Raw genomic sequence first — 144179 nt, forward strand, 5'->3', positions numbered from 1 at the left:
GCAAGATATTGAAGGAACAGAAAAATGCCATTTGGCCTACATTTCCATTACAATGTGGTGCGTTTGCACTACACGATTTTTGACATGCATGCAAATAAGCATAGATTATGAAATCTTTGAAGCTACCTACATTCTCGGGAAGACAATATGACCCAAACAACACTACCAAATACTTCACTACTATGGTGAAAGTGAAAGCATTCACCCATAAGGAAGATGCATTCGATGACCTATTCCTACAAAAACAAACTTTTTTTGAAGTAAAGCATATGGCATCATTACTTTTTTCCCCATATGACCTTAAGGCCTTCCATGAATATAGAGAGAGGAGATTATTATAGGTCCCATTGGACCTGCTACAGATAGAACCGATAAGAGAGCCAACTCCTAGTGTAAGCTTAGAGGAAAGCTCCAGAGAAAATTCTAAAAATAATTCCAAAACAAAGTCCCAGGAAAAATCTACCCATGAGTTAGAAAACTCAGAACAACAATCCCAGAATGGGGGTAGTAAAAACAAAGAGTCTGAAAGGGACACAACCGGAACCACAAAGAAAGTAGCCGAGCAAATCTTAGCAAAGGGACAAGCTTAAATTCACTCTACCTCCACCCAGTCCGCAAAACCTCCAGTTATTGATTTAGAAAGAGAATGGGAGAATTTTAATAAAAAGCTCCACATAGAAGGACAAACATATGAGGTACATACTCCACATCATAGATCAAATCAAGAAGTTACAGTGGAGAAAACTGTAAGCACTCAAGATGTAGAGCTCATTCCTGCCACCCCCACTTATGAAATTGTTTTGAGAATTGAGGAAATTCCTCCCTTAGATGTGTTTTATAGCCCTACACACAAAGCTGTCGTCAAAAGGTATAGGATAAAAAGAAAGTTGGATGTTGTGGCTGTTACCACTCCCGACAATGAACCAATCGATATTGTCTGGAAAGATTCGCCCATGGACCCATCTGAGAACCTTACGATATTGTCGCAATTTGCGGGAGCCTATGCTACAACAACTATTGATAAGGAAACAAAGGTCCAAATGCTGCTAAGAGAAAATCAATAGAGTATCCTGCTGGTAGAACAACAACTAGAGCAAGAAAAATCTAACCAACAGGCAGAGTTACAAATAGCTAAACTACAACAGGAGTTTGAATAGATGCAAATACAACATCAAGCTAGCCTAGCAGAAAAAGATGCACGGATACAAGACATAACAGAAAAGTATAAGGATAGTCCACATATTGATCAGTTTATAATATAAGCACTTAGCCTTAACTCCTAATTAATGCACCAAAAGAAACTTCTATGCTAGAAAATCTCGCAGTTAGGTACTTATTGTGAGAGCAGTGATAAGCTAACAAGCCAAGTTGTCGACATGAGGCTTGAGTACGATGAAATCTCAAAAAGGATTTCTGACTTTATCACCTGGCAAGAATCAGAAGATGGAAAGAAGGCCAACTTATCGAAATTAGAGGAATCACAATAAAAAAATTCTATTTGCAAACTGGGATTCTTTGCTCAAGCAAGTAGAAAGGGCAACAACAGTCGCAGCAGCAGCAACAAACAATGTCATTGAAACTAACAACGAAAATCTACATGGCGAAAACATGATAGCAGAATCCATACCAGGATTCCTTCCAAATGCCATACAACTAGAGCAGTAGTGGAGACAGGCGACAAAGGAAAGGGAGGAAGCAATTAGACAAATTAGCAAGCTTAACTAGGAAGCGTACATGCAATACTTAGCCAAGCCATACAACCAGTGGATGACCCTGCGATTCCTAACCAATTCCACACAAAAAACAGTGCTAGCACTGACAGATGCCATATTTACTAGACAATTGAAATCTGCGACCGACCAATTGACACAGCTCAAACCGATGACGGATATTTGCGATCTGAAGGATCAAATGCAAAGGAGTTAGTCACCTTGTTTTATTTCTATTTTAGTTTCATTTCGCATAATATGAGGAATTTTGTTTAGCGTCCTGTTGATGCCTCGAAAATCGCTGCAACAACATTGGGGGATAACCACCCAATCCGAAGCTTAAAGCAACTCCTTTTCCATTTGGAGTAGTGGTTCCCACTGGTTTAACTAGGTCTAGTTACCTTCTCTCATTCTCCGATGACTTAAAATATGATTCTCATTCATCAATGGAGAAGAGACATCAGATCAACCCTCTTATTGATTAGGCAAGAAAGTGATCCTTAAGCTAATATAGGGCTCAACTAAGCCACGACTAAACTATGAATTACACTTAGCCTAACTTATTCTAACCTAACTCACTTTATAGTCTTAAGTTAATATTGATTGTTAATCCTAAATGACACTATGATAATGCTATACTATTGTTAAAGTCTTTATGTTAAGTATTAAAATACTTCTGTTTATCTCATATGTCAAATCTAAACTAATATATCCAATGCTATTATGCTAATTAACTAACTATACTATGTAAATAACTATACCTTATACTATAATATATTCCTAAATATGACTAATATAGTTCTAGTAATAATTCTAAATATTTAATGTAGTTTATTATGAGATTATAATATATCTATGATAAACTATAAAATGAATGTTAATAATGTTATTATTATTATGAGAAAAACATTTATTAAGATGTAGTTAAATACATTACCATAAGTATTCTAATTACATTAGCCTATTATTAAATATTAAACATCAATTAATAATTAGTATGCTAAAAGTTAACTCTAAGAAATCTATGGTAACCTATAAGATGAAAGTTTTAACTTAATAATATTATTACTAGCAATTGTCCCAAAAGGTACAAAGAGAAGCCGATAGGATTATTAAATTGGAATTGTTGATTCCTTTTAGAAGAGTTAATTGGTTTGTGGAAAACCTTGTTTTCTTGGACTGGATCATTGTGCAATTACTTTTCTTTAGATGTTTTGTTTATATTTATATTACAAGGAACACATTGAATGTCTTATTTCATTTTAGAGTAAGTTAATCACCCAAAATCAAGAAACCTCTATAGATGGTCAAGCATATACGAAGCTTGCTAGTGACCAAGGCAATCACCACGATGACTATCCCCTACTAATATATTTCATTGAAAACCATAATTGTATATTGCATTTAGAAAGTCAAAATATAATATTAGAAAACATGTTGATATATTGCTATTAAAAAGTTAATTCCATTAGAAACCATGATATTATTATTATATTTTATAAAAAATAATATACATATATAGAATGGTGCTACATTGAAAACCATGTTTATTTTGGTTATTTTTTATTTATTTTTTTGGAAGTTGTGAATTTATTTTGGTATCTTTCTAGTCATATAATTTTGTTTGAAATTTAATCAGAAATGCTTAGTCTAATTAGATTTTTTTTCCATGAAAATTATTGATATTCAGGTAAGATTTTGGTAAACTCTGTAGGATTTTTGTAAATCCTAGTTATAGCTGTCAAACTTCAAGGTTTTTGGGCATCCCAGAGGTTTTTGATGGTGCTGAATCCATTTCAGCCATCAAAAACATGATTCAAACACTGCTGGTGCAAGATATTTTGAATTTTTTTTCCCTGATTCCCACCACTTTTGGCCATCCGAGGAATTCCTCTGCCTCCGTAGACACTTCCCTTAGAAATTAGGAAAATTGTAATTTAAAGTTGAGTTGGGTAATCTATGTATTGTCTAAATTTTGAAAGCAATTGAATCTTTTATGCATTCAAAAACACAATTTAAAATAAGAAAATTGTAATTTAAAGTTACTAGTTGTGCTATCTATAGGCAATCTAAATTTTGTAAGCAACTGAATCATTTATGTATTAAAAAAGACAATTTAGAATAAAATAATATTATGATCTGACAATAAATCATTTCACAAATTCCAACATCAAAAAAGTCCAATTTTAAAAGCAGTTGAATCCTTTATGCATTCAAAAACACAATTTAAAATAAGAAAATTATAATTTGAAATTATGAAGTGTACAATCTATATACTCTCTAAATTTTAAAAATAATTTAATTATTTATACATTCAAAAACATAATTTAAAATAATAAAACATTACGTTATGACCATAAATCATAAACATAATTTAAAATGATAAAACATTAGGCTATCACTATAAATCATAAATCATGTCACAGATTCCAACATTAAAAAAGACCCACTGCTTTAACTACTCCCTGAATTAGAAATGGGATGGCAAGTCCTTCATAACGTCACCAACTGAAAAACAGAAGCGAAAAAGAAAGATATCTGCATAGAAAATTACAAAATTAGTTATACAATCATCAGAGCATATCACGTTCTGAGATTTGATTTTTAAATATGTATCCTGTTTGTGCTGGAAAACTAACTGCATTCATGCATGAAACTCTCTCTCTGAACCAGAATTTTTATGAAAGGATAAACACCCATATCTCTACATGAGCAAAGGAAAATTGGCCTGAGATCTGTGAATAGATGCCAACAAAATTATGCACAATGCACGGTATTTCTTGTCTAGTAAGAAACAATAATAATAAAATAATAGCAATAATAATAAGAGTGATTCGATTCATGTTGGAAGGGCAATGACAATGGTGCAAACAAAGTCAAAGGGAAATGAATGGTAGGTGCAACTTGGCTCTCAGGCCATTGTGAGAATATCGAGGTCCGCTTATGACGATACGGTGCTTTATTATTGTGGTGGGAATGCAAGGAATGGCATGAAACAAACAGCCCAACAGGAATTGGAGGATTCCTCGCATTTTTTTAATGCCCCATCGCCAAAATCTCCCATAAAATAGTATTTTTAAAGTAATGAGTCGCCTGCCTATCAACGGTTCAGCTAATTTTGGTCTCCAGCTGTCAGTAAAGTTCAGGTCTCATGCCATGATCTGAAAAGCTCGCCTTGCTGCATAAGAAAGAGCTATTACTTCAAGATGCACCAGATCACGGCTGTCCGGGGTTTGGGGATTAAGTCTGCCGAGATAGAGCTAAAGAGTTGGCCGTAGGTAGTTTTAATTGGTGTAAGGGGTGTATAATTTAATACTAATCAGTGCTTGCCAAAAGCTAGGGAAGAAAAACAGTGTTTGTCAAAACCCGGGGAATAAGAATAGCAATAACATTTGGTAAACCAAAGAAACTATTAACTCTGAGGCCAAGAGTGACATAAAAGAATGGGAAAAAGCAGTAAAAATATCTTCAAGAGTGACATAAAAGAATGGGAAAAAGCAGTAAAAATATCCTGCCATGCCAGGAAGGTAACTCAACCGATATTTGGAAAAAAACAGTCACACTTCAAATCAATGGTTGAAAGTGTCTCCCCTGATCGAATGGAGTAGGGTAGAAGTGTTGACGATGGATGGTTGATGCATAAGAAGGCCTATCGGTATAATTATTCTAAGTAAACAATTAATAAAATCTTAGTTAACTTACACTATCATATTAAAGTTAAAACTATTCTAATTACCTTAGGTTATTATTATTTATTAAAAGTAAATGTTACAAGTTAATGAGTAATTAGTATGTTAAGGCTAACTCTAAAAAGAAAAATGACTTGTAATGTTAATTGTTATTAATTAGAAATAAATAAATTAATATGCAATATATTACATTAATCCTCATTATTGATTTCTTAGCGTTTTGGATAAATATTAAAATCAGTCAAGAAGTTTGATTGATATAAGGGCTCAATCATGCTACTAAGAATTAGGATATTTGCCTCTAAAGGAAAAGGAGATTACATTTACAAATATAAAATTAATCCTAAAATGAAAATCTTATTTTGGACTAAGATGGGATAGCCCTCTCTTAATCCGAGAGCAAATGAAATAAAAATAGGGGGAAAGACTTTATGATCGAATTCACCATGTGATTTCCCACCAAAAGAAATAGTTCATATTAATTAATGGAATAAAAAACAAAATACATTTGCAATTAAATGATAAATAGTTATCATTTATCTCATATATACTTCAATGAATTCATTATAGATCCAATCTCGTTATGCCCCTTGGAGCAAAGCTTCAAATCATATCAAAATTGAACCAACATAAATGTTAAAAATCAATAAGAAATATATTTTAGAATAGAAATCGAAATCAATTACAAAATTTGGACGCAAATAAAAATTCAACATTCAGGTAAAAGTACGCATGAATGAAAATCCATAATAATGCCAACGCTTTGCTTACAAAATATACAGTTTTCGAGAATTTGAAACCTATAGTCTTAGAGAGTTTCAAACCTATGATCTTACTGCATGCAATAGTGCTAAGCAATACTAGAAAGGTAAAAAAGACTCTTTAAATCCTTACAATCACTTCTTCTACACAAAACAAGAATGCATATGTGCAGATTGAATGATAGCAAAGAATCCCCCATGCTGTATCTTTTTTTCAGAGAGAAAAAAGCATAATATATTATATGAGGAATATAAAAGTCCAAAATTTGCTGAAATACATCCACTAGTTTGAATTCTGATCTGTATGCCGCATAGTCTCAAAAAATCCTATGTTCTATAGAGAAAACATAATATCTAAGTAGCCATAAAAACTATCTGCTATCAAAATCTCTGTAATTTGTATAGAGAGGGCATGATTATAAAGAGAAAATATCATATGGTGTAGCTAATTTTCCAAAACAGAGCACTAAAAGTCTGGTAAAACAAAATCTTGGATCTGAAAAATAGATTCATCCGAAACTATCTCAAGATGCCAGAATCCAGGCGAGGAGGAAATCCCCATGCTGTATCGCGATCCTTCCTCCTTCTAACTTGTAGAGTCCCCTTCAAACCTGTTAAAAAAAACCGATTTTAAGAAATTTCTCCTTCTCTCGTTCAATCTTTGTGATGGCTTATATAAAGCCTCCTTTGAATCTCTTGTTTGCCAGAATTGCATTTCGTTGAGCCAATTAGGGATAAATATCCCTAAATACTTGCGTGCATTCCATTGGTAAAATCCATAATAAGATTTAGGATAAAAATTCTGGCGGGCGCATTGGATAGATTATTGGTTATCGCGCGATGAGGCTTACAAACTCGCAGGCATTTCAAATATTTCTGATTTTTGATGATTTCACCACGAATTCCACCGGAACCTTGCCTGTCTCCTCGTGTTGTTGAATAATGCAAAAATAGAAGCAGTTGTGATAACAATCTCTGGAAATGCCGCTTTGTTTCTTGAATGCCTGGTTTTGTGCATAAAATATGCCAGCCGGAGCAAATGGAAACAATGTTTTTGTGAATACATTCGCTTTTGACATTACCAATTCTGGTGCGTACGGAAAAGGCAAACCAAATTCCAAAATAACCATGTTTATCATGACTGTGTTGCGTATTGCCTCTGGTTGAAAACAAAATGTATGAGAAGGTAATTTACATAAAGAAAATACGTTAAGTTAAAGTAGAAAAAGTATAAATAATTTAAAGGTGAATTTAATGTGTTTGAATATGTATATATTTTAACAATAACTTTGTTAATTTCTTTTCATATTAAATTTGATTTATTATTACAATAAATTCAATTTAGGTTATTTACAAAAATTCTAATTTATTTTATATTTATTAACTATATATATATATACAATTTGTGTTAAAATCTATTTAGAATATGGTTAAAGAAAAAATAATTAATGTTCCATCTTTTTATCGATGCACGTGTGAAATCAAGTATATAAGATAAACAACCCATGAGACTCAATATGAAATGCAAGGAAATGTGGCAACGGAAGGTACCACTTTTTCTTTCAATTGATCATTTATGAAAATATTTCCATGAATGCAAAAGGCAACAAGGAGGTGCAAAAAATATGATCAAAACCATGAGGCAAGTGATAAAGTTTCAAAAGTCAAAGATTTTTCCAAAATGCCAATAAAGAAGGGTGTTGGAAAATGAAGGGTCCCTGTGATAAATATTAAAAATAAAAAATCAAACAATTGAGGTAATAAAAGGCCTTCAAACAAATGCATTTCACAATGACTAATCCAAATGAGGTCAAAACAAATTAATACAGATAAATGAGAATAATTTGAACTCATTTAGGTTTTTCCTCATTTTTAAATTTCTATAGTAGTACTATCAAGTTGATCGTTTAAAAGGGTCCTCATTTTTCATTTAAAAGTGAAAAAATGGGGGTTGTGTTTCACCTCAACACCTCCTCAACTATTTTTGTAATAATCTATTTTAAGACCTATAGTTTTAGTATTTAAACCCCTCTCATGCATTTAGAGAGGGGTCCAAAATTTTTATTAGAAATATTCTTCATAACATGCACTTCTATACCTTTGAGGAGGTTCTGGTGGAATGAATGGAATATGATCTATTTTCTTTCTAATATCTGGCATAGTCTACTGAAATTGCACTTTCGCACTCTTAGATGGCGTTGGATTGGTTGGAATTAGTTCAATATTGTTGAAACACATGAGCATAACTTATTACAAATGATACTTTTATCTTGTGATTTTGTTTTATTTATGTATCAGGCAATAACTTTTCTTCAATTTCTTTATGTATGAAAGTTTGAATTTCAGTTAGCATTATTGCACTTTTGTATGGTGTTGACTTTAATTCCTTGTTGAATATATGAACGATTTTATATGCGATATATCTCTCACAATCGTTTTGGATAACTATTTATCCAAAACGATTATTGCTAAATGATTTCACTTCTTATTGCAGTTGAATTATCTTTATTACCAATTTCTATATGACATTATTGTAGATCACATAATTTACTTATATTCCTGGGTATAGTTATAGTTAGATAGTGTTTAAAACTAGGATATATGCATGTGATCAATAGCTTAGATTATATTACACTTAGCTTAAAATCATTCTCTCGTTACATCATATATCACCCCATCAACACTATCAAAATATATTGTGGGAAACTGGTCCCATTATCCCCAGTCGGAGCCACTACACTAAATGAAAAAGGAACTGCCAACCAAGGTTCGGACCAGGTGGTTTTCCCCCATGTTGTAGCAACAATTTTCGAGGCTTCAACACATTCCTACAACTAGAGTCAATCTTTACATTTGGATGACAACACTTTTATTTCCGCAATAAGAAAAATTCCTTCATTCCTACAAAAGAGTAGAACTCTCTTTTTTCCATGCAATTTCTTTCTTTAAGCTAGTTGAAGGAGTGGTCTTTGTATGCCTTGATATGATCCATTACTTGAAGGTGACATGAGTAGAACTTAAACTATTATGCATATAGCACTGTCACTTCTAAGTTTGTATGAACATTGAATTTATAATTAAAGTTGGTAGCCTTGGGAGTCTCAACATACTTGTTGAGATACTGAGGCTCATCAGGTGGATCAAGAGGGTTATTCAAATATTTGTCGACCATGACTAGGGTTTTATGAATTTTGGCTTAGCCAATATAGATCCCCTGCAAACATCTAAAATATACCCAAAAAAATTGGTTGTGGTACCAATATGATTTGTAAATTGTTATGGATATTCCACTGGATAATTCGTCACTACAAATCTGACAAAACTATAGTTTTAAAAACCTAAAATCTACATTATTAGGGTTTTATTTCTCTTTAGATTTCTAGACTTGTAGATTACTATTAATTGTGTATGCATGGAAATCAAATTTATGCAAAATAAATAGAAAAATAACGAGATAAAAACTGACAAACTACAATTTGACACAAGATATGACTTTGGAAACCCTTTCGAGAGAAAATCGAGCTAGAAGGTGAGGTCGCTTTGCTCTCTTTCTTTGAATAAAAAATGGTTGCAAGTACATAAAAGTATGGACTGTGGCTCGTGGGCTACTTGAATGCACAAATCTGCTTTGTGTTCTCTATCTCCTATCCCTGTCGACTATTTTTGCTCATCTATGAAACAAATGCACTTGAAAAGAATGGAACCCCTTTTCCTCCTAGTGGCTCAATTATAACACAACCCAATAACCTACTAGTGGTTAGGTTTGACTACCTCAACTCTTAACCAAAGTTACAAGATGGACTCTTCTAAAGTATTATTCATTATACTCACGTGGCTAGCTCCTTTTCCATGAATAATAGGGTTTGATGTGGCATCCTATTGAATTATGGTGGTGAAAAAAAGAAGGTCAACTTCTGAATGACAAAACTTTTGCACTAGGACTTCGATTGAGGCACTTCTTATGCTGTTGGAAATATCTGTGTGTAGATTATGAAAATAAGACGTGTCACTAAAGCGACAAAGTTTTACCCCTAAAAAAATTTGTTTGATGCCTCAAAATTCTCCTGAAAGGTTTCAAACCTTGATTTTCCAAACTGCGTCTCATCAATAAAAATCATCCTATGAGCTAATTCTTACACTTTTCCACTCTAAAAGCATCTAAATTGATGATAAATAATATATGATCTAATTTGGACCATTGACATGCACTTCCATGGTGAGATGCATATGCTTGTGCATTATGATTCAATTTAAGTTTCATGATCTCCACTGGCAAGAGAGCCAATTTGTCATTTAGGTGTGCATAAGCTGCAGAAGATATTCCTGCCATAGCATGGACGAAGACTACAACCTTAATCCACTTACTTGATAAAACAAGATTAGAGAAAATAAACCCATTTCTCATATGAAACTAGGGAGTAAACAAAGAGATATTGTTCGTAGGACAGTCACCACCTAGCGGGTCCCTCTCAATTACGAGAACCACATTCAACAATACAGGCGATAGACCTTACTTTTTCTATGCAATGAACTCTGAATGTTTTAAATGCTCAAGGATAGGATCATTAACTCGATCCCCAACCCATAAGCACTCCAATTCACAAGGATGAATCAAAATAAATTCATTCACAAGACAACAAAATTAGCCTAGATAGTGTGTCGAACATCCACCAATTACAAGACCTATCATTGTTAAATAGTATGTGTCCGATTTCACTCCAATATTTTTTCCAAATTCACACTAATGAACAAAGAAAGACATAATATATATAGTGTTAATCAAAATGACAAAATAACCCATACTCACCTCTAAGGGACCAACCTAGTTCTCATTCTTAGATAGAGGATATGTAAAATTCACAAAGAATTTCATAATAACAATTAGAACAACATTAAGTTCTTAGATGCATTGTTAAGCTTGAATTTTTGTTAATTTCACATCCACTACTAGATGAAAATAAACAATACAACCACAAATTCCATACTAGATAAGGCTAGTTTGAATAACATTTAAAATTTTCATTTTTCTAAGGTATGAAGGTAGGCCTTAATTGACCATTAACCACCAATTCACCAAAATTAAGATTGCAACCGAGATTGGCGCATCCAATGGCTTCCTTGTTATCGTACCTTAATATGTGCTTAAAACTCATACTAGAGATAACTTTAGATGCCTTTTTAAGCCTGCTTTAGAAGATTATCCGAAATTTGATCTCTTGGAGTTGTATCTTTCACCATATGTTGTATTATAATAAGGGAGGCCCCCAACACATTAAGAGAGGGAACTTGATTTCCGTTGGCTAGAAGGATGCCTTGCAACAAGCCATAGGCTTTTGCCTGATTGTTTGTCATCTTTCTGAAGCCCCATGAGAACTCTAAAACTTTAATTTCACCAAGTTTGTAAGGAATAATGTGTTTTTTAAAAATGACATATTTTTATTATTTGTGTGGGAACTTTGTAGTTAGACATGTGCATGTGCAAATATGTAAGGTATATGAAATATTAGTACTTCAAATTGGATGTAAAGTATTGCACCACAAAAACCAAATTGTAATAACACTTCATCCAAAAAAAAATGATGATCTCAATCATACAAGAGTTATTGGTGCATAAACTTAGTTATGAAGCTTTGTGCACTCGAAATGTGATGTGTTATGGACCCTAGGCTTTATAGTAACATGTGACATTTTTCTTAGGACAATGTGTTTGTATCAGTGGTTGTTGGGTGTGTCTTATATTCTTTCCACGACAAGCCTGAGATTTTTTATGCGAACCCAATAATAGTTGGGCAGACCCAAGGATGGGGGGCAGACCCAAAGATGGTGGGCGACCTACCCATGGTTTTGTGCATGAGTTTTGCACATGGTTTGGGCATGATGGTTTTCTACCCATGGTATTTTGTAGATCTGGTTAAGGGAACTATGGTTATGTTCTAATCCAAGGTTAATGGATTGGGTTTTATGAATGCTTCAACATGTATATATGTATGTATTATAAAATTGAAAGAAATATAATGAAAAATCAATCTAGTAGTCCTGGTTTTGGGATCCAAGGGAAAATAACTGTGTATATTAGTTTTCTGTTCTTGCCATTGTTTTTTTTTTGTTTGAAGAATTCGTTTGTAGGTAATCTCTGTATAGAGTTAAAACCTACAATTGGTATTAGAGTTGCTCCGGTTTCAAGGGGATGCCTTTGCTGCCGAGGGGTTTTTATTGAGCCCATAGTAGACCCTATTACAATGGGAAATCTACGAGATTGATTTTTGTGGTGAAAGAAGATGATGAACAATGGAAAGATAAAGATCAATAAATTCAATGGACAAAGTTTTCAATTGTGGAAGCTCAAGATGGATGATATGTTGTTGGATAAAGATCAATGGATCGCGGTATATCCAGGTACTAAAGCAACGACAATGTCAGTAGAAGATTGGGCAAAGTTGGATTGGAAGGCAAAAAACACAATATGGTTGTGTATTCCAGATTCAATTTTGTTGAATGTATCAAGGGGGGAAAAATGTAAACTTTGAAATGGGAACTGATACGATTGCCTGCTTTTTTGAGGTAGCAACAAAATCAATTGATTTTTAAAAGTGTTGATTCAGAATACATCTTTTTTTTGGAGCATATTTTTGACACATTTTTTCATGTATCAAATATGAACAATGATTTTAAAATGTTGGCGATTTTCATGCTGATTTTGAAAACTGTTGATGCAACATCAACCACCTCTTTTACAGGGTTTCTTTTTAACACTTTAAATTTTCTAATGTATTAATTGTAGATAATTTTTTTAAATGTTGGTGATTTTCATGTGGATTTTGAAAAACATCAACAATTTTTTTTAAGGCATATTTTTGACACTTTAAATTTTCTTGTCGTAAGTATGCACAATTTTATTTTTAAATGTTGATTATTTAACCATTTTTTAAGTTGTCTTATTGCTCTTCTTGTTTTTCGTCCTGACATGTTTGTTTTTCAAGAGTTTTCTAAACATGTGATTTTTGTTTTTCTTTGCAATGTTTTTTTTATAATAATTTATTTATTTATTTTTTATTGCAAACAAAAATAAAAAAAATAATAACATTAATATTTTGAGGTTTAGAATTTTCATATATTTATATATCGTTAATTATTACTTCTATACATAAAATAGTTGTGACTGGAAAATAATAATTTTAAACACTCAACAAAAAATATACATTTTACATATCTTTTTGCTAAAAATGAAAATCACTTCCTATTATAGTGCCCCGCGTACAACCACATTAGATTTGAGTTTCAAAATCTCTGTTTCATTACTGACCTTCCTAGCCTTTTACGATGTCAAAATTATAGTGAGCTCGGAAGGCTTCTCTCCAAGCTTTTTGAGCATAGGAATAAAATCTTAAATCAAACTAAATAATTCGTTACTTTAGGTCCAATTGACCAAAGTTTGGTCTCAGTGGACGTTAACCATCATCATCGTCATCACACACACACACATAATGGAAATGTTGATTTTTTTTTGGAAAAATAGGAAAATTTATGATATTTTTATGAATTATATATAAAAAAGTAATAAAATTTGAAGTTTTTTTTCCAAAAAAAATGTTTCAAATAATTTTTTACATAAAAATAACAGAAAAAAATTAAAACATACAATTAAAAAATTAAATCTCTTAAAAACAAAATATAGAAACATAAAAAATAAAAATAAAAATGCCATTAAATCTATAAAAAAACACGTTAAAAATTAAAAATAATAAAAGCATTAAAAAAAAACATTATAACTATTAAAAAAAAACAATAAAGAAAATTAAATTGAAAATGGCCTAAATCTACGAATGTGATTTCTTCTAAAAATGTTTTCAAATAATAAAAAAAACAATTAAAAAAACATATAAAACAATTAAAAAAAAACATTAAAAAACATTTCAATAAATAAATAAATAAAAAACTAAAAATTACGCCTCAACGGGGCTAGGGCGAGGGAGGCCTGATTCTCAGCCTTGGGCCCATTTGGTCATCGGGGTGGGTGGGGTTGCATATGCCCCTCCGCCCACCCTGACGACTAAATAGGCGTAGGGCAGGGGGAGGCTCGATTATGAGAATCAGGTCTCTCTGCGCCCTGAGCTCGTCTTATTGCCTGGGTGGGCGGGGCTGTGTGTGCCTCCCTCATCCCTGGGCGTGTCTGGCTGTCGGGGTAGGCGGGTAGGAGGGGGGTTGCGTGTGCCTCCCATCTCCTTGGGCTTGTTTGGATGTTAGGGTGGGTGTGGGGTCGGGGGTTGCGTGTGCCTCACCTCTCCTTGGGCTCATTTGGCCATTGGGTGGGTGGGGGAGCGAGGCTGTGTTGTAACGCAACCTCACACCCCCTGCTCACCCCGACGGTCAAACTGGCCCAGGGTGGGGGAGGCTCCGATCCCCCACCCACCCCGATGGTCAGACGGGCCCAGGGCCGGGGAGCCCGATTCTCAGAATCAGGCCTGCCCCCGCCTTGGGACCATTTGCCGCCGGGGTGGGTGGAGAGCGGATCAGGCCTCCCCCACCCTGGCTTGTTTGATCATCAGGGTGGGCAGGGCTGCGACCATGTAGCTCGATGCCCCGCCCACCCCGGCAGCCAAATGGGCCCAGGGCCTCCACCGCCCTGACCCTAATTTTAATTTATTGTTTTTAAAATTTATATTTTTTTTTTATAATTATTTCTTTTAATTTTTTTTAATGTATATTATTATTATTATTTTTAATCGTAATGTTTTTTTGGTTATTTAAAAAAAAGTCATTTTTTAATGTTTTTTTGTTAAGTTTTTTTAATTTCTTCTTAAATTTTAAAATTTTTTATTTTTGCGTTTTATATCTTGTTTTATTTTGTTGGGTAGGTTTTTATTGTTTTTAATATTATTATATATTTATTTTATTGAAATTTTTTATTTTAATTGTTTATATCTATATATATATATATATATATATATATATATATATATTATTTTGGGTTAATTTTTTTTTTTAAATTAACTGTTTTTTATAAAATATTTTTTAAACCTTTTTTTGTTTTTAATTTGTTAATTTTGTTTTTATTTAAACTTTATTTAATTGTTTTTCATTTTGCCATATTTTTTTGCTTTAATATATATTTTTAATTTGGTTGTTGTTGTTGTTATTATTATTATTATTATTATTATTATAGGTTTTAATATATATTTTTATTTACATGTTATTATTATTATTATTATTTTTTGCTTGTATTTTTTCAATATTAAAATATTTGATTTTTTATTTTATTTTATTTTGTTTTATTATTTTTTTTTTGCATGGTCCGAGTCGATCCTAAAAAAAAGGGTGTTTTTCAAACGTTAACACTTTTGCTTTCAAGGTATTTTTTGCACAAATTTTTTTTTATTAGCTTTTACTACCATTTTTAAAAAATGTTGAAAAATTACCTTGAAAAAAAAACGTTATTCTAGTATCAACACTTTTCGTTTTCGTGTTGTTTTTCATGTTTTTTTCGAGTTTTTTGGCTAGAGTTCTCGTTTTGAGTTTACAGTTCATGTTTCAAAGTTTACCTTATTGGAAGCTACAACAAAGGCATTGTCGGACAAGTTAGGGACTTTGTACCGATCTGAGTCTCTAGTGAACAAATTGTTCGTGCGGAAAACACTGTATAACATGAGGATGAATGATGGAGACTAAGTGACAAAGCATTTGAACGCCGTTAATACTATGGTAAGCTAGTTGTTATCTGTTGATATAGAAATTTTAGACAAAGATAAGCTCATTAGTTTGCTATATTCTCTACCAGATTCGTGGGATATCCTAGTTGTTGCAATAGGTAGAAATACGAAGTTTGATGAAATAGTCTCATCCTTGATGTCGGAGGAGATGAGATGGAAAAATATGGAGAGCTAGAATGGAGATGCCTTGTCTGTACAAGGACAGTCCTAGAACAGAAACAAAAATAGTCCTCGAGTGGGAGATCTAAATCTAGAGGGAGATCTAAATCTCCAGGAAAACTTGTAAAGGTGTGCTGGAAATGCGGAAAGGAAGGGAACTACAAAAGGACTATAGGTCTAAAGCTCCCGAGAAAGGAAAGGGATCTGATGTTGCTCTACCGACAGAGGCGAAAGCCACCTTAAATGAAGGTGGGGATGTGTACTTGGCTTCTTCTTCAAGTACACATGTAGATCATGAGGGATGGTTGATTGGCTCAGGTGAATCCTTTCACTTCACTCCCCATAGAGAGTGGTTATGTGAGTACGAGAAATATGATGGCGATGATGTCTTCTTAGGGGATGATAGGAAGGTTAGAATCATCAGACACAAAAAATTTAAGCTAAATTTGGAAGGTGGAAGGATTAGAACACTTCCCATGTTCTGCATATCCTTGCATTGGCCAAAAATTTGATTTTTGTAAGCAAGATAAATGATGCAGGTGTAAAAATAGTGCTAAAGAAAGATCCCTGCAAGATGGTTCAGGGAGTACTTGTATTGATGCGGGGAGCTCAAATTGACACTTTGTATAAGCTTCTGGGTATCACTATTATCGATGGGTGCAACAATTCTATGGTTCCTGAAAGTGGAGCAGAAAATCTAGTGGTCTATGGAGAAAAGACCATGCTATGGCATCAAAGGCTTGGGCATATTGGAGAGAAAGGTTTTTGAATACAACATGGTAATGGTATGATAGAGGTGCATCTAATTTCTCTTTGGATTTCAATTTCTATGAACATTATGTATATGGGAAGCAAAATCAAGTGAGTTTTCCCTCGGGTGCAAAGAGGGTGAAAATGATATTGGAGCTTGTGCACAATGATGTGTTTTGACCTGTGTTGGTTCCATCACTAGGTAAGTCTGTGTACTATGTCTCATTTATAGATGACCTTTTGAGTAATACATGCATATATTTCCTCAGGAAGAAATTTGGAGTCTTTGACAAGTTTAAAGAATTTAAGGCTCTTGTGGAAAATCAGATAGAGAAGAGGATTAAGGTGTTGAGGACAGATAATGGTGGAGAGTTTTGCAAGAAGGAATTTGAAGAGTTCTGTAAGAAGTGTGGTATAGCACAACAAAAGACTACTCCATACACACCTCGACAAAATGGTGTTGCAGAAAGAATGAATAGGACGTTGATGGCAAAAGCAAGAAGCATGCTTAATGGCTCTAGATTAGGGTAGGAATCCTAGGCAGAGGAAGTTGATACTACATGTTACCCATTTAACAAATTACCTTCATCAACATTAGAGGATAAGGCTCCACATGAGGTATGAAGTGGTTAGAAACCCTCTCTTTCACATCTGAAGGTATTTGGATGTGATGCATATGTTGTTCCAAAAGAAAAAATAACCATGTTGGATAGTAAATCTAAAAAGTGCATCTTTATTGGGTATAAGAATGGTTTAAAGGTTATAAGCTTTGGATCCCAGAAACAATGAAGGTTATGTACAACCGAGATGTGGTGTTTAGAGAGGTGAAAGATGTTATTAAACATGAAGTCCTACAAAAGGAACCTGAGAAGATAAATTTTAAACTAAAGGAGGAAGAATTAGACTCTACAACAAAACAAGAATCATAAGAGGAAGAGCCATAGTCTCTAGTTTTGAGAAGATCAGTTCGAGAGAGAAGACAACCAGAAATGTATAGTCTATTTGCTTTCTGTTCAAATTTTTCTTTATCTATTACTGATGATGATCCCATAACTATAAGGGAGGAAATAGAATCAGAGGATGGAAAACTCTGGAATGAGGCCATGGTTGATGAAATGGAATCTTTTGACAAAAAGGAGGCTTGGGATCTGGTGGAGGTGATGGCTGGAAGGAAACCCATTGGAAGAAAACGGGTGTTTAAGAAGAAGATGAATGCAGAAGACAAGGTGGAGAAATACAAAGCTCGGTTGGTAGAAAAAGGTTATTACCAGGTGATGTGAATTGATTTTGGTGATATTTTTTCCCCTGTTGGCAAGTTAGGTTCTATTAGATTACTTTTATCTGTTATTGCTGATTTTGATTTTATGGTAGAATAGATGGATGTGAAGACAACATTTCTTCACGGGGATCTGGAAGAGATCTACATGAAGCAACCCGAAGGCTTTGCAGTGAAGGGTAAGAAAGAACTAGTATGCAGGTTAAAATAGTCACCAAGGATGTGGTATTAGAATTTTGGTACACATATACGGGGACTTGGCTTCACCAGAAGCAAAGTGGATCACTGTGTGTACTTTAAATTAATTGGTGACCGTCTTATTTATTTGGTCTTGTATGTGGATGATATGTTGTTGAATGGAAATGACAAAGAAATTATCCAGGATTTGAAGACCCAATTGTCCTCCAAATTCGACATGAATGATATTGGTACTGCAAAATATAATTTGGGCATGGAAATTAAACAAGATCGGGAAAATAGGAAGCTCTGGTTAAACCAAAGGAAGTTTTTCAAGATAATATTGTAGAGGTTTAATATGCAGGATAATAAACCGATGAAGGTTCCTATTCCTGTAGGTGTAAAATTATCTGTTGAATAGTGTCCTAAGACACAAGAAGAGGAAGAGGACATGTCCAGTTTTCCATATGCGAGTTTAGTTGGTAGCCTGATGTATGCAATGGTTTGCACCAGACTAGACATTGCACATGCAGTGGGAGTATTGAGCAGGTTTATGTCAAAACCAGGGAAGGAGCATTAGACAACAGTGAAGCAGGTTTTCAGGTATTTGCGTGGCACTAGTGATTATGGTTTGTGTTACCAAGGAATACCATGATTGGATAAAGTTTTGGACATTCATGGCTTTGTTGATATAGACTGGGCTAGAGATCTGGATCAAAGAAGACCTACAAGTGGGTATGTGTTTAACCTATTTGGAGGAGCAGCCAGTTGGATGAGCAAGAGACAGTCTATAGTGACACTTTCAACTACATAGGCATAATATATGGCAACCACTTATGCATGTAAGGAAGAAGTTTGGTTACAAAGATTGTGTTCAAGTATGGGGTTGGTACCACAAACTATAAGGATAGACTGTGACAACCAAAATGAAATTTTCTTGGCAAAGAACCCTGCTTAACATTCAAAGACAAAGAACAATGATGTTCAGTATCACTTTGTGAGGATATGGTTGAGGACAAAAAGGTGTTCCTGGTAAAGGTGGACACTTTGAAGAATGTTGTAGATGCATTGACGAAGTCTGTGAGCACTGAGAAGTTTTCTTGGTGTAGATAAATAATGGGCGTTGCAGGGCTAGACCAATGACTGAGCTCTCCTATGACCCTTAGTGTGGAAATAAAACAACAAGTGGGAGAATGTTGGGTGTGTGTTAGATTCTTTCCACGACTAGCCTGCACAAGGTCAGGGGCAACACCCTGGGAATAATTTTATTGTGCAGACCCAATAATAGATGGGCAGACCCAAGGATGGGGGGCATACCCAAAGATGGTGGGCGGGTTACCCATGGTTTTGTGCATGAGTTTTGCACATTGTTTGTGGCATGGTGGTTTTCTGCCCATGGTATTTTGTAGATCCGGTCACGGGAACTATGCTTATGTTCTAATCCGGGGATAAGGGATTCAAGTTTATGAATGATTCAACATGTATATATATGTATTGCAGCATTAAAAGGAATATAATGAAAAATCAATTTGGTAGTCTCGATTTTGGGATACAGGGGAAATATTTGTGTATATTTGTTTTCTGTTCTCCCCATTGTTTATTTTTATGTTTGAATAATTTGTTTGTAGGTAATTTTTGTACAGGGTTAAAACCACAATGGTGTACCTTAAGTGTTAACATTTAGGGTTACTTTAAAAGTATTTGCACCATGCTTAGAGTGCTTCATAATATTTCGAGTACACAGTGCTTGTTGAACCCCTAATCCAAGATAGATTAGCATATGGGAGATAATCCTTGATGGATTTACACAGTTAAGATGGCTTGTTCAAAGGATACTTGACATCAATTGGTTAATGGCTTAGTATTCTTCCCTTGAGTGTTAGAGTTCTCTTGACATATCCCACTTAACTGGATGTCTTTGTATTTCGAGGTTGTCCACATAAGCTTTTCATTGTTCTTGTAACTGTCAGAGTTGAATCACTTTAAATGAGGTCAAGTCGTTCATGTTGAACTCACAAGCAAAGAATTTTCCCACTATGGTGAATACCTCTCCCTTCATTTTAGGAAGTAGGTAATTGATTAGTTTGAAGCAGTTTGACGGATTGATAAGAAAGCGATTGATATTATGCCAAGTCCAATTACTAATGAATTGCAATTTCTCCTCTGTATCCTTTCTCTATTGTTGTATATCAACAATAGAGGAATCATTGAGCATTGTTTGGCCTCGAAATTATACATTTGACATATCAAATTTTATAATTACATCCACTGCACTATCCCATACATTAGAAAAAATATTTATGGACTCCGAATTAATTCTTTGTAAAATTCTAGCTTTCAATCCCAATCATCTAGTAATATTTGTATTTTACATTAGTTACCCTACAAAATTGTAGATAATGTAGTTAGGGCTAATGGATATTTTTCTTATAAACTCTTTAGTCTCTCGAAATAATCTTGTCATTCCTTCATCTCAATGAATTTAAAGTCAACATTCTTTGGAAACTAAGAGAGGATTTTATGAAATTATTAAACATGGCATAGTAATTGATAAAATTATTCTCAAGTTTTTCCCAACATTCGATGAAGTTTCATTGCCTATTTCAAGATAATATCTGAATTAGATTGCTTCTCCTATAGATGTTTCATTTTATTAGACATTTGTTTGATAATATTTTCATTTTCTTCGATTACAATCTTGGTGAGTTCCTGCAATTGAGGATGTTCTGCCTTAAACTTCTCATGGAGAGTCTACAATTGTTCTTGATGTTAACATTATAAAAGGTCTACATGTGAATGACATTATTTCTCATTTTGAATTTATTGTGTTGAAGAGAGGCCTCAAGAGCAACCATTTTTTGCTTTTGTTATTTGATGGCCTCTCTTGGATTTTGAAATGACCATCTAGTTTTTCATGTGCATATGCTTCGATGGAGTTTGCAACCTCATATGCAAAATCTTCATTATTGAGATTAGAGACATCACATATAATTTCTTGTTTAAAAAGGGACCCTTTATGTTGACCTACTTTTCTCTTCTTTGACCTTCCTTTGAAAATAACCTATTTGTTGTTTCTACATAAATAATTACCTAAGGGAAATTATTTATATACAATAGATTCAATGTCATCCACATGGCTAATTGTGGATGAAGTTATACCCGATAGACTAATAATGGAATTTTACTGATTGCCACTTGTGTCAGTGGCCCTGCAATTTCTCTTTGTTCATCCTTTTGAAGTTCCTTGGAGATAGGACTAAAGGATTCTAATTGCACCTTTGTATGTGGTTGAAATTGAATTTTTGGTAGTGTATGAGGCTCAAGTTGAGGATAAGGCCATATAACTTCCAATTGTGCCTCTATAGGTGGTTGAAACTGAATTTCTGGTAGTGTCCGAGGCTCAAGTTGAGGCTAAGTTAATATAACATGTGTTTCTTAAGGCTAGGGAATATTTTCAATCACTTGTATTTACAAGTTCTGTACTTACTCCTCCATTATGGAAAGCTCCTCATATTGTATTTATTCTCCTTGCACTAGCTCTAACTGTATCGATGAGAGTGATTGGTTGGGGACCTTTGGAATTTCTTGATGATTAGGTTGATTCCGTTCTTTTCGTACAACTTCCACATGAACTAAAGTTTCACCTATTTTTCAAGTGACTAGAGGAGAATCTATCTTCATAGTTATTGGTTTAGGTTGATGTGTTAATCTTTATGGCATAAACTCTTTACTTAAAATTAGCACTCTTTTTCTCTAGAAAGAAAAAAACTATGCTCTGATTGGTTTTGTATTTCCTAATTTTTCCTCTCAACTTCCTCATATGATTTGGCTCTTCAGAAAATTTGGTGAAATTCTAACTCTTCATTTGCATAAGTTTTAAACCTTTGAAGGTTACAATGTTCTAAGACAATTTAAAGGGGATCATGACTTTTGAAAGCTATACAAGACAATTTAAGCATCTCCAATGATGTTGCCTCTTGTGTGGCATACTTGGAGTTTTCCAAATCATAAATCCCCAATTTAATAAGAAAGGATAGCCAAATTTTCTTATTACTAGTACAATTCTTGTAGAAACAATTTGGTAGGCAATTTCCCTTAAAGCTAATAGCTTTAGGACATACTTAGGTAAGGCATGTGGAGGGCCTTCTCAACCATATGTCCTCATGTAGGAAAATGTCTCATCTATGTACTAGTCTCCAATAGGTTGAATGCGCTACATAGCTTCATCAATGAACCTTGGGGATGAAAAAACAAACAACAACTAGTGTAATGGAATCATAAAATTAGTTTAAATTTCATGGAAGCAATTTACAACTATTGAAGAATGCAATATGGAAACTAATTAATTTAGTTCCTCCTTAACCTTAACAATTTCTTGTGAAATTTATTTATCTTATTATGTTTTTTTATTATATCTTCCTTCATCAAACAATTATCAAGAGAAAAACAGTAAAGACAATGGACACAAAAATTAGGCTCCAAGCTAGGGAAAAACCCCTCCAAGGGGAAAACCCAGAAAAAACTATTCCCTTCTCATAGAATATAATTCAAATGAGAAAACTAAGATTGAAACCTCAAGACCAAAGCCTCCTCCTGCACCAAGTTAGGTCTTCAAGAAGAGCTTCTAATTAGGTCAAAACCAAACCAAGTCAACAAGAGAAAAATCCTTCCAAAATTGCACCAAACTTAGAATTTCAGAACCCCAGCTTTAGAATTTCGGACCTGCAACTTTGACCTCTATAGAAGCACAACTACTTCGCATGTATGAGAGAATACTAGGTCAAAACTTTGATTTTCCTTCATTTCAACTTCCACTTCCTCCTTCCTTGACTTTCTTGAACTTATTCTTTATTTTATCACTTGAGATTGAGTTCCTTGGTTGTGGATCGAATTAGTTAATAAATTAGATCAAACATCTTCTATTTATACTCTTTTCAGTGGGTCGAATACCCCTCTTTGGGCCAACTTGTCTCTGCTTGGGTTGACTAGTGCTAGGAGGCTCATTTTGACTTCTTTGACTCAAAATAAATTCTTTTACAAGGTACATCTTGCCTAGATGGGTCTTATAGTCATGATGTTGACTCTCTTGACTCATGACAATAAATGATATGACCCAAAAAACCCTGGAAGCATGAAGGGCATGCTTTTACTTAGAAGACCATTAACAAGAAGCATGGAAACCATGCTCTAAAATAACAATTCTTTCTTCTTTTGTTTGTCACATAAAATATACATATTGACATGAGTACAATAGCAATTATGAAGACCAAAACTAGTTACATTTTCTAACACTCCTTCTTAACTAGGGAAGTATTAATAATTGTACAACCAATACAACATCATTCTCAAACTGAAGAGTTCTCATAAGAAGAGGGAGATTGACAAGCCATCTTTAAACATCAAGATTATGACCAACATTTTCAAGATTATGACCAAGGCCTTAACTTGACAAGCTCTTTCTCATACATGAGAATCATGCTGGGGGGTTTTACGTGAGATACCACACTACCTCTACAAGGCACATACCCCATCCAAATGTTCACTAGGTATGTCCTTTTAGGACTATTCTTATTTTGGATTCCCAATCCCCAAAGAATATTGGTTCTCTTTGATGAATCTTGTCTTGGATACCTATCCAATCCTCAAAGAGTGTCAGTCCATTTCATATCTTAGATTTTCTATCCTCAAGGAAATCACAAATTCTTATTCAATCCTCCATCCACCATTCACCCTCCAATACCTTCACTTAGACTTACAACTATTTGTCTTGGTGAAGTGCATGACACATGAAGAAGAGAATACAAATGTGATGTCCATCATCACTCCCTCTCAACCAGAGTGTAGATCCCCATTCCTTTTTGATACTTGCTCCTATTTAAGGTGTCTTCTTTATTCCCTCCCAAATATAGAGGAGATTCCCAACTTCTTTTTCAATTTGAGAAGTCATAACCAAAAGCTTTATAGCTTGCCTTGATCAATGTGTTAGATACTAATTATTCATGGACATGGCTACTTGGATCCATCTTTCCTTCACATCTCATTATATCGAGTTATCTTCCTTTCGGAGTATCAAGGAGCCATATTTTTCCTTTAATCGCATGACAAGGTTCATGCTATCAATCTTGTATATCACTTTCTTCTAGTCATCATCAATTAAGGCATTATATTTAGCCTTATAAAACTTCAAGATAGTCATAACTCCCTAATGAAAGTGATATTTGTTGATGTCAGAACATGAACATTAGGTTATCTTCTTACATTGCTACCTTCCAATCTCAAGTTGATGATTTGAACACCTTGATTATATAATTTCCAAAACCATATAATCAACTCATATGTTTGTTGAATTGAGTTCAACACCCACAATTGAACTTGCCTCAACTATCATCATGCATTCTTATAATATCCTCCTAATTAGCAAAGTAATATGTTAACTAGATAACTAAGATCAAATATTAAATATTAGACTTACCTTGTCTTAATGGCCCTTCTCGTCAAAGCATCAACTTGCTTGAGTTCTTCTAGATCAACAACCTTTCATATGATTCATCTCCACTTTATATTTGAATCCTTCTATTCATTACCAAACTACAATTCTTCCTTGGAGTTGTCATTGTTCACTCCCTATCTTTTCTTTCCGGGACTATACTTGATGTTGATCAACATTGCCATACAATTTTGAGAGAATCTTGATCCCCATTTAGTCTAAAGTATGTCAAGTTTCTTCTTTTGAGCATCATGCTTCAATATGGAAGAAATACATTCATATCTAATTCTTTCTTCAAGATTTTTGTAGATGTGAATCATGCTTTAGGGAAGAATAACTTCAAATATGCATACCTTTGCTTTCATATAATCATCTAGCCATATTCTGATCGAGATTTCTCCTTATACCTGTCAAAGATAGGTTTCCTTTTCCAAGAAGACAGAGAATTTCATTATGCCTTTCATACTACAATGACCATTAACATTCCTTTATCATTTAGAAATATTGTTTCCCTACTGTATGAAATATATACCAATCATAATGCCGCTACAAAGAATCTTCAATAATGATGATTCATATAAGATCTTGATGATCTTTCTTTGCAGAATGAATACCTCTAACATAATGTTAGAAAATGTTCGGATAAAAATTACTATGCAACATGGTCCCAAACTTCTCATTCTCTTTAAACTAGATGATATTTCCCAAATCAAATTGAACAAGTAGTTTCTAATATTTCTAATATCACGTGCTTCTATCTATGATTCCATGCTTTTAACAAAATCAAGACTCTTCTAGACTGATAATGCAAAAATTCATAAAGAACCTGACATAGATGAAACTTTCTACCATAATAGAGATCCTTGGGATCTTCTCCTTTCAACTTCTTCTCAGGTTCTCCCCTTTTCCTCAGTTATATGAGCTTCACTTCTTTCCTTCCTCTTGTTTCTCACTTTAATGTTTAGAAAATCCCTTTTATAGTGCTCATATTCATTGCATCCAAAGCATTGAATTTTGGACATGTCTGTCTTCTTCTTGGACTTTCCAAACTTTCCTTTCCTCAACTTCTTTGTTCTTGCAATAAAGGCTTGAGATCTTTCATTTGATTCAATATCATTCTTTTCCTTGATCCTATAATCTTCCAAGATACATTGAGCCCACGATTCATCAAAAGGCATAGTATCTTTCTTTGAGTAGATGCTTGGTGCAAAGATACTCCAATTAGGTGGCAAAGCATTTAGTACACATATAGTCATTTAAGAATCAATAACAGTCTCTCCAAGCCCTTGTAATTGGTCTCTTATTTGTGAGATATTCATGATATAGGTGGCCATGCCTTCATCCTTTGATTGCATTATTCTATATATTTTATTCCTCAAGGAAATATCTTGTCCTTGTGTACTTATGGAGTACAACTTTACCAACTTGTCATACATAGCCTTTGATGTCTTCAAATTAGTAACAAAGGGAACAAGGTGATATTTAATGGATTCAACAATAATCTTTTGTTCCATTACTTCTCCCTTCTTGTACTTTTCCAACATGAGTCTTTTCTTTGCTTAGATCAACTACTTCTCCAAGGACATACTCCATGAATTCATTTTCTGCGAGTGCCAAATCAATCCTCTTTTCTTCCACGCTATTAAATTTGTTAATCCAACAAGCTTGTTGCTTTCCTTACAAGAGGTAGCCATATGATCTATATATTGAGGCATAGAATGATCTTTAGATTGAGACATAAAATGATCTGTAGATTGAGACATAGAAAGAAATCTAACACTTTCTAGTTAACCAAGAGTCCTCCTTCTTAATGGCATATCCAACTATCTTGATACTTTCAAGACCTTCAAAGAGGCTTCAATGATTCCCTAGAAATATATCTTCTAGGATGCCTTCAATAACAGTGTCTTCAAACAACTTCAAATAGTGAATGATGATATCAATATTCCTTGATGCTTCCTCTTCTTTAAGATGACGCACTAAAGAACCTTCAACAAAATACTGGTCCTTTTAATGAGACCTTGATGATGAGGTCTTCTTCAAGGAAGGCTTGATGTAGTAACCCTCCTTCTAGATCAATAGGTCTTCTTCTTATTTCCTTGTGTCCTTCCGCAAATGATTCCCATTGACAAGAAAACCCTTCTTTGCGTCCTCCCAATTGCCTTCTCTTGTTCACCTTAGCTTTGATACCATGTTGAAGAATGCAATATAACAGCTTATTAATTTAGTTCCTCCTTAACCTTAACAATTTCTTGTGAACTTTATTTATCTTCTTATGTTTCTTTATTAGATCATATTTCATCATATAATTATCAAGAGAAAAACTGTAAAGACAATGGACATAGAAATTAGGCTCCAAGCGAAAAACCCGTCCAAGGGAAAAACCTAGAAAAAAATATTCTCTTCTTATAAAATCAGCTTCAAATGAAAAAACCAAGACCCAAACCTCAAGGAAAAAGCCTCCTCCTACACCAAATCAGCTCTTCAAGAAGACCTTCCAATTAGGTCAAATTCAAACCAACTCAACAAGAGATAAATCCTTCCAGAACCGCACTAAACTTAGAATTCCCCCTGTTGTAGGGAAAAGTATCCGACTCGGATGACCCTATCCCACTCTAAGGGTGACAGTTCCTTAGCAACAACTGTAAAACAAAATACTTAAGGTTTACTTCTTTATGAAAGAAAAAGAGAATGGAGAAAGCACTAACCGTTGCCTTGCGCTTAATGTCGAATCCAAACTCTTCTCTTTGGCCGCTTACTCCTAGCTCTTTGTCCTTCTGCTCGCCCAGCCACAATGAGATCCTGCAAAATAACAAAGAAGGAAACTACAAGAGGCATGCAATCATAACTGGTTCATGGATTAGTGTAAACCAAACATGCAATCATCACAATATATAATTGAAACAAGAGCACATAGAAGAACCTCAATAGCTTTTATTAATGAAGAAATAAAGGTTCTGAGAGTATTACAACCATTGAAGGCTCTAACCCAGCAACACCTCCCAGCAGAAAGAATTGCTCTTCTTCACCTCTCTCAAACAATCACCCAATAGCTCAATAGTGAAACCAACATCATATCATTACTTTGCACAAAATTCCAGCCCCCTGAGCTCATAGGAGAGAGCTCAATATATAGATGAATTGAGAAAGGATGAGTCAGCTTGCAACAGATGTGTAGCTGCCGTGTGTCCTCTCTCTCTTCAGTTAATCTTTAGTTGATCTTCAGTTCTTGAGTCCACTTGGTGAAATTTGCTTCCACTTGGAGAAACAAAGCCTCTGACTCATCACAAGGCGAAATACCTGATCCAAGTGTCATTTTTGGAAGATTCCAAAGCAATGACTCACTGTGCCACTTGTCCTTTCTCGCTCAGTGCAGGTGGCCTTTGTCCCACTTGCTTTGCAACGTAGGTACACCATGGAGCAACTGAGTTTCAGTGCAGAACCCTAGTGGAGCACCTGCTTTGATTTCAGGATTGCTTGTTTTTGAGTGTTTTCAGGTGGAGAACTGATCTGAGAGCTGTTGGTTTGCTGACCTTGTTCCTCTAGGGGTAGGGACATCATGTTTAGGGAACTTTGGATCCCTTGGATTATTGACAATTCATGCTTGTTGCTGTAAGGCACAAAATTGTCTATAACAGATGCCCCCTAAAGTATGAGGTCGTTTATCGGGTGAAATGCTTTATTGAGAGGATCTGAAGTTCATTCAATCTGCTGAGAAGTGTCCTGTAATAAGATACAATACAATACATTATTTTTCATACATTTTTCATGATCTGGCTGAGGCGGGCATTCCCATGCTTAGCTTTATAAATACATTTTGGTACATAGAACAGACGATCGTCTGATTGTAGACTGATAATTCTCTGCCGACATTATCATCCTTTGAGAAGGATGATCATCTGCTGTAATGATGTACATATCAAATGTCTTTATGTCCTGAATATATATCGCAGCCCGGATGGATGAAACTAGATCCGGGGTCTTCAATCTCTTCCGATCTTCACTCGATGTACAAGTCGATCCATGTGAGAATTTCTTGAAGTCGAACATGGAAAGACATCGCTTGATTACCGGTCAATGATGTAAACCGTTAACAAGTGCGAGAGGAATCACCGATAAGGATGATGACCCTCAAGGTACGGCAGTACAATCTACATGGTGGGAATAAAGGACTTGGCGTCGACCACCATGCAAAATCTTCTGGTCGAAGGTCATTGATGTATACCTGTCGCCGGAAGTGAGAAACTTGCCATTGAGGCATGCAAGCTTCAAAGTACTGAGGGGGGTGTTCCTAGATCAACTCCTTGGATAATGAGCTGATGTCGACAAGGAGCGATCCGTCAAAGGAGGGCCTTAATGAATCCCACATCAGTGACACGGAACAGAGCTAGTGATTGTGATGAGGTGAAAACAAATTGTGATGTATGATTCAGGGTGGCGGTCATGAAGTGGATGAAGGATAATGTATGGCAGTTGGTGGAACACGGTTGACTCTTTACAGAACCACATCTCTTGAACATATAACGACACTGATGTGATGGATTGGTAGCATTACCCCAATTGCGGATGGTGTGGCGAGGACCATGGTTATGAGACCGGTGAATGAAACAACCCAACCCGATGTGATACGGAGGACAAAGCGTCATGTTCAAGAGCGACTTGCTACCATTAATGCTGTGAGGTTCTCCCAATTTTTCCCCAGTCATTGCTGACCAATACCTCTTTATTTTTGTCAAGCTTGAGGAGGATAACATATGCTTGTTCTATAACCTGCCCTTCGGGCAAGCCCATCACTATGTTTTAACGAGCCTAGCGATAGGGAAACTCGTTCTCGTCTAAAGACAAGTTTGTCGCTATTTAATCATTTTAACGAGTCTAACGACAAAGAAAACTCGGTCCTTTTCATTTTTAGAGAGTCTGAAAAGGTACGAAAAGTTAACTCCAAAATTCCTTTTTCGTCTTCTAATCCCTTAAGTTCGAAAAAGTATAAATCAATACAGAAGGGATGAATTTTCGATTTCTTTAATGAGCCGAACAAAACAAGCGCTCGATCTTTTTGTGTAATAATCCCTCAGGTCCAAAAAGATTAAAATCTAGAGGAGGGATAGCTCTTCCGGTCCTTTTAACGAGCTGGAAGGCCAAAACTCGGCAAACTTTTCATATTTTACGAGTCAGTGAAAAGAGCTCAAAGAAGACTCGTCTTTTGAGGAACGAGTGATGAACAGGGATAGCAGCAGATTCCAGGTACAGGTTGGAATTCTCCAATCACGGCAGTGTCACAAGGATGGCTAAGTGAAATCACTCTTCGCAGCTGTTCCTCAAAATGGGTAAACAAACATATGGAGGTGAACGATTGGCCAAATGAATGGATGGAGGTGATGGCATATAAACACGACGAAGGGCTTTTAATATGGCTTTCAAAGGTTACATTTCTCGAGGTTGCTTACCGGTTCATTTTTTCTGGATGAGCTTGAACTGTTAGGGAAAGATTGCTCACAATTTATGTTTATTTTTTAACGAGCATGAACTCTACACAAAAACTGCTCGATTCTTGCGTTTATTTTTTAACGAGCATGAACATTGCTAAAACTGCTCGATGATATGTTTGCATGCCCCCAGCATAATAACGCAAATCGAGGTGCATGCCCCCCAAGCTTCATTGCATTCAACTTTGTTGGTTGGAATGAAGGTTTACCATTGAGATCTGGAAAGGGGATCGTTTCATTTTTTAATGAGGTTGACATAGTAAAAGAACTATCCTCATTGCCCACTGTATTTACAGTACTCGATAGAAAATCGAAAACTGAAGGATGATAAAGGTTATTTTGAGTATCTTCCCCACAACCCGGGAGAAGGGAGCGATGGTGGGAATCATTCCATGGTGCCCCGTCCATTACCATTGATTGGACTATTCCTTTGTCGGTTCCATGCACTCGCGACCAAGGACTTAAAGGGGTGCCATATTCTCTAGACCTATCTATCCAAACGCTTGATGAGCGTTGATTTGGGGTTGCCCCCCAGGCCAAGAAAATTGATTGCTACAATACTTCCATTGGGCTTGGGGACAAAACCTTTGCATGATCCATGCTGATATCGTTTTCTGACATCTTTTGTGCGGAAGATATCATATTGCAGGTTCCTACTGTCGCCACTTCTCCCACAATGAACGTTGGCGGAAGGGTGAAAGCTCCCATTAATGTAGGATCTTTTAGTAGGCCTACTCCGATATTTTGAAACGAATGGTCGCTTCCATGGATCAGAGGAACGCTTCCTGTAACTTGTGAACCATTAGGGAGGAAATTTTGTTGGTCAATGATCGTAATCTCTCCTTGAAAGGGGAATGCGATTTTCCTAAAATAGGTCGACACAACCGCTTCCATGGCATAAATCCATGGTCTTCCCAGTAGGATGTTATAGTCAAGATTGCCATTGATGACTTCAACATCTATTTCTACTGTTTTGCCCCCTAGTTCAACTTTCAAGTTACTAAGGATACCGTAAGGGGTATATGTCCTTCCGTCGAATGCTTTTAATGTTGTCGATGATCGCGACAAGGTTGGAGATCCTAAAGTTTTCCAGCAACTCATCGACATAATACATGTCGATGCCCCCTCATCAATAATTGTTCGATGAACAGTTTTGTTGAGGGCTTTCACTTGGACGAGGAAAGCTAGTTGAGCTGGTAACTGAGGATCATATCCTTTGTGATCAAAGGATACAAGATTGGAATCTTTAGGATCCACCCCACCAATTGCTAATAACAATGCCTGCCTTTGGGATGGGCAATTTTGTAGTACTTCAAGAGTCGACATAGCAGATGGCGATTACGCCAAATCTTCCACTATGTTATAATGCTGTGCCGCTCTAGCACGAGGATTAAAGGTCGACTTGTGTACTACTCCCTTTGGCGGTTTTATTGTTAATTCATGTGTGATGGGGGGTACAACTTCTGCCGAAGTTGTTGTCGAACTGCTAGGTTGATCTTTACCTTTATCGTTCGACACCTGTGGATTCCCGTAATCTTTGTTCCTTGTCGAAATCAAAGCATCATTCTGTTGCTTCGATATCGATAACATAAGCACTTGCGACGGTGAAGCATTTCCACTACCAACCAGATTTTTTCCTCGATCGGGAAACGGATCAGTTAACACAGCTGGAGTTTGCGAACTCTTTAAGAATATTTTTAGATCAGCTTTGTATGGACACTCTCTCGTCCAGTGATCCTCATCACATATCTGACACCCATAAGGTGGTTTCCTATCTCGAGGAGGGCTTGAAGAAGTTTTTCGAGGAGATGACTCTCCTTGTTTCTTCTTCTTCCCTTTGTTTTGATTTTTCTTGCTTCCTGGTTGATTGGTTTCTTTGCCCTTATCTGTCGATACGACATTTACTTCCGAAGCAAGAACTTCTTCATGCGCATTTTGATTCGAATCCTTACGGGCCTTCTTTTGATTGGTCCTTTTCGGATTCGTGTTTGCCGTGCCAATCACGCCATCGCCGGCATGAGAGTCACTATTTGATTTAGGAGGAGGAGGGATTGAAAACTCTGGTCTAGGGGCGTCTGGTATTTTGTCATAGAGCGTGCCGGACTGAGTATATACTAAGTCCAAATATTGTGCACGAGCAATAACCTGCTCTTCTGTTACGACTCCCCCCTTTGCCACATCTTCCGTTATGGCCGGAAGTAACGACTTTATAAACCACTCAGCTAAAAGCTGATCAGGAACGTATGTTTTAACCATTCTTCGTCGACGTCGCCACTCATGTATATGATCTGATATATGAGTTGCGGTTTTCTGTTTGAAGTTAGTCAATATCTCTGTTCCCGTTTCATACCTTATTGGTAATTGAAAGTGGGTTAAGAATGTCGTGGCAAGGGAGCTAAAATTGTCGAACGAAGCTCTAGGCAATTCTATATACCATTTTGCCGCTGGACCTGTCAATGTCCTCTGAAAGAGGTGAAGCCTTATCGAATCGTCATTTAAAGTGTTCGACGAACACCATAGATGAAATGTCATCACATGATTCGACGGGTCTTCACCTGGATTTCCATTGAATTTAGGAATGTCGGATGGAAGTTTGTGCGGAATCACTGGCCACCAAGGGGCGTAAGCAATTGGATCATTGGTTAACCGATGTAAATCAGGCAACTCTAAAGTCGCCACGAATGGTAACTGTTGATTCAAGTTAGGTGAAGCGTAACCAGGATACGATGGAATCGCCTGAACAGTTGGTCTTTGCATACCAGCATAATGGAGTTGATGTTGGTATGACTGATACGGTTGATGGACTTGACCACTATAAAGTGGTTGATTTTGACCATTTTGAATATATGGTTGTCCAGTATTCGCAAATATTTGCTGTTCAGAACCTTGGTACACTTGTTGGAATTGCGGCTGTTGGTATTGCATTATCCACGGTTGCGACACCATGGGTTGTTGCGCTACACTAACCATTGGACCAAGATGTGGGGTAGTTGTACCCAACTGTACTTGTGCTGCCCCACCAGTAGGTGATTGTGGTTGGGTCGCAGGGTCAAGGGGTTGTTGCATGAGAACCTGAGCAATCTGAGGTTGACATACAACAGGCATTGTTTGAACTTGCGAAACGGTCACAATAGCCAGTGTAGTTGGGATGTTTGTCACAGGTACACACTGTTGCATAGAATATACAACTCTTGGTGGTTGGGATAGCATAGGTACCCAACTACTCGTTGCAATTCCGCCATAACTTGAATAAGGTTGAGAACTCCCGTATGGGTACTGCCCCCCATACGGTAGCAACCCAGAACTCAAGGCAATTGATTGTCCTGGAGGACTGGATGGCCTAATTAGATTCCCAAAAGGGTCAATTTGATGAGTCTCACCATGAGAGTTACCAGAAATTACTCCGGAACAAACAGGAACAGACCATACTGTCGAGATAGTCTCTTGGTGGACTCCTTCTAGCGACTGCGAGCTAGTTGGGACAGATGGTATGCCGGCGAACATTGTTGGATTCGCAGCAGGTACTTCTGCTGTCGCCGTGTCATTTGACACAGTCCTAGATGTCGACGGTTGTTCAAACATTTTGAGTCTATCCAATTGATTGCCTAGTGATTCTACAGGAACTTCCACTGGTGATGGACAAACTTCTGTTGTAGCAGGAAATAGAGTGACCCCTACTCCAAAATGAGTTGGAGTGGATACTTGCGGTTCCTCTATAATTTCCTCTATCGCAATCAGACCAGGTGGAAGAGGAAGACCGTCAGGTCCGTAAAATATTTCCGGTGCCGAAGAAGGGGTTGTATTGACAGCGACAGATGTTTGAGGAACAAAACTCTCTGGACCGGTTACAGATGGAACTGGTTCAGTCATACAAGTATTTGCCCCCAGACTAGGATCAATGTTACTGTCCTTCTGTGGTGGTTGAACTTCTTCTATGGAGGCAGGGTTTCCGGAAATGTTTGGAGTAACCAGAATCTCAGATGTTGTTGGAACACTTGTTCTAACTTTTAAAGGAGATTTTGAACTGGTTCGATGAGTTCGCTTTGCCCAGATTGTTTTCGATTCCGGAGACAAAGACGGTTGACTCGCAAGCCTCCGAGAATGACGGATATTCAATTGACTTTCTTCCACGATTGCGGATTACTCGATCAACTAAAATATAAAGGGGAAAATTTGTGTTTCCGATTTGAATGAATTTTATTAGACGCTTTTAAACATAACTATGCTTTTTCATGTTTTAAGAGTCGAGAAAAAGCTAAAGATGACTCTAGTCTCCTTCGATGTATTAACGAGCCCGAAGTGACAAATGCTCGATTGGACCTTTTCAGTTATAGAGTTTGAAAAGGGCCAAAAGAAACTGCTCTGGAGATCTAGGCAGAGGGTGTGCCAAACCTTTCGCGAAACCATAGAATACGTTTTACGGTACGGGTGGTCGATCTTCGTGAATGCTGTGTTCACTGCATCGCGATCAGTAGGGCGGCCGACACAGCTTCCTATGGATAAAGGATAATTGCCTATAGGGGTCTCCCAATATATACTCAACGGTACGTGGGAGCACAAGTCCGTATTAGTGCCACCGACTCTCAGGAGGAATCACCCACCTTCGTAGAGATCGATAGTCACTATGTTTAACGACGCCGGAACACGTCTCTACCTAGACCTCTAGATGTTTGCGTTATGTTTCAAATGCGTTGTTAGGTTCATTCAGTATATCTTAAGTTGATCTTTTTAAAGTTTGCCTTTCAAGGTTCACCACGAGATGTATATGACAAATTCCTAAATGCAGCCTAAGATGAGAAGCAAGCTTTTTCAAATCTTTTTTAACTGATGAAAATCTTAACTACTGAGGGAGAAGAAAGGCAAATTCTTTTCACACAGTTCATACAGCACAAACTAATGCACTTTCTCCTAAATCATCATGCAAACTTTTTTCAAATGCAAAATGCACAATGCATGTATTTTCTTTTCCCTTTCTTAATGTGGATGGATTACAAAAAGAAAGTGGTTATATAACTTTGATTTCGATTTAAAGCGAAAGTAAACAAGTTTGTCCAAAATCAAAAGACACCTTAAGATTCACTTGCTTAATCACTGGAAATACATGAAATCAAACCATACTAATGAAAGTAAAATGACTAATCAGCTATGGACAGCAAACAAGCTAACTCTTTAGACCAGCAAAATGCCTAACACAGGTTCAGATCTAAGAGGCAAAAAGCATGACTAGTTTACTTTTCGTTATGGGAAATTGTAAATGAGTAAGAAATACAAAGAACAAGTACAATTTCGTTATATAACAGAGGCAGAATGATGGCAAGTAATATTGGTTTCAAAACAGGCACAAGACTAACACCTAGCAACAAAACTAAGTGAAAACAGGCAAGAGAAAGGAGGAAACCCCAAATGCACTAAGCAAATTTGGGCCAACGCAGGCTCTGCACAGCCAAACTGGCTCTCAGCGCAGGTAGCCCCTTCAGGACCTGCGTTGCAAAGCAAGTAGCCTGTGTACTACCTGCTTTGGAAAACGAGAATTGCGTTTTCACAGTTTCCGAGTCATAATTTTCTCAAAAATGCACGGTTTTTGCTCAAATCAGAAGCAATCAGTCAAGCACACTCAAAGGGATGATTTAGAAGGTGCAAAGCTATCACTAAGAGCTTACAAGGATCCTTGTAGATCAGCTCTTCAAATCACGAATCTGCTCAGAAAATGAGCAAGAGTAGCTGCCCTCTACTTCGCTTTTGATATAGTCAAAAGCTTTTCGATTTGGTACTCTTTTGTTCAGGAAATGAATAGCAAAATACTACAAACACAATCAAACGGATACGATCCCCAACGGAGTCGCCAGTTTGTTGTAGGGAAAAGTATCCGACTCGGATGACCCTATCCCACTCTAAGGGTGACAGTTCCTTAGCAACAACTGTAAAACAAACTACTTAAGGTTTACTTCTTTATGAAAGCAAAAGAGAATGGAGAAAGCACTAACCGTTGCCTTGCGCTTAATGTCGAATCCAAACTCTTCTCTTTGGCCGCTTGCTCCTAGCTCTTTGTCCTTCTGCTCGCCCAGCTACAATGAGATCCTGCAAAATAACAAAGAAGGAAACTACAAGAGGCATGCAATCATAACTGGTTCATGGATTAGTGTAAACCAAACATGCAATCATCACAATATATAATTGAAACAAGAGCACATAGAAGAACCTCAATAGCTTTTATTAATGAAGAAATAAAAGTTCTGAGAGTATTACAACCATTGAAGGCTCCAACCCAGCAACACCTCCCAGCAGAAAGAATTGCTCTTCTTCACCTCTCTCAAACAATCACCCAATAGCTCAATAGTGAAACCAACATCATATCATTACTTTGCACAAAATTCCAGCCCCCTGAGCTCATAGGAGAGAGCTCAATATATAGATGAATTGAGAAAGGATGAGTTAGCTTGCAACTGATGTGTAGCTGCCTTGTGTCCTCTCTCTTTTCAGTTAATCTTTAGTTGATCTTCAGTTCTTGAGTCCACTTGGTGAACTTTGCTTCCACTTGGAGAAACAAAGCCTCTGACTCATCACAAGGCGAAATACATGATCCAAGTGTCATTTTTGGAAGATTCCAAATCAATGACTCACTGTGCCACTTGTCCTTTCTCGCTCAGCGCAGGTGGCCTTTGTCCCACTTGCTTTGCAACGCAGGTACACCATGGAGCAACTGAGTTTCAGCGCAGAACCCTAGTGGAGCACCTGCTTTGATTTCAGGATTGCTTGTTTTTTAGTGTTTTCAGGTGGAGAACTGATCTGAGAGCTGTTGGTTTGCTGACCTTGTTCCTCTAGGGGTAGGGACATCATGTTTAGGGAACTTTGGATCCCTTGGATTATTGACAATTCATGCTTGTTGCTGTAAGGCACAAAATTGTCTATAACACCCCCCCCTCCCACCCCCAGCTTCAAAATTTCAATCTTGCTATAGTTATGCAACTTCAACCCCTACAACAACACAAATCCTTCACACATGTGAGAGAAGACTAGGTAAACACTTCGATTTTCCTTCCTTCCAACTTCTGCTTCCTCCTTCCTTACATTTTTTGACCTTCTTCTTGTTTTTTCACACTTTAGATTGAGTTCCTTTATTTTAGATCGAATTGGTAAGAAAATGAGATCAAACATATTCTATTTATACTCTTTTGAGTGGGTCAAATATCCCTCTCTAGGCTGACTTGTCCCTACCTAGGTTGACTTGTGCTAGGAGTCTCATTTTGACTTCTTTGACTCAAAATAAATTATTTTACATGGTACATCTTGCCCAGATGGGTCTTATAATCATGATGTTGACTCTCTTGACTCATGACACTAAATCCTATGACCTAACAAACCCTAGAAGCATGAAGAACATGCTTTTACCTAAAATACCATCAACAAGAAGCATGAAATCCAACTATAAAATAATAATTTTTCTTTCTTCTTTTGTTTGTTACATAAGATATACATATTGACATGGGTACACTAACAAAGGCCAAAACTAGTTAAAATTTCCAACAATGACTTGTGTGTCCCATAATTTAGAACAATAGGTGTGAATAGGACCAAAATTAGGCTCTTAATGCCATTTTGTAAGGGGAAAGGTTTTTTTTTTTCCTAAATAGCATCAGGGAAATAGGATAGTTGAGGAACAAAACTTGGAGGAGCACTAAAGAATGTCTCAACTAACTTATTCAAGTGATTGGACAAAATGATAGCCCAATAAAAATTATTTTCCTTCTCTAATATTAGGTGAAGGAGAGGTACCCATTCTACTTTGAAGAGAAGATATTTTTGTTCTCCATGTAGCCTACATAACATGATTACAATAGACATAAGGGATTCTCTCATTCATTCAATATGACATGTAGTTTTCCCTCTCATTTTTAATGCATCCTCATCAACATACTAGTCTTTAATTAGGGCACAATTTTTAGATATTCTCTTGGGCTGTGAAAGCTTTAACGAAGTTTTTTTAATCAAAATTCAATTATGGTTTGGGCAAACTATACATATTTTCTAGGTCCTTTGGCATGAAAAAGCATATCATTTGCATTTGTTAGGTCCCTATAATACTAGTGATTCCCCCATTACTATTGTCATTGTAGCCATTATTGTTATTGTTGTGCCCCTATTGTCCCCATATTATTATTATTATGCCCCATAGAAGCCCACTATTGTTATTGCTGTGCCCTTATAATATTATTGTTATGTCGGCTTTGATTATATTGTGATCCCTTAGACTCCTATATATAGAAAGGAGGTTTTGTCATTTATATCATCCAATAATTGTTCAATTGTGTAATGTAAAGGAGGTTTCCCCCTTGAAGAGACTGATTTTGAAGTCTTTGATCCATATTTTCTTCTATTTTGTGTGTTGGTTGCATAACAATTGGTATCAGAGCTTTGGATTCTAGGGTTTCGCTGCTTCAAACAAGTCATCGTGGAATTTTCACTATAACTTTTTTATACAATGTTTCAGGAGCTAAAATTAAAACCCATTTGAGACGAAATCTTGATGAACCTCAGGTACTAATTTCAAATCTTGTCTTGCTATATTTTCGGAGATATGATCCAAGGAAGTTAGGGTATTTGCAGGCTCCCAAATTATATCTCAAACAGGTGACCTGGAGAAAATTGTCATAACTTTCTCTCTAAGCATCAGATTGAAATTTCGTAACACGTTACAGAAAGAGGACAGTCTGTAGTTTTATGTATATCGGTTTAGGACCTAAGGTCGAAACAGTGACATGTGGCAGTCTGTACAAGTTCACTCTACTAAACTAGTCTATAATCAGGTCATCATGGGAGATTGGCATATCTCTTCCTTGGAGAATCCAATCTTGATCAGACTTACAGGGTTGGAAAGAGGAATAAGACTTTTGAGATCCGCAATTACAAGGATACAACAGATTTAATATCGAGATCCTACAAAGTGAAAAAATGTGTGTAGTTTTTTTTTTTTTTTTTTTTTTTTTTTTTTTTTAAATTTTGCATAAGTTTGGTTTGAAAAATTAGTTTGAAGGAATTCAAAGGGTATAGTGAAGCATAATTATCATTCATTGATGCCCCTAAAAAAGAAAATGGAAACACCTAGTAAGAAACCTGAAAGCTCTAGCATGAATCATGAAGAAGAGGAAGAAATGCAACATGATACATCAAAATTACGAGACCAAGTGCAACAAAATTCACTCTCACAAAAAGTAACAGAAGCTAAGATGGATGGTTTAAAGAAAGGCATGGAAGCTAAGATGGATGATTTAAAGAAAGGCATGGAAGCTAAGATGGATGATTTAAAGAAAGGCATGGAAGCTAAGATGGATGGTTTATAAGTAAACATTGAAGATTTGAAGAAAGACATGGAAGGTTTGAAAGGAGGTTTGGCAAAGTTGCTACAAGAAATGCTTCCTAATCACAAAAAGGTAATAGAAGAAACTCATAATGAGAACAAAAGAAATGTTAATCATGATTTCATAGGCTCTAACTTTGGATTTATGACCCATCATATTCCAAAGATAGATATGAAGAATTTTGATGGCAAGGATCCTGTAACATGGATACTACAGATGAAGCAATATTTCGATCTCTATAATGTGCAAAACACACAAAAGGTACGCATTGCAACTTTATATTTGGAACCAAATCAGTTTGTATGGTATCGATGACTTTGCTCTCGTAAACAAATTGTCACTTGGGCAATTTTTACGAAAGAAATGATAGCACATTATGAGGATACAAAAAGCAACACTTTTTTTAGCCAATTGATAAATCTCAAACAAAAGTGTTCAATGATAGAGCACATAGCGGAATTCCAAAAATTGAATATAAGGGTAAAAGATATTCGAGAGTAGCATAGGATTGATGTGTTCATAGGGACTTTAAAGGATAACATTGTTAGGTCCTATAATACTAATGATGCCGCCATTACTATTGTAGTTGTATCCCTTATTAATATTGTTGTGCCCCATAGAATCCCTCTATTGTTATTTTTGTGCCTTTATATTGTTATTGTTAGGTCGGATTGGTTATATTGTGACTCCTTAGACTCCTATATATAGAAATGAGGTTTTTTCATTTGAATCATCCAAGAATTGTTCATTTATGTAATTTAAAGGAGGTTGCCCCCTCAAAGAGGCTGAATCCTAAGGCGTTGATCTATCTTTTCTATCTTTTTGTGAGCTGGTTTCATAACATTTGGTATCAGAGCTTTGGATTCTAGGGTTTCGCTGTTCCAAATAGGTCATCGTGGCATTTTTGCTATAACTCTTTTTATGCGATGTTTCAAAAGCGAACAAAAAAACCCATTTGAGGCAAAATCACATTGAACCTTGTATCTGAATTTCAGATATTGTAGCGCTATATTTGCGGAGATATGATCTGAGGAATTTGGTCTTTTTGTAGACTCCTTAATTACATTCCAAACAGGTGACCTTGGGAAAATCATCATAACTTTTGTTTTGAGCATCAGATTGAAATTTCGTAAGAAGTTGTAGAAAGAGGATGGACTGTAGTTTCCTATGTATATTTTTTAGACTGGAAGGTCAAAATAGTGACACGTGGCACATCATACAAGTTCGCTCTTCTGAAAAGGTATATAATCAAGTCATCTTGGGAGATTGTGCATAACGCTTTCTTGGAGAATCTAAATTCAGAAGACTGGTGGCATTGGAAAGAGGATATAGAGGGCTACTGCAAGTCGCAATTTCAGAATTGAAAGATTTGAAATTACAAAGATACATCATATTCAATATCGAGTGCCTACACAGTGAAAAAAAGGTGTGTACTTTTTTTAATATTTGCATAAGCTTGGTTTGAAAAATTAGTTTGAAGGAATTCAAATGGAATAGTGAAGAATTATTATCGGTAATTGATGCCCCAAAGAAAGAAAATGGAAACACCTAGTAAACAACCTGAAATCTCTAGCATGACTCATGAAGAAGAGGAAGCAATGCTACATGATATATCAAAATTACAAGACCAAGTGCAACAAATGTCACTCTCACAAAAGCTAACAGAAGCTAAGATAAATGGCGTGGAATCTAAGATAAAGGGCGTGGAAGCTAAGATGAATGGCGTGGAAACCAAGATCAATGGCATGGAAGCTAAGATGAATGGCATGGACATTAAGATGGATGTCATGGATGATAAGATGGAAGAATTGAAGATAAATTTGAATAACTTGCTACAAGAAATGGTCACTAATGGTGAAAGAGTAGTACAGGAAACTCATGATGAGAACAAAAGAAATGTTAATCATGATTTCATAGACTCTAATGTTGGATCAAAGACCCACCATATTCCAAAAATTGATATGAGGAAGTTTGATGGTAAGTATCCCGCAACATGGATACTACAGATGGAGAATTTTTCGATCTCAATAATGTGCAAACCACACAAAAGGTAAGTATTGCAACTTTATATTTGGAACCAAATTAGTTTGTATGGTATCAATGGCTTTGCTCTCGTAAACAAATTATCACTGGGGCAATTTTTATGGAAGAAATGACAACACATTATGAGGATAAAAAAAGTAACACCTTTTTTATCCAATTGATAAGTCTCAAACAAAAGCATTCGGTAATGGAGCACATTGAGGAGTTCCAAAAATTGAACATAAGGGTAAAAAATATTCCAGAGGAGCATAGGATTGATGTGTTCATAGGGACTTTAAAGGAGAATATCCAACATGATGTTCACCTTTGGGAACCTGATTCATTAGAGAAGGCATTCAGGTTAGCAAGAAAAATGGAAAGCAAAATTATGGCAACCACGAAGCCTACCACTCACAACTATAAAGATGGAAGTGTTGTTTCCCCTAGCCTTCCACAACCTATAAGGTTGACACCACAACAATTGGAAGAAAATAGAGCAAAAGGGCTTTGTTACAATTGTGATAACAAATACACTAAAGGTCATAAGTGTGCCGAGAAGAAATTATTCTACATAGATTGTGAAGAGGAAGAAGAAAAGGAACAAGAAAGGTCAAAAGAAGAGGATATACTCCAGGAACAAAGCCTAGATAAAGAAGAAATAAATCCGACCATATCTTGTAATGCATTGGCTGGAATTACCACTCCTCAAACCATCAAGATAGAAGGACATATCAAGAAGAAAAAGGAAATAGTGTTGATTGATTCAGGAAGTACCCACAATTTTATTCATTGTAAGATAGCAAAAGAATTGAATTTCTTCCTATATCCAGCACCAGAGTGTCAAGTGACGGTTGCAAGTGGAGGAACAATAAATTTCTCTGGAAAGTGCCATAATATTAAGCTATCCATGGGAGAATATGTATTGAATAGCCCAATGCTTTCCATTCCAATGGGAGGTGCTGATGTTGTACTAGGAGTTCAATGGCTACAATCCTTGGGTACAATAGCTTTTAACTTTCAAGAACTTTTCATGAAATTTTATGTGGAAGGAAAGGAAATTGAATTAAGGGGCATTGTAGGGAAACCAGGAAAGATAATCAGCTCTAACGGTATGACAAAGCTTCTAAAAAAGGAACAACGAGGTGTAATTGCACAATTATGTTTGCTAGATGTTTCCACATTGAAATCATCTGTTTCTCTAGATCTCCAAAAAGTCTTGGACAATCATTCCAAGGTATTTGAGACTCCCAAAGGTCTCCCTCCTATTTGTGATCACGATCATGCTATTCATTTGATTCCAGGAAATTTTCCTCCAAACATCAGGCCGTACAGATATCCCTATTCCCAATAGAGTGAAATTGAACGTATGGTTGCAGAAATGCTAAAGGCTGGTATAATTCAACCTAGCCAAAGTTCTTTCTCTGCTCCAGTATTATTGGTGCACAAGAAGGATGGATCGTGGCGCATGTGTCTAGATCATAGGGAGCTCAACAAGCTCACTATTAAAGATAAGTTTCCCATTCCTATCATTGACGAATTATTGGATGAAAGCTCACTATTAAAGATAAGTTTCCCATTCCTATCATTGATGAATTATTGGATGAATTACATGGATCAATTTACTTCACCAAGTTGGATCTTCATTCAGGATATCATCAAATTAGAATGAAGACTGAAGACATTCTGAAAACAACATTTAGAACTCATGAGGGTCACTATGAATTTTTGGTCATGCCTTTTGGCCTTACCAGTGCACCTTCTACATTTCAAGGTTTGATGAATTCCATTTTCAAACCCTTCCTTAGAAAATTTGTGTTAGTATTTTTTGATGATATACTAATCTACAGCAAGTCTTGGAAGGATCATGTTGAACATGTTGACAGGGTGCTACAACTATTGGAGGAGAAATAATTATATGCAAAAAGATCCAAATGTTTCTTTGGAGTACAAGAGATGGAATTTTTGGGTCATATTGTATCTCATGAAGGAGTTAAGGTAGACCATAGCAAAATTAGAGACATTAAGGAATGGAAAATCCCCACATCCATAAAGCATTTGTGAGGATTTCTCGGGTTGACAGGGTATTATCACAAGTTCATTAAGAATTATGCGAAAATAGCAGCACCTCTAACAACATTATTGAAGAAAGATGCATTTTCATGGACTCCAGAAGCAACAAAGGCCTTCAAACATCTTAAAGAGGCAATGTTTAAAGCATTGGTCTTAGCTACACCAGACTTCACAAAAACCTTTATTTTGGAATGTGATGCTTCAAGAAATGGAATTGGTGTTGTTTTAATGCAAGATGAAAGACCCATTTCTTTTGAAAGTCATTCAATCAAGGGAAAGTATTTACACAAAGCTATTTATGAGAAGGAAATGTTGGCAATACTACATGCATTTAAGAAATGGCGACCCTACCTAATGGGAAGACACTTCAAGGTAAAAATGGATCATGATAGCCTTAAATAATTTTTAGAACAAAGATTATCCTTTGAAGAACAACAAAATTGGGTCACAAAGATGTTGGGTTATGACTTTGAAATCATCTACAAAAAAGGGAAGAAAAATGTTGTGGCAGATGCACTCTCAAGAAAGGATGAGGATGTGGAAGCATTGTTGTGCGCCATTTCTATTATCCAACCAGATTGGATAAATGAAGCAAGGGGGGAATGGAAGAATGACGAAAAAGTGTGGGCACTTATTCGAAAGTTACAACAAGATTCCAGTACATTTGATACATTTAGCTGGAAAAATGATTTGTTATGGTACAAAGATCGCTTATACCTTTCTAAGAATTCCCAACTCAAACAAAAGATTCTTCTAGAATTGCACTCTTCTCCCTTAGGAGGGCACTTAGGATTTTTAAAAACTTACCACAGGGTTAAGAAGGAATTTTTTTGGGATGGCCTTAAATCAGATATTCAGACATTTGTGGTGGAATGTTTGGTTTTCCAACAAAATAAAGCTGAAACAATTAAGACACCAGGTCTATTACAACCTTTATCCATTCCAAGCCAATGTTGGGAGGAGGTTTCGATGGATTTTATCATAGGTTTACCCAAGTTCGAGGGAAAGAGTGTCATCATGGTGGTAGTTGACAGACTTACCAAGTATGCACACTTTTGTGCATTATCACATCCATTTAAATCCAATATAGTTTCTACTGCATTTATGGAAACAATTCAAAAGCTACATGGAAACCCAAAGATTATTGTAAGTGACAGAGATCCCATTTTTACTGGAAATTTTTGGACATAATTATTTTCTTGTCCTGGTACTCAGTTAGCTCATAGCTCATCTTATCATCCTCAATTTGATGGGAAAACTGAGATAGTAAACAAGTCTTTGGAAGGATATCTTCGTTGCTTTGTATCTGATAAACAAACACAATGGGTCAAATGGTTGCCTCTGGTTGAATGGTGGTATAACACTTCCTTCCGTACTGCAACAAAAATGACCCCATTTATGGAACTTTATGGATATCAACCACCATCCATCACATCATATTTAAGAGAAAATTCTAAGGTTCAAGCAGTGGAACATCACATGAGTATCAACAACAAGTTCTCCAACTCTTAAAGGATAACCTTGTGTTGGCACAAAATAGAATGAAACAACAAGCAGATCGACATCGTAGCGAAAGAAGTTTTGATGTAGGTGACTGGGTATTCCTACGGCTATAACCATATAAACAAATGTCCCTCAGACAAGCTAAGAAGGATAATAAATTATCACCAAAGTATTATGGTCCATACAAGGTGTTGCAAAAGATTGGTACTATGGCATACAAATTGGAGCCTCTTGCAGCTTCACCCAATTTTCCATGTTTCATGTTTAAAGAAGGTTATAGGTGACAAGATCCCAGTTCAAACAATATTGCCAGAACTTGACGAGGAAGGAAAAATTATATTGGAACTAGAAGTAGTCATAGAAACAAGAACTCGACAACTATGAAATCGATCCATTTCGGAGTATGTCATCAAGTGGAAGAACTTATCCACTGAAGATTCCACATGGGACCATGAGAATTTTATACAAAAGCATCTAGAACTACTCAAGCATTGAGGACAACACTTTTTTGAAGGAGAGGGGCATGTTAGGTCCCTATGATACTAAGGATGCCCCCATTACTATTGTAGTTGTATCCCTTATTAATATTTTTGTGCCCCATAGAATCCCTCTATTGTTATTTTTGTGCCTTTATATTATTATTGTTAGACCTGCTTGGTTATATTGTGACTCCTTAGACTCCTATATATAGAAATGAGGTTTTGTCATTTGAATCATCCAAGAATTGTTCATTTATGTAATGTAAAGGAGGTTGCCCCATCAAAGAGGCTGAATTCTAAGGCATTGATCTATCTTTTCTATCTTTTTGTGAGCTAGTTTCATAACAAACATCCAACACGAGGTTCGCCTTTGGGAACCTGATTCATTGGAGAAGGCATTCAGGTTGGCAAGAAAAATGGAAAGCAAAATTATGGCAACAAGGAAGCCTATCACTCATAGCTGTAAAGATGGAAGTGTTTTTGCCCCTAGCCTTCCACAACCTACAAGGTTGACACCACAAGAATTGGAAGAAAAAAGGGCATAAGGGCTTTGTTACAGTTGTGATAGAAAATACACTAAAGGTCATAAGTGTGCTGAGAAGAAATTATTTTACATAGATTGTGAAGAGGAGGAAGAAAAGGAACAAGAAATGTCAAAAGAAGAGGATATACACCAGGAACAAACCCTAGAGAAAGAAGAAATGAATCTGATGATATCTTGTAATGCATTGGCCAAAATTACCACTCCTCAAACTATCAAGATAGAAGGACATATCAAGAAGAAAAAAGTAATAGTTGATCTGAATCGGATCCATAAACCACTGTCAAAGAACCATGACTAAATCAGGTCGAACAAATCTCTAATGATATCCAAACAGCAATCGAAAACACCCTGAACCAGTGGCCATGGCATCCGGCGTGGAACAACAAGGACCTCGGTCAAAGCGCGCTGACCGAGGCCCATGGAGACTGCGCGAGATGCCAAAATAGCCCCTGGGAGCCCTGGATCGGGAAAAGGAGCTTATTTTTTATGCGCGCGCTAGGCTGGGCAAACAGGGCCGAAATGGAGGGGCCTTAAGCCCTTGGTCACGTTGGGAGCCAGAGGACCGCAGGCGGAAAAGGCGCTAAAGTACGAAGGCAGGACCCGTGACCTGGAAACCGACGGTATTGATCGGGGCGCCCTTGAATGGTAAGAGGTTTTGGAGGAAGTGGAGCGGTCACACTTAGCGATCAATGCGTGGCAGCGGAGGTGAGAGAAAAACCGTCGTGATCGGGCGTTATCAGTCGAGCAAGTCAACCACGCTCGACGTGTGTATGACGTCAGATCTTGAGGAGCCCAGTTCAGATGGATAAGATTGCACCCGATAGAAAGAAGCAGAATCGACAGGAATTAAGCCGCGTTCTAAGGGGATTTGGAATTAATTTGACCACCACGGTGGAGAAAGAATGTATCCACAATATAACCAAAGAAATGAATCGACAAGCAGGATGGCGCTATTCCAATGGGGACACGTGGATACTTCCTGCGTTCATGCTGACGTCGAACAAAGAATTCCAAGCACGTAGGCGGAAGGAGAATCGACACAGGCGGGAGAGGAACCGAATAGGCATAGGGATCGAATGGTTAAAGCCATGAACAGACACAGTCGAAGAAGGGAGAGGAATAGAGAGGAGTCCAAGCGACCAAGAGAGACAGTGAACAGTGAACCCCGAGAGGAGGACTAAACACAGAGAACAGTAAAGCCAAGCATAGGAAACAGAGGGCCGAGATGACCATAGGTAGCATTGAGCACCCGAGAGCTTGAAGATTCAAGCCTTCCCATAGAGGAATCTGTCTGGATTGAGCATCACAGTTGGCTCTTTCCACTGTAGACCAAGGGTCACAGAGCTGGTAGGAAGAACAAGAGTCTATGCACTCCAGTGGCTTGGGGAATCCAAGAACCACCCTGCCAAGCAAAACCTACTTCAGGAGAACTCACATTGAGTCCCTATATTGTAATTTCTCTACTGAAAGACACAATAAAACAAGGCCATCACTGAAGCTGGATCGGAGACGTGGCCCTGGAGAATACTAAGGTGAACTTCTTATTAAAATTCTTGTGTCTTTGTGTTTGCTTACTATATTTCTCTGTTTTCTTTCCATTTAAATATCTGTGTATTGGCAATCTAATCGATCCGTTGCTTAAATAACACAGAACACACACCAACACATGAGTCTGTAATACCTTTTGTTTAATAAATCTTCAACTGAGGTCACTCGTAGGGTGATTATTAGATCAAGTGGTATCAGAGCTCTTGGCTGTAAGGTTGGACAAGCTTGTGTTGGTTTAACTGTGAATGCTCACTAGATCAAAGCTCAAATTAGGAGAAGGAGAGTTGGTGGAAACTAATCCTGAAATTGGGGGAGTCTATTCTCGAAAGACAATGTCAGAAGAAGGTTCTATAGGGCCAGACCCTCAATTCATAGAGAGTTTCCTAGCTATAAAGTCTATGGTAGAAGAAATGTATAGGGACTTTAGAAAGCATAACGATGAAGATTCATCAGGCTCTAAACAAGATAAAGAAGAAGATGAATCTCATTCCCATAACCACTCAAAAGGAAAGGGGAAAGAAGAAAGCTTTCCTACACCTCCTAATAGCCCTGTGCATAATAAGAAAGCATCTTTGATTAAACTAGATGTTAAATTTGATTTGCCCATATATGATGGAGAGCTAAATTCTGAAAAGTTGGACAATTGGATTAGACAAATTGATGTGTATTGCAGAGTACAAAACGTAGACTCGGACAAGAGTAAAATTCAGCTAGCAAGCCTACGCCTAGGAGGCACTACCTTGGTTTGGTGGGAAGGCAGGACCCAAGCTGATATAAAAATACATGGTAAGACCATCTCTGTCTGGAGTGAATTTGTTGCTGCAATCAAAAAATAGTTCTATCCATTGGCCTACATGCAACAAGCCATGATGAGTTGGCAAACTCTTTGGTAGTTGAAAGGGCAAAGTGTGCAAGGGTATACTCAAGAATTTAGAAAGAGAGCATTGATGTTGGGTATCTTGTTAGAATCACCAGAAACTCTTTTAAAGTACATTGGTGGTTTACACAGCTACATGAGCCATAGCATCCTCATGTTTAATCCCACTAGCATAGATGAAGTATCTGTACAAGCTACTCATCTGGAAGCTAGAGGAAAGAATGGATATCCAGAAATTGGGGGACCATCCCAACCCACTATAAGCAAGAGCAAGGAGAAAAGAAAGCAGAAGTGGAAAGTAAGGAAGGTTAACACTGCACAGAAAGGCAAAGCTTCATGCACTCACTGTAAAAAGGAGGGGCATGATGATGAGCATTGTTGGATTCTGCATCCAGAGCTGAGACCTAAGAAGTTCGAGGGTAAGAAGAAGAAGACTGCTGCAACTATTCAGAAAGATTTGGGGTCAGACTCGGGAGATGAAACAATCATTGCAGCCACATGTATAAAAGGTAAGAATTCTGAAGCATCTACTAGTAATTCTGCTCAATCTGTTATTGATGAAGAACATGAGAGGAAAAGACATGAGCTTTTCCATATTCGATTTGTTTCCAAAAATCAAAAGATTGATACTTTTTTTGATAGTGGCTCACAAGTAAATCTAATTTCTGAAGAAATTGTAAAGAAATTGGGATTAACAACTACACCTCATAAGAAACCATACCCATTAGGATGGTTGAATGATAAAGCACAACTACAAGTGACTAGACAGTGCAAACTCAAGTTTTCTTTTGGGTCAGCATTTGTAGATGAGGTTGAGTTAGATGTAATTCCTTTGGATATATGTGGAATTGTTTTAGGAAGTCCTTGCTTGTATGATAGAAAAGCTATTTTCTATAAAGTTGAGAACAAGCATCTACTTGTTAAATATGGAATCAAATACTTTGTAAGAGCTCATAAGCTCAAGAATAATTATACTCTCATAAACTCAAGACAGATGAAAAGAATGATAAATTCATGCAAACAGTTCTTACTAATGGTTGTAAAGGAAAATAAATCTGATAGAACCAACGTATTTGAGGGCTGTAATGCTGATCAACAAGCTGATATAGAAAAGATTGTTTCAGAGTATGATGTCTTGTTTCAAGAACCTCAAGGTCTGCCACCCAAAAAGGGAATAGTACATGATATTATTTTGCAGCAAGATGTTCCTTTGCCTAACATTGGGATGTACAGGTTATCTGCTTTAGAGAATGCTGAAATCAAGAAGCAGGTGCAGGAGTTGCTCGAGAAAGGGTTCATCAGGCCTAGCACATCACCATGTGGGTCACCAATCGTTTTGGTGAAAAAGAAAGATGGCTTGTGGAGATGTGCATTGATTACCGAGCACTAAATAAAATAACAATAAAAAATCATTATCCCCTTCCTCGCATAGATGATCTTTTAGATCAATTGAAGGAAGCTGTTTATTTCACCAAGCTGGATTTGCACAATGGATACCATCAGGTCAGAGTTGCAGAGCAAGATGCATGGAAGACTGCTTTCAAAACAAAGCAGGGATTGTATGAATGGCTAGTTATGACTTTTGGCCTAACTAATGCTCCTGCTACTTTCATGAGATTAATGAATGATGTACTCAGACCTTTTCTTGATGATTTTGTTATTGTGTATCTGGATGACATTCTGATTTTTAGTAAAACGTGGGAAGAACATTTAAAGCATGTTAAGCAGACATTAGATGTTTTTAAAAGAGAAAAACTTTATGTTAAACTCTCCAAATGTGAATTTGGCAAAACCTCTCTAAATTATTTGGGTCATATAGTAGGGGGAGGTGAATTGAAAATAGATCCCTCTAAAGTGGCAGTCATTATAAACTGGCCTAAACCCAAGTCTGCTACAGAAGCGAGAAGCTTCTTAGGAGTAGCACAATATTGGAGGAAGTTCATTTCAAATTTTTACTCAATTGCAGCTCCCTTACATGCTTTGACAGGATTGAACAAGGTGTTTCCGTGGGGAGGCAAACAGTAGAAAGCCTTCAACACCTTGAAAGAAAAGATTAGTACAACACCTGTACTAGTACTGCCAGATCTACAAAGACCATTTGAGATCCAAACTGATGCCAGTGACTATGCCATGGGAGCAGTGTTGACACAGCACGGTAAACCCATATGTTATCATTTTGAGACTTTTAATCCTGCAGTAGTTAACTATCCTACATATGATAAAGAATTGTATGCATTAGTTCAGAGTGTGAAAAAGTGGAAACATTACTTAATGGGCAAAGAAATAGTAATACATACTGATCATCAGCCACTTCAATATCTACTCTCCCAAACTAAATTGCAACAATCAAGACACTACAGATGGATGGGTTTTCTACAACAATTTCATTTAGTCATCAGATATAAAAAGGGCATACATAACAAGGTTGCAAACATGTTATCTAGACCTATTATAAATGCATCTACCATACTTAAGCATAATTCTGTGCTGCATGAAAGCTACATAGAACAATATGCTCAAGATATGGACTTTAAAGATGTATATGCAACTTTGAGTCAAGGCAAAAGAGTAGAAGAATTAGACTATCATATGAAGGACTGACTCTTATATCATTGTGGGAAACTATGCATTTCACAAACTGAGAGAGAAAAGATAATTAGGGAAGCACACACTTCTCTGATATTAGGTCACTTTGGGGTAAGTAAAACAGTTGCACAGCTGCAAAGGTTCTGCTATTGGCCGAGAATGAGTGAGACAGTCTCTAGATATGTAAAGGGGTGTGCTATGTGTGCTAAAAGCAAGCCCAACAATAGAAAACTAGGCTTGTACACTCCATTGCCAGTTCCTTCTCACCCTTGGGAAAGCGTTTCCATGGATTTTGTTGGGAGACTGCCTAAATCTAGGAAAGGTCATGATTATCTATATGTTGTTGTGGATAGGTTCAGTAAAATGTGTATTTTGATACCCTGTAGTAAACAGATTATAGCTGAAAAAACTGCAAAATTATTCTTTGAACATGTATGGGTTCATTTCGGATTACTCACTTCTATTGTATTTGATCGAGACACCCGATTTGTGGGAAGGTTTTGGTCTAGTATGTGGGAACTAATGGACACCAAATTAAAGAAAAGCACAGCTTTTCATCCACAAACAGATGGCCAGACAGAAGTAGTTAACAGGACAGTGATCCAGTTACTGAGAGGATATTGCAGCAAACATCCTAAGCTTTGGGATGAGCACTTGTGCTATGTGCAGCATGCTTACAATAGAGCCAAACACTCTTCTACACAAAGATATCCTTTTGAGAATTGTTTTGGTTTCATAACAAGGTCTCCTTTGGATTTTGTCTCTAGTAAAGATACCATGGTTGATAGACATAGTGATGTGGACAAGGCAACTAGGTTCATTGAACAGATCTAGGAGATCCACCAGGTAGTATAGGAACAGCTGGAAAAGAGCCAGGCCAAGTACAAGGCTAGGCATGATAAGCATCAGATGGAGCATAGTTTTCAAGTTGGAGACCAAAACTGGCTGTATATCAGCAAGGACAGAATGCAAGCTGAAGGTAAAAAGCTAAAACCTATCAGGTATGGACCCTTTAGGATACTTGAGAAGGTTGGTGAGAATTATTTTCGCCTTGATCTACCAGCTTACATGCACATCTACTCAGTTGTGAACGCAGATTGCTTGAGGTTGTTTGAACCTTCAATGATTGAGGACCCTGAAGAGTAGAGTCAATTACCTTCTGTTGATGACCTGCTACCTAAATATCTTAATGAGTTGCAGGAAGACACAATGTTGGACAGGAAGGTAAGGATGACACGCAGTGGACCAGTGGAGTACCTCAGGATTGGGCTTAAAGGTTTGAAACCGAGCAGTGCGAAGTGGATTGAGATTGGACAGGTGAGACAGCAGTTTCCTCACTTAGTCAATGCTTGAAGAAAAACCAACTTTTGGTGGTCCAAAAGCTTTTCAGTAGGGAGGCCGTGATCTGAATCAGATTCATAAAACGACTGTCAAAGAACCATGACTAAATCAGGTTGAACAAATCTCTAATGAAATCCAAAACAACAATCAAAAACACCCTGAACCAGTGGTCATGGCAGCCCGCGTGGAACGACGAGGACCTCGGTCAAAGTGCGCTGACTGAGACCCATGGAGACTGCGCAGGATGCCAAAATAGCCCCTGGGAGCCCTGGATCAGGAAAAGGAGCTGATTTTTGATGCACGATTCGCGCCGCGCTAATCGCGCATCGCTGCGCAAACAAGGCCAAAATGGAGGGGCATTAAGCCCTTGGTCACGTTGGGAGCCAAAGGACTGCGGGTGGAAAAAGGTAAAAAGCGCTAAAGTATGAAGGTGGGACCCACACCCTAGAAACCGGTGGTATTAATCGGGGCGCCCTTGAATGGTAAGAGGTTTTGGAGGAAGCAGAGCGATCACACTCAGCGATCGACGCGTGGCAGTGTAGGTGAGAGAAAAACCGCCGTGATCGCGCATTGTCGGTCGAGAAAGTCAACCACGCTCGACGTGCGTATGACGTCGGATCTTGAGGATCCCAGATCGGACAGCTGAGATTGCACCCGATAGAAAGAACCGGATTCGATAGGAATTAAGCCGCGTTCTAAGGGGATTTGGAATCTGTTTGACCGCCACAGTGGAGAAAGAACGTATCCACGATATAACCGAAGAAATGAATTGACAAGCAGGGTGGCACTATTCCAATGGGGACACGTGGCTACTTCTTGAGCGTTCATGCTGACGCCGAACAAAGAATTCCAAGCATGTAGGCGGAAGGAGAATCGATGCAGGCGAGAGAGGAACCGAACAGGCATAGGGATCGAATGGTTAAAGCCATGAACAGACACAGTCGAAGAAGGGAAAGGAATAGAGAGGAGTCCAAGCGACCAAGAGAGATAGTGAATAGTGAACCTCGAGAGGAGGACTGAACACAGAGAACAGTAAAGCCAAGCAGAGGAGACAGAGTGTCGAGCTGACCATAGGCAGCATTGAGCACCCGAGAGCTTGAACATTCAAGCCTTCCCATAGAGGAATCTATCTGGATTGAGCATCACAGTTGGCTCTTTCCACTATAGACCAAGGGTCACAAAGTTGGTAGGAAGAACAAGAGTCTGTGCACTCCAGTGGCTTGGGGAATCCAAGAACCACCATGCCAAGAAAAACCTGCTTCAGGAGAACTCACATTGAGTCCCTGTATTGTAATTTCTTTGCTGAAAGACACAATAAAACAAGGACACCACTGAAGCTGGACCGGAGACGTAGCCCTGGAGAATAGGGTGAACTCCTTATTAAAATTCTTGTGTCTTTGTGTTTGCTTACTGTATTTCTCTGTTGTCTTTCCATTGAAATATCTGTGTATTGGCAATCTGATCTCTCCGTTGCTTAAATAACACAGAACACACACGAGCACATGAGTCTGTAATACCTTTTGTTTAATAAATCTTCAACTGAGGTCACTCATAGGGTGAGTATTAGATCAATTGTGTTGATTTATTTAGGTAGTACCCATAATTTTATTCATTGTAAGATAGCCAAGGAATTGAATTGCTTCCTATATCTAGCACGAGAGTGTCAAGTGATGGTTGCAAGTGAAGGAACCATAAATTTCTCTGGAAAGTGCCATAATATCAAGATATCCATGGGAGAATATGTATTGAATAACCCAATGCTTTCCATTCGAATGGGTGGTGTTGATGTTGTACTAGGCTTCCAATGGATACAATCTTTGGGTACGATAACTTTTAATTTTCAACAACTTTTCATGAATTTTTTTTGGAAGGAAAGGAAATTGAATTAAGGGGTATCACAGGGAAACTATGAAAGATAATTAGCTCTAACGGAATGGAAAAGCTTCTAAAGAAAGAACAACAAGGCGTAATTGAACAATTTTGTTCGCTAGAGGTTCCCTCATCGAAATCATCTATTTCTCCAGACCTCCAAAAAGTCTTGGACAATCAGTCCAAGGTATTTGAGACTCCAAAATGCCTCCCACCTATTTGTGATCATGATCATGCTATTCATTTGGTTCCAAGAAGTGTTCCTCCAAACATCAAGCCTTACAGATATCCCTATGCCCAAAAGAGTGAAATTGAACATATGGTTGCAGAAATGCTAGAAACAATCTAGAAACAATTATATGAAACAAATTATATGAAAAAATCTTCAAATGTTTCTTTGGAGTACAAGAGGTGGAATATCTGGGTCATATTTTATCTCATGAAGGTGTTAATGTAGACCCTAGCAAAATTAAAGCCATTAAGGAATGGAAAATCCCCACATCCATAAAGCATCTGTGAGGATTTCTCGGGTTGACAGGGTATTATCACAAGTTTGTTAAGAATAATGGGAGAATAACAACACCTCTAACAACATTATTGAATAAAGATGCATTTTCATGGACTCCGAAAGCAATGAAGGCCTTTGAACATCTTAAAGAGGCAATGTGCAAAGCAACAGTCTTAGCTACGTCGGACTTCACAAAAACCTTTATTATGGAATGTGATGCCTTAGGAAATGGAATTGGTGCTATTTTAATGCAAGAAGAAAGACCTATTGCTTTTGAAAGTCATCCAATCAAAGGAAAGTATTTACAAAAAGCTATTTATGAGAAGGAAAAGTTGGCAATACTAAATGCACTTAAGAAATGGTGATCCTACCTAATGGGAAGACACTTCAAGGTAAAAACGGATCATGATAGTCTTAAATACTTTTTAGAACAAAGATTATCTTCATAAGAGCAGAAAAAATGGGTCACAAAGATGTTGGGTTATGACTTTGAAATCATCTACAAAAAAGGGAAGCAAAATATTGTGGCAGATGCACTCTCAAGATAGGATAAGGATGTGGAAGCATTGCTTTGCACCATTTCTATTATCCAAGCAGATTGGATAAACGAAGCAAGGGATGAATGGAAGATTGATGGAGAAGTGTGGGAACTCATTCAAAAGTTACAACAAGATACAAGTACATCTGATATATTTAGCTGGAAAAATGACATGTTATGGTACAAAGATCGCTTATACCTATGTAAGAATTCCCAACTCAAACAAAAGATTCTTATGGAATTGCACACCTCTCCCTTAGGAGGGAACTTAGGATTATTAAAAAATTAACACAAGGTTAAGAAGGATTTTTTTTGGGATGTCCTTAAATATGATATTCAAAAGTTTGTGGTGGAATGTTTGGTTTGCCAACAAAATAAAGTTGAAACAATTAAGGCCCCAGGTCTATTACAACCTTTATCCATTCCAAGCCAACGTTGGGAGGAGGTTTCAATGGATTTTATCAGAGGTTTACCCAAGTCTAAAGGAAAGAGTGTCATAATGGTGGTAGTTGATAGACTTACCAAGCATGCACACTTTTGTGCATTATCTCATCCATTTAAAGCCAGTACAATTTCTACTACATTTATGGAAACAATTCAAAATCTACATGGAAACCCAAAGATTATTGTAAGCGACAAAGATCCCATTTCCACTGGAAATTTTTAGACATAATTATTTTCTTGTCTTGGTAGTCAGTTAGCTCATAGTTCATCTTATCATCCTCAATCTGATGGGAAAACTGAGATAGTAAACACATGTTTGGAAGGATATCTTCATTACTTTTTATACGATAAATAGACACAATGAGTCAAATGGTTGCTTCTAGTTGAATGGTGGTATAACACTGCCTTCCATACTACAACAAAAATGACCCCATTTATGGCACCTTATGAATATCATCCACCATACATCACATCATATTTAAGAGAAAATTCTAAGGTTCAAGCAATGGAAGATCACATCTAGCATCAACAACAAGTTCTCCAACTCTTAAAGGATAACCTCACTTTGGCGCATAATAGAATGAAATAACGGGCAAATCAACATCACAGTGAAAGAAGTTTTTATGTAGGTGACTGAGTATGTCTATGGCTATAACCATATAAACAAATTTCCCTCAAGAAAGCTAAGAAGGATAACAAATTATCACCAAATTTTTATGGTCCATACAAGGTGTTGCAAAAGATTGGTACTACGACATACAAATTGGAGCTCCCTACAGCTTCTCGAGTGCACCCAGTTTTCCATGTTTCATGCTTAAAGAAGGTTAATAGTGACAAGATCCCAGTTCAAACAATATTACTAGAACTTGAAAAGGAAGGAAAAATCATATTGGGGCTCGAAGCAGTCACAGAAACAAGAACTCGACAGCTATGAAATCAATCGATTTCGGAGTATCTCATCAAGTGGAAGAACTTACCCGCTGAATGTTCCACATGGGAGGATGAGAATTTTATATAGAAGCATCCAGAACTACTCAAGCGTTGAGGACAACACTTTTTTGAAGGAGAGAGGCATGTTAGGTCCCTATAATACTAGTGATTCCCCTATTACTATTGTCAATGTAGCCCTTATTATTATTGTTGTGCCCCTATTGTCCCCATATTGTTATTATTGTGCCCCATAGAAGCCCATTATTATTATTATTGTTATATCGGCTTTGATTATATTGTGACCCCTTAGACTCCTATATATAGAAAGGAGGTTTTATCATTTGTATCATCCAAGAATTGTTCATTTTTGTAATGCGAAGGAGGTTTCCCCCTCAAAGAGGCTGATTTTGAAGTTGTTAATCTATATTTTCTTCTATTTTATGAGCTGGTTGCCTAAAAACCTATTTTCATTGACGATGGTATGATTATTTATATCTACATGGGATAGAGACCAACATACCATATTAGGATATTGGATGCATGTTGGCCTTGCAATGAATTTGTGGACAACAAATCCTTTGGTATTAACGAACTCATATGAATCTGAGTCCTTTAACAGTTCATATGAGAAGTGTCCTTGCTCAATATAATCGAACATCTCAACCCAACTGCTCCATTTGCATCTAGTTTTGTATCAGTTTTTTTAGATGAGAGTTGAATTTGGATTATCATTTTCATCATTAGGATAAATGAACACATTGAGAGGATGCTTTTCCGCTTTCTTAGGAGACATTTTGATACCCACCACAAGAGTTTATCATTAGCTATAAATTTAAAAGTTGTCATACACAATTGCAATAAATAATTGTTGTAATGTCGCAGCTTACTTGTATGAGTAGCAAATGAATGAGAATTGAGTGGAGTAGGCTAAGTTTAAGCATTTAAGGGATTGAAAACAAAGGTTTGATAACAAAGGATAGTGGAAGATTAGTTTAAAATTCAAACAATCATTGGAGGAATGGAAGTCAAGGAGAAAATTTAAGTGCCATAAATGAAACTTAAGCTTTTATCAACACCAATGTGAGAAACATTCAACTTTCTTGTTTTAAATCCAATAGACTTGAAAAACACTCACGTATTTAAACACTCAATATAGTTAACCACTCATTACCAACTATGCTTGATATTTGAAATGCATAAAGATTAGCCTAAATCTGTTCTTAATCCTCATTATTCACATTTTAACAAGGGTTTAACATTTGATTAATTTTGATTAGTTTGAGCTTAGTGATATCAAATATCAAACTCTTAGGCGATGCATTAGTGTTTTGCTATAGGATAATCTGATAAGTTGATGCTTGAGTTGTCAATACCCAAGTTGCCTCGACATGACATCACCTCTGGTGATGTGGTAATGACATGTATTCAACATGTGGCAAGTGGAAAGTGAACATTTCACCTCTTGACATGTGTAAAAATAAGTGACATATGTTTGAGGCCGCTCCATCAAAGCAACACGTGGCAATGTTTGGTTGGTTGTAGGATGTTGACACGACAATATGATCGAGGGGGCGATGTGGCATGTCAAATCAAGGAACCATTAAATTGAGACTTTAGCGTGTCAAGAAATTACCTTGTACCTAATAATATACAAAAGAATCTAAAGATATCGAGATATTGGGCTCTCAACACATTAGGAGTATTGAACAATAGATTACAATAACCTTCCTAGTAACCGATGATGGGAAAAACTATCTTAATTTTCGTTTAGGAAGCCATCAATTGACAAATATGGATCTTGAGTGATTGGGTCGGAAAAAATCATTTAATGAACATCCAAGGGGTCGATATTCCGATAAGGAGTGCACTTTCCATTTGAGCTAGGAGGGAAGCACGAGAGTGAAATAAATATAAGAATTGATGTGAGGAAGTGAAGTGGAGAATATGGATATCAGGATTAAAGATAAAACAAGCCTTTTGAGGAGGGCTCGATATGGTATTAGAAAATGTAGGAATTTACAGGGTAAGTTCCTTAGATAGAACACCAAAGGACAACACTCACAAACAAATCACAGATCAATACACCAGTATTCTTGACGTGGTTAAAACCCTCAAAGAGGGAAACAGTCCACGGCCTGAGCCAATACGGCCACTTCAGGCAATTTATTAATAAAAGAAAGAAAATTTACATATGCTTCTCTCATGAATGGTCACCCTACAAATGACCCTCCATGCTCTTTAAATAGAGATCATGGACCAATCGGGTGTTAAGCCATGATCCAGGTGGATGTTGGTGGCCACCCACCTATCCCATTTGGACCCCCACAATTGTCTCTTTCATTTTTTCAGTTTCCTTAATTATAGCGCAGGTTACTATTTTTAGCAGTTTTTCGGGTCCTAAACTTCCGAAGCCATTTTGAGGCCCTAAACGACATTTTTTGGGAAATCCACTGCCAGCAATTTTTCTGATAAAAATCGTATTTTCCGTCGTAGTCCTCGGAGAGATCTTTCCAATGGGCTATCATGCGCGTCAAATGGAGATAATACGACCAATTCGCGACCCCTAGAAGTTGGCTGTCCAACTCACCCCAAAACGGGGCCCACAATTTGGTGTTTCATCTTCTAGGGTTAGGTTTCGGGATGTGAAGGGTTTTCCATTGTTTCTCAATAATAAATAGGCCTTCGAGCCTCATTGTAACATAGTTCAGAACAGTTCAGAGGCATGTAGTCGACACATCTCTTCTCAGAGATAAGCTACCATCGCCCTAGCTGGGTTATTTCTATTTGTAAGCATATTTCAGTATTCTCCATTAATGAAATGAAGTATTATTTCCGCTGCATCTCTGTTTTTATGGTTATCACATCTATGTATTTATGGTTATCTCTATAATCTATTGCGTTCCTGCTTAAATCCAGATCAAGCCATGTATCAAGTGTCGATAATACTAAGGAGAGAATGAACCGTCAGATCACTTCATGTCTAGAACATATCGTGACCGTCAAATTGTATGTTACAAAAGTACATAGTAAAGAAACACACTTTACCTATCTCTACACTAGACCAAGTTATACTTAATTGTTTCCTATGTGTCGGAATATCCTAACATCCCCCCTTAAGAACAACCTGGGATAGGATTGAAGGATGTACAAATATGATACAATAGGAGAAGGAAGGAGGCATTAGAGCTTATCCCCCCTTAGTGACAACTTCATGAACTACAACCATAAATTGAAGTTTAGTAAACTTCACCTCTGTGAGAGCCTTTGTAAAGATGTCTGCAACTTGATCATTGGTTGAAAAATATTGCACTTCAAGAACATGGTCATGAATGAGCTTTTTGATGAAGTGCATGTGTAGTTCAATGTGTTTTCTACGCTGATGTTGGACTAGATCTTTGCATAGTTGAATGACACTTTGATTATCACACCAAAGTGTGGTCGGATGCTGCTGCTGAAAGCCAAACTATGACAGGATCTAACGAAGCCACAGGGCTTCCCTAGTAGCTTCTATAGTGCCACGATACTCTGCTTCTACTGAAGAAAGAGAAATGACACTTTGTTTCTTGCAAGCCCATGTAATAGGTCTAGAACCAAGAGTGAAGACATAACTTGCAGTAGACTTTTGATCTTCAGGGTCACTAGCCTAATCAGAATCAGTGAAACCAACCAATAGAGGAGATGCTTCTCCACTATAATGAATCCCAAACTGAACTGTACCTCGAAGATAACGAAGTATTCTTTTAGCCGATTTCCAATGACTTTCATGTGGGTTTTGCATAAACCGAGTAATAAGGACAACATCAAAGGAAAGGTGAGGACGAGTATGGGTCAGAAACAAAAGTTTTCCTACAAGCTGACGGTATAAGGTAGCATCAACTTCAGGGGAAGTACAAGTGACTCAAATTTTGGCTCCAGACTAAAAGGGAGAAGGGGTTGGCTTACAATCTTCCATGTGAAAGTGGCATAGAAGATCACAGGCATACTTGGATTGGGAAAGGGAAATACCTTCCTTGGATTGTAAGACTTGAAGACCAATAAAATAATGCAAGTGTCCTAAGTCTGTTATTTCAAATTGCTTTTTAAGGCTGGACTTCACATGGTTTATAAGGTTTGGATCACTACCAGTAAGGATAATATCATCAACATAAAGAACAAGAATGATAAGAGACTTACCCACTTTCTTGGTGTAGATATTATTGTCAGAATGACACCTACAAAATCTAGTATCTAAAAGAAAGCTATCCATTTGGCATACCAAGCTTGAGGGGCTTGCTTGAGACCATAAAGGGATTTCTTAAGCTAACATACAAGGCTGGAGTTTGTTTGTATAAATCTAGGAGGTTGTTAAATATAGATTTCTTCATGCAAGTCCCATGAAAGAAGGAAAATTTAACATCCATCTGATGGACTTCCCATTTGAAAGAGGTAGCAAGGGAAAGAACAAGGCGGATAGAGTTCATTTTGGAAATAGGGGAGAAGGTTTTAGTATAGTCAATGCCTTAAACTTGTGAAAATCCTTTAGCAACAACATGAGCTTTATGTTTATCAACTTTTTCATCTGGTCCAAACTTGGTTCTATAAACCCATTTACATCTAACAAGTTTTCTTCCCTTTGGAAGAGGAACAAGATCCCATGTATCATTTTCCAATAATGAACGATATTCTTCATTCATAGATGTGTCTCAAACTGGATGGCCTGAAGCTTATGCAAAGGTGTCATGATCATAATTCGCTGAAGCTTGAGCCAATAAAGAAAAGGCTCTATCGAATTGAGAACATGTACGTCGCTGATCTGTAGGATCATCTGCAAGAGAACCTGCTGCATCCTGAGTAGTACATACCCATTTTAGAAGTTGAGGAGTTGAAGGAGGATCATGAGAAGGTGGGGGAGGATTGTCATCCTCACTGTCATCATCTGAAGAAGAAATATTTTCAGCAGTAGAAGGGATAAAGAGAGGTGGCACATCTGCCGAACTAGGCTCGTAGGCCAATATATTTTCAGCAAACTTTACATCTCTTCTAATGATAATTTTTTTTGGATTTAGGTGAAAGAAGTCTATATCCTTTGACATCTTCCGAATATCCAACAAAATTACATTTTTCACTCTTAGGTTCTAAGGCTTTATGTTTCTCATTGGGAATATGGGCCCATGCTTCACTTCCAAAAACACAAAAGTGACTTACATATGGTTTAATTGAGCTCCATGCTTCTTCTGGAGTGATATTCTTTAAAACCTTAGTAGGAGTGTAATTTACTATGTAATTTGCACAATTAATTGCTTCTGCACAAAAATTAGGACTAAGTCCTTTAGGTTGAAGCATACAAATAGCCATTTCCTTTAAGGTGCGATTCTTCCTTTAAGCTACACCATTTTGTTGTGGAGTATATGGAAAAATATGTTGCATTTGAATTCCATGCTCAATGCAAAAGTTGATGAATTTGTTGTTAACATATTCTCCGCCATTATCAGATCTTAGCTTAAGAATTTGATGTTCAGATTGTTTCTCAACAAAGGCCTTAAAGGCCAAGAACATGTTAAATACTTCACTTTTGAGTTTTAAGAAGTATACCCAAGTGCATCTGGAGAAATCATCAATGAAAGTTAAGAAATACTTGTAGCCAGAGAATGAAACAACTGGAAGTGGACCACATAAATCACTATGCACAAGCTGTAAAGGGGTTGAGGCATGCCAAGAGGCACATTTTTCAAAACTATCATGATGATGTTTTCTGAGTACACATCTGGAACAAACACCATCTCTGCAAGATATCAAAGGAAGACCTGTCACCATATTTTCTTTACATAGATTTTGAAGGGAGCGATAGTTTAAGTGACCAAATCGATCATGCCAAATTTTTCTCACTTCATCATTATGAACATAAAATACCAAGGGAAGAGTTGATGACCCAAAGTTTTTAAACTTATATAGCCTTGTAGAATCATCAACAATTCCAGTAGCTAAAATCTCTCTAGGATCTCTGAGGTCCTTAATTACAACATCATGAGGTGAAAATTCAATGGTTTTACCTTCATCTAAATGAGTTATCTGATATACAGATAGAAGGTTGCAGGATAAGGTGGGAACACATAATACATCATTAAATTGATGTTGACTTATTGGGGCCTGACCCAGGTTCAGAGTTAAGTTAACCAAACAAATCTTGGTACTACTGGCCCTTTCGGCAACAGTCCTCGGAGCGTGGACTGAGTTCTCACCCAAAGTAGTATGAGAGGGTGATAAAACCAGGTTTCCGCACTCTGGAGATGTTTGAGGAGTTCAACTGGTTCATGGTTTGACCCTTTGCGTAGGTTTCTTCATGCACTTTCCCGTACTTCGCAGTCTTATATGTTGCCTTCACGCAGCCCTACCCAGGGGCTGAACATCATGCTCTGCATTATTACCCAAGATCTTACTGGTATTCCAACGTTAGTTAATTAGCTTTTCCTATTTGAGTGCTTTAAGTTATTCTTACCAATATAAACCATTCATGCAGGTGCACGCAGTAAATAAACAATATATTTGTAAATTATATCAATCATTCATTAACCCAAGAACAGATACACAGAATTATAACAAAACTTCCTTTTATTAATTCCTTCCTCGGTTATAGAATTGACTTCGCCCTGTGCACTCAACTGCAGGGGTCCGCGCACTCAGTTGCGGACTACTAGGCCTTTGCGCATTCAGCTGTAGAGCCTTCTCCTACTCTATGACCCAAAGACACACTTCAACTTTCGACTTAATCACTTAGAATTTTTCCTACTTCTTTCTTCTCCTTATTTTACACTTAGAGCCTCACTCTATTTATACAATCCCATGGTCCGCGGACTGTGGGTAGGTATATCTAGCCGACATTACATTACAAAACTAGGACAGACAACCTTTTGTCTCTATCATACTTTCGTGCCCCATGCCCGCATTTCGCAGAGCTTTACATCAAGATTCGGTCAAAACTTGGGCTTTGAGCCCCAAAACATGCCTTGGGGGGATTCCATGCCCAACAATTGACCATTGTCTAGATGAATAGTTCCAGTCCCTACAACACTAAGGGATCTATCATCACCAACATATATATTTTTGGTGTTACAATCATTTAAAGAAGAAAACATGACTTTGTTTTTGGCCATGTGATAAGAAGCTCCAGAATTAATGAGCCACTCATGAGAATGAGAAGAAGAAGATACATTTAGTGCATAACCAGACTGAGATACTTGACAGCCACATGCAGAAAGTGTGATTCCTGAATATGAAGTTGAAGTTGAAGAGTGCTCCAAATGGATGTTATGCTTCTTCATTGCTGCTTCCAAGTCATCCATCTTCTCAAAGCATTTGGATTCTAAGTGGCCATCTCGATTACAAAGTTTTAGTGTTTATCAGTCTTCTTCCCTTTGTTTTTGTTTGCCTTATAATTTTGTTGAATTGATTTTTCATTTTGAGACTGAAAGTGCTTAGGACCCTTGGTTGGTTTAGGACCATTATTTTTAGGATGCTGGTTCTTAGGATTGAACTTGGTTGCTGTAGGGTGGCGAAGGCTTTCTTATAAAATTTTCGAAGATTGAGAAGACCAAGATGTAAGAGTTTTCTTGTTCTCTTATTAAAGAATCACAAAAGACATCAAAAGAGGGGGACTTGTAGGCTTGTCCTTGAGAAATAAAGGCTTCTCTAGTAGAATGGAAGGTGGAGACAAACATAGAGTAGACTGGTCCTAACTTTGTAAGAATGAAATAGATAAGGCTACCATATTCTTTCTTAACCTTAACACCTTCCAAGAGAAGTCTAAGGGTCTTGAACTTAGACAAAAAATCTTCAATGGAAGAAAAATTATTGGGGTCCAACGTAAGCAACTCATTTTCAAGTTGATGGACTCTAATTTCATTTTTAATTCCAAAAAAATTATTGAGTTGTTTCATTGCTTCATTTAGGGGTATCAAGTTCTGCGATATGGAATCTACGGTATGGAGAAATAGACATCCCTATTAACCCACATGCTTGATATTGCCTATTTTCCCATTTGGCTGCCTTATCTTCATCTTTAGGTTTATATTCTTGGCATGAGGTTATTCTATAAAGACCTTTACTTCTAAGTAAATCCACAATGTAGGATAACCATGCCATTGGAAGTAGTTGGTGCTGTCAAGAATTACTTCGCATAGAATTCCATTTTAACAGAACATGAAGCTATAGATTCTGAAACTAAGTGTTCCAATGGAAATATCTCGAAAAATTACGTCAGTTAAAAGAAACGGCTCTGAAAACAGCTTCCAGATGAAGAAGTTATGGCTTTTTTGAAGAAAAGTTGTTGAAGATTCCGGCGAAGTACGTGAATGTGCAGAAGTGAATGATAATGTTATATTTAAAAAAAAAATCCCACCTCGCCTCCCACTTTCCAAGCTTAATCTAATTAGCTCATTTAAAAAAAAATATGTGACCCACTTTTATAAATAAGTGAAAGTCACTTTTACAATGGTACTTTATGAGCTACCCACTAAATTGTAACTTAAATAAAAGATAAATAGACTTTAGAATTATAAGTGACTCACTTTTTATAATGGGTGAGAACACTTTTACATAAAGTAACTTTAGAACATAAGTTACATTTGCTTTTTGAAAAAGTAACTCAACGAAAAGAAAGACTTGAACCCAAGACCTCTATTATCATAAAGTAACTTTGGACCAAGTGAGCTAGTTTAAAAGGTTAGTAATTTTTGAAAAAGAAGGTTTTTTTTTTTTAGTCAATGAAGCTTTGGAGCGCATTCTTACTTGGAAAAAAACCCTTTTTTCCTACAAAACAAAAAACCACACAACCCAACACAGACATGCAAGAAAAACCAAACCTTATGGCTTGAAGTTAGATTTTGCCAGAAACTAAATATTTTCCTCAATGTTTTAGATTTTTCAAGATCACACTAAGGCGGGGCGGAAAAGAGCATACGCATGAGAAAAATCCTTCCCTTTTGTTTATGATTTGCCTAGACTGCACAAAGTCACGGGGCAAAGAGCATACATATAAATGAAAGATATAGATCCGGTAATAAAAAACAAAGAGCTAAATAAACCGAAATAAACAGAGAGATGAATAACTATAATTGCAAATAAAGACTGTATACCTCTAGATCTTAAAAATGACATAGCTAGGGCTACCAAAAACCATTTCGCGTGAAATGAAAGGGGTTCCTCACTGGAAAAGATGCTCCTAACGCAATAGAGTAGTCCTCTCGACCCGAAAGCAGTTAGAAACAGTAGATCTAGGAAATGACAGTCAGATGTAGTTGTACTGACTTCAGATTTGGATCACCAACATATGCGACCTTCAAATAGCTCCGATACAATGTAGGAATTTACAAGGTAAGTTCCTTAGATATAACACCAAAGGACATCGCTCACAAATAGATCACAGATCAATACACCAATATTATTGACGTGGTTAAAACTCTCAAAGAAAGAAATAGTCCATGGCTTGGGCCAACGTGACCACTTCAAACAATTTATTAATAAAAGAAAGAAAATTTACATATGCTTCTCTCATGAATGGTCACCCTACAAATGACCCTCCATGCTCTTTAAATAGAGATCATGGACCAATCAGGTGTTAAGCCATGGATCAAGCGTCGGTAATACTAAGGAGAGAATGAACCATCGGATCACTTCATGTCTAGAACATATCGTGACCATTGGATTGTAAGTTACAAAAGTACATAGTAAAGAAACACACTTTACCTAACTCTACACTAAACAAAGTTATACTTAACTATTTCCTATGTGTCGGAATATCCTAACAGAAAGTGAAAGTAGTTTTAGAAAGTTTTTATCAATTTTTTTGAGGTTTTATTTATATCTAATTTGCTGATATTTATGTTGGGCGCGGGATCCCCCAAGGTAAGTTTTGGGGCTTAGAGCCCAGACTTTGGTCAAAAGTTGTAACCCCAATGTAAAGACTTCTCATTTTGTGGGTGAGGAGTGCATAGTTTGTAAAAGAGTCATAGGGTTGTCTGCCCTCAATTTTGTAATGTAATGTCGACTATAGAGATCTACCCATGGTCCGCGGACCATGGGATTGTATAAATAGAGCGAGGCTCTAAGGAGTTAAAAGAAGTCAAGATCATGGAATAATAAGGATGAAGAGTTGAGTCGTAGCTAAAGTGTAAATTCTAGTGTTGGGTCGTAGAGTAGGAGAAGGCTCTGCAATTGAGTGCGCAGAGGCCTAGTAGTCCGCAACTGAGTGCGCAGAACCCTGTAGCTGAGTGCGTAGGGCGAGTCGAGTCTGTAACAGTTGGAATTATTAATAAAGAGAAGTTTCATATCCATTCTCCGTATTTATTTCCTGTTTTATGCATCTGTTACATTGAATATATATTGCACTTTTAATTCTTATATGATGCGAAAATATGTATGAATGTGTCGAATAAGTGAATACAAGATAGAATATCTATTTACGCGAAGTTAACTAAGACCTTTAAGAAGATAAGTAAGATACACAGTGTAAGTTGGGGAAATAACATAGGATGTTGCAATAGCAACGTGAAATCATCTCAGCCCCTGGTTAGGGCTGCGCGAAAGGTGATTGTAACAGGTCACAAAGGTATTAAAGGTTAGGATAGTGCGTAAAGTGACCTGCGCAAAGGTAGGCACAGTTGGACTAAATCGGCATCTCAGAAATCTCAAGGGTGCGGAAATTTGGTTCCAGCATCCCCCCATACTGCTTTGGGTGAGACTTCAGTTCGCGCTCCACGGGCTGATGCTGAAAGGGCCAGTGGTGTAGGGATTTGTTTGGCTAATTAACTCTGAACTTGGGTTAGGCCCCCCTCAAGCCAAAAAATGGTTCCATTGCTGGGACCAGAATCTGCATAGAGATGTCTGATGTCGTATCATTGGAATCCAACTAAGAAGGAAATTGAAGGCTAGTTGGATAGAATAATTCACGAGTTTGCGACGCAGGAGAACATGAATCTGCGACTGACTAAAAATAAAAGTGGTTGGACTGCTACTTGTACATAGAGATCCACGAAATCTTCTTCACGTCTTTTCCCCACTAAGCTATAAAAGTGGATCACGAAGCTAGAAGATAGCCAAGGAAGGTGGAAACTTGACGAGCCTATTGTGTGGACCCCAGAGTTAGTGAGAAGATTGGAAACATTGGAGGATAAGATCATGTGCGCCGTTTATCATTGACTCAATTGTATTATAGGAGGATTCAGTATTGAGTTCGCAGTTGACATCTCAGTTACCTACAACAAGGTGGAGCAACACTTTCTCAAGGGACCGTGAGGTAAGTACGTAAAGTCTTTAAATACTTGGATTAAAATTCTATTGTGTGAAAAGAGGGTTATGCAATCACCTTGATGTTCGGGTCTACGCATAGTGGAAAAGCTTATAGGAACAAAGGAAGTAAGGGACCCGAAACTAGCCCCTTGATTCTGCCTCTACGAGGGGACGAGGAAGAGCTCGTGAAGGTCTCACAGCAAAGCGCAATCCACTGATAAGGCAAAGAATTCTGTGAATACCACCTCCACCCACATCGCCACCAGCTTCGGCAGTTAAGCAGAGGCCGTATCGCTTAAATCCGAAATACAAGGAGAAGGTCCACGTAGAGCTAGACAAGATTCTTGTGGCAGGCATCATTGAGCCTGTGGAGGAATCCGATTGGGTAAGCCAGATGGTGGTATAAGAGAAGAAGTAGTTGGAAGAAATAAGAATCTACGTGGATCTTAGAAAATTGAATGATGTGTGTGTACATGATCCATTCCCAACTCCGTTCGTAGATAAGGTGTTGGACAATGTAGGTAGTCAAGAAGGATATTCTTTCACTGATGGGTTCTCAGGGTACCACCAAATCAAAATCGTGCTGGAGGATAGGAGCAAGACCACCTTCGTGACTGAGTGGGGTTGCTTTCAATATAATGTCATGCCATTTGGATTGAAGAATTCCCCTACTATCTTTTCGCGCGTAGTTTTTTCAGCATTAAGGGAATATATTCATAAGTTCTTCGAGGTCTATTTTGACAACTAGACTGTATTTGGGCTGGTTAGGTGCCATGTAGCGAACCTGCGCTTGAAGGTGGATACATGCCGAAGATACCAAATTGCGCTCAACCTCAAGAAGTGTACGTTTCTTGTTCCTTTTGGGAACCTGTTGGGGCATGTGGTTTGTAGACAAGGGCTGATGGTAGACCTCGCAAAAATCACGGTGATTCTGAATTTGGAAGCACCGTGGAGTGCGAAACCGCTGCACGCTACTCTGGGCATATGGGGTACTCCAGGAAGTTCTTCAAAAGCTATGCCCAGATCATCACACCGATGGAAAAGCTGTTGAAAAAGGAAACGTTGTGTTGGAACGATGACTATAAGAAAAACTTGGATGTATTGAAAGAAAAGATGGTTACTACGCTGATTCTGGTCTTCCCAAACTGGAAGAGAGAATTTCATGTCCATGTTGATGCGTCGAGTATAGCATTGGGGGAAGTATTAACATAGGAGGGTGGAGAAGGCTTGGATCACCCTATCGCATTCGCGAGTCGCAGATTATCTAAAGTAGAACAGAACTATTCCACCATTGAATGCGAGGGACTGGCTATGATATATGCACTCCAGAAGTATCGACACTACTTGATAGGAGGTCACTTTAAGATGTATACAGATCATTCCACACTGAAGTACTTGGTCAATAAGCCTGTGTTGGGGGGGCGCATATGCAAATGGCTTTTATTATTCCAAGAATATGATTTTGATGTTGTTATGAAGCCTGAACGATTAAATGCGGGACCAGATCACCTGTCGCGCATTGAGACAGGAGATGAACCTACTAGTCAGGAGGAAGGATCACCTGACGCACAACCCTTTTCTTTGTGTGTAGCGGATGGACATTTTGAAGATATAATTCACTTTCTCATGACTGGAACTACGCCAAAAGGGTACTCTGTCCAATAGAAGAATGACCTAGTGGTGCACGCGGCAGATTTTTCTGTCATTGCGGGGCACCTATATAAGATGGGGAATGATGAGATACTGCGAAGGTATGTACCTAGGTTTGAACGAATCAATATCCTCGTGGATGCTCATGGGGGCGTTGCAGGAGGACATTATGCAGGGAGAGAAACCACGCATAAGATTCTTCGTGCAAGGTTGTGGTGGCTGACCCTTCATCACGATTCAAAAGCACATTGCAAGGCCTGTGATGTATGTCAAAGAATAGGTAAAGCATCGTGGAGGGATGAGATGCCTTTGAATCCGTAAATGACATTGAAACCCTTCGAAAAGTGGGAAATCAACTTTGTAGGACCTATCAAACCTCAAGGAAAGACAGGTGCGAGATATATTATCATTGCGACAGAGTACCTAACTCATTGTTCAGAAGCGCAACCGCTAAAGGATTGCAGGGCCGTGACAGTCGTGAAGTTTATGTTTGAACACGTATGGACGTGATTCAAATGTCCGAAGATCTTGATGAGCGATCCCGGTACACATTTCTTGAACGAGACAATCAGCGCGCCGAAAAAAGAATTTCAGGTGTATCATCAGAAAAGCACACCGTGTCACCTGCAAGCTAATGAGAAGCGTTCAACAAAGTACTGGAGACCGCACTGACCAAAGTATGTAATGCGCAACGAAGTGATTGGGACCTGCGCGTACCCGCAGTATTATGGGCTTATAGGACGACATGCAAGAAACTGATAGGACAGACACCTTTTAGGCTTGTCTATGGAGTGGAAGCTATAATGCCTATGGAATACATCGTGCCTAGTCTACGCATAGCAACGCTTACAGGTATGATGGATCACGGAGCCCTAGAAGAAAGGTTTGTACACTTGGAGGAGCTTGAAGAAGAACTATTTTTGGCTAGATTTCACCAGCAGGTCCAAAAGCAGTGCGAAAAGGCTTGGCACGATCAACATATTGAGTTACACACCTTTAAGGCGAATTATTTGGTGTTGTTATATGATAGTAAGTTTGATAAATTCCCAGGGAAGCTCAGAATGCATTAGCTGGGACCATATGTTATTAGGGAGATCACAGATGGTGGCGCGGTGCAGTTGGTAAAGTTAAATGGAGAAGTCTTCCCAGGAAAAGTCAATGACAGTCATTTGAAGGCGTACACAGGTGGCCCGACCATTTGACTAGCTAACAGAAGCACAGTCTTAGTGCTCTAGTTAGCTGAAAGGAGGCCTGAGACTATAAACTACTCTGCCTAGGAGTTGTGCAATATTAGGTCTATGTGCAGTAGCGAAGTGTCATAGGGTCTGCGACAATGCGAGGGTAGCTACGCTGTTGTGCAGGTCAGCTGGAAAGTGACCATTACAGTCACTATTCATAATGTGATGCTTGGTTTGAGACCAAATGGAGCATGTGAGAGGCATTTAAGGCGAACTTTATGGGCCTGATTCTTGAAAATCTGCCGCCAAGTGAGCATTAATGGACCGAATATGGGGGGAACGGTCAAATTCAAATTCAAAAGGCACTATAAATTACAAAGGGGTGTCCAGCAAAAAACACTTGGCAATTTGAGAACTGAGCTATTGCGTGCCCAGACACTCATGAACCCAGACTTGTTCGATATTTTGAAGGCGAAGTCATTGTTTGAGAACTTCCCTGAGCCATTGAGAGAATTGTGGAATAGCACTATGGCAGCGCTTGAGGAAGCCATGGATACTGGAGCAATGACCGCTGAGGAGGCTGCACAGGCCATGATGATAGGAGAAGCCCTAGAAGGTGCCAGGATAGTCATAGGAACCCCTAAATCTTTGCGCACGCCGAGACCCAAGAAAGACAAGCAGTCTATGGTACCGGTGCACGTGTCCCCTAGGAATCCATTAAGGACTAGGCTTACCATGGAAGAAAAGGGGAAGGCGATCAATTTGGAAGATGATGAGGAGGAAGAATTTGAAGAAATCCTGATAGATGAGGAAGAGGATGTAGAGATGGAGGTAGAAACCCAGGGTGCAGACCCTCTCACTAGGCTGCTAGCATATGTTCCTCCGCGAAAGGGAAAAGAAAGGGTGCCTAAAGACATAGATGAGAGCAAAAGGTCTCTGCAGACTCTGTTGCTCCCTGAAGACAACATTTTTTAAGGAGTGTACTTGGGGTGAGTGCTTGTACTAAAATTTGAAGACTGGGATCTCGCAGACCACAAGAAGTTCCCACATTTGGCAACCGCGCAACTCATGCGCCAGAAGAAAGACACGTTGACGGGAGTTATAGAGTTGGAGTCACATAAGTGGATAAGAGGTGTAGAAAGGGAAGGACTGTTAAACCTAATCTGGGTGCTGCATTACCATTGCGCCCTAATGGCTATTTTCATCATCAGGCAGCTGCTCTGCCTAGTGCGTGATGGGTGCTTGTGGCTGGAGGAGCCCATTCCCATCACGAACCACTTAATTCACAGAATTACCTAGCTCCCTTGCAAAGGGGAGCCCAACGAACATCTCGGAGGGTAAAAGTGATGATTTTCTCATCGCGGGGCCATGAAGAAGAAGTTCAAGCTGGAGAAGAAGAAGAGAGGATATGCAATTTCCAACATAAAAAACATTGCGGTCAAAGTCGTGATGCAAATATTAGCCGAAAAGGTTATGCGCAGTGCTGCACGGATGAGGTGCCCATGCCAGTGGTTGCACTTGTTGCACAATGCACAGAAGGGGTCCAATTTAACTGGGTGGACTACTCGTGCAGAGAGTTCCTTGAGAACTGCTGTGAGGCACATGAGCAGGGGAAGACTTTTCATTATGCATGGTTGCTGTTGTCCATCGTGCTCGTGGCATGGGAATTGCCTGAGCATAGCTAGTTCCCGACGATTGTGCAAGACCTTCCGGAGGTAGTCAAGTACGCTTCGGTGTGGGCAACTAGAGATGCACATAGAATCAAGGATAGTAAGATATTCTGGGTGTCATGGAGATGAACATCAGAATGAGGATTAATCGCAAGCTGCAGTTATCACCCACGGTCTATAACAGTCTGCAGAGCTTCATGGAGTTCAAGGCAGATTTCCACCATGTGTACGTCAGGGCGAGGAAGGACCCTGCGAAGACTTGGCACAAGCTCCCTTATCTGGCAACGGATGATGTCATATTCGCCGTCCTTAAGTCATGGCTATCGGAGTGGCACGCTCCAGCTAGCTCCGCGGTGGAAGCAGAGAAGTCCTTCATCGTCCACGCAGCTAAAACGATAGTGCCCAAGAGAGCAGGTAGGGCCGCAGAAGAAGTTGAAGGCTTTGAAAACCTCTTTCGACCCAATCACCCTTATTGAGGGGGATCTACATGACATTGGGGAGATGGTGAGGGACGTCACCGTAGAGGCCCTCCAGCAGTTTGCGGAGGAGAACTAGATGGTGTTGGGGTCCCTCCGGGCATAAATACAGGAGTTGCAGGTGCACACTCCATAGGTTGGCATTCTGTTAACCAGCCTCGCAATAGGCACGCTCGCGACTGAGGAAATGTTGCATGCCAGAATGGCCAACACTATAGTGCTACCAGAGGGAGAACTCGTTACAGAAAATGAGGCCGACATGCCTATGGTCAGTGGGCTGAAGGGGATCGGGATAAATATGGCTGCTCTCCCTCGAGAGATGCTCTATGTTTTGAAGGATGGAGTTACTACAAAACTACGAGCCAGGGAAGGTTGCACGCTCCAAGTCATGAGCAAGAAGCACATCAACATTGAACAGTTGAGCCTGCAGCGCGACGAGGTAGTGGAAAAGAATCGACAACTAGTGTAGGTGGTTGAGGAAGCCATCCAGATGGTCTCAGAGTTGGCCATCCAAGCAGAGGAACCAGTGGAGGTGTGCATCCGGAAACTAGCAGCAGGGTTGCGCGAGGCAAAGGAAGAGATGGCTAAGGTTCAGCTGGAGTTGAACCTTCAGATATCCAAACTACAATTGAAGGCACAACCTTCAACTCTGCCAGAGGTCAAGGAATAGCATGCCAGCGTGATTACAACAACAATAGTGGAGGTCAACAGTGCAATGAAATACTGCAAAAAGCTGTTCGAGGAGTCGTTCGAGGTTTAAAGTTGTAAATTCTAGTGTTGGGTCGTAGAGTAGGAGAAGGCTCTACAGCTGAGTGCGCAGAGGCCTAGTAGTCCGTAGCTGAGTGTGCAGACCCTTGCAGCTGAGTACGCAGGGCGAGTCGAGTCTGTAATAATTGGAAGTATTAATAAAGAGAAGTTTCATGTCCATTATGTGTATTTATTTCCTGTTTTATGCATATGTTACATTGAATATACATTGCACTTTTAATGCTTATATGATGCATGAATATGTATGAATGTGTTGAATAAGTGAATACAAGATATAATATATGTTTACGCGAAGTTAACTAAGACCTTTAAGAATATAAGTAAGATACGTGGTGTAAGTTGGGGAAATAGCGTAGGACACTAATAATAGCGTGAGATCATCTCAGCCCCTGGTTAGGGCTACACGAAAGGCGATTATAACAGATTGTGAAGGTATTGAAGGTTAGGGCAGTGCGCAAAGTGACATGTGCGAAGGTAGGCACAGTTGGAATAAATCAACACCTTAGACATCTCAAGGGTGCAAAAACTTGGTTCCAACATCCCCCCATACTACTTCGGGCGAGACTTCAGTCTGCACTTCGTGGGCTGATGTCGAAAGGGCCAATAGTATAGGGATTTGTTTGGCTAATTAACTCCGAACCTGGGTCATGCCCCCCTCAAGCCAACAATTTATAATTCAAGGATCTTTGGAATTATCTAGAAAAACCATGACTTCAAGGAAGGGAACAAATGAAAATGGGTGAAATTAATACTTGGCTAGTAAGAACTGAAATTTTAGAAAAAAAGAGGGGGGAGGACATTAAAAAATAAAAGAAAAAAACAATTTAAAAGGTAGTTATTTCTATGTTGACACCTACATAGAATGCAGAGAATTATGAAACTTATAGGAGAACATCACGCCCTAGTTGGAATGTCATAGCTTAGATTCTCATTCGTAGGATTGGAGATGGCTCGACAACATGTGGGTCTTTGATATTGCTATTGTAAGAATAGTTGACCTAATGGAGCACATTGATTATTAAGATTAATGGAGTTTGTCGAGGCCTATGATGGAGGGATGTGGACTTGCCTTGCATTAATATATCCTATTTGAGCCATTTTTTGCACAACATTACCTTTGAGCATGACACATGTACTATACAATTCATTATCTTACTTGCATTGACCTAGAATTTCTAATTATAGGTTTATAGAGATAAATTCTGAGGACGCAGATTCAAAGGAGATTAAGAACATTGCAACAATGTTTGCGGTTAAGATCCACCCTTTGTTAGATGATTTCAAATGCTTAGGTTGTTACTTAAAGCCTTGTGGATATAAAAATTCTGATTGGGATTGGCTTGTTCTTAAATTTGAGGAAACATTATTTCACTGGGACCACAGGTGGCTAACTTTAGGAGGCAAAGTCATCATGATTAGAGCGGTGTTTCAGGGTATCCTAGTATACTGGATGCATCTCTTCCACGTTCCCCAAGTTGTTATAAACAAAATTGAATCCATATGACAAAATTCATATAGTCCGGGTCAGGATCCAAAATGAGGATTTTTCTCGCTGGCTTGCACCTAATTTCTCGATCAGTGAAAAAAGGTGGTTGGGGCATCTTGAATATAATAAGCTTCAAACTTGCTCTTCTAGTTAAGAGCCTATGACATATATTTGGAGAACAAGGACTTTGGCAGAGTATTATGATGGACAAATATATCCACCATAAAGGTTTGGAGGAGTGGATCAGTCAGGGGGCCATTTCAAAATCCAGCAAGTCACCAAAGTGGAGAAGCCTCAAGATCATTATTCCTTGGTTTAGCAGTAACCTTTGTTGGGTTGTTGGAGATGGTTAGAAGGTTCTGGTGGGATTGGATGTTATTAAAGGCATGCCTGATTGCCTTTCTCTTTGAGCCCCCATCATATATGCTCTAAACCAGAGGGGTTTTTCCAACTTGGAAAGCTTTGGGAGAGGCCCCCAAGCACTATTGACAAATACTTATTGGCCACATGCATGGGAAATTGGGATCCCAAACTATTTGGAGGCAGAATGGGAATCATATCGAGCTAATCTTTGTTGGGCTGGCATAACCCTATCTCATGGTTAGGACATATTGGTTTGGATGGGTCATATTATTGAAGGCAAGATTATGGCTACAGAAGTGTATGAACACACCACTTCATATGTGCAGTCTTTACCCCATGCTTTTCTCTTTGCACATTTGTGGACTTAGGATTGTCCCCTCAAACTTATATGTTTCTCTTGGTTAGTACTCTCCAACTGAATATTAACATGGGACACCCTCATGAAGAAAGGCATGGTGGGGCCTAGTTGTTGTGCTCTATGCAAATTAGAATTGGAGGATCGTCCACACTTATTTATTCACTACCCCTTCACAATGGATATTATGAAAGAGGTGTTTTCTATATTGGGGATTTAGGTTGGTAGAGACAGTTCTTCAATTGCTACTATGATTTTCTCTTGGGAGCACCATTCCAAGGCTTACAAAACTCTCCCTCTATTTATATTTTGGGACATTTGGTGCTCTCGGAATGAGTACATTTTTGAAGGTATTACTCATGACATCAAGTCATCATCTCTTCGCATTGTTTCCCATTTTCAGGAAACTGGCCCTTGGAGTCCTAATGAATCCTCTAGGTCAATTAGGTTGGTTGACTTGTCAAACTCTTTTCTGGCCTATTTTTTCGATGGGGCATTTGATGCAGGACGCTGTGGTTGTGGTGTCTCTCTCCACATCAATCATGGGATGTCCTACTGTTTCATATGGTTTGGCGGCTTCAGGTATAAATATAGGGTAGAAATTCTTGCATTATGGGGGGCATTATAAGTAGCACAATGGCTCAGCATTGACAACCTCTTGGTATTCGAGGATTCTCTCTCAACGATCTGTTGGATCTAAGATCAAAATTCATTATAGGTTCCAACACTTTTCAATTCGATGTAGAGGATCTGAGTGTTAAAGGACCTCTTCTCAGTGATTTCATTTCAGCATGTATTTAGAGAGCATAACCTTGAAGTTGACTCCTCTCGAAGCGTGCTCTGGAGCTTCTGTCAGTGCATATGCAATTTGAGTTCATTGTGGAGGGGGTTGTGCACAGTCAAGGAATTTTTTTGTTTTAGTTAGCCTACTATTTTGTAAGGCTTTATGTTTATCACAGAGACACACCTTTTTTGTTATTTTGTAGTTTATTCTCCTTGTTCTTCAGAACAGATGGTGATACATTGACTTAATCCTTTCGGAATCATTATGATCGCTTCCCGACACAACAACAAGGGGGTTAATTAGTTTAGTAATGGTGGATTTTGGATTCATTTTGAATTTCAGTTGAATACTAAGGACAAGAACTAATAACATGTAACCATACTTCTCTAATGGAAAGTGTTCTGCTTTTTTCTACTGAAAAAAAGGAAAAAGAAAAAGAAAAAAAGAGGAAAAAAGAAAGAGAAAACGAAAAAAAATAAAGAAAACGAAAAAAAGAAAGAAAAGAAAAAAAAGAAAGAAAAGAAGAAGAAGAAAAAGAAGAAGAAAAAGAAGAAGAAAAAGAAAAAGAAAAAGAAAAATGTGCTCATTATAGGTTTACTATTGGTGAGATATTGTTGCTCATTATATTTAATAGCAATAAAGGCTAATGAATCTCAAGTAATTACACTCAATTATCAATGAGGGGAGTCACAGGCTTGTGAAGTACTATGCAAAGTTTATGCAATCAAAAAGCATAAAAATGAACTTCTAAATGAATTATGTATCATTTTATTTTTAGGGAGTGAAACTATATGATTAATATGTAACTACTTACAACAAAGAATCACAATTATGTAGCTTGAGTCTTCTAGACATAAAATGTCTCATACCTTGCTAGTTGATGTTAAATAATTACTTATCTCCTTTACGATTAAACATCATTGTTGAAAACAAGGTAGAATGTAAATGCTTAAAGATAAAGAAATGAAATGGAAAATAAATGGTAAATTCAAATGTTAAAAGATAAAACTATTCTATAGTATGTTACAAATAAAAAGAAAAAGAAAAGAAAAATAAAAATGTGCTCATTATAGGTTTACTATTGGGGAGATATTGTTGCTCATTAGATTTAATAGCAATAAAGGCTAATGAATCTCAAGTAATTACACTCAATTATCAATGAGGGGAGTCACAGGCTTGTGAAGCACTATGCAAAGTTTATGCAATCGAAAAGGCATACAAATGAACTTCTAAATGAATTATGTATCATTTTATTTTTAGGGAGTGAAACTATATGATTAATATGTAACTACTTACAACAAAGAATCACAATTATGTAGCTTGAGTCTTCTAGACATAAAATGTCTCATACCTTGTTAGTTGATGTTAAATTATTACTTATCTCCTTTACGATTAAACATCATTGTTGAAAACAAGGTAGAATGTAAATGCTTAAAGCTAAAGAAATGAAATGGAAAATAAATGGTAAATTCAAATGTTAGAAGATAAAACTATTCTATAGTATGTTACAAATAAATCCCTTTTCAATAGTATGTTACAAATAAATCCCTTTCCAACCATATGTTTATGGAATACTAGCAAAGGAATAAATCATATTAATAGAGAACATAAATGTTATAGCTACAGAAAGTAGATACATTCAAACCTAAACTAATATGTAATGCACCACAAATTTTAAGGTTAATTCACCAGCAACCTCTCTAAGTATGCCTCACTTAAAGTTGGCTGGTAAATCCCTTCTTTGCAACTTGAATTGGATTAGGACAATTATAGGCTTTTTTTATTTATTTTAGAATTGCAACCTCTAACATGAACCTCTTTCAATTGTAGTTACAAGTAAACCCACTCATATCATTATTTATCCCAATAGATATACAAATGAGCATGTTTATACTAAGAGAGCCTTGGATCCCTTCCAAGGGAATTTAGGCTATGAACTAATAATCTCACCTCCAAAATTGTTAATTCCTCTTTCATCAGTTAAGGCAGTTCATTGGAAAAAGGGATCCTTGGGTGCATGATTTATTTTGGTTGTAGGAACAAATATTTGCTTAGAGGACGCATGACACCCTTATGTCTCTCAATCTGTTGCATGAAATGGTTATTATGGAGTGCATGACCATCTCTCTCCTTGAATTCAAGCAAGAGGCTTTCAAGAGAACTCATGGTGCCATTATGTTCATCAATTTTCTACTTTCAATGGGTTGCTGTAGACTACATAATGATTTTCCATCTTCCTCAGACTAGAACATTAGGGAGGATATCCTTGCCAAATCTATTGTTTCTTCCCTCAGGTTACTAGGGGAAATTTATTGATGCCTTGATTCTTTTGAGTGAAGTGTTGCCTTATCCATTGATGAACATGTATCAACTTGTATTTCTCCTTGTTGTAGCTCAAATTGACGTTATAAGCAAGATCAAAGGTGAATAACAAAGAAAATAATTTTTCCATAACTATGTGTGTTAAAGCTATACATAGAGTCATTAACAAGCAGATCACAATCCCATGCTCATCAACAACAAGAAAACTTAAATATTCAGACATAAAAATCTCATGAAACATAACTCAAATATACTATTGCAAGAAATTAATTGATAACTACAAAAATAAGTTAATTTAATAGATATTCAACCAATGAATAAACAAATTATAAGGTCTTTGGGTAATTGGTCATACAAATGAATATAATATACTAATTCAAAAGGCCATCATAGCCCCCAACTTAGAGTGTTGCATAACGTGGTGCAATAAAAAAGGGGAAAACTTAGGGGTGTAAAACAAATTCTTAAGTCTTCTCCTTTTGTTTTTGTTTTTCATGGTTCCACTGATTCTTTATCTTGTGTTGATCCTACTAATTTTACCCCTACTACTACTACTACTATTGATTTGCTTTTTGTTGTAACTATTGATTCTACTTTGATTTTTTGTTGCAGTTGTTGATTCCATTTCATTTTCTACTATAATGAATGATGTCGTTTGAATTTATGTTGTAGTTGACCATGCTTTAGTTCTATAGATATGGATGGTTCTTCTTTTTCTATTAGAGACTTTGTCCTTACCAAAAGGATTTGTTGTTGTTGTTGTTATTGGATACTCTATCCTTATTGGGGTTTTTGGAGAACTACTTGTTCATGGTGAGCAAGTACCATCCACCCATGTAAAGTTAAGTTATCTTCGGTAGAATTTTATGCAACATGAAATATAGTCTTGAGCTCATAAGCTATAGTGTAGGTATCTCTAATTGGTGTGCTATCTAGAAAACTTTGCAATCTCTTTCCATATTGCCCTCTTGACATCAATATCTGGTTCACCTAATATCTTGAAATTAGGAATGAGGTGCAACAAAAGGGGAAAGTTGCATTTTCATTTTATATGGTTGGAGGTGATCCTCTCGAGGCCTCGAATGTATAGGTTAGCCAATTGTCCCTATTCCTTACACTGATTTTTTTACACTTTTGTAATTCCTTTGTTTTTCTTAACACCTTGTAATTACATACCTTAATACTTCATCCATGGAGTTGTTGATAAGTGTACTATATCCTATTGCATCGAATTGTCTCTTCTCTAACACTATGCAAGTGGATCTATTATCACTTGGATGTGGTTATTCCAAACTTCACTAGGACTAGCCACTTCTCTTGTTAATGTAGTGTTACCTCTAAAATAACCTCTTTAGTTCTTTCTTTAGCTTTGTACTTCCATTTTTAGAAAATTTACCAGAAAGAAAATAAATCCACCAAGAGAAAAATAAATTAAATAGAAGCAATCATAAAACATAAACACATTGCTTACCCTAGGAAAACCGCAACTTCAGGAAAAACCCAACTAATGGTATTCCATTAGTCCCTTGGCCAAAACTAGGTTAAGTGAGCCTTTACCACTCACCTCCCTGGCCCATTATACTAGAGTTCCTCCCAACCTTTTAAAGGCTCCATCACATGAATTCCATGAACAGAAAACCATGGCCAACCAAAAAATCATGGGCCCAAAACCAATACCATAGAATTGATCAACTTTGAATCTTTCCGCAAGTCAAGTTTACCCAACAATCCTCCTTTAAACCTTGAATTGGGTTTTCCTTAACCAAATCCTACAAAACCGTTGAAGTAATTTAGCCCCACTTACTCTAGCCCTTACCCCCCTCAATATTCATACTCAGGGTATCTCTTAACCTGACATGCCCCCTATCACCTAGGTCTAACACTAGACTTTATCAAAAATTTCTCAGGGGTATACATGCCTTACTAAGTCTTATAGTAGTTTTCCCATTTACATGCAATAAAAGATTTGAACTATGGTATAACATTTTTTGGTTGTTGTTGCTATGATGACCATTCCTCTAGCCTTGACACACTCTGAGCCTCATGGTCTCCTCTCCAAACATGACTTATATGGCTGTATCTCATTTAAACATTTAACATACCTACAACCACTAACCTCTAGAGACATGTCTCCAACTCACATAATTAGTTAATGTGTATAACCCATTCGTGCTGGTGTTGTCCTTGACCTATCAAAACCCTTAGTTGTAAATAATTCCAACCACAACTTCTATCATCACATTTTCCACCATCATTTCTCTACATCCCACTTGAGTTTCTCTAAGATCCATCCTTATAGAGTTTGTTTTTACAAAGCACAAGTGCTACAACTAGTAGTAAATTTAAATGGTTATTCGATCCTAAATAAACTATCTGCATCGACCTTTACTTCTTCAATACCAGGGCTCACCATACACTAGTATTTCATTGAAATTTGGTTATTTTTTTACCACTGGGGAATGCTCATTGATGTATACTAGTGACACATTTGGACTAATCCTGAATACTCGACTGAACTTCTTAACTTAACAGAGCCACCGGTCAGAATCATCCTTATCATCACTAAGATAGTAGGGTTTCTGTTAAGGCTCGACTAGACCAGGAAGTGCCTATCATCGACCGATGCAATAGACAACCTCGAGACCCTCGGTTCGATTCCCACACACCTCTTGGAAATTTTTTTGTTGCTCTCGTTATGATTTTTTCCATTATTTAGAATATTCTCGGAAAGACCACTTCTAATCCGCATGTCCTTGGTTGTTTTTTCATAATATCCAAACCAATCCACTTCCAATTCGTTTGCAGATGCACCACTTGAAATGTCAAGCCCCCTGCACCAATCTTTCATGTTATGTGACCCTATCCCCAATTTTCTCTGCTACAGTACTATCAAATTACACACTACTGCTTCGATGCTTTTGGGCTGCATACAACCCCATTCAAAGAACTATCATGCTCTCAACCACTTATACATGACATTTAGTGTCATAAAGAACTCACAAAACAAAAAAAACTTACCTATGATTCATTCTCATTTCCATCTCACCTCCCCGACCATTATAATAGAGTTTATACCAACCTTTTAAAGACTCCATCACATGAATTACATAGGCACAAAACCACAGGAAACCAAAAAACCATGGGCCTGTTGGCCGCTCTAATTGTTTTCACAATTCGAGCTCCACATAAATTGTCAACCCGAGAAGGTCTTTTTATTCCAAAGGTAATAACACACTGGATATGCTCAATTTCAAAAGCAAGATCAATGTTGTAGTGAAAGAAAGACATACATCTGTTAAATTCATCAATCTATCATTTCACACTCTACTTAATTAAAGCCGAAGTCAATTAAATTATAGCAGAAACGATTTCTCTATTACAGCAAAGGAAAATCAATCTATAAGGAAAGAAATCATTCAACCATAGCAGGAACAAGACCCTATTCCCTGGTGGGGAACTTCAGCACCTGCTGCCTGGCACTAATCACACTGTAAAAGAAGTAGCCTCAAGAGGTCAAGACCCTATTCCCAGGAACAGGAACCTTCAGCACTTGTCCTCTTGTTTCTAATCACACTGCAGGCAAAAGAAAGCAATCAATGGGAGCAAGACCCTATCCCTTTATGCAGGGATCTTCAACACATGCTCTCAACATCATCCACTCGTGCATTCAATACGTGTAGCGCTAAGAAACAGAGTATTGCAAACCATGTAACTAGTGTTTCAGCAACAGAATTAAAGAAAGTGCAAACATATAAAGAAATAAATAACTACAGGGACCAAAGGGGTGAATCTTGTGAGGAAGGCGGGCCCTTTCCTTCTCACAAGATTCCCCAAGAGAAAGAATTAAACTGGAACGCTCAAAAGAAGTCTTTATTCATCTGTCAAGAAACTGATACATTACAAAAAGGAGACTAGCTCCTGTTCTCACACAATCTGTTCTGTGATTTACAATTCAATCCCCCTTCTAATGATGATGTCTCCTCTTTTTAAAGAGGAGACATCTTTTACAGTTCATGAGAGTGAATATCTCGATTCTGTTTCCTTCTCCAAAACGGGACTATTCTGTTCTTTTAAAAAGAGATACTGTTACAACCGAGACAACAGAAGTGCTGTCTTCAGGATGATCCAGGTAACCGTATCTTCGGGCTGTTGCTACTATTGCACAAAAAGTTCTTCCAGAATCGCAAATCACGCATAACGGGATTTGCGTGCTGACGGCTGTTTCAGCAACTGAGTTAGCTATTTCAGCAATTGAGTCAGCTGTTTCAGCAACGGTCGCTCGTTCCAATGTAACAGGATTTGCGTGCTTGACGGTTGTTTCAGCAACTGAGTTAGCTGTTTCAGCAACTGAGTCAGCTGTTTCAGCAACGGAGTCAGCTGTTTCAGCAACGGCCGCTCGTTCCCACCAAGGCATATACATATCTGCGATCTTTGGCTTGTGTTAGCAACAATGCACTTCAATAAATGATAAAATATAAGAGTATTGTGGAATTAAATGTAAGACAGATTAACCATATAATAAAGAAGAGGTTTCTATATACCTTGGGATAAAGTGAATGAAAAAGACATTGAGGTTCATGGTTTTAAGAGTAAAGTGATGTCAAAATATATAGCAAAAATGGTACATAGTGGAGTCCTAACATCCCCCCCAGCTAAAAATGTTGCATGTCCTCAGGCAACCCCTCGTCTGAATCAGAGTCTGAGTACTGGGACTGTGCATGCAAATTACTCAAGCAGTAGCTGGAGAAGGTGGCATCTATAGGAGCTCGGAATCCGCCGTTGGTCTGCAACTGTTGCCATGCCGAGGCTTCCTCTCTGTCAGTCAACTGATAATGACATTGATAATTGTCTGAAGGCAGCCATAACATTGGAAAACGGAAATGATACCCAATCCAGTTTACTCCACAATGTTGAATGCAATCAATATACTTAGGGACCCTAGATAATGCAGCTTGAAGATTGAGAGGGTTAAAAGGATGATAATCCTGTCTTTCCTTACATGACTGCTGCCAAAAGATATCATTGGCCTTCAATGCAGCAGGACCCTTCATTCTAATGTGCTCTTGACACTTAAAAAGAATTGAAGCCTGTAATTCCTGTATGTGCTCGTTCATTCCTGGCTTCTGCAAGAATTCATAATACTGTGCTACAAACGTGGCTGGGCCTACAGGCTCTGGTCTAATCCACAGGAGTTTATTCTCCTCATTATGACTGCTTGCAGTGAACGCAGTCTGCCAAGTGAGCTGGTTAGACAGAAATGAAGCAAATGCCCTAATTTGTATATCGCCTGTAATTGGAATAAGATTAACTCTCCTATCCTCAGGAATGGCCTCATTATGAAGGTAGAGTTCGCACAGCAGATGCTGGTCACTTTCAGGGGCCTCCTTAAAGGTCTCAACAAATTTTTCTGAAGTCATTAATTCATGTGGTCTGCCATTTGCTATTGCTTTTAATTGAAAATAAACTAATCGTTCAGTAAGAAAGAGAGAGTAATTTACAGAGGGTTTTCGTGTAACCATCAATTTCCGCACTAATGAAAACATCAAGGCTATCCGTTCCTTAGACTGTCTGGCTTCCTTCTTATATTCCCTGTGCTCTTGCAGTATTTGGTCCCAGCTATCCCAGTTAGCATATGCATAGTTCTGCCATTGCAACTTATGCTGTCGTAATATTATACCTTGTTCTTCAGCATATTGCTGCTTCCATCTGTTCATTTGTTCCAATGGGTCCCATGGCAGAGTCTGTGTCTTTTTGGCAGAAGTAGTGGGTTGGGACACTATTTCCTCTGTCTGAATAGCTACATCAGTAGTAGTGTGTTGGGGCAGTGTTTCTTCTGTCGGGATAGCTGCATCAGTAGTAGTGTGTTGGGGCAGTGTTTCTTCTGTCGGGATAGCTGCATCAGTAGTAGTGTGTTGGGGCAGTGTTTCTTCTGTCGGGATAGCTGCATCAGTAGTAGTGTGTTGGGGCAGTGTTTCTTCTGTCGGGATAGCTGCATCAGTAGTAGTGTGTTGGGGCAGTGTTTCTTCTGTCGGGATAGCTGCATCAGTCCACAAAGGATGAGATATCTCTGGTTGGATTTCTTCTTCTTCTTGCATCATAGGGGGTCCTACTGGTTCTTGTGGAGCAGTAGGGCATTCCTCTTGTATTCCATCTGTCGTAATTGTTTCCGGGAGTGGAATTTCAACTACTTCATAGCCTGCATTCTGATAAATGGTGCCACACTCTTTGCACATATATTCCATACATGGCTCCCTGTTTTGCATTGAGGCTACATGTGCTAATGTATGGAGATTGAGTTTTTTTTCAAAAGCCTCTCGAGCCATGGCTAATTCAGCTTTGTAAGCTTCTAATTCAGACTTCAGGAACTCATTTTCCTGCAGTAGAGATGTCATAGTATGTGGACCTTGTATGCTGATTGTTTCTATTGGAATATTTTGTTGATGCACAGTGGTAGCTAGTTGTTGCACCACAGTGGGTGGTTCTTGTGTTTCATCCACCGGGCCAGGAATGGATTCTTGTTCTCCAGTGACTAGTTCTGATACCATAGTGGGTGGTCCTTGTGTTTCATCCACCGGGCCAGGAATGGATTCTTGTTCCTCAGTGACTAGTTCTGATACCACAGTGGGTGGTTCTTGTGTTTCATCCACCGGGCTAGACATGGACTCTTGTGCCTCAGTGACTAGTTCTGGTACCACAGTGGGTGGTTCTTGTGTTTCATCCACCGGGCTAGACATGGACTCTTGTGCCTCAGTGACTAGTTCTGGTACCACAGTGGGTGGTTCTTGAGTTTCAGTCACTGGGCATTTCCCACTATCATCCTGCTTGGTAAATTCCTGTGTTTCAGTGACTGGTTCTTGTGGAGCAGTCACTGGGCATTTCTCACTATCGTCCTGCTTGGTAAATTCTTGTGCCTCAGTGACTGGTTCTTGTGGAGCAGTCACTGGGCATTTCCCACTATTGGCCTGCTTGGTGTATTCTTGTGCTTTAGTGACTGGTTCTTGTGTTTCAGTCACTGGGCAAGTGACTGGTTCTTGTGGGGCAGTCACTTCTTGACCTATAAACAATGTCATATTATCCCGAGGCACTGGTTCTTGTGTGACAGTGCCTTCGGACGAGAAAGGTTGGGAAGTTTGGGATGGGGATAAAGGTTTTAGTAGAATAGTGGCAGGGTTAGGGAAAATGGAAGTGGATTTTGTCTCAACAGTCTTTGTCCTCTTTCTTTTTGATAGGAAGGCAGCAAAATCGCTGCCCTTCCTTTTCTTTGAAAGGGAGGGCTTTTTCCTGGGGACAGGGTTTTCCGGAGGGGTAAGAATTTGGGATGTGGACCTTGTCCGTGGTCTGGAGCCTGTGACTGCTGAGGTTTTCCTCTTTTTCTTAACGGGTGAAGAAGGGGGTGTTAGAGAATCGTCACTAGGGACAGGAATAGTAGAGGCCGTTGGCTCTGCTAAACGAGGCGAGCTCGGGGTTGGGTTGACTGGGGAATGCGGGGTTTCCTCCTGTTGTTCTTCATGAGGAATCTCTGGAATGTCATGAGGACTTTCAGATGGTTGGGGCGTTTGGTCCTGCTGAGGAATTTCCGGAATATCCTGGGGATTTTCGGGTAGTTGCAGAGGAATTTCGACCGGCTGGGGAATTTCCGGTGTTTGCAGAGGAATTTCGGCCGGCTGGGGAATTTCGGGTGGGGCTTGCAGAGGGATTTCAGGTGATTGGGGAATTTCTGGTGGGGCTTGCAGAGGGACTTCGGGTAGTTGGGGAATTTCTGGTGGGGCTTGCAGAGGGACTTCGGGTAGTTGGGGAATTTCTGGTGGGGCTTGCAGAGGGGGATTTTGCTGCGCAAAACCCCTCTGTATCAGCAACTGGCATAACCGGTGATGGGTAAGGGATGACATTGGAGATTTGGCTCGTTTACAATAATAAGACATGTTTTTAATACAACCAAGCAGAAAATAAGGGATATTAATCAGTCGTCCATTCCTCAAGTGATTCAGCAAAACAAAATCATGATTGTACACTACCTGATAACGCCCCTCACATGTTAGGTAGTGTTTGATGAACTCTGCCACTGATGGCCATGGTTGAGGAAGTGAGTGTAGACTAACCCCGCGGCCTCTGGGTTCCACTTGTTCGTCCGGGCGCAGAAATTCTTGCTGCGCGTTAAGAACAACCTGCTTCCTGCTAAACCAGCGAATGCCCTCAGCTGGCAACCCTGATACCTGAACTATGTCATCCTCTGTTACTGAAATGCGAACCCCTTGGACCACTGAGAAATTGTCTTCAAGGTTTTGTGCGAACTCTAATACTTGTTCTGGGTTAAATTCCCCCAACCTTTCAAAATATGGTGTCCATCCCGCTTGTTGGAAGATCTGATACGCTTTAGGGAACAACTAAAGAAGACTTATGGAGCCGGGCTCATTTCTAATGGCCGTCCCTCCCATGGCTGAAGCTTTGAGTTTTCCGCAGAGGCACCAATACCGTATTCTCAGACCCTGATCGCACTAGTTGTTGCAAAAACGGCTGCATAGTCTAAATGACGGCAGAAATGGATATGATAACAGGCGGCAGGTTGGTTCATGCGAAATAATTATTCCATTTTCGGAATTCCCCCCCCTACGTATGGTGTAATAATGATTGGACGTGTAAAGATATGCAATCATTATGAAATGAAATCCTCTCTTTAATATGATTTAACCGAATTACATTAAAACCTTATACCTTATACTTTACCTTTGATTTAATAATTCGAAGTGTCGGTTGCAATAGCTTTAATGATCATAGAAGGGTCTGTGGATTTTTAGAACGAAGGTGTAATTGAATCTGGTATATGCCGAATAATTTTCATCAAAAGTATCGTGAAGAACCAGAAAGCTTATATGAGAGCAAGGAGGGATACTGCTTTGATGATAACCAATTGCTGAGACTGATGTTTAAGCAACTGAAGAATGAACGATACCTTGCTGAAGCAGGTGTTTCAGCAATCGGGGGAAATCGATAATGCATTGCTGAAACAGGTGTTTCAGCAACGGGGGAAATCAATGATACATTGCTGAAACAGGTGTTTCAGCAACGGGGGAAATCAATGATATGTTGCTGAAACAGGTGTTTCAGCAACGGAAAAAGCTGGCGTTATGTTGCTGAAACAGGTGTTTTAGCAACAGGAAAAATCAGAGAATTGGGATAGCTGACTTAGGTCTGTGAATGATAAGGGATTATTTCAGCAGTAAGGGGTGGGAAATGCTGACTGAAGGAGGATATTTCAGGAGTGGTGGGAATGATAGAAATAATGTGGGTATGGGGGGATATTGCTTTAGGAAAGAGGGTAAAATGATGGGAAGAAGCTTCTTGATTTAAAGCTTCAGATCTTCTCATGATGAATCTGTCCTCCTTATTGCTTTTCCAGAATCTGCAAAATTCAATTGTAATATGCCAATCCTTGACAAGGATTATTAGTGCTAAATCTAGTCTAGTACTAAAAATATAGTGCAGAAAATTAAGTGCTGTGAGGAGCAGAAGACTCCCCTAGAAAAAGATAATGAATATCAGTCATGCAAGCAGTCTTGAAATCCTCTTTAGAAACAGGGCGCTTATATAAACGGAGCCTATGGCCATTGACTAGTAGAGGTGTTTTAGCATCATCAATTGTTACAAGCCTTACTGTTCCGTTTGGAAAGACATCATCTACTTCATATGGTCCAAGCCAACGTGTACGTAGCTTTCCCTGAAAATTTTCAAACCGAGAGTCATATAGCAAGGCCCAATTACCTTTTTGGAACTGCTTGTGTTTGATAATTTTGTCATGCCACTTCATCCTTTGTTGCTGAATCATGTTTGTTTGATGAATGGCATCCAATCTCTTTTCATCCAACTCCAAAAGCTGCTGCAATCTAGCTGTCTGCACATCATTCAAATCAAGATTAACAGCTAAAGCAGTCCTTAAAGTTTTAATTTCAAATTCCATAGGAAAAACAACATTTTTACCATAAACCAATTCATAGGGAGAAAAACCTGTAGTGTTTCTCCAAGTAGTCCTGTAAGCCCATAATGCCTCAGGGAGCCTTTGGGACCAATCCTTTCGGTTGTCCTTCACTGTTTTAGTTAGAATGGCCTCTAAAACTTTGTTTGTGCTCTCCACCTGCCCATTGGCCTGGGGGTGGTATGGTGTAGTCATTCTATGTTGAATATGATATTTGTGAAGGGTAGATTTAAAACCATGAGAATTGAATGGAGGTCCTCCATCCGTAACCAGCTCTCTGGGAATTCCAAATCTAGTGAAAATGTCTTCAAACAAGAAGGCCAGAACAGCCTCTTCATTGGCTCTAATAAGTGCTTTGGCCTCCACCCACTTAGTCATATAGTCTGTGCAAACTAATATATAGGTTCCTTGATTGGATGGAGGATTAATGGGTCCTATGAAGTCCAAGGCCCATCTTTCAAATGGTTCAGAAACTACCTGGGGGTTTAATGGCATTTGGTCTCTATGATTGGGTTGACCCATTCTCTGGCAGCTGTCACAAGCCCTTACATACTTCTTTGCATCCTTAAATAATGAGGGCCAATAGTAACCCATCCTCAGAATTTTATGTGTTGTTCTTTTATCAGCAAAATGGCCTCCACAAGGGCCATCATGACAAGCTTTCAATATGTCATACACTTCATCTTCTCTAATGCATCTTCGGATCTCCTGATCAAGCCCAGTATAAAAGAGACACCCGCTTATCCAGCTGTACCTGGCACTTTGTTGAATGATTCTTCTCCTTTCTCTATATGACAGGTGTGCTGGTAGTTTTCCTGCAACCAAGTAATTAGAAATATCTGCATACCATGGAGAATGAGCAGAAACTGCAAACAAATATTCGTCAGGAAAACTATCATCTACTGGAATATCATTGTCAGTTTTTAACCGTGAAAGAAAATCAGCCACCACATTTTCTTTACCAGGCCGATCTACAATTGTAATATCAAATTCCTGCAATAATAATAGCCATCTGGTAACTCTAGCATTTGTGACAGACTTGTTCATTAAGTATTTAATAGCTGAATGATCAGTGTGTACAAAAGTAGGATAACCAGTAATATAGTGTCGGAATTTATTAATGGCATAGATTACTGCAAGGAACTCTTTCTCGGTAACTGTATAGTTAAGCTCAGCAGAGGTCATATTCTTACTGATAAAGTATATAGCATAGGGAAGATGATTTTCCTCTTGTCCCAAAACCGCTCCAATAGCAATGTCTGAAGCATCAGAAGATATGTGAAACGGAAGATTCCAGTCAGGCCCCCTCAAAATAGGAGCAGTAGACAACTGATGCTTCAGCTCTTCAAAAGCTTTCTGACAAGAATTAGTCCACTTGAATTCAGCATTTTTCATAAGCAATACAAATAATGGAGAAGCTATTTTAGAGAAATCTTTAATAAATCTCCTATAATAACCAGCATGTCCTAGAAAACTTCTCACATCAGTTTGAGTTTTAGGAACAGAAAGATTTTGAATGACTAATATTTTAGATGGATCTACCTGAATACCTTGAGATGAAATAAAATGTCCAAGCACTATTCCCTCACTCATCATCATATGGCATTTTTCGGTACTTAAGGAGAGGTGGGCTTGAATACATCTTTTAAGTACTTTCTCAAGGTTTTGTAATGCCTCTTCAAAAGACACACCATAGGGGGTAAAATCATCCATAAATATTTCCATACAATCATTCAGCATATCGGAAAAAATTCCTATAACAGCTCTTTGAAAAGTTGCTGGTGCATTGCACAGCCCAAATGGAAGAACTCTATAGGCGAAAGTCCCCCAAGGGCTGGTGAAAGTGGTCTTGTCTTGATCCCGGGGTGCAATTTTTATCTGATTATACCCACTGAATCCATCTAGAAAAGAAAAGAATTTCTTCCCTGCAATACTGTCCAACACTTGATCAATGAAAGGTAAGGGAAAGTGATCCTTTTGAGTAGCTTTGTTTAAAGCTCTATAGTCGACACATACCCTCCATTTCCCGTTTTTCTTAGGAACAATTACTAACGGGGAAACCCATTCACTGTCAGATATGGGGTATATAAATCCTGCGTTAAGCATTTTTTGAAGTTCTTCTTTAACAATTTCTCGTAAATTAGGATTCATTCGTCTTTGGGGTTGACAAACAGGTCGGCATCCTTCTTTAATGTAAATTCTGTGAGTACATAATTCAGAAGAAATACCTTTCATGTCCGTGTAATCCCAGGCAAATGCCTCCTTATATTCGTGTAATAACTTCATTAGTTGCTGTGTTTCAGCATCTGTTAGATCAGGATTTATGTTTAATGTCTTACCGGGTTCAATTTCAACTGTTATGCTCTTGGATGGAATCGTGGTTAAAGTTTGAGATGAATCTTCAGGTTCAATCTTTTCTTGTGCATTAGTTTCAAAAATTGCAGTTAATTGATTGTGTGTTTCAGCAATGACAGAAGAAGGTTCACAAATAAAATTATTGATTATCTCATCCTCTGTATTGTCTTTAAGAGTTAAAGCTTGTCCTATAGTTAAAATCGGCTGAACAACATTATCATCATAATCCATCCATATAGAATCTTCATTATTAACTACTGGCGTAGCGTGAGGATAAAGAGTTAATTGTTTTGTCTCATAACCATTAGAAATTGTCATTGAACCAGATCTGCAACTAATAAATGCATCAGCTGTGGCCAACCATGGCCTTCCTAGAATTAAGGGATGTCCCCCCAGCTTCGTTTTAGTTTGCAATACAACAAAATCAGCTGGATATTTCCAGGATTCAACTGAAATAAGTAGGTCTTCAACAATCCCTTCTGGCTTAATTGTGGAACGGTCAGCTAACTCTAAAATGGTGGGTGTATCTCTGATTGTGTTATTCAGCTGTAACAATTGTGAAGTTTCCAGAGTCATTATATTAATTGCTGCACCTAAGTCTATCAGAACTCGGGGAATTATTGCTTTACCAATATGAACTGTGACAGTAGGATGTCCAGGATCACCATATTTTACAGGAGGGGCTTTTCCGGACATTAATGCAGACAAGTCTCCCATCACATGTACTGTAAGGGGATCCTTGGTTTTCCTACCAGGTTTCTTAACACAAATATCCCTTAATGTTTTGGCATAAATTGGTACATCTCTTAATGCTTGTAAAAGTGGAATTTTAATATACAAATTTTGCAATTCCCCCATAAAATTAAAAGCAGGTGTTTCAGCTGTTTTGGTTAAAACCAAACGCTCGGGGAATGGTGGTTCTGTTAATTCAACATTTTTGTTAGGAGGTGGTTGAGCTTCTTTTTGTTTTTCGGTTTCATTTTTATCTGAATCAGTTATGTCATCAATAATAGGCTCTACTATTCTTCCAGATCTCAAATGAATATCATTACATTGCATAGTAGGAAATATAGACTGATTCTGAATATCAATAACTTGCACAACTTTATTATTGGGGTTAGGATTTGGTTGCGCAGGTAGTTGGGGTCTCATTTGGTTGTTTGGTGGAGCATTTGGTGGCAGAGAGAGTGATTTTTGGAATTGAGGAATTTGATTTGGGTACGGGAGTGATTGACTATTCCAACTTGGGTTCCAAGGATTGAAAGGAGGTGGTTCCTGTGGAGGCCAAGGAGTCCACATTGAAGGGTCAACAAAGGGAGGGTTTTGCATTTGCATGGGTGGGAAATTCATTTGATTGAAAAGTGGGTATTGCATTTGGTTGAAGGGGGGGTAACTTGTTTGGCCAAAAGCAGAATAATTGTTCCAACGATTAAATGGCATACCAGAGTTCGTACCTTGCCCTTTAGGTTGCCACTGTCTTCTTTGAGTTAGCAGGTAGACTTCTTCAGCTTCTTCCTCCGTTGGCTGCAACGCTGCTTTTACTCCTGGTAGAGATGGACACTGTTCTGTCTCATGATCTTTCTCACAAAGGGTGCAAACTGGTACTTTATCTCTTGGACATTCCCTTAGTGGATGTTTGTCTCTACATTTCGGGCAATAGACAGCCAGAGTTGCTTCTGCTTCGGCCTGCTTCTTCTTAACCTGCAAAGTGTCAATCTGCGAGGCAAAAGAACTTAGCATTTCGGTTTTAAATTCTTCAAGTAAATTACCTATTTCTGCTCTTGTTGCTCCTCCATTGGCTGATTTCTGCACCCTTGAATAGGTGGAATCTCTTATTCTGTTTCTTGCAGCTCCCCTAGAGCACCTTTTAGCAAGTTCACAAATCTCATCATATGATTCTTTAGATATATCTCCCTTAGCAAGCATATTTAACATATTTAAACAATCATCGCTTAAACCTCTAAGTAATATTGTTTTACGAATTTCCTTACTTATATCCGGATGATCTGATCTCTGTATGTTGTATTGCAACCTTTCGATGTAGTCCTCCAGACTTTCATCCGATTTTTGTGCCATATTGAATAGTTCATCCTTCTTTTCTCTCGTCCGGCAGTAGTCTTGATATTTAAGCAGAAATTTTTGTTTCATCTGCTCCCATGTTGTGATTACCTGACTTCCAAGGCTCATGAACCATCTTAAGGCATTTCCTTTTAAGGTGGCTGGAAACAGCTTCAACTTTTGAGCATTAGTAACATAATCATAACTTCTGCATAAAATATCAAATTCAAAAAGAAATTCGTCAGGATCCTCAGTGGATAAACCATGAAAGTTAGGTAGGGCAGACAATGGGATATTTTTCATTGTTCCTGCAGGAAGATCACTGATGGGAAATCCCAAGGTAGAAAGGGAGTTTTCATCCCTTCTTTCTTCTTCAAGACCTGCGCGTCCTCCTCCAAAGATGAATGCATCATTGTTATCTTCCATTGTTGGCCCTCCTACTGCACTTTCTCGATCGTCAGAATCCTCTATTGGTTCTTCAATGTTTTCTACCGGTCGTCCAACGCTCTCTACTATCTCCTCAATGTGTTCTACTGATCTGCTACTTTCCTCTGACTCTTCAGCGCTAACTGCTGGTTCTTCTGTATTTTCAGGACCCACAACTTCCTCTGTTCTGTAATCTGACTGAGGAGAATGCTGAAATTTTGATTTCCGAGAACTTAATCTCTGTGATGATTCAGCCTTCGATACAATTTCGTCAATAAACGTTTTTCGTCCTCCCCAGCCCTTGCCACCTGTGCGGTTATTTTTCTTCTGGTTTCCTCGTCCTCTCATGCAATCTGCACATTAAAAGAAAAAAAATGAATGCTTTTTGAAATCTATAATTACCTTCCCCGGCAACGGCGCCAAAATGTTGGCCGCTCTAATTGTTTTCACAATTCGAGCTCCACATAAATTGTCAACCCGAGAAGGTCTTTTTATTCCAAAGGTAATAGCGCACTGGATATGCTCAATTTCAAAAGCAAGATCAATGTTGTAGTGAAAGAAAGACATACATCTGTTAAATTCATCAATCTATCATTTCACACTCTACTTAATTAAAGCCGAAGTCAATTAAATTATAGCAGAAACGATTTCTCTATTACAGCAAAGGAAAATCAATCTATAAGGAAAGAAATCATTCAACCATAGCAGGAACAGGACCCTATTCCCTGGTGGGGAACTTCAACACCTGCTGCCTGGCACTAATCACACTGTAAAAGAAGTAGCCTCAAGAGGTCAAGACCCTATTCCCAGGAACAGGAACCTTCAGCACTTGTCCTCTTGTTTCTAATCACACTGCAGGCAAAAGAAAGCAATCAATGGGAGCAAGACCCTATCCCTTTATGCAGGGATCTTCAGCACATGCTCTCAACATCATCCACTCGTGTATTCAATACATGTAGCACTAAGAAACAGAGTATTGCAAACCATGTAACTAGTGTTTCAGCAACAGAATTAAAGAAAGTGCAAACATATAAAGAAATAAATAACTACAGGAACCAAAGGGGTGAATCTTGTGAGGAAGGCGGGCCCTTTCCTTCTCACAAGATTCCCCAAGAGAAAGAATTAAACTGGAACGCTCAAAAGAAGTCTTTATTCATCTGTCAAGAAACTGATACATTACAAAAAGGAGACTAGCTCCTGTTCTCACACAATCTGTTCTGTGATTTACAATTCAATCCCCCTTCTAATGATGATGTCTCCTCTTTTTAAAGAGGAGACATCTTTTACAGTTCATGAGAGTGAATATCTCGATTCTGTTTCCTTCTCCAAAACGGGACTATTCTGTTCTTTTAAAAAGAGATACTGTTACAACCGAGACAACAGAAGTGCTATCTTCAGGATGATCCAGGTAACCGTATCTTCGGGCTGTTGCTACTATTGCACAAAAAGTTCTTCCAGAATCGCAAATTACGCATAACGGGATTTGCGTGCTGACGGCTGTTTCAGCAACTGAGTTAGCTGTTTCAGCAACTGAGTCAGCTGTTTCAGCAACGGTCGCTCGTTCCAACATAACAGGATTTGCGTGCTTGACGGCTGTTTCAGCAACTGAGTTAGCTGTTTCAGCAACTGAGTCAGCTGTTTCAGCAACGGAGTCAGCTGTTTCAGCAACGGCCGCTCGTTACCACCAAGGCATATACATATCTGTGATCTTTGGCTTGTGTTAGCAACAATGCACTTCAATAAATGATAAAATATAAGAGTATTGTGGAATTAAATGTAAGACAGATTAACCATATAATAAAGAAGAGGTTTCTATATACCTTGGGATAAAGTGAATGAAAAAGACATTGAGGTTCATGGTTTTAAGAGTAAAGTGATGTCAAAATATATAGCAAAAATGGTACATAGTGGAGTCCTAACAGGGCCCATGACCAATATTGTAGAACCCATTGACTCTTTCCCCAAGTCAAGTTTACCTAACACCATTTAGTTGCTTCACCTTGAGCTATATGTTGTTATGTCATAAAAACTTCAGCCAAGCTTGTGGCCATAACAAGTGTTGGATTTTTTTTTATCCATTACAACAATGAACCTTGTCTTCTTGGGTACTTTCTTGGTGGTGTATTTGTTATTTCTTTCATGTATAGGTATATGCTATGTAAGGCAAATAATGAAATATTCTATTTCCTAAACGATAGGAACCTCATGTGGAGTAGAGGATTCCTCCTATTATGAACAACATTGGAAACAAATGCATGCAAATATAAGAAAATATATAAGCTATCTACTCTCCCATGGTAAAACCAAAAGTAGATAAAAAAAAGAGAGAGGAGACAAGAGATTTATGTGGTAAAACCCAAGGGTGAGGAAATGCCAATAGAAGCAAGGTCCTTTTATTCTTTGGAACTCTCTCAATTATAGTAGCTACATTCAATTATGGAGATAATATGGGAGTTATTTAAGCATGTTCTCACATGTATTCTACAACTTTGGAATTAGAGATTTATGGAGGTATATATCATAAGAAGTTGTTTAGATGGACATGGGTTTCTATAATAGTAGGCCAAGGTTCTCATAGATAGTGAGCTAAGGAAATCTTAAGGTTTTGATAGGTGGAGGACATGATGCCAAAGATAGCAATGGAAGAGGATATAATGAATTACCTAGCTAACCTATCACATGGGTAGCCAATTTAGACAAGCTTGTTCTTTGTACACATAGAAATCATATGCCTACAGGGAGGAGGTACCCTATCGGAAGTGGCTATTGGAGGAGGACATATTGATCATCATCAATGATTTAGCACACTGATTATCTAATATTTATTATAGGGTGGAATCTAAATTGGAGGTGAAGGCAAGAGTATGTGCTATCATTTTCACTTAAGGGCATTGATGTAACCTCAATTACACCAATTGTTGCACATGATAAGAAGGAAGTTGCAAATCTTGCCTTGTCAATCTACTAGACTAAAGAGAATGGAGCATTTTACTTGACTTAATAAAAGTATTGAAACTAATGATATGACCTTGGCTTCCTACAAGGATGTTGATCATTCAATTTACAACCCCTTTGATTTGTTAGTAGCTAAAGAAAATTAAAGTTTGATCATAAAATCCCTAGATTTTATCTTAATGAGTGGCTCCACCATAGTTGAAGTAGGAAGCCAAGGGTGTCCTTCTTTTGAAGGAGATATGAGATCCAAGAAATTAAAATGTGTCAAGAAATTGGAGGAGCTAGTAAGCTTGAACTTGGGGGCAAAAACTAGGCTCAAAGATGTGATGTAATTGGAAGAACAAGTGCTTGTTGATTGACTCCCAAGTAGGAAGATAATGAGGATTGTCTTAAGGAGTGGACCAAAGAAAACTTTGAACCTATGGTTGGATGACCTTTTCCCTTTATGACTTTAGTCAAAAGATGGTTGGTTTGGGTTTCAAAACAATGGATAAGGTAAATCAAGTCTTGCATAATAGATGCAAGTTGGTTGCCAAAATTATTTTGAAGAAATTGCATGTCAACTTCAATGTGAGAACTGCATGGGTTGATATACTTATATTACGAGTTCAAATTCTAAGTCTTCCTCTTGTTTTATGTTCAAATAAGGTATTTACAACAACATGGAGTGCTCTCAGCTTGTACAATGAAGTAGATTACACCTTTCATGAAATTGGGTACTATGAAATGAAAATAATGTTAGTGGGCTTAAAGAAAAATAAGTAATTGGCAAGGAAATGTGGTGCAACTTGCAGGCTGAAAGGTTTTTTTTTTAATTGAAACATTGTTTTCAATTTATTTGGTCAATGTTTTCCTTGATGGGTTCTTCAATCCAACTATTTAGTTCGCTACAAAATGGTTTGGTAGCTTACTATTAAATAATATATGTTGCCATTTTTGGAGAAAAGGAATCGACTTCATTATTTCTAAAACCTGCCTTTCTCTTCTACATGGTATACGCTTTCATTTGCCTTCATTGACTTGAATTTGCAACATTATTTCAAATACACTAATCTAATGAAAATAAACAAATTAAAAGGGTTTTGATTGTATTCTAAAACAAGATGCTCTATCTCAATTTTAATAGCACTCAAATAGATGCAAAACCACAGATTCGACTTCTCCAGGGTATAGTTACACATTCCTTCACAGAATTTAAAATTGATACAACAAGGATCAATAGGAAAATGAACTATTACCCAATGATTGAAACCTCAAAGGATTAATTCATTATTGTAAATTAGTTGAACAATTATGTCAAGCCATGAGGTAACTCCACTATGCAAATTATGATTTTGTATTAAGATTTCTCATGTGTACAAATTCCCACTGTAGATCACTTGGTAATGCAATGTACTAAAGCAAAACACTTGATCTACTTCTACAACAATTGAGCGGAAGCTTAATCGAACGTAAGCAACATCAAGCATGAACATATATAACTGAGAATGAGAAGTAATCAACCATAATGTAGAAGATATATCACTGGGGAAAGAACCAGCCTAAAACCCCAACTTTGTATTATCATACAAGTGGAAATCTTATTCAAGTTACAAAAAGAATTAGCTCTCAAGCTATCCTGATCTCTCAACAATCAAACAATTCTGCTCACAGACTCAATAGACATAGAATATATCTTCCTCAAGCCCTCCAAGCCTCCTATTTCCTTGCACAGTTTTGATTGGAGTCCAATGATATCACATGTGTGAATTGGCCTCATCACACTCACTGTAACCTTAGGTCAAACTGCGCAATCCTCTAGGAATAATATTCCTTCTACATGCAAGGAATATTCACCAAGGAATATCCTAGAAACTGATAGTACACTGTCCCTCCATCTGATCTCAACTGGGTCTTTGACTGAACTAACATGCATGAGTTATCCATGAGTGAATACTCAATTATCTAAAATACAGTAGTTACATCCATGCAAGCATTAACTAACTGAACTCTCATTAATTCAACAAACTGTTATTAATCTAACTGGACTTGACTAAGTTAAACTAATTCAACTGATTACAACTCATCCTTATCTCTTTAACTGAAGGTTAAATTACTCAATTAATGGAGAAACTATTGCATGTCCTCACATAGACTTCAAGATTGAATTTCCTTAACTAATTAACTCAAGATGAATTAATTAATTAATTTTCAAATTGTTATTGATATCAGATTCGAATTTTACTTCCTATGTTTAGTCCAGGGACTGACTAAAATAAGAAGGGATCCCAGAATTCTATTTTTAGAAAAGCTATTTTTAGCACTTTCACTTTTCACCCATTGTAGCTAAGACCTTCAATGGCTGAACTACTATTTATAGCCCAGCTATTTATAGCAGTGCTATTTTTAGCATTTCTTGTTGCACCCTTTTCAACACTCCCTCTCAACAAGAAAGGGATTATCAGCAACCCCGATCCTGTCTCTGTGGAACTCAAACTTGCATTTTGACAATGCCTTTGTCAAAATATCGGCATCCTGCTCCTCGGTCGAAACATACTGCAACATCATGATCCTCTTGACCACACAGTCCTGTAGACGATGGTAACAGATATCTATATGCTTGGACCTGTCATGAAACACTGGATTCTCAGAGAGTTTTATGCAACTCTAATTATCACAATATATCACCTTAGGATCCATCATCTGACCAAACAATCCCTCTAGAATCTTCCACATCCAAATGGCCTCACATGCTGCTTGACTCGTAGCCATGTATTCAGCCTTTGCTGAGCTGAGTGCAACTGATCTTTGTTTCCTGCTATACCAAGAAGCTACAACTGAACCAAGGTTGAAGATTCCTCCAGAAGTGCTCTTTCTGTTTGATGGACTACCTGCCCAATCTGCATCCGTGAAGCCTTGTAGCTTCACTCCCTCTGTTCGTCTGTACCATAATCCATACTGTGCAGTGCCTCTGAGATATCTTAGCACATGCTTCACTGCCTTCCAAAACATCTTGGTAGGCTGAACCATAGCTTGTCTCAGTTGGTTCACCGCAAAGCATAAGTTGGGTCATGTGTTCACTAGATACATAAGTGAACCCACCAGCTGTCAATAAACAATAGTAGCTACTACCTCACCTGAAGTAGCATCCTCCTTCCTCCTGTTCCCAGCTAGAGGAGTCTCCATGGGCTTGCACTTCTCCATGTGAAAGTGCCTGAGTATCTCATTGGCATACTTGCCTTGAGACACAAATACTTCCCCATATTTTTGCCACACTTCCATGCCTAGAAAGTAGTGCATGAGGCCCATGTCCTTCATCTCAAAATCTCTTGCAAGGTCTTCCTTGCAAGACTGTATCAACTGCTCATCACCTGTCAAAATCAGATCATCGACATAAAGTACAATAATCAAGGGTTTACCATCTACCATGATGTGGTATATGTTTGCATTTGCTTCACTCTTGGTGAAGCCCAACCCGGTGAAATAACTGTCGATCTTGGTATACCAAGCACGGGGTGCTTACTTCAACCCATACAGTGCTCGCTTGAGTCGGCAAACATACGACTCGATCGAAGGTCTCAAATCCTTCGGGCTGCTCAATGTATACCTCTTCCTCGATACTCCCATTGAGGAACGCTGTCTTCACATCCATCTGATGGAGCTTCCAAGCATTCTAAGCTAATAGAGATAGCATCGATTTGATAGATGAGTACCTTGATATGGGAGCAAAGGTCTCATCGTAGTCAATCCTCTCAACCTATGAGAAACCTTGGGCAACAAACCTTGCCTTGTGTTTCTCAACACTGCCATCAGCTGCCTACTTTACCTTGTAAAGCCATCGGGAACTAACCACTGATTTGTTTGCAGGTCTAGGTACAACATCCCACACACTGTTCCACATGATAGAATCATACTCTTCTACTATTGCATCAACCCAGACTGGTTGAAGCACTGCCTCCTGAAAAGAAGAAGGTTTGGCCACTACACACTCCCTAACCATGGCCATGTAGCTAGTGTATCTCTCGGGAGATATCTTCTCTTTGCGCTGAGAGGATGGCTGCCCCACATTCTCTCTCGCATCCTGCATCAATCTATCAGCTTCCCACAAGCATTTCCACCCGTCTCTGGAATAATCTCTAGCAGTGGTGGTCTCCACTACTGGATCCTCTGCATGTGGCTGATCCACATCATCAGGAGGCTCCTCCTCCTTTGGAATTAAAAGTTCCTCATCGCCATGCAACTTGAGCTCCCTCTCAGTGACACTCACATGGCTATCTGCTCGTCGAACTTTAGATCCCTGCGAACTATGGTCCTCTGAGTGGCAGGTAGAAACAAACGATAGTTGTGGGGTGTATCTGTGTACCCCACAAGTATCCCCAACTCAGCTGTTGGGTCTATATTCTTCCGAGCATCTTTGGTCACATGACAGAAAACTGGTGATCCAAAAATGCCGAAGTGACTCTCATTTGGTTGCTTCCTCGAAAAAGCCTCCATAGGTGTCTTCATCCCGAAAACACGATGAGGACTTCTGTTCTAAAGGTACACTACTGTATTGCATGCCTCAGCCCACAGATGAAGTGGTAGGCTTTGGTCATGCAAAATCACTCGAGCTACTCCCACAATAGATCTGTTCTTCCTTTTGGCCACCCCATTCTACTGTGGGTTATGAGGTGCCATCAGTTCCCGTTTAATTCCTTCTGCAGCACAAAAGTCTTTAAACTGTTGGGAAACATACTCTCCACCATTGTCGCTTCGCAAGGCTTTTACTTTCTTCCCATATTCTTTCTTTGCTGAGGCGTTAAACTCACAAAACCTCAAGAAGGTTTGATCCTTCTTTTGCATAAAGTAGATCCAACATCTACGAGAAAAATCATCAATGAAAATAACATAATACCTTTGTTTAGCAGTGGAGGCTGTAGAGAATGGTCCACATACATCTAGGTGAACTCACTCCAGGATTGCTCTAGCTCTACTATCCTGATCCTGAAAGGAAGCTTTTGCATACTTACCTAGGGTTCATCCCTTGCATGTGTCGGTTTGCTCCATTTTTCCCTTGGGTAAGCCGGTAGAAATTTACTGCATGATCTTCAAGGTCCCGTGATGCAAGTGGCTTAGTCTTCTATGCCACAGCTCGCCAAGATCTTGGCTTTGCACCACCTCTGCTTTGGAACTCAGTGTAGCACAATCATCTACCTCTAGCTTGTAGAGATTCTTTACTTGAATCCCTATTCGCTTGGTTTGTCCGGTGCCAGTATGCCTCAGGAACACTTTTCCTTTACTAAAGACTACATCATAGCCTTTATCTTCTAGCATAGCAACAGACACAAAATTCTTTTTCAAATCTGGTACATATTTAACATCAGATAGGGTGAGAGGAGCACCATGCTCCCTCTGAAACACAACTGTACCTTCACCTGAGACACCGTATTTTCCATCATTGCCCATCTCGATCCGCATCTGGAGATCCTTGTCCTCCAATGTACTGAAAAGATTCTTGTCACCCGACATGTGGAAAGAAGCTCCACTGTCCAGGTACCAAACACATCCCACAATGGATGAAACCATGCATGTGATAAGCGATAAATCTAGCTCAAATTGTGAAGCCAGTGCATCACCATCAGATCCCTTAGAGGAACCCTTCTTGGACTTCTTCAGTGGACAATGCATAGCATAATGGCCCACTTCATGATAGTGAAAGCATCACACCTTCGACTTGTCAACCTTCTTCCCACCATGAGAAGATTTGGATTGGGATGCCTTCCCTTTCCCTTTCTTAGCTTTACTCACTAAAGCTAGATTTTCTTCATCATCTTGTTTTGATGAAGATCCATCCTTGGTGCTCTGCCTTATTTCCTCCTGCTTCAGATCCGACCAAAGTCGTTGCCAATCTGGCAGTTTCTCTCTTCCATTAATCGAGTCCTGGTAGCTATGCCAGCTCTTTGGAAGATCAAGGAGTGCTAGACTCACCATGTCTTCATCAACAGTCACGACCCCTACACTTGCAAGCTCATCCCTGCAGGTGGTGAGCTTGTTCAGGAACGTAGAGATTGTGTCGCCCTTTTTTCACTTTATCTTTTGAAGTTTGTCCTTCAACGCCAACTTCCTCTGATTGCTGCTATTCTGATAAAGATCTTTTAATGTTTTCCACATCAAAAACGGAGTTTCCTCCCATGGAGGCTCGAGACAATGTGATCTCGAACTCCCTCCAGGAGGATTCTCCTTGCTCTAGCCACACACTTTTTCCATTCCGCCAGTTGAGTAGCATCAATTAGCTTTTGGACTTCTTGATCAATGAAGTCCTTGAGACCGTTATCTTCCAATACCACCTCCATGCAATCCTTCCAGGCTATATAATTCGAACTACCATCAAGGGCATATTCGAGTCTTAAACCATTGAACGCCATCGGTGAAATAGATGTGATAAGAACTCAATTCAATATTCAGAACCCAAACTTCATACTTCTCCTGATTGTATACTGTTCTTCCTTGATCACCTTTGCTTTGATACCATGTAGAAATTCCCACTGTAGATCACCTGGTAATGTAATGTAATAAAGCAAAACACTTGATCTACTTCTACAACAATTGAGCAGAAGCTTAATCGAACATGAGTAACATCAAGCATGAACAGATATAACTGAGAATGAGAAGTAATCAACCATAATACATAAGATATATCACTGGGGAAAGCACCAGCCTAAAACCCCAACTCTGTATTATCATACAAGTGGAAATCTTGTTCAAGTTACAAAAAGAATGAGCTCTCAAGCTATCCCGATCTCTCTGCAATCAAACAATTCTGCTCACAGACTCAGTAGACATAGAATATATCTTCCTCAAGCCCTCCAAGACTCATATTTCCTTACGCAGTTTTGATTGGGGTCCAATGATATCACATGTGTGAATTGGCCTCATCACACTCACTATAACCTCAGGTCCAACTGAGCAATCCTCAAGGAATAATATTCCTTCTGCATGCAAGGAATATTCACCAAGGAATATCCTAGAAACTGATAGTACATTGTCCCTCCATCTAATCTCAATTGGGTCTTTGACTAAACTGACATGCATGAGTTATCCATGAGTGAATACTCAGTTATCTGAAATACAATAGTTACATGCATGCAAGCATTAACTAACTGAACTCTCATTAATTTAACAAACTGTTAAATTAATCTAACTAGACTTGACTAAGTTAAACTAAGTCAACTAATTACAACTCATCCTTATCTCTTTAACTAAAGGTTAAATTCCTCAATTAATGGATAAACTATTGCATGTCCTCACATAGACTTCAAGATTGAATTTCCTTAACTAATTAACTCAAGATGAATTAATTAATTAATTTTCAAACTGCTGTTGATATCAAATTCAAATTTTACTTCCTATGTTTAGTCTAGGGATTGACTAAAATAAGAAGGGATCCCGAAATGCTATTTTTAGAAAATATATTTTTAACACTTTCACTTTTCACCCATTGTAGCTAAGACCTCCAATGGCTGAATTGCTATTTATAGCCCAACTATTTTTAGCATTTCTTGTTGCATCCTTTTCAACATCATGGATATATACATGGAGGGAGAGACTAATGGGCTTCACTTCCCAGTGTCTCTTCATATTCTTAATCTCATTATTTTCTATTTACATTATTTACATAAATTTCCTAATCTCAAATATTAGGTGTCAACATTCCCCCCCTTAATGTGAAGGGATGTTGGTGAGTCCAAGAATCATTCTGAATCTTTCAAACTTTTCTCTTCCAAACACTTTAGTGAAGATGTCTGCAATTTGCTCATTTGTGGAAAAATGGTGTAGATGGATTGTCTTGGCCTTAACATGATGCTGAATAAGATGGTATTTTGTATTGATGTGTTTCGTTCGATCATGGAACGTTGGGTTCTTGGCAAAATTTATTGCAGAAGTGTTGTCAATCATGAGTGGAGTTGAATGCACTTGTTTCACTTGCAAATCTTCCAGAATTTTCCCGAGCCGCACAATTTCCTTTGTTTCTTCAACTGTTGCCACATATTCTGCCTCTATTATAGAATCTGCTGGAACTGATTGTTTGCGTGACCTCCACGAGACAACTCCTCATCCAAGACTCATAGCATAACTTGAAGTAGATACCCCAGTTTCTTTATCTCCATCAAAGTTTGAATCAGTGTATCCAATGAAGTTGAAGTCACCCACCTGTGTATACTTGAGTCCAAAGCCTTGAGTTCCCTTCAAGTAATTTAGAACTCTTTTTGTAGCAGATCAATGTCCCTTACAAGGCTTTTGCATAAACTTGGAGAGGGTTCCAATAGTGAATCAAATGTCTAGTCTAATAGTAGTTAGGTATTTGAGACTTCCTACAAGCTGTCTATACTTTGTTGCATCCTCAAATTCTTTTCCTTTAATGGACATTGTGAGTTCAATTTCTATTCCATTAGAGTAGTCAAAGGATTGCACTTAGCCATGCCAAACCTGTTCAACAGATCTCAAAAATACTTCTTTTGAGAGAAGAATATAAAATTCTTATGTTGAGTTACTTCGATACCAAGATAGTAGTGAACATATCCGAAGTTAGTAATTTAAAAACCTTTCCTTAATTCCTTATTTATGGATGCAATGTAGATCTCATTGTTCCATGTCATCAAAAGATCATCTACATACACCACAAGATATACAATTGTTTGGCCAACTTTCTTGACAAACAAAGTTGCATCATCAAGATCATAATGTTTGAAGTTGAGTTTCAGAAGATGCTCAATTAACTTTTCATACCGGGCTTATGGTGCTTTCTTGAGGCCATATAAGGATTTCACAAGCTTGCATACCTTGTGTTCTTGGACCTTCACAACACATCCTTCTAGATAGGACATAAAAACATTATCTTTCAAATATCCATTCAAGAAAGCAGTTTTTACATCGATTTGATGGACTTTCCAACCGTTCTGAGCTACCAAGGCAAAGAGTGTCTGGATGGTAGCCCATTTTGTTGTGGGGGAAAAAGTATCCTCATAGTTGACCCCTTCTTTCTGTGCAAAACCCTTTGCCACAAGCTTGGCTTTATGCTTGTCAAGTGAGCCATCAAATTTATAATTTCTCTTGTAGACCCACTTGCAACCAATTGGTTTAGTTCCCAATGGAGGATCAACCAGCTTCCAAGTGCCATTCTTTATCAAGGCATCATACACTTTCTGCATCACTTCTTTCCATTCATCATGAGAAGAGGCTTCTTTGAAGGAACTTGGTTCAAAATATGTAAACAAATTTAGTTCACAATCATAAGAAACATCCATATCAACAGGTGAATCAGAATCATCTACATCACCTCCATTTTGCCTAGTTGAATTTCTTGTTCATGCCTTTCCAACCTCATCAGGATGAACACTTTCAAGTGTCTTTGTCAGCCATTTCGGAGGACCTTTATAAGATGGCTCGGGTTGCTCAGTTGACTGAGTTGGGACTGAATCAATATTGAGTCTCCCAATTCTATCAATCACATCACTCAAATTGTCATAAGTGGTTGGAGATTCATGTGGGGGAGATAATTCTTCAGAAAAAGATTGCATAGATTGATCAAGTATAGGAATCCCCCCTTCAATATGTGGAATTTGATTATCAAATTCTTGAAACGACTTTGCATTTCCAAATCTATAAGAGTGGTCAAACTACTGCTCAACAACATTATCTACCTTGGAAGATTCAAGAAAGATCACATCTCTAGATACAAAAAACTTCTTATTAAATTTAGCATAAAGAAAATATTCTTTGGAGGTATTTGAATACCCCAAGAACATACACTTATGACTCCTTGCACCAAGTTTGTTTCTTTGTTCCTTTGGTATCAAGGCATAACAGGTGGAACCAAACAACCTGAGATGATTTACAAAAGGAATGTGGCCATACCACATTTTATAAGGACTCTTGTTTCTCATAGCATTATATGGACACCTATTCTTTATATACAGAACACACAGAACTCCATCAACCCAAAACATCAATTTTACTTCTTGAAAAACATCATGGAACGTACCATATTTAAGATTGTCTTGTTCATTCTTTCAACTAATCCATTATGTTGGGGATTATAAGGCACAATTTTTTGATGTTTGATCCCATGTTGGTGAAGATAGTTTTCAAATTCATTTGAAGTGTATTATTTTCCATTATTTGTGTGAATAAAGCCAATATGAGATTGTGCATCATTTTCATTCCATGCATGAAATTTCTTGAATGTTTGAAAAGCATCAAATTTGTTCTTCAATAAATAAAGCCAACACATTCTGGTGTAGTCATCAATAAATGTCATCATATATTTATTTCCATTTTCCGAAGGAATAGGCATTGGGACACATAAATTTGAATGGATAAGTTCAAGTTTTCTATGTGCTCTGGAATGAGAATCATGAAAGGACGATTTGCTATGCTTTCCTAGAATACAAACATCACATTGGTTAAGTTTCCTAGGAATTGTAGGAAAAACAGTAACACCACTTTTCTTCAACATACGAAGGTTGTCATAATTCAAATGTCCAAATATAGCATTCCATAAAAGACTTTATGGAAACGTACCTTCGTCATAATGAGAACTGTATGAGAAGTTTTGTGGACGAGTAGAGGTACCTTGAAACTTCAGAAGTATTTCTTCTTCTATCCCTGTCATGACAAGTGAGCGATCTAATGCTTTTTTGACCTCAACCTTGCCATCAAATATATGAATGGAGTGTCCTTGCTAGCATATGTGGACCAAGAACAACAAGTTACCTCTTGGCTTGACAAATTATATGTAAGAGTTCTGTCCCATTCACTCCAGTTAGAAATTAAATCAAATAACCCCTCGTTCACATATAATATATTCCAGATCACATAAATTTGTGAAACGTTCAGAGGTATTTTCTTTATTTCTGGTTAACTTCAACCACACCAACTAGAAGGAAAAAAAATGAGTTCCCCTCTCTCTAAGAAATATTTTATTCCCAAAACTAATTGTTACAAACAAAGGTTCATGAATATGAATCGATTTCTATTCTCCACAAAATAAGGGAAAAAACTGTGTTTTTGAACTAACAAAAAGATAGCTTTTCAATATTGAATCTAAATGAGATTCGTAACTTATCTATTTTATTTCTAAAACCAAAACCCACTCCTAAATTAAATATTAAAAACTTCTTAACAAAAATGTTTAAATTTTCTCAGTTTAATGTGTGACCATCCCATCACATTGTTAAACTCTTGTCCAGACTCTTCATATTGCATGCTTGCCTAATGCACCTGCATCAGACTGCCCAGGAAAGAAAGATTTATGAGCTCTTTCCCATAAGGTCTGAATCTACATAATAACATGCTTTCTGTAGAGCTACAACATTCAACCAAGTAGAATCCTCAATCGAATGATCTTTCTAGTTCACTAAGTACTCCAGATATTCCTTTCCTCTTGTTTGCTTTGTAACCATTGTGTCAAAAATCATTTTAGCTTCCAAGTTCTTTGCCATAGGTATTTTGCTTCATTCATTTAGGCTCAATGACTTTTCCACTATCCACATATGTTGTAGATGAATCTTTGTCAATAGCTTGATAAGGATAAAAATCAACCACATTGAAAATAGGTGAGATACCTATGCCTAAAGTAACTCCAACTCATCAACATTTGTAGAAAACTTCATAAATATCTTGCAAGGACTTGTTTTCTTCATCTAAAGTTTATTATACTCCTCTATGGAAATATCTACTTTCTTGGGTGAGCTAAGACCATGTCCCCCACCTCAAAGTTCACTACTCGTCTTTTAAAATCTGCTCTCTGCAAAGTCCACTCCATCAACGCTTCTTTGTTCAAGTTTACCCAAATCTCGCAGTTCACAAAATCCCCTAGGATTCATTCTATACAATATCTAGAATGGAATTTTTCCTGTGCTCCTATTTGGTGAATCATTGTATGCAAAATCAACTTGGTCTAATACATGGTCTCACTACTTGGGTCATTCACCCACCAAACTCCTCAACAGATTTCCTAAACTTCTATTCACAACTTTTGTCTGTCTATGAGACTGTGGATGTTAGGTTGAGCTAAAATTTAGCTTGGTTCCAAGCTTCTCCCACAATGTTTTCCAAAAATGTTTTGTAAACCTTGTATCATTGTCCAAAATTATACTCTTTGGAAAACTGTGTAGCCTAACAATCTCAACGAACAATAAATTAGCCACATGTGTAGCACCCCTAGTTTTGTAACATAGGAAAAGTGAGCCATCTTCGTAAATATGTCCACAACTACAAGTATAGAGTCATTACCTCTCTGGGTTTTTGGTAAACCCAAAATAAAATCCATAATCACTTAGCCCCATGGTCTGTTGGGAATGGGCAAGGGAGTATATAGTCCAGAATTTTGACTTTTCACTTTTGCATGCTGACATACTTTGCACTTCCTCACATATTTATGCACATCCACTTTCATGTTTTTCCATAAATAAAAATGCTTCATCTTCCCAAGCATCTTATCAACTCCAAAATGCCCTGTCAACCCTCCATTGTTCTTTTCCTATATCAAGTTCTCCCTCATAGAGCAATTGGGAATACATAGCTGGATTTTATTTAACAATAGACCATCCTACAACATGAACTATTTCCATGGGCTGCTATCTCTGTTTACAGGGTTCTTGCATGTTTCAAAATCTTTTTGAAAATCAACATCAACTTCATACAAATCCTTCAAATAGTCAAAGCCTAAGAATTGTACTTGACTGTCTTACTTAAAGCATCAACTACCTTATTGGCCTGGCCATTGATGTGCTTTAGAACAAAGGTAAAACTTTGTAGGGACTCAATCCACTTGACATGCTTATGATTCAACTTAGGGTGCTGCGTTATATATTGTAATGCAGAAATGTTCGAGAATAATACAAACTCCTTAGGCATTAAATAATGCTTCCAATGCTTCAAAAATTGAACCACAACATAAAAATATTTGTCATAAGAAGAGTATTCCTGTTTTGAGTCAACTAGCTTCTTGCTGAAATATGCAACATGCTTGTCTTCTTGACTTAGTACAACTCCAATGGCTATCCCACTAGCATCACACCTTACTTGGAAATGCTGATTAAAGTTGGGAAACTTCAACACTGCCTTCACAATGATCCTTTTTCAATAGATGAAAACTTTTATTTGCCACTGTTGTCCTATATAATGGTTTCCTATCTTTCTTGATGATATCTAGGACGGGTGCAAAAATGCCACTGAAATTCCTGATAAATTTCTAGTAGAACCTAGCTAAGCCATGGAAGCTCCTAATTTTGAAAATATTCTTGGGTGAAGGCCACTTTACAATTGTCTCTATTTTCTTTGGATCCATTTGTAGGCTTTAACCCTATACAAAAATTACCTACGAACAAATTCTTAAAGTAGAAAAATAAACAATGGAAATAATAGAAAAAAAATATACATATAGATTTTCCCCTGGATCCCAAAATTGGGAAAACCATATTGATTTTTCATGATATTCCTTTTAATGTTACAATACATATATATACATGTCGAAGCATTGATAAAACCCAATCCATTAACCCTGGATTAGAACATAACCATAGTTCTCTTGACCAGATCTACAAAATACCATGGGAATAAAACCATCATGCCCAAAATCATGTGCAAAACCCATGCACAAAACCGTGGGTAGGTTTGCCCAACATCTTTGGGTCCCCATTTTTTTTTTCCTGGGGCGGTGCCTTGGACCCTGTGAAGGCTAGTCATGGAAAGAATATAACACACACTCAACATTCTCCCACTTCTTGTTTTCTTTCCATGTAAGGGGTCACAAGAGAGTTTAGTCATTGGTTCAACCATGCAACGACCATTGTTTCTCTACATCAAGAAATTTTTTTAGTGCTCACAGACTTCGTCAATGCATCTACAACATTCTTCAAAGTGTCCACCATTACCAACAAAACCTTTTTGTCCTCAACCATATCCCTCACAAAGTGACACTGAACATCAACGTGCTTTGTATTTGTATGATAAGTAGGGTTATTTGCCAAGAAAATTGCACTTTGGACGTCACAGTCTATCCTTATAGCTTATTGTACCAATCCCATACTTGAACACAATCTCTGCAACCAAACTGCTTCCTTACTTGCATGAGTGGTTGCCATGTATTCTGCCTTTGTAGTTGAAAGTGCCACTACAGGCTGTCTCTTTCTCATCCAACTAACTACTCCTCCAAATAGGTTAAACACATACCCACTTGCAGATATTCTTTGATCCAGATCTCCAGCCCAATCTGCATCAACAAAACCATGGATGTCCAAAATTCTATCCAACCCTCGTCTTCCTTGATAGCACAAACCATAATCACTAGTGCCATGCAAATACTTGAAAACTCACTTCATTGCTGTCTAATGCTCCTTCCCTAGTTTCAACATAAGCCTGCTCAATACACCCACTGCATGTGCAATGTCTAGTTTGGTGCAAACCATTGCATACATTAGGCTACCAACTGCACTAGCATATGGAACATGAGACATGTCCTCTTCCTCTTCCTGTGTCTTAGGACACTGTTTAACAAATAACTTTACACCTACAGGAATAGGAACCTTCACCAGTTTACAATCCTGCATATTAAACCTCTGCAATATTGTCTCGACATACTTCCTTTTGTTTAACTAGATCTTCCTCTTTCCTCGATCTCGTTTAATTTCCATGCCCAAAATATAGTTTGTAGCGCCATGATCCTTCATGTCAAATTTAGAGGACAATTGGGTCTTCAAATCCTGGATAATTTCTTTGTCATTTCCAATCAGTAATATTTCATCCACACATAAGAAAAAATAAATAATACAGCCACCAATTAATTTAAAATACACACAATGATCCGCTTTGCTTCTAATTAAGCCAAGTTCCCATATATATGTATCGAATTTCTAATACCACATCCTTGGTGGCTGTTTTAACCCATACAAAGACTTTTTTAACCTGCATACCAGTTCTTTCTTATCCTTCATCACAAAGACTTCAGGTTGCTTCATATAGATCTCTTCTTCCAGATCCCCGTGAAGAAATGTTGTATTCACATCCTTCTGTTCTACCTCAAAATAAAAAATAGCAACCATATATAGTGATTAATCTTATAGAAGCTAACTTGGCATTAGGAGAAAAAATATCACCAAAATCAATTCCTAGCACCTAGGAATAACCTTTTTACTACCAACCGAGCTCTATATTTATCCACATTTCCTTCTGCATTTATCTTCTTATTAAACACCCATTTTCTTCCAATGGGTTTCCTTCCAGCCTGTTATAGCATCCATTGTCATTTAAATTTCGTTTTCAATTTTATCGCAAAATAAAAATAAAAAAGTAAAATATTATATTCTAACGGAATTAAAAGAGAATGTGGAAGTCCGAAAGAAGTGATTTGTTTTATATTATTGATGGATTTCGAACGTGAGAAAACCAGGATAAGATTTGAGCCATCCAATCGGTAGACAACAGATCTAACGGTAATCATGTGATAATAGCGCGGAGGATAATTCCAAAACTGAACGCGATAAATTATAAAACTAAGTGAAAACCTCAGTTAATCGGGGCCATCTGCTTGAAGGATTCAAATTTGATAGTAATTGCGTGGTTACCAAGGATGAGGTTTAATCTAGAAAATGAACGCGATGGTTTACGGAATGTGATTTAATATGTTGAAGTCTGGATCGATCATAACCACTCATCAAGAAGGGACGAGATCCGATGGATATCGCGTCAAAAAGTGCACAAGTTTTATTATAAATTTCGGACCCGAGAAGTTTATGAATTGCGATTTTGTTTCCTTTCGGTTCTATAGGGAAGGTAAAGGTTTGTGGAAAAGGTGGACACAATAAGATTATGAATCGAAGTCTTAATTTCTTTGGTTCCAGCCATAAACGTTTAAGGAAGGACCAATGGTGATTGGTCAGGTTTTTTTGTGATTACGCCAATTAGAACGCTTCCGATATATACGTGGGCCCATAACCCACGAGTCCACGCACAAATTTTTGTAAAGATGTAGCTTTGCTGCGTTAAAGCAGTTTAGTTTTCATCAGACCACCTACTCAAGCCACAGATTTGAGGAATGAGCAGTAATCGCCAATCATATTCTAATTTTTGTTACTTCTTGTTATCTTGTTTTCCTGAGAAGAATGAGGTGTATTTTACCCTCCAATGTAATATTCTGTAAAGACTTTTACTTTAGAAAGTTAGGAGATAGTTAAGCAGTTTGACAATTTTGGTGGTTACCAACTGTCCCATGATGTATAAAAAGAGGAAAAATTATAGAAAAAAGGTTCAAATTTTGAGGAACCTGGAGACTAGGCTACTGTGTTCTTGATAAAACTGATGATTAATGAAAGAATCAGGAGTTTTCCACACATTGTTAGGTATGATTTGTAATTTCTTTATTATGTGTCATCATGTATCTTCCTTTCTTTAAGTATGGTAATGAAGCTGCAGGTCTTTGTTTACTTATGTGAATGAAGTTAAAATTCCTTAAAAGAGTGATCCTATACTTAAAGTTCCTACTTTTACATTTCTTCTAAGTTACAGATAATAGTTTCTATGAAAAACAACATATTGTCTTTAACTTCTCAAAGCGTTACAGATAATAGTTTTTGTAAAAAATGACATATTGTCTCTAACTTCTCAAAGCATTCTTCACTCAACATTTATATTCAGCAATCATATGGCATTCTGAGACTTTCATATCACCTAAGTATTAAGGATTAAAAGTCAGGTCCTTCAGGCCCTTCACTTGAGGATACATCAAACAAATAAGTGACAAGAATAATAAACATTAATGTCTTAAGCACAATTTCTACACAGCCAATAAATTGGTTTCTTAAGGGACAACATTAATTGGCATCGCTATCGGGGAACGAAATCAATCACACTTTTCCCTGGGTTTTCAATATTTTCCTCTGGTTGTTTAGTGAGGAGGAAATATTTGGCTGTATTGAACAAAAAATAATAACTCTGACTTCAAAAAGGCCTCATACGAGGTCAGATACCTCACATCAAAAAGTTCAAGCCCTTTCAGAACCTCAAAGACTAGTTTCCAAGAGGGTTGGAAGGCAAAAAACTCCATTTACACCAAGTCCTACACTGTCTGCACCTGGCAACAATTCAACATATCTTTCATCCAAACATTCACCTTTTATTGACCAAGAGCTACCTTTTACATCCACTTCATTTCAAGAACCCAACTGTCAAGAATAGTCTTTAGAGTTTGTTTCTTTTTCAGTATTCAAAGATATATCTACTATAGTTGTTCAATCTGAAACTATAACTACATTGCCACCTTTTCATACTCCATTTACTCGTCAGACAGGTTCTACATCTATTGGTACTCAAGGTTCAGTAAGTTCAGGAGCAAACATGGCAGCACCTACATTCTTGTTGAATAGGTATGCACCTATTCAGTTGCCACAACAGTTGAATCAAATGCCTCAAGAATACTTAAAAATTCTTCCTCGTTTCTTAAGGGAGGATGAACAAACAACATATAAGCATATAGTAGTGTTTTGTAATTTTGCATAAAATCTCAATGTTGAACACTTGGATGTTGTTTTAAGACTTTGTGCAATCCTTGGATGGTGAAGCAAGAAAGTGGTTTAAAGGGCTTCCTAATAACTCTATTCCTACATGGGAAGAGATGGAGTGCTTGTTCACTCAGAGATGGGGAGATAAACAAGACCATGGGTATTCACTCACAGAGTTTAATACTATTAAAAAGAAATCTGATGAAAGTGTTATTGAGTTCATCAGAAGGTTCAATAAACTTTACAACAGTCTTCCAGTGGAGATCAAGCCCCCTCCTGCTAGTGCAAAAATAACTTTTGCAGGGGCATTTGAATCAAATTTTGGGTTCACATTGAGGGAGAGAAGACCCACAACCATTGATCAGATCCAAACTGATGCCTTAGAAATAGAATAAAATCTGGTGGCTGCAGGTAAAGCACCAGAGACACAACCTACTTAAGATAAGGGAAAGGCTAAAGTGGAATCCTCTCAAAGTCAAACATTAGAGGATATGAATAATGTAATTAAAAATTTGTCTAATAAGTTGATTAAATTGGAATTGGAGAGTAAAAATTCTCAGAGGCAAGCACAACATAATAGAAACTTTAATCCTCAATATAGAAGACAACCTATGCAAATTTTGTAGAAGGAGAGAAAATACCAAGGTCAGGTTCAAGCACCACTTTACTTAGAGGCAGAACCTGATGAAGTATTAGAGCATTCTAGGGACCATGATGATCATATTTCCACATTGTATGCAGTAGATGAAGATGAACTAGGTGTTGAGGGAGAAGAATATACTGAAACAGATTCCATTTATGATGACAATGAAATTGACGAATATTGGAAGCAATTTACTAATTTTATGCAGGCAGAATCACATAGTAAATATGACTTGAGATCAAGGAAAAGATCTGGAATTCAAGAAAATGAAGGTGAGTAGCAAGTTCCAACTCCCCTACAAAAGGCGAATCCACAATAACCACAACCTGCAAAACAATTAAATAAAGGAAAGTGACAACAAAATACAAATAGCAAGACTCAAATAATTCAAGGTGAGTCTTCTCAAGATAAAAGTGACAAAATTCCTTTAGAAAGAATTGTTTCCATTCCATAGGAGATTTCAGTGATGAAGAAAAGTGAAGATAAAAATGAAAGGAATACTAAATAGGTTCATGTGTTTAGTCTTACTAAAGAGTTAGAAAAAATTAGAATTCAGGTGCCCCTCACAGAGTTGGTCAAAACACTAGTTTATCAAAGAGAGATTGCTGAGTTTATCAATCTATCTCAGAATGTGAATATAAATGACACTGTGAATCTGCAAGAAGATAAACTAGTAGTGGTTTTTGGTCCACATGTGGAGGAGGTAGATTCTTCAACACCTCCTTTATACATTTCTTTATTGATTCATGATTTCCTCTTGCATAATTGTATGTTTGATTCAGGAGCTTCACATAACCTTATGCCACTATCAGTGATGAAACAACTAAACCTACAAGTTACTAAACCTTACAGAGACCTGTATTCTTTTGATTCAAATAAAGTCAAGTGTCTCGGGGTCATTAAATATATGGTGGTGTCACTAGCCCAGATCCCAGCTAGAAGCTTGGTAATGGATGTAGTGGTAGCAGATATCCATGCTAGGTTTGGAATGTTGCTATCTAGGTCATGGGGGGATAAATTGGGTGGTGTTTTGACTGGATTGTATTTATGCTATCATACCAATTTTTGGTGGAGAAGAAAGAAGACTGTACAGAGAAACAATATTTGTAAAAAAAATCACAAAGAACGGAGCAAGTAATTCACTTGTATATAGCCAAGAAAAAGATGACTTTTCTTGCTTCATGCTGCATGACAATACAGAATTGGCTGAAGATAACTAGAGATAGCTTACTTCAACCAGTGTAAATAAAAAGCTGCAAACAGAAGGGGTGTGGAAGTGCTTCTTTGATGGAGCCTATTCTAAAGAAGGAATAGGTGTTGGTTTCCTTTTAGTTACACCTGGAGGTAATATGATCCCTTTTTCTTTTAAATTGGAGTTTGAAGTGACTAATAATGTGGCAGAATATGAATCCTTGATCATTGATCTATAAATAACAAAACAAATGGGAGTCCAATCAATTTCCATTTTTGGAGATTCAGATCTGATTATAAAGAAAAAAGAAGAACCATTGTCAAACAAAACACCCTAGGCTTAGGGCATACAGAAATGAAGTGTGGGATTTAGTTGAGAACTTCTTTGAGGCTTTCAACATATAGTTCATTCCAAGAGATGGAAACATATTAGCAGACTCTTTGGTTATGGCTGCCAATAATTTTAGGCCTCCTATAAATCCAAAACTAAGATATGAGGTTGAAATGAGGCACATGCCTTCTGTTTTGGATAATATAAAACACTGGCAGATTTTTGAGGATGATCAGTAGATCAAGGACTTCTTGACTATGATTAAAGATTTTCAAGGCACTGAGATTGATCAGGATGAAGATGAAGCAACAAAAGGTGCAGAAGTAAGTGGTTTTAAAAATTCCATAGTTAATAAAAAAATTATTCAATTGAAATATAATGTTTTGCCAAGGGGGCTTGTCCCTCTTGAAAGACATTTTAACTCCAATGGTGTAGCTGTTAGTTTAGAGAAAATTCCACACGATGAGAAAATTCAAGATCACAATATTGGAACCCAGAAGGAGCCCAAGTTGATCAAATTATTTAATGGAGTTCCATTTAATTATAAGGAGAGATATATTAAGATTTTCAGGGACTATATTGATGTTTTTGCTTGGTCCTATGAGGATCTCAAAACATATGATGTAAATATTATTCAACACAAGATTCCCTTGAAAGAAGGGATTAAACCATTTAAGCAGAAACTCAGGCAGATAAACCCTTTGCTTTTACCATTGATTGAGAAAGAAGTCAAAAAGTTGCTTGATGCCAAGATAATAGTTCCACTCAGGTACTCTAACTGGGTGGCCAATTTAGTGTCTATAAGGAAGAAAAATGGAGAAATAAGGCTATGTGTGGATTTTAGAAATCTGAATAGGGCTTCCTTAAAAGATAACTATCCGTTACCTAAAATGGATCATGTGTTGCAGAAGGTAACATGATCATTTAGAATGTCAATGCTGGATGGGTTCTCTGGGTATAACCAGGTGGCTGTTGATAAAGAAGATCAGAAAAAGACTGCATTCAAAACTCCTTGGGAACCTTCATGTATGCTCGAATGCCTTTTGGGTTGATGAATGCAGGTGCAACATTTCAGAGGGCTATGGACATTTCATTTCTAGGTGATAAGTTTGTAGTGATATACTTGGATGACATCACTATTTTCTCTAAGTCCGATGAGGAGCATCTGGACCATCTTAAAAAGACTTTTGAGAAATGTAGAAACTTTGGGCTTTCTTTGAATCCTAAGAAGTCTATTTTTGCTCTAGAATAAGGAAAACTGCTGGGGCACATTGTTTCTAGAGATGGAGTGAAGATAGATCCAGCAAGGGTGCAAGCTGTGCAGAAAAAACCCCTGCCCAGGAGTAAGAAAGAAATTCAAATTTTTTTGGGAAAAATAAATTTTTAAGGAGGTTTGTGTCTAATTATGATGAAATTGTAAAAGAAATTACCAATATGTTGAAGAAGGAAAATGAGGTGCATTGGACCAAGGAAGCCAGAGAGTCATTCTCCAGGATTAAAGAAGCATTACAAGCAGCTCCAGTTTTAATTAGCCCTGATTATCAAAAGCCTTTTCAAATTTTTTCATTTGCATCACTTAATTCAATAGCTGTTGTTTTGTTGCAGAAAAATGATGAAGAAAAAGAGCAGGAAGTTGCTTTCTTTAGCAAGATTCTCAGAGATGTTGAACTAAAGTACAATATTCTTGAAAAATAGGTATATGCTTTGGTAAAAGCCCTAAAGGCCTTCAGGACTTATGTGCTGTAGTCACAGATCATTGCTTATGTGCCAAATGCTGCAGTAAAGGATGTCTTAGTCCATAGTGATGTGGAAGGCAAAAGAGGAAAATGGATAGCCAAGATTCAAGAGTATGACCTGGACATAAAGCCCACAAAGCTGGTGAAAGGGCAGGGATTGGCAAAGATGTTGATAGAGTCAAATTTTCAGGCACTGGGAATCAACTTGTTAACACCTGTGAATGAGGAAATAATTGAAGAAGGTGAAGAAAAATCAAATCCATGTATGAAGATCCGATATAAATTTTTATGTTCAGAATGGTACAAGCACATAGTTCATTATTTATGTTTTCTCTCTTGTCCTCAATCTTTGGATAGAACAATATATAGAGCATTAAAAATCAAAGCACATACATATGTGATTGTAGAGGGCAGATTGTATTGGAAGGATCCTATGGGAATTTTATTGTTATTTTTAACAGAGGATGAATCTACAGAGACCATTAAATATTATCATGAGAAGTTGTTTGGTGGACATTATAGTTGGAAAGCTACTGCACATAAAATCCTCCAGGTAGGGTTTTATTGGCCCACCCTATTTGGTGATATATACAAGTTTTTCATAAGCTGTCACTTTTTTGCTGAGAAGAAAAGGTTAGCTCCCTTGCCTTTGATCCCAGTCTTCATAGAAGAACCATTCAGACAATGGGTGTTGGGTTGCATTATATTCTTTCCATGAATAACCTACGTAGTTAATCGGGGGGGTTACCCTTCGTTCTGTCGATTGCGCAGCAGGGGGTCACAGGGGGGTTTGAGGGGGGCGGGTAGCCCCCCTCTACGGGGTTCGAGGTAGCGCCCCGGGATTTTTTTTTTTTTTTGGACCCTATATTAGGTTGGGTGAACCTACCTATGGTTTTTCGGTCCATGGTTTTGGACACGATGGTTTTTGGTCCATGGTATTGGATGCTTCGGCATGTATAAATATGTATTGTAACATTGAAAGGAATATAATGAAAGATCAAGCCAGTAGTCCTGGTTTTGGGATCCAGGGGAAAATATCTGTGTATATGTGTTTTATGTGTTATGCTCTCACATTGTTTATTTTCTGTGTTTTTAGAATTCGTATGCAGGTAATTTCTGTACGGGGTTAAAACCTACATTTGGTATCAGAGAAATTTTGGCTTCAAGGGGACGCCTTTGTCGTTGAGAGGTTTCGCTCGGGCTTGTGGTAGACCCTATTCAGTGGGAGATCTGCGAGATTGATTCTAGTGGTAAAAGAAGATGGCGAGTAGTAGAAAGATAAAGATTGAGAAATTTAATGGTTAGAGTTTTGAGTTGTGGAAACTCAAGATGGAGGATCTGTTGGTGGATAAATATCAGTGGATCGTGGTAGATCTGGGTACTAAACCAACAAGAGTGACCGATGAAGAATGGAAGAAGTTGGATCGGAAGACAAAGAGCACAATATGATTGTGTGTCTCAGATTCATTATTGTTGAATGTATCAGGGGAAGCTACGACGAAGGCTTTGTGGGACAAGTTAGGGACTTAGTACCAATCTAAGTCTCTGGTTAATAAATTGTTCCTACAGAAAAAGCTATATAACCTGAGGATGAAAGATGGAGACTCGGTGACAGAGCATCTGAATGTGTTTAATACTGTGGTAAATCAGTTAGCATCTGTTGTAGAAATTAATCCACCTTCAAGTGGACAGCACAAGTGGGTACTTACAGCTACTGATTATTTCACCAAGTGGGTAAAAGCTATACCTACTAAAAGGGAAAATGACCAGGTGGTGATGAATTTTTTAGAGGAAAATATTTTCAGCAGATGTGGATGTCCTGTCAAAATCATAACAGACAATGCTCAAGTGTTTAGTTCAAGTAAGTTTGTTGTTTTTTTCAAAAGTATAATGTTATTTTATCTCATTCAACAACTTTTCATCCACAGGGAAATGGACTGGCTGAATCCACTAACAAAAACATTGATGAAAATTCTTAAAAAAACCATTGCAGAGAATAAAAAAGATTGGGATTCAAAATTAAAGTTTGCTCTATGGGCTTTCCGAGTGACTACGAAAAGGTCTACATGGAAATCACCTTTTGAGTTAGTGTATGGAAATCAAGCTCTGTTCCCAAGTCAGCTTGTGAAGCTTGCGATTGCAATGATTCAGGAGGAAAAAAAGAGCCCAATTCTTTGATAAGAAGGATGCATAAGGTAGTGGAGTTGAGTGAAAGCAGGGATAAAGTAAGAGATAATTTGATTATGTATCAATCAAAGATGAAGGGTATTTTTGACAGAAAGGCCAAGGAAATTGATTTTAAAGTTGGACACTTGGTATTAAGGTGGGATACTAGAAGAGAAGATAAGGGAAAACATGGAAAGTTTCATCCTCTCTAGTATGGCCCATTCAGAATTATAGAAGCAAGGGCAAAGAATACATTCTTCCTGGAGAATCTTGATGGTGAAACTTTACAATTGCCTCTCAATGGGCGGTACCTCAAACATTATTTTCAATTCTGAAGCACAAGCATCCTGCCATTGTAGATTCTGGAGTGAATTCATTGTACAAATTCCATATAATTTAAATTGGCTAAGAAATATGTGACTCCATGTCCGAGGTGAAGGCACTGATATGCTGTTCTTAGCGATTTTTTGGAAAAAACAATATCCCTAGGTTGAGCCAAATGTTGTGGCATCCATTGTCTTTTAAATTTCATTTTCAATTTTATCAAAAAAAAAAAAATTATGTTCTAACGGAATTAAAATACTGTGGAAGTCTGAAAGAAGTGTTTTATTTTATATTATTGATGGCTTTCGAACGTGAGAAACCTAGGAGAAGATATGAGCCATTCGATCGACAAGAAACAGATCTAATAGTAAATGCGTGTTAATAAGCGTGGAGGATAACTCCAAAACCGAACGTGAGAAATTATAAAACTGAGTTAAAACCTCAGTTAATCAGGGCCATCCGCTTGAAGGATTTAGATCCGACGGTAATCACATGGTTAACAAGGATGAGTTTTAATCCAGAAAATGGATGCGATGGTTTATGGAATATGATTTAATTCGTTGAAGTCCGGATCGATCACAACCACTCATCAAGAAGGGACGAGATCCTACAAATATCATGTCAAAAAGTGCACGGGTTTTATTATAAATTTCAGACCCAAGAAGTTTATGAACTGCAGTTTTGTTTCCTTTCGGTTCCATGGGGAAGGTAAAGGTTTGTGGAAAAGGAAGATGTGATAAGATTATGAAATGGAGTCTTAATTTCTTTGGTTCCGGCCATAAATGTTTAAGGAAGGACCGATGGTGATTGGTCAGGTTTGTTTTGTGATTTCGCCAATTAGAACACTTCCGATATATACGTGGGCCCATAACCCACAGGTCCATGCATGGAATTTTGTAAAGATGCAGCTTTGCTACATTAAAGCAGTTTAGTTGTCGTCAGACCACCTACTCAAGCCACAGATTCGAACAACGAGCAGAAATCACCAATCATATTCTAATTTCTATTACTTCTTGTTATCTTGTTTTCTTGAGAAGAATGAGGTGTCTTTTACCCTCCAATGTAATATTTTGTAAAGAATTTTACTTTAGACAATTAGGAGATAGTTAAGTAGTTTGACAGTTTTGGTGGTTACCAACTGTCCCATGAAGTATAAAAAGAGCGCTCCTGTACTTAAAGTTCCTACTTCTACATTTCTTCTAAGTTACAGATAATAGATTATGTGAAAAACGACGTATTGTCTTTAACTTCTCAAAGTGTTACAAAAAATAGTTTCTGTAAAAAATGACATATTGTATCTAACTTCTCAAAGCATTCTTCACTCAGCATTTATATTCAACAATCATATGGCATTCTGAGACTTTCATATCACCTAAGTATTAAGGGTTAAAAGTCAGGTCCTTTAGGCCCTTCACTTGAGGATACATCAAACAAATAAGTGACAAGAATAATAAACATTAACGTCTTAAGCACAATTTCTACACATCCAAGAAATTGGTTTCTTAAGGGATAACACAGCCGACGACTCCACCAGATCCCAAGCCTCATTTTTGTCCAAAGATTCCATTTCATCAACCATGGCCTTTTTGTATAGTTTGTTATCCTCTGAATCTACTGCCTCCATGAAAGTTTTAGGATCATCATCTATAATAAATAAAACAAAATATGAACATAACACAAATGGACTATACCTTTATTGCTTCCTTCTCTCTCTTAAACTGATGTTCTCAAAATTAGAGTTTATGGTTCTTCCTCTTCTTATTCTTGTTCTGTTGTAGAGTATGATTCTTCCTCCTTTAGCTCAAACTCTATCTTCTCAGGTTCCTTTGGTGGGAATTCATGTTTTATAACATCCTTCACCTCTCTAAACACCACATCGTGGCTGTACACAACCTTCATTGTTTCTAGGTTCCAAAGCTTATAACCTTTTAAACCATCCTTATAGCCAATAAAGATGCACCTTTCAGATTTACTATCCAACTTGTTTCCTTTCTCGTTTGGAATATGTACATATGCATCAGAACTAAATACCCTCATATTTGAAAGAGAGGGTTTCTTACCAGTCAATACCTCATGTGGAGTCTTATCCTCTAACGTTGATGAAGGTGATATGTTAACCAGGTAACATGCAGTCTCCACTGCTTTTGCCTAGAATTCCTGTCCTAACCCAGTATCACTGAGCATACTTCTTGCCTTTCCCATCAACGTCCTGTTCATTCATTATGCAACTCCATTTTGTTAAGGTGTGTATGGAGTAGTCTTCTACCGTGCTATACCACACTTCTTACAGAACTCTTCAAATTCCTTCTTGTAGAACTCTCCACCATTATCTGTCCTCAACACTTGATTTTTTTCTCTGTATGATTTTCCACCAAAGCCTTAAATTCTTTAAACCTGTCAAAGACTTTAGATTTCTCCCTGAGGAAATATATCCATGTATTCCTTGAGAAGTCATCTATAAATGAGATAGTACATAGACTTACCCAGTGATGGAATCGACACAAGTCCAAACACATCAATGTGCACGAGCTCTAATATCCCTTTCACCCTCTTAGCACCAGAAAGGAAACTCACATGATTCTTTTTCCCATATACAAAATGTTCAAATAAATTGAAATCCAGAGAGAAATTAGACATACCTTCTATCATACCATTACCATGCAGTATTCGAAGGCCCTTCTCTCCAATATGTCCAAGCCTTTGATGCCATAACATGTTCTTTTCTCCAGAGACCACTAGGTTTTATGCTCCACTTTCAGGAACCACAAAAATGTTGCACCCATCAATAACAGTGCTACCCAAAAGCTTGTACAAAGTTCCAATATGAACTCACCGCATCAATACTAGTGCTCCCCGACCCGTCTTGCAGGTATCTTTCTCGAACATAGTTTTTACACCTGCATCATCCATCTTGCTTATATAAATCATATTTATGGCCAATGTAGGAATATGCATAACACGAGGAAGTGTTATAATCCTTCCACCTTGCAACTTCAGCTTGACTTTTCTGCATTTGATGATTATGGCCTTCCTGTCATCACCTAAGAAGACATCACCACAATCATATTTCTCGTACTCGCAGAACCACTCCCTATGGGGAGTGAAGTGAAAGGATGCACCTGAGTCAATCAACCATGCCTCATGATCTACATGTGTACTTGAAGAAGAAGACAAGTACACATCCCCACCTTCATTTGAGGTGGTTTTCACCTCTACAAAAGGAGCATCATTAGGTTCCTTTCCTTTATCAGGAGCTTTAGATCTAGAGATTTATATCTCCTTCTAGATTTAGATCTCCCACTCGAGGATTTTTTTTTTCCTGTTTTGGGACCATCCTCATATAAACAAGGCATCTCCATTCTAGCTCTCCATATTTTTCCGTCTCATCTTCTTCGATAACAAGGATGAGAGTATTTCATCAAACTTCAATGTAGTTGTATTGCTACCTATTGCAACAACCAGACTATCCCACGAATCAGGTATAGAACATAGCAAAGTGATGCACTTATCTTTGCCTGAAATTTTTATATCAACAGATAACAACTGGCTTACCATAGTATTAAAGGCATTCAAATGCTATGTCACCAAGTCTCCATCCTTCATCATAAGGCTATACAACATTTTCCCCAAGAACAATTTGTTCACCAAAGACTTAGATTGGTACAAAGTCCCTAACTTGTCCCACAAATCCTTCATCGTAGATTTCCCTGATACATTCAACAATAATGAATTTGAGATACACAACTGTATTGTGCTCTTTGCCTTTTGATCCAACTTCTTCTAGTCTTTTGTTGACATTGCCATTGGTTTAGTACCTAGATCTACCATGATCCATTGATCTTTATCCACCAACAAATCCTCCATTTTGAGCTTTCACAACTCAAAACTTTTTCCATTGAATTTCTCGATCTCTATCTTTCCACTATTCACCATCTTATTTCATCGCAAGAATCAATCGTGTAGATCTCCCAATGTAACAGGGTCTACCACAGGCCTGAGAAAAACCCCTCAGCAGGAAAGGCGTTCCCTTGAAGCCGAAACAACCCTGATACCAAATGTAGGCTTTATCCGTGTACACAAATTACTTGCAAACAAATTATTAAAACAGAAAAATAAGCAATGGCAAGAATATAAAACAATTATACACAACTATTTTCCCCTGGATCCCAAAACCAGGACTACCAGATTAATTTTTCATTAAATTCCTTTAAATATTACAATACATATGTATACACGTCAAAACATTCATAAACCCCAATCCATTAACCATGGATTAGAAAATAATTGTAGTTCTTGACCGAATCTACAAAATACCATGCGCAAAAAACCATCATGCCTAAAACCATGTGAAAAACCCATGCACAAAACTATGGGTACGTATGCCTACCATCTTTGGGTCTGCCCAACTATTATTGGGCTCGCTTAATTTATTTTTTCTCAGGGCTAGTTGTGGAAAGAATATAACACAAACACAACACCATTTTCAGTCCATATTTGGAAATAACAAAGGCTAAGTATACTAACTCAAACTTCATAAAAGAACATTTCTTCATGTTAATTAACAAATTTTTGCTGCAATCTTTCTAAAACATATCTCAAATGTCTAAGAAGATGTTCTTCTTCAGTTTGACTGAAAATTAGGATATCATCCAAGTAAACAATAACAAACTTACCAATGAATTCCTTCAAGACTTTTTTCATCAACCTCATGAAGGTACTAGGTTCATTTGTCAGTATAAATGGCATGACCAACCACTCATACAACCCATCATTGGTCTTGAAATATGTATTCCACTTGTCCCTTTCTCTAATCCGGATCTGATGGTAACCAATTTTCAAGTCAATCTTTGAAAAATAAGTTGTTCCACTCAAACAATCCATCATATCATCCATCCGTGGCAACATAAATATGTATCTGATAGTGATCTTGTTAATTTCTCGATAATCTATACACACCCTCCACTCTCCATATTTCTTTAGACTTAGTAGTGTAGCACTTATCAACCCTTTGTCTAAAAATCCTTGAACTAGTTTCCTTATTTCCTCATTCTCCTTAGGTGTCGTTTAGTAAGTAGCTTTATTCAAAAGACTTGTTCTCAGTATCAGATCAATGTGATGGTTGATACTCCTTTTAGGTGTAAAATCTCTTGGAAAGTCATCTACTACAATGTCATTAAACTCATGCAACATTTCATGAACTTTAATAGGTAAAACTGCAATTTCATTGTGTAGAAGTGCTACCTTTGGTTTGCAAACTACCACATAGATGACCTCCTCTTTCTCCATTTTTTGCATAAATTCTTTGCAATTTAACAACAATACTTCTCGGCTACTTGTTTTAGTTGTACTCTCTTATTTCAATGGTATAAGAATATGGTGGATGCCATCCTTTTCAAACGTAGGTATTACTCTCTCCATCACGCACCACCTTCCTGTCAAATTTCCATGGTCAACCCAAAAGGATGTGGCAGACATCCAATGGCATGATATCACAAATTATTTTGTCCTTATATCTACCTATTTAAAACTCCACTTTGCTTTGTTCACTCACCAACAATTGGTGACCTTTACCTTGTGTGATCTTGGGTGTTTAATTATTTTCAATCCCAATTTTTCTACCATTTTTGTGGAACTAGATTATCAGTACTTCCTCTGTCAACCACTAGTTTGCAACACTTCCCTTTCACTTTGCAAACAATTTGAAATAAGGCTTTTCAACAATCTCTTTGGATGGCTTCAACAAGACTTTGTTCAACATCAAGGATTCTCGAGTCTCTGGCACATTCTCTTCCATAGGTGCTTGTGCTTCTATTACTTTTGGTTGAGCTATATACCCATCTCTTTGTCCCATGTTATCATTCTCAAGACACTGAAAATATCTATGACCCAACGTGTTACATTTGTAACACTGGTAGATAGTCTCTCTGCCCCTTCCCCTACCTTTATCTCTCTGGTAAGGTCTTCCTCCTCTGGGGTCATTTCCTTTCTCTGGCTATCCTTGCTAATTTCATTTGCCAACATCGTTCTTTTGAGCTGGAAACTTTCCTTTTCAAGTTGATTTTCCTTTTCCCCTAGCAAAACCATGACCTTTACCTAAGTTCTTCTTTCTTGTTATCTTCTCTTTGACCTTCAGGGCACACTTGCATGCTTCTTCCATTGTCTTTGGAGACAACATATTGATTTCATATTGAATCTCCATTCTTAAACCATTGATATACCTCGATGTTTTCTCTAGGGTATATTCCACATAACATTCCCTCAAATTAACCTTGTAAAATTATTCAACATACTCTTTGAATTTCAACAACCTTTGCCTAAGGTTCTGCTTCTGCCTGTAGAGAGTTGGTAATCTTTTAGTAAGTATTTACTCTTCATCTTTACTACCACACTGTCCCAACTTTTTATCAATGGTTTCTCCTTCTTTTTCCTTTCATCCTACACATTGTCCCACTATAGTACAACATGACCTTTCAACCTTATTACAAAAAACTTCACCCTTTTATTTTCTTCAATCTCCTCATATTAAAAATACTCATCTAACTCACTAATCAAATAAATCAAATTCTCAGCTGTTAGGTTGCTATAATAGGTAGATAGTTTAGGCTTCGGTCTTGAAGTTGAGCCTAACACTGATCTCAATAGCTTAACTTCTAGAGATTCCCCAACAGGTGTTGTTCCTCCTTCCTCAAATTCCTCTTCAGATTCACTAATATCTCTAGCCTTAGGATCTCATTGTCTTCTTGCTTCTATGGTCTCTAGACGAGCTCACAGTCTCCTTATCTCTTCTATGATTTCTGCACTAGCTATGGGTCTCCCTCCTTCACCTCGTGGTCTTCTTGCTCGCATAGCCATTTTCTCTTACACTGTAGATAGCAACAACTATGCAAAAGTTTGTTGTGATATGAAAAAATTGGTGCAACTAACATGTTGAAAGATATATATATATATATATATATATATATATATATATATATATATATATATATATATATATATATATATATATATATATATATATGTATATATAGATGTTAATTAATTATTTTATTTTATTTCTAAATTCACACACAATTCTTAATTTATTTGGTCAACAGGTTCCTTGATGGGTTCTTCAATCCAACGATTCAGTTCGCCACAAAATGGTTTAGTAGCATATTATTAAAGACTCTATGTTGCGATTTTTGGAGAAAAGGAATCAACTCAATTCTTTTAAAACCTGCCTTGCTCTTCTACATGGTCTATGATTTCATTTTTCCTTCATTCACTAGGGTTTGCAACATTATTTCAAATGCACCAATCTAAAAAAAAAAAAACTAGTTTAAATCGCTGCAAAACCACACACATTCGACTTCTCCAAAGTACAATGACACATTCCTTTGTGTGATTTAAAACTGAAACAAAAAGAATCAACAGGAAAATGAACTATTACCCAACAATTGAAACCTTAAAGGATTAATTCATTAGTGTAAATTAGTTGAACAATTATATGTAAGTATTTTGTCCCATTCACTCCAGTTACACATTAAATCAAATAATCCCGAGTTCACACAAAGTATATTCCAGAACACACATATTCAAGAAATGTTCAGAGGTATTTTCCCCTCTCTCCAATAACTCTTTTATTCCTAAAACTGACTGTTACAAACAAAGGTTCACGAATATGAATCTATTTTTCTTCTCCACAAAATAAGGGAAGCTGAAAAAAAAACTATGTTTTTGGACTACCAGAAAATAAATTATCAAGTTCACATCTAAATGAGATTCATAACTTCTCCTTCTTATTTCTAAAACCAAAACCCACTCCTAAATTAAATATTCAAAACTTAACAAAAACATTTAATTTTTCTCAGTTTAACATATGACCATCCCATCACATTTTTAAGCTCTTGTCAAGACTCTTTTATCTTGTGCTCGCCTAATGCACCTGCATCAAAATGACTATTAAGCATGGGACAAACTCTACTAGCTCACTTTATACTATGAATGCATTTCCTTTAAGTGTGGGTGTTTCCATAGTTTTGGACATTTAGCATTATCTACTCATACCCTTATTAGAGAAAGGTATGGATTCAAAAAAATTCAACCAAAAGTGTAGAGAGTCAAACTAGTAGAAACCTATATTAGTCAAAGAAGACCCAAGGTAATTAGGAATAAAGGGTTAGTGAACAGCCTCTTGTCATCAGTTTGGAATAAGAGAAGTGACCATTGGTATTAGGTGCTCACAAGGATCAAAGTTTGGATGTGATTAGTGACAACAAAGTCAATAATCTATCTTCATGTACGTTACCTCAAATTCCTTCTCATTGTTGGGTATATGTTATATTCTTTGCATGACTACCCTTATGCTTTGTATGTTGCATGAGTGTAGTAGGGGGGTTGTAAATCTTCTATTTTGGCAAAATTTTGCTATGATTAAACACCATATCCTGGCTTTAGGAAAATCATTTTATATCACTTTTTGTCACTCTTTAAACATATTTTGGCCAATAAATCATTCCCTAAGGTATTTTGTTATATATTTATAATTTTAAAAAAATTCATGAAATTGTTGCATTGTAAAATCAAATTACCAGATTTTACTCGACAATGACAAATCTTGTAAATGCTTATTCATTTTCATAATTGCAGGCCACTAGAGTGAAAACTATAGCATGGGTTTTTTCACACAGTATCCTGAGATGGTACAATACCCTTTGGTTCAATGAAAATCAATGCGAAGAGGGCCGATCAAGGTGGTTAGTTTTTCTACAAAAACACATAATAGCTCACAAAATCCACCTAGATTTTCTTGTACATGATTTCTTCCATGATCTAAGCCAAGAGGGAGGTCAAATTAATCTAATTGCAACCTCATAATAGCTTAATGCTGGTAACAAAGAGGATTTAGTTATTTCATAATTTGTGTATTAAAGCAAGGTAAATGAATCTTGCTAAATAATTTTTCATTTCTAAACTCTTAAGAATTATTTTGTGAGATTAATATTCATAAAATTTAGTATAGAAGCTCTAGTTTTAGCTTTGAATTGGGTAATACATGTAGCCTTTGTGATTTTCCATTGGTGTTATACCTCAACGTGTAAGCTAAGGTGTGGAGGGCCCATGGTTGTGGGATTAATTGTATTTTAAATAAGGATCAATTAACCATGCTCATCCATAAATTTTCAACCAAGGTAAGTCTTTTTATTTCAAGGCTATCACGCAAAGTATATGCAAGTAACAATGCCTAAGAATCAAACTCTTAGAATGTTGTTGCAATCATCACTCTCAACATTCAAAAACATCACTATCACACTCAAACATTTAGCACACCTTGCATATAGTTCTAAGGAAAGACACCTTTTGCAGAATGAAAAAGTTTTGCAAAACAAACCACTCAATCACTTAGTCACTCTTATGAAAGAAAAGCAACACTCATCCACTCAAACCTTCATTCAATAAAATAAAGCACTCAATCAACCTAGAAAAGTACTTTGTAACAGTCACACAACAATGCATTAATTAAAGATCTAAAAGTTGTAATAGTGAATTAACATAGAGCATACATAATTATGAGTGGACTGGTCCATAACCTAAGATGTTGCACAAGTGATTGAAATCATTGCTATGCAATTCAACCAATCAATAACTGTAATGCATCAAGAAATTTATAACAACAATAAAAAACAATTACGAATTAAAACTAAGAAAAACTAAACATACACTACAAGGAAAAAACCTTCTAGCAGAGGTTTTTGCAGAGGCCCCTATAAAAATAGCCCAAAAATCCATTCATAGAAGAGTTGGGCGGGTGGATGTTTTAGTGGATGTTTATTTGATGGTGCGTCTAATTATTAAAGAGCACGAGTGCTTTACCATCCATACATGCACCAGAGTTGCATATAACATGGTGCACCATGGAATTTTCCTTTTTGAAAAATAAAAACCACAGTGCACTAAATACCGAAACACATCGGTGCTTGAATGCTTGAATATTCACTAGCACCAAACTCCATATAGTAAAACGTCTTGGTGCTATTCAACAATGACGTCACGATGTGGTAAACGTATAACAACATCCCATGGCATCTTATAAATCATACCAATAGACGATTTTTAATTTCTAAAAAAATACCGATGCTATTGTAAAAGCACAACACTAGTGTGTTACCAATAATGTAAAGTCCCAAGGCGTCTAGATAAATCACCGCAATAATTTTAAATTAAAAAAAAAAACACGGTTCTTTTGGATATATCCCGCCCTGATGAAATTCTTGAAACACACCAGAGGAGGGTTAAATAAAAAAACCCTCCCGACCATAATTGTCATTTTTATCATCTGTAGTGCGGGAGAGCTCTGAAGCAATGTTACCACTCTTGCCACGTGCAAGCACCCTTACGTCGGTGCTTCTCTTGCTCACCACCTTTTAGTACCGTGCTCACTAATTGAGTTTCCAATTTTTTCAAATGGTGTGAATTTTTTTTCTCCATTACATGTCCACAATGCCTCCCTAACGACCAAATGTCTAGGTAATGCCTATGTTTCTTTTTAATTCAAGTTTTTAGTGGATTATAATTGAAATTAGGTTGATTTTATTTTTGATCCATGGTGCACTTGATATGTTCGGCTCGCATCGGGCGTGGTGTGCCCTATAAATTTACAAGGTGCACTGTGTTTTGATGCGTGAACATAATGCACTGCCATTGTGGCGGTTCGTTTTGTAAATATAAACACTTCGGGAAAGATGTGACAAATTGTACATTGGTGTGCCACTCCTGGTGTGTTTATATTTACTAAACACCCTGCAAATAAATATTTAAAAATATTCCTATAGCACGATGAATTTGATAACCTGAATGCACTGCACCGGTGCCAACATGTTATATGTGCGCACCGGTGCACAAGTATGTCGCACCGCAATGAAAAGTTAAATTTCTTAAACACCCATTGTGTGTCATACTTATGTGTGCACCGTTACCTGGGTGGTTATAGTTGAAAGCGCACCAGCTTTGACGCATGACTGTGCTTTGAGCGGACCAATATTTTTATTTATTTTTAATTGAAAGTTATGTTTCCATTGTTATAAATACATGTTTCATTTATTTATTTTTATATTTTATGTATGAGGATAGTGTATTTTATATGTCAATCATGTAGCATATACGTCAGCAATAGGAGAAGGAGTAACATGCAGACCCATACAATATGGCTCGACCATGGCAGGCCAGAGAGAGGGAGAGGGATTTACACCCTCACCCTATTACTGTAGCGACCTGAGTGCTCTTGAGGAATGTACAGGAGAGGGGAGGATTTTCCCTAGTGTTAGTGTTAGTCTTTGAAACCTTCCACCAGTGATCAAATATGCTCTTACAAAGTGGTCTTAGGGTGTCAAAGTCAAATTTTGTCATTTCAGTGAGTCTTCAAGTAAAATTTGGTCACTAGGTATTAGGTCTAGGGTTTGTTTTCATTCCTTCTAAAGCTTTCCAAGTATTGGTCCATGTCACCATTCAGCTGAGTGTACCATCATTCAAAGAGTTGTCATCATTATTTTAGGTTCCAATGGGTCATTTTACACCTTGTTCATGCTTCAGTTGTGCCTAGGTAAGATTCATTTCCCTCTCCTAGGGTTTTGAAGGTAATTTCTCTTGGATGGTCAAATCATCAACAAAACTTGTATCCTGATGTTCATACACCTTCCCCTATCCTTAATGTACCTTATTACACACTTCCCATCACTGATATCCCTCAAATTCCTTATTTTCCCACAAACCCTAGTTTCTTGCTACAATTTGACAATTTTCTAGACTAGGCTTGTGTTTTTCCCTTTTGAACCCCTTCCCCTCACTCAACATTTGAAATTCCACTTTCCCCTGCTTCCTAACATCCCTCCTTACTTCCAAAAACTTTCTCAAGAATTTAAAAGCCCCTTATCCCCTTCATTTCACTTCATTTCGACAAATCCCTTGTTCCACACATCGGGATAGGTTTTACTCAAATGATGTTTCTGAGCAAGAAAAAATGCATTTGGAAAAAGTGAGAGCGGTTTTTGTCCATAGTAGGCCAAGGAAGAAAAACCTCCTTCACATTTTACACAGGTGTCATGGTTTTAGAGAAATGCCAAAAATATATTTGCCTCAGGAGAGTTGCTGCACCTCTGGAGTGATATTAGGAAAATCAAGATTTCTCCTAGCTTGGTTGGCCAAATGACTTACTTGATGAGTGAAATGATAACTAGACAAAAAGATATTTCCAATGAGCTATCATGAGCTCAATTTGGAGTTGAGTAAGACCTTTACAAGTTGACTGCAACAACACTTTGCATTTAGGTAGCCTCATTTTGCACATTTTGACCAGTCTTGGGAGATTTGACTTTTGACAGGGAAAATTAACTCCAAATTGAAAAATTCAAGATGTTTTTGAAATTAGACTCAATAATATTTCCAACAAGCTATCCTGCACCAATTTGGACACCGAGAAGGCCTCCAAAACTGGGTTTGAAAGCGGCACTGCGCATTAAATCAGTGGCGTTGCGCATTAAATTTTGCAACACAGGAAAACCCAATAGGTGTGTAGCACCACTGGCGCTACGCTTTTGATGGGGCCCTATATTTGCAAAATGACCTGCATATTTGGAATCAGCATGGAAAAATAAGTAAACCTAGAAATATTGAGAATATTTGGACAAGGTCTTGGTCACCAAAAGGGCAAAAAACACCCAAAAAGTGCCCTCTCTGCCACTTTTTTGCCACACAGAAACAATCTTGGGAGAATCAAAGTTTGGAGGGGCAAATGAGCTCCAAATCAGAAAAATAAAATTGTTCCAGAAACTAGACAGGAAGGGTTTTCCAACAAGCCAATTTTCACCTGATTGGACACCAAGAAGACCTCCAAAACTGGCCCTAAAATGGCGCTATGCATTAAATTTTTGGCGCTACGCATTAAACTGATTTTGCCAGTTTTGCTTAAATTTCCGGATTTTTCCTAGTTTTCTTGGAAATTGACTTTTTCCTCATTCCTTGGTAAATGTATACATGGTAAATGATGTATTTGATGTAAATATGGATGAAAAAAACCTCATAGGGTAGATACATCAAGTTTCAAGTGGTTTTGATGATGAATGAATTGGCAAGCTGTTCCACTGCCTACTTTTGTGTTCCTAGTTTAGATATGGTTGAAACCACTCCTCTTCTCATGGATTTGACCCCTGATAGCTAGCATGAGTTGTTTGCTTGCCTATATTATGTACTTTTTCAGTCATTTACAAAGGTTGGACTCTTGTGGATGCTCTGAACTCTATTGTATATCTCTACAACAATTTGGCAAGGAATAAAACCAGGTTTCACAACTATTTTGTGGGATTTTTGTGACAGTGAGTTTATGTATTGTTTCTTCTATGTAATGAGTTTTTCTTATGTTTTATATGTATCCAAATCTATCTTTATCTTCTAAAACTAAATGAATCAAGGTAAATAGACAAAATACACTGCTGTGCTTTGTCTTGGGAATGCATTTGGTTTTCAATGTTTTCAACTGTTTGAAGAGGACTCATAGTTTCTTTATGCCCTCCTCAACCCCTCAATTGTCTTAAAATACCATCTCAAATCCATTTCTAGTATATAAACCCTTGTCTACCTCGCCCCACAGAACATGACTGTATCCCTGAGTTGATTTCTCGGACCCAATCTGCCTTCTCCAATTGATCTAGCAACCAATCATCAAAAACAACCAAAACCCTTGAGCTACTATACCTAGCCTAAAATCTAATTTCATTTCAGTCATCTCAAGACATAATTACAACCATCCTTACTGAGATTGACAAGGAGAGAGCCCTCTCCTGACCTGGTAAGGCTAGTTAGCGGGTTAAGCGTGGTTTGTGGTTACCTTAGGCTTGCCTCCCTTCAGCCTGAGGTCGATCTAGGCTCTAACACCTAGTTCCCTGATGTCCCCCATGGTGTTGCAGCTGAGAGTCAACGTGCATACACTTAGAGATATGTAAGGCCTCATGGAGTCCATCAATCAAATTTTCAAGTTTGTGGTGGAGAACTATAGATTTCTTCTTTTGCTACAGAGGAGGCTAGGTGCCTCTCATTATTAGTTAACACTATTACACATTCTTGTGGTGATGGGAAGTTAATTAGTTTCCCTCTTTTGTATTATGTTGATTCTTTGATTTAGGTGCCATGTTGCATTAGATGGTTTTCCATTTTTTTGAGGCAATTTCACATGGCTTTAGATAGATGTTGTGTGTTGTCGAGACAAGGGAGGGAGACCATCCCTTTTTCTTTTCGAGCTTTTTTGTTTATTTTTGGAGAGGTTTCTAGAGACGAGACCTAAATTTGATTGTCGCCCTCCTAGGTCAACCATTCATGCCCTGATGTGTATGCGGATGCAGATGATTCCCAAGAGGGGCATTGCCAGAGTTTTTGACTAGGATTTTAGATGAGGCATTGGTGCAACAGGATAGGGTGGATGACCATGCGTTTGTCGTGTTGGCATATCCATACATGGGGATTGATTGAAGAGGGTGTCCCAACATATTTTTCACAACGACTGAGGTTCCATATGATAGAGGTAATATTAGTGTTTTTTTAAATTAATCTAGTTTCATTTTCTTGTTTTAATGAATTAAAATAAAATTTATTCTAGCACGTTCTTTAACTTGTTTTATTAAATTGTTTAATGAAATTATCTAATTATTTTTGTGTACTATATATTTTGTAGACATTGGCTCATATGATGGGGACATGCCTCCTCCCCTACTGCCAGATGGAGGAGATGAGGAGATGGGTGGGGTCCAAGAGGGTGAGGCACATCCTTAGGGGGGTGTGGGTGTTCGAGGGAAAATGAATTTTATGAGATTTCAGATGGAATACTCTAATAGATTGGCCAGAGTTTTGGTTTGATAGGGAGTCCACCCTGCGAGGCCTTGAGATATCAAAGCGAATCCGATGTTTGTTAATCTCTATAGGGACTATCCATGGGATTTGATGTCTCTTATGCGATATGTCATCAAAGCTAGTACTTTATTGGCAGGGATTAGGGCCGCAAGGCATCATGCAACAACACATCCATCAGATGAGGGTGGTCATGATGATGATGAGGGTGATGATGATGACCATGATGATGAGGGTGATGATCATGATCATGATGATGAGGATGGTGTTGATGATGCTTTTGGTGGTGCCACCCCATTAGATCATGGTTGTTAGGGTATCGATTATCCTTCTAGTAGTACACCTGCTCGTTAGTCGCCTGATGATGAGATGCTAGAGCTGGAGGATGTGTCGTATGTTTCTTTTGACAAAGTAGACCGACCACCTTCTCCTGCAGACCAACCACCTTCTATTGCAGACCAGCCACCTCTTAGACCTCCACCTCAACTGAGTTTGACATACGTACTTGATCAGACAGTAGTTCACCATCCATCGTCTTCTATTGTAGACCAGACTGTAGGCACTACTACATCTATTGTATTGGATATTTGGTTGCACTTATTTTACTTCTTTGTATATCTACACACACACACACGCACACACACACATATATATATTTTCATGTTTATGTACTTAATTTATATGTTGGTGTTGGTGTGTATATTGTTAGGTCATGTTAGATATGTTCATTTAATGTGCTTGAAAATAGATGTGTACATGATAGAAGTTATTTGATATGAGATTTATATTAATTTGAGGATGTGTGTGGTTATCATGTTAGATTACAATCTTTGTGTTTTGTTAGATGCGATCACGATGATGATGCCTTGTTCGATTATTGGATTTGTGTGCTAGCTAATGACGTTTATATGTGCTACTAAACGTGTATATAATTAGATGATGGCAGTGAATTCACATGTGTATCTTAGATGATGTTTATGTTTGTTAGATGATTATTGTCACGATGTTTATTTTTATGAAATAATGTTTATTATAGATTATGTATTGGTGAATTTATATCAAACTTTTATATACAAAATTGCATGTAAAACTACTTACTTTAAAAAATGCAAAGACATTTTTATAAATTACAAAGTTTAGTATGGTTGAAACTGTGATTGTAAAATTATGATAAATATTTTTCTGTTGCTTACATAGTTCATTGATATTCAATCTAACTTAATGAGTAAAATATATCAATACTGACAACGATAAAATAATTTAGTTAGTACTAAAAAAATGAAAATGTGTAACTCATTCAATTTTTAATATAAAATATTATTAATAATAAATTATTCAAAAATACAATTTAACTAATTCAATATTGGTTTATAAAATTCAATCTGTTGTTAAATTTAAAAAACTTAAGTCATTTTTTTTACACAACCTACAAACTAGATCCATCTTAACTTTGGATTTACCAAGCATCGAGAGGGATCAAATCTCTTGAGATGCAAACAATTTTTTTGAGTGAAAGAGATTTGATTCCTCTAGGCATTTAGTAGATCTAGGTAGCTGGTAATATATATATCTAGTTGACGTTGAAATATTTATATGTAGTTGACATTGTGTTAGGGTCCTATAATTTATAAGATCAATTGATGATTATCTGTGGATTTTCATGTCATGAGATGTTGTACAGTAATATTTCATTCTACAAATTATTTCCAAAAAGAAATTCAAAGAAAAAGAAAAATATAGAAAAAAGAAAAAGAAAGGAAAAGAAAAGAAAAACAAAATGAAAAAGATAATATATAAAAAATGATATATGTGTGAAAAAAGCAAAAGAAAAAATAGATATATATTTAAAAATAAAAAATATGATGAAAAACCCCTTAGAAAAATTAAAAATACATGTTTCTAGCTTAAATATGCATTAGATGTTAGATAAATAAGTTTAATTAGTTAATCGCATAGTGTAGTCGCTATTAACTAGGTGTTAATAAAGTTATTTTTGACACGATGATTTTTGTCGTATGTATAATGCTCTTGCTATAATCAACGACCGCGATCTAACCCGTTGAGATCAATGACTGCTTATGACTTTGGACCCCCTCCACCCCTTTGACAGTTAATCAAGGAGGGGGGGGGGGGGGGGGGGGGGGCAGGTCCAAAATGCGGATTCTCCAAATCCCGCGTTTGCAAATGTCACTCCCTTATGGACTTTGGACCCCCCTCTGCCTAAACTACTTACCGCTCACCCCCCCTCTGAAATCCGCCTTTCCCCCTTCCTGCCTAATAATAACTATTAACCCCACTCCCTCCACTCTAATCTACTCCTGCCACATGTCGTATCCCCTCCAATCCACTCCTGCTAAGTGTCATATCCCTTCCGACTCTGCTCCCACTGCTGTCACATTCCCTTGACTTATCATTAACTGTTAAGCATATGTTCCAAATTTTAATTGTTTCCAAATTAATGACTCCCTTCCATGGAACTGACAACTTTCAATGGTAAATGATCTCACCTATAAGATAAAGTAGAACCCCGTTCAGTCGGCCTTTCCACTACTGTTCCAAGACACTGAATGACATAACCTACTACTGCTACTACAACCTTATCAAGCCAAACTATTTTCCTCGACCTACTCTTGGGTAAATACTCTGTTTCCATTTCATTTCTTTCAACATGCCTTTTAAAAGTAAATCAAAAGCCACAGAGGAAAACCCTATGCTTCGCCTTGTAATTGACTTAGACCATCAACCCTTAGTAGACCAACACTATAAAATTTCTAAAACCAACTGTGAGTTCGACCTCTACAATATCCACAATTGATTAAAGCAAAACTTTCTTGATCTCAGTGATAAATTGAGTTTGTGGAACTCTTTCCTGCCTCATTTCATTTTTCCCCAAACCCATTATTTTCCAAAATTTGTTTCATGGTGCCTTTTCATGTACATACCTAGTCAAAGAGCAATTGTTACCCAACATAATGACATTCTATTCACAATTACCCCTGACTCCATATGCCAAATGCTTCAGATCCAAAATTCAGCCTCTCTGAAACCCTTTTCAGTAGATTCCCTCATGGAACTCTACAAAAACCTGAATTTCCCCGCATAGCCAAAATTTTCGAGACATTTCTACCTGAGAATGTCTAATTGCCAAAAACAGACCCTCCTTATCCATCCTCAATGTTTCCTAAAATGAAATTTTTTTTTTTTCCATAATTTCTTGTTTATTGGGCTATCAAACTGATCAATGGGTTGATGAAGCCATAATAGGTATTCTATCCATGTTTTCAACAGAAGAAAAGCCTTCAACCATTTTTCATTATAGTGAATTTCTAGCAGAGGCCATTCATGAAAAATTCCTTAAGATATCTATAGAAGGAGTCTTCAAGCATGCTTCAATTTTAGTTTACTTGTTCTTATTCCATCAAGCAGACAAATTTCAATTTCCATTACAAAAACTGGATGAACAAGGAAATGCACAGTCCGTGATCCATTTGACTTCCTTGGTAAGGAAGCACACCAATTAATTCACATTTCGTGATTATGTAGACCAGTTTTTGTACACGACTTCTTGCCTAATTAACAATGATGCTAAACCTAGAATTGGACATGAGATTAAAGAAATTCTACATCTCAGTGAGCAAACAAAGACATGTGACTAGTACCTGTATCAAAATCACACTGAGATTAGGGTGTATGGATGTGAATTGCCTCCATATAAATTGCCTAAATTTGTTCCTATAAGAATTTTTGCATTAGAGTATATTAGGAAAATGATAAATATGGATGATCTGCACTCTGTGGAAGCCTGTTGGGCAGCGGATCCCCCCCATAGCGGGTTTTTGGGGCTTGTAGCTCGAAATTTGGTCAAATATAATGTAAGACCCTACAAAATGCGGGCACAGAGCACGAGAGTCGAGGGTTGTCCACCCTAAAGTATTGTAATTTAAGATAGAATGTGTCGGCCTACCCATGGTCCGCGGACCATGGGAATGTATAAATAGAGCGAGGCTCTAAATGTAGAAGGAAAATTTTGGATGTGATCTAAGGATTATGGGTTTTTGAATAAAATATTCGCTTTGAGTCTGTAAGGCCGAGTCTTGGGTTGTAGGAGTAGGAAGAGGCTCTGCAGCTGTGTGTGCAGAGGCTTGGTAGAGTCCGCAGTGTTGAAAAATGTGCAACAAGAAATGCTAAATTTAGAATGTGCTAAAAATAGACCTGCTAAAAATAACATGTCTAAAAATAGCAGTTTGGCCAGTGAGGTCATTGGCCACATTAGGTGAGAGGTGAAATTGCTAAAAATAGAAAGTTCTAAAAATAAAATTTCTGGGTCCCTTCCTATTTATAGCAGTCCCTAGTCTATCTATAGGAAGTAAAATTAATTTTGGTCTTAATAGCAGTTGGAAATATTAATTAATTAATCTCCATGAGTTAATTAATTATGGAAAATTAAACTTGAAGCCTTTGTGAGATCATGCAATTATTTTCTCCCTTGATTTAGGAATTTATCCCTTGATTAAAGGAGATAAGGTTCAGTTCTATAATGAGAGGATCAATTGACTTAGTTTTACTTAGTCAAGTCCAGTTAGATTAATTTAACAATTTGTTAAATTAACGAAATATAGTTTGTTAATGCTTGCATGCATGTGACAACTATTATTTCAGATAACTGAGCATTCCCTCATGGATAACTGATGCATGTCAGTTCAGACAGAGACCCAGTTGAGATCAGATGAGGGACAGTGTACTATTAGATGCTTGGATATTTCTAGTAAGTTTTCTTACATGGAGAAGGATCTATTATAGGAGATTGGAGGACTTGTGGCCTATATATTGAGGCCTAGGTAGTCCATGATTTTCATCTTCTGATTGAAGATCATCAGAGTATAGAGAGAGCAGGATAGCTATTGATTGACTCTTTTTGTATTGTGAAGAGGATTTCCACTTGATTGATAATACATGGTTGGGTTTTATGCTGGTGCTTTCCCCTGGATATATCTTGTGTTATGTGTGATTATTTCTCTTGATCAGTTATGCATGTTTCTACTTTATGTTGCTCATGAATTCGATTATGCTTCCGCTTAATGTTTTGTAGAAGTAGAACAAGTATTATGCTTTAGGACATTGCATATATCGGTTTGTTTTACAGGTGAAATTTCTAAATGGTATCAAGCACAGGTGATCAAGCAAGAATAGTATAATGAGAGGAGATTTCAAAGTTCTGAGTTTTGGGCCGAGAGTTTGTAGTGCAGATCTGAAAATTTTTGTACAAAATTTTCAGAAATAAATAGCAGATTTGGATTCCTTGCAGAACAATACCCAAAATAAAAAAAAAAATTTGGCTAAATCGGAGTTCAAATGAGGGAGATATCGTTGATTTAAAATCAACTCTTTTTCCAGGAAATTTCGTGACGGTAGGAAAGTGGAAATAGATTGGTGTGCTAGCCAAGAACCTGTATGCACTTGAGGTACAAGATGCATGTAAAGCCTTGAGGAGTAAGTAAAAGGTTAGATACTTGGTGGTTGAGAGGGAGAGTAAATTACCTCTCAACATGCAGAGCCAGAAGAAGTCTCAGACAATTGTGGAGGAGCCACGATTGGTGCAACAGCTTCAGGAGGTTGTGGAACAACCACAACAGGGGAAGCTGAGTGGAGATCAAGTAGAGACATCTACTCATGCAAAGACCTCCAGTAGGGGGAAACTTCGAGCCAGGTGGGCTGAGGGATCACATGCAGCCATACCTCCAGGTAGGAGGTGGGGCGATATAGAGTGATCGTCCCAAGGAGGAGGGGCAGGATCCTTGAGGTACCCAACCTCTTGGATGAGACCTTTCTACAGGAGCCCCGATGTGGAGTAGCAGGAACTGACTGATTGGGTAGAGACATATGTGGATGGAGCGGCAGAGAGAGTGACAGTGCAGGGAATCCCAGGACATCGCATAGCTAGCAGGCTGCAGCAATGCGAGAGGCACAAGTGTTTTGCATAGTGCTAGGTGGCACAGAGAGGTGTGCAATGGTGCAAGATGCATGGAGATGTTGCAGTAGCGCAGATGAGCAGGTAGAGCTTCAGCATCAGAGTATGTTCCTAGCCCAATAGAGTGGTCAGTTGGGAGTGTTTTTGTTCTAAGTGTTGTTGGAACAAGTGGACTGGGTAGATGTGTTGCATGCAGAACATTCCAGAGTTACAGGATTGGGTTCGAGAGAAAGCCTTTCTTGTTGAGAGGGAGTGTTGAAAAATGTGCAACAAGAAATGCTAATTAAGAATGTGCTAAAAATAGACCTACTAAAAATAGCATGTATAAAAATAGCAGTTTGGCCAATGAGGTCATTGTCCACATTGGGTGGGAGGTGAAACTGCTAAAAATAGAAAGTTCTAAAAATAGCATTTCTGGGTCCCTTCCTATTTATAGCAGTCCCTAGTCTATCTATATGAAGTAAAATTAATTTTGGTCTTAACAACAGTTGGAAATATTAATTAATTAATCTCCATGAGTTAATTAATTATGGAAAATTAAACTTGAAGTCTTTGTGAGATCATGCAATTATTTTCTCCCTTGATTTAGGAATTTATCCCTTGATTAAAGGAGATAAGGTTCAGTTCTATAATGAGAGGATCAGTTGACTTAGTTTTACTTAGTCAAGTCTAGTTAGATTAATTTAACAAGCTGTTAAATTAATGAAATATAGTTTGTTAATGCTTGCATGCATGTGACAACTATTATTTCAGATAATTGAGCATTCCCTCATGGATAACTGATGCATGTCAGTTTAGACAGAGACCCAGTTGAGATCAGATGAGGGACAATGTACTATCAGATGCTTCGATATTTCTAGTAAGTATTCCTTGCATGGAGAAGGATCTATTATAGGAGATTGGAGGACTTGTGGCCTATATATTGAGGCCTAGGTAGTCCATGATTTTCATCTTCTGATTGAAGATCATCAGAGTACAGAGAGAGCAGGATAGCTATTGAGCTGATTCTTTTTGTATTGTGAAGAGGATTTCCACTTGATTGATAATACATGGTTGGGGTTTTATGCTGGTGCTTTCCCCTGGATATATCTTGTGTTATGTGTGATTATTTTTCTTGACCAGTTATGCATGTTTCTACTTGATGTTGCTCATGAATTTGATTATGCTTCTGCTTAATGTTTTTTAGAAGTAGAACAAGTATTATGCTTTAGGACATTGCATATATCGGTTTGTTCTACAGGTGAAATTTCTACACGTAGTTGTGTGCATGGACCCCTGCAGCTGAGTGCGTAGGGTGGACTTGGATTGCACTGGACCATAAAGTTAATAAAAGCTAAGTTGATTATGAAATATTGTGCATCTATTTGCAGATCTATATGTTTATGCTTTTGGTATATGTTTATGCATCTCTTTACGGTTTATGGTTGCACGCACAGGTTATAAATGTTGAATGATTGATAACGACTACTGGGCCCACAAAATTAAGGCAGATCTATAATAATAACACTGTAAGGGTAAATGATCTAGACACCGCCCCTTCGTGCTCTGTACAGAGCTACGCAAAGGTCAGACCGTTGCGCGGAGCTGCACAGGTGCGCAGGATCGGTTCACGACCTTTCCAGATCTCATCAAGACATCCCTAGGGTGTGGAAACCTGGTTCCAGCACCCTCCCATACTACCTCGGGTGAGACTTCAGTCCGCGCTCTGCGGACTATAGTCGGAAGGGCCGGTAGTTTCAGGATTTGTTTGGCTAAATCACTTCTGAACCTAGGTCAGGCCCCAACAAGCCAACAAATGATTCCGTTGCTCAGAAAGGGATCTGCCTAAGGGATGTATGATGTCAGAACGTTGGAATCCTATGAAGAAGGAAATTAAAGATTAGTTGGATTAGAAGCTTCACGAGTTCATGACATAGGAAAACAGAACTCCGTAGATATCCGAGAAGAGGTGGCTGGATCGCTATGTATATACGGAAATCCATGAGATCTTCTTCGTGTCCTTCTCTTCAGAGCTATATGATTGGATCGCGAGGTTAGCCGATAGCCAAGGAAGGTATAAGCTCGATCAACAGATAGTGTGGACTCCAGAGCTAGTGCATAGGCTAGAGGCATCAGAAGATAATATCGCACGGGCCGTAGACCATTGGCTTGACTGGATAATAGGAGGGTTTATCACTAAATTTGTGATAAACATGACTGTAAGCTACAATGAAGCAGAAAGACGTTTCCTCAAGGGACCGCGAGGTAAGTACATCAAATCTTTGAATACTTGGATTAAGATGCTGTTATGTGAAAAACGGGTGTTGCGAATACATTAATGATTAGAACGGCACGAAGCGAAAATGTCTACAAAGGTATTGAAGTGTTAGGAAACAATCCTTTAATTTCACCTCCGCAAGCAAGCGAGGAAGAGCACGCTCAGGTCTCGCCGAGGAGTGTGGTCAGTTTGATAAGCAGCGCATTCCACAGTTACCATCTCCACTTATGCCACCACTCGCTTCACCTCCTTCACCTCCATCTTCGCCCACACCACCTCCAC

Source organism: Pinus tabuliformis, chromosome 3_2 (genome assembly GCF_031772625.1).
Source record: "Pinus tabuliformis cultivar Carrire ecotype Pingquan chromosome 3_2, CPIR1, whole genome shotgun sequence".
Classification (NCBI taxonomy): Eukaryota; Viridiplantae; Streptophyta; class Pinopsida; order Pinales; family Pinaceae; genus Pinus; species Pinus tabuliformis.